This window comes from Dermochelys coriacea, chromosome 27, assembly GCF_009764565.3.
Source record: "Dermochelys coriacea isolate rDerCor1 chromosome 27, rDerCor1.pri.v4, whole genome shotgun sequence".
Classification (NCBI taxonomy): Eukaryota; Metazoa; Chordata; order Testudines; family Dermochelyidae; genus Dermochelys; species Dermochelys coriacea.
Window position 1 is genome coordinate 1961530 of NC_050094.1, and position 140791 is coordinate 2102320.

Consider the following 140791-nt stretch of genomic DNA (forward strand, 5'->3'; position numbering starts at 1 on the left):
TCTCCTGCCGCTCTAGCCCCACTCCTGCCCTGGGCCAGTGCCCGTCTCCTGCCGCTCTCGCCCCTCTCCTACCCTGGGGCAGTGCCCGTCTCCTGCCGCTCTAGCCCCACTCCTGCCCTGGGCCAGTGCCCGTCTCCTGCCGCTCTCGCCCCACTCCTGCCCTGGGGCAGTGCCCGTCTCCTGCCGCTCTAGCCCCTCTCCTGCCCTGGGGCAGTGCCCGTCTCCTGCCGCTCTCGCCCCTCTCCTGCCCTGGGGCAGTGCCCGTCTCCTGCCGCTCTCGCCCCTCTCCTGCCCTGGGGCAGTGCCCGTCTCCTGCCGCTCTCGCCCCTCTCCTGCCCTGGGGCAGTGCCCGTCTCCTGGTGCTCCGGGCTCACAGAGCCCGTCTGGGGGGCGTTGCTCCACGGGTGCTGGGCTGTGCCCCCCGGCAGGCAGAGCGCTGCCCGCTGGTGCCGGGGCCCGGGGCAGCGCAGCCCGTGGGAGGAGCTCTCCAGCCCCACGCGGTTCATAATCGTCTCCGTGCCCTGAAATGTGACTCCTTCCCCGAGCCGGCTGGGACGGGCTGGCTCCGTCACGGCTGGGGCTGGGCTGGCTCCGGCGGCTCGCTGCTCGCAGGGAGCCCGCGGCGGGCGGAGGGGCCCCGGGCGCGGCCTCGCCCGGACACTATGATCTGCGGCTGGAGGAAGAAAACCCGCCCCGAGCAGCCGCCGCAGGACGGCGGCGGCACCAGGCGCCCGGACAGAGCCTTAAAGAATATGGGTAAGTGCCGGGGACCCCCCAAGCGCTCCCCAGCCCCGGGCCCGATCCTGCCCGCCGCCTGGACCCCAGCCCAGCCTCTCCAGCGGGGCGACACCCCTCAACCCGGCTGCTCCCGGACCCGGGCCAAGGCGCCGCCGGGGGAGCCCCCAGGACCCCGGCGAAGGCGCCCCCGGGGGGAGCCCCCAGGACCCCGGCCAAGGCGCCCCCGGGGTGGGAGCGCGTCTCGGATGCAGGTCGGGCCAGGCTCGCGCCGAGGGATCCGGATCGGAACTTCCCCGAAGTGCGGGAGTGTTCGACCCGGGGCCCGAAGCTGCGAGGATGGGCGCTGGGGCTCGGCTCGGGGATGCTCCTCACACTGCGACCCCCAGCCGGGCGGGTCACAGCGCCGGGGCCCCGGGCGCTCGGGGCGGGGCAGGAGTTCGCTCCCGGGCCCGTCTCCCCCTGCCGGCCCAGCGCCCGGCCCGGGGGTCTGCCGGCGGGGCTGGGGAGCGCTGGGACGCTGCTGTTGGGGGTCCGGTTACAGAACCGGCCTCTGGCCCTGTGCTGGTGCCAGGAGCCTTCCCCGGGCCAAGGCACTGACCTGGGTGTCGGGTAGGGGGCAGCCCCCAGGGTGCTGGGCCAAGGTGCAGAGGGCAGGGCAGGGCCCCGCAGGGTAGGAGCAGGCAGTGCCTGTGGGCCGGGCACTTGTCTTTATTGTAATCCCCATTCCCAGGTCTGTGGAACATCCTCCCCTCCCCCCCCCATACCCCTCAGCACCACCCTGGAGCTGAGCCCCCCTCCAGAACAGGATGAAACAGACTGGGCTCCCAGCTGGATTCATGGGCTCAGGGGCGCAAGCTGCAGAGGGGGCAGTGGGGGCTGAGAGTGCTTCAGGTGGGCAAGGGCTGCCCCAGGATGGGGACTCTGGCACAGCTGGAGCTGGGCTCTGTGTTCGCAAAAAGAAAAGGAGTACTTGTGGCACCTTAGAGACTAACAAATTTATTAGAGCATAAGCTTTCGTGAGCTACAGCTCACTTCATCGGATGCATTTGGTGGAAAAAACAGAGGAGAGATTTATATACACACACACAGAGAACATGAAACAATGGGTTTATCATACACACTGTAAGGAGAGTGATCACTTAAGATAAGCCATCACCAGCAGCAGGGGGGGGAAGGAGGAAAACCTTTCATGGTGACAAGCAGGTAGGCTAATTCCAGCAGTTAACAAGAATATCAGAGGAACAGTGGGGGGTGGGGTGGGAGGGAGAAATACCATGGGGAAATAGGGCTCTGTGTTGTGAATCTTTGCTGGCCCCAGCCTGCTGTGCCTGGCAGAGGCATGCCAGGTCCGCACTCCCAGCTGGGCAGGGCTCCCTTCCATGGAGTTGCCCCTCTTCGCTTCCAACCCCCACTTTAACTCTCTACTGAGGATCTGACTGTGGGGATCTGCCTGGGCTGTGGCTGGGACTCCCTTCCTCCAGGGCAAAGGACCTGCTGGAGTCTCCCCTTGCCATCCGTGGGTGTTGCTGATTCCCACTCAATCCACTTGATGGCAGGCCCCGTGTCCAGCCGTGCCCCAGGTCTTGGGTACATGGCCACAGTTTGTTGGGAATGCCCCGGGAACATGAGGGAGCAAAGAGGCTGCAGAAAGTAAGGGGTTAATGCCCATTTTGTTGCAGTAAATTCTGTGTGCAATAAAATCCACAGTTGTTCGCGATCCAAAAGCCAAGTGTCCTGGGGACTGGCTGGCCCGGGGTGTGTGTGCGTGTGCGCACGCGTATGTGTGCAATACGAGGCCTTGAGGCTGCTGTCACAACTAACCCAGCACAGTAGTGACCACTGCTCGGTGGCCTGTGTGCAATGAGTCTGGTGGGTCTCAGTCCCGTTCCTGCATCGCAGCTGGGAGTGAAGGAGCCCCTTGCCAGCAGCCACAGCCGAGACACAGGATGGCCTGTGTGTCTGCCCCCCTGCCAGGTGAGTGCCTGCCTGCACGGGCTGGGGAGAGGGGCTGGTTGGGCCTTTATGTACCCTCCAAGCCAGCCACAATCTGCATTGAGAACACTGCTGGAAATGCCAATCCTGTATCAGCATCACCCGAAGCATTGCCAGGAGTAGGGCTTGGGGTGGGGTGGGGGTCATCCTCTCAGGGGCTAAGCGGGGTCAGACCAGTACTTGGGTGGGACAGCTGTGGTGCTGCAGGGTGTGGCGGGGTGAGTGCATGGGTGGCATTGCCCTAGCTGGCACCATGCCCCCAATCTGTGCTGCACGGCAGGGAGAGCGCTTTGTCAAATGGGACCAGTGCATGCAGGGGACTTGTGGCTGCCAGCTGGCTGGCATTCCCGTATATACCCAGTTGTATCTCAGGGGTCAAGGGATGTCTTTTCTTTTCAAAATTAAATAAACAGTGATCCTCTAGATCAACAACCTCAGATGGAGGCAGGTGGGTCAGACCAGAGCATGTCACTGTGAATGGGGAAGACAGTGGGTTACTGGTTTTCCAATGCCAAGATGTACTTCTGGCTCCCACCCCTGCCGGGGCTGAAAACTGGAGCAGGTTGGGAGATTTTCTAGGATGGGTTTATTTGTCGGAAAATGAAACCAAACCTTTTTGCAGAAAGGAGAGAGCGAGTGAGAGCCAGAGCATGCCCTGTAACAGCCGCTCGCCTGGTGGTCAGGCCCTCCCCTGCGATGGGGGAGACCGAGTGCGAGTCCTTGCCTTGAACCAGGCAGAGCACAGCGCTGAGGTGTGGCTATGCCGGGGTGGGCTCACTCTGCTTTCTGTAAGGTCTCGATTTCAGTTCAATGCAGAATGAAAACAAACGTTGGAACCGCAACGGTTTTTGTGAGCTGGAATTCTTGTGCCTCGCCCAGCCCTCGGAGACCCTCTCACCAAAGTCTGTAGGAGGGGAGGGCGCTGAGAGGCTCTGCAGCACCCCTCTCACAGGATTAGAGCCCCCCTGCTGCATGTTTGTTCCCCATAGAAGCCAAAGGCAGCCCTGGCTTGCACTCGGGGTGACCTCTGTGAGGTGTATGTGGGAACAGCAGCAGGGAGTGTGTGGCAGGCCAGCCTTCGGCTCAGGCCCTGGGAATTCATTTGGCAAGAGAAATATTATTGTTCTGGGCAGGGTGCAGTCAGTACCCAGCCACCATTGTTTTGAAGGCTGCATGTGCTCTGCACATTAGCGCACAGGCAGCTCGCAGCGGGATGCTTCACCCTGGAGAATGAACTTGTGCTAATGCTCTCATGCGTGTGTGTATGTGAGTGTGCCTGGGCACATATACGTGCGTCTGTGAGTCCGTGTATGGACATGTATGTGTGTGTCCATCTGTGCATGTCCGTGTGTGTCTATGTGTCTATGTATGTGTATGTGCCTGTGCATATATACATGGGTGTATCTGTGCATGTATGTGTGTGTGTGTGTTTGTGCGTGGATGTGTGTGTCCATGCATCTGTGTATGTGTGTGTGTCCATCAAAGGTGCTGGACCTAGGGGTACTGGGGGCAACCCCTGGCCTAAGGTGGTTTCCATCACATTCAGCGTTTAAAGTTTGGTTCAATGGCTCTCAGCGCCCTCTACTCTACACATTGTCCCAGCCCCCTAGTGCCCGGGTGTGTGGCTGTGTGTTGCTGTCTGTCTGTTGACAGCTGTGAGCAGTCTCGGGTGGGAGGGCTGAAGCAGACGCCAGGGTGGGAGCAGCCTGCTGTGTGCTGGAGGAGTGAGGGGCAAAAGCAGAGGGTGCATTGGGCTGAAGTCTGTGGTGAGTGCCTGGGGGCTGTGCCAGGGAAGGGTCCAGCCCAGCGCACTACCCCCGGCGTGGATACTCGGACACACCCACCCCTGCTGAGCGGAGCAGTGCAGCCGCTCGACCTCACTCCGAGGGGCACCAGCTCTGTGGGGGCACCAGAGGGGCTGGGGAGCTGTGCACAGGAGAGGGATGCACTAGCTGGAACACTTTGCCTCTCTGTAGTGCTTCTCGTCCGAGGGCCTTGGAGTGTTTTACACACGTCCCTGCATTCAGTTCCCAGCCCCCAGGGGATGCAGGGAGTGTGACCCCTGCTTTGGGATGTAGGCGACAGCCTGCCCCTGTCAGTGCCCAAGTCACCCAGTGAGTTAGTGATGGAGCCAGGACCTGAACCAGCCTATGGGCTCCCGCTCCTGTGCTAAGCAGCTGCCGCACCTACCAGGGTGCCAGGTCGAGGAGCCTAAACACACCAGTTGCTGAGCTCTGTGTAGCTGGTCTGCAGTGATGGGACACTGGCCCATGCTGCCATGGGGTGCCCGAAGAGGAATGCAGAACACCAGTCAGGAAGGGGTTAATAGACATTCCATCCAACAGGAGACACTGACAAAGCCTAGACCAGCCGGATGTGAGATCAGCCCCCAAATCCTTCCCAGCCGGGTGATGGGGAGGAGAACTCTTCACCTGGCTCCACGTCCTCCTTGGCGTGACAGGCCCTGAGTGCCAGGCCAGCTTGGGCACATACCAACAATGTCGATCATGCCTAAGCCGAGCAGAGATCCTGCTGCCATTACCCCTCGGGGGCAAATATGTGATGTAACACGGGGCTAAAAATAGCCTCTTACGTAACTCGCATACGCCCAGGCAGGGTCCATGGGCACATGCACGTCATATCACACCCAAAGAGCTAATTGAAATAGACACTCTACAGGATGCAGCAGGGTTAATTACAGCCTAACGAGGCCTATATATGAGATGATCCTAATGAGCGAGTTATTATAACAGAGCCGTCACTTCCTGTTGCATGGAGGAGAATGTGCAGAGAGTCATGTTCACCCTGAGTCCAGGCTGCAGGATGGAATTTGGGGGCGGGATAGACCTGGGCTGGGTTGGAGCAGGGTGATGCGAACAGCCAGAGCTTTGGGCTTTCTGGCAAGGGCCAGCGGAGTCTAAGGAGCACTGTGAAGATTTTTAGGTGCTGCAAAAAGAAAAGGAAGACTTGTGGCACCTTAGAGACTAACAAATTTATTTGAGCAGAAGCTTTCGTGAGCTACAGCTCACTTCATCGGATGCATTCGGTGGAAAATACAGTGGGGAGATTGATATACACACACAGAGAACATGAAACAATGGGTGTTACCATACACACTGTAAGGAGAGTGATCACTTAAGATGAGCTATTACCAGCAGGAAGGGTGGGGGGGGAGGAGGAAAACCTTTTATGGTGATAATCCCGACCTTGATTATCACCATAAAAGGTTTTCCTCCCCCCCCCCACCCCCGGTCCCCTTCCTGCTGGTAATAGCTCATCTTCAGTGATCACTCTCCTTACAGTGTGTATGATAAAACCCATTGTTTCATGTTCTCTATGTGTGTATATCAATCTCCCCACTGTATTTTCCATTGAATGCATCCGATGAAATGAGCTGTAGCTCACGAAAGCTTCTGCTCAAATAAATTTGTTCGTCTCTAAGGTGCCACAAGTCCTCCTGTTCTTTTTGCGAATACAGACTAACACGGCTGCTACTCTGAAACCTGTAGGTGCTGCAGGAAGTGACGCCTATAGGTCCAGATTGACAGGACTCTGAGCCTTCTGATTGGCCCATGCTCATTATTTAACTCTAGAAGGTGGCCCAGGCTGTTGGCAGATTGCCAGTCTTCCACCCAAGCCTGACTTTGACTCTGAGCCTGATTCCACCCTGGGGATTACCTTTGATCTCTGGCTCCGACCCCCGCGTGACCCTGGCTCTTGCTGCGTGCTCTGATCCCTGGTTGCTGACTGTCCTGCCTCGTGGCCATCCCTGCCTTGTGGGTGCCAGCCCAGCTGTGACTGCTAGGCCTGACTGCCAAGGCCCCGTCCCTTACGTGTACATACTTATGAGGGGCACTGTCACAACCAGGGCGAGAGTGGGCAGGCCAGTGCTAGAGTCCAGGTGCCTAGGTCAGGGCTTAGAACTGGAGCTGGAGTCTAAGAGCAGTTGGTCAGGATCCTAGGATCAATGCCAGGGGGCAGGAATGGAGCCGGGGCACAGGGGGCAAAGCCAGTGTCTGTGTCTAGTGTCAGCGTTCACGTGCTGAAGTCCAAGCCAGCTGAGATGCAGGTCCCTCACTGCGGCTGGCTGGGAGTGAGTCCTCGCTGCACAGACGCTGCCTGAAACCCCTCCTGGGCTTACCTCGGGCGCCGGGAGCAAGCAGGGTGTGGGGAAGCTGCCAGGCCAGCCTTTGGAAGTGCTCCGGCCTGTGGAGTTCCTCTCCGCGGGTCAAGGTAGCAAGCAGGCAGCCGGACCATGGCTGCTGGGTGGCAGCACAGCGGCATTAGCTGGTACAGAGCCGTGTTCAAGTCCAGCCCTGCAGACCCTCCTGGGCACTGTCTGCTGAGAGGGCTCTGGGGAAGGCTCACGAGGGTCCTGCCCTGTCGTAAGCAGCTGCTGGCTTTTGGTGCCTCCAGTTTGAGCTGCCCAGCATGAGACCCAGAGGGATGGATTCCTCAAAGCGCTCAGCATGGGCCCCTGTGAGAACTAACCCTGACCTGGGGGACAAGCACTTAGCAGCGTGGCCCGGAGCCCTTTCTGATATGAGGCTCCACTGGCCTGGTGGTGCCGGGTGCTGCACAGACACTGAGTGAGAGCCAGGCCGTGCCCTGAGGTCTGTACAGTCTGAATAGACTAGACAGGCAGAAGGCAACAGGCCATGAGACTCGCCCAGGGGATTCCTGTGATTTATAATTGTTTTTACTTTCCGTGGTTAGACATTTTAAAGAAAGAAATCCATGTTTGCCTGCAGGCGTGGCACACCACGGCCCTCTGAGCCAGTTCGGTATCGTAGGCACCTCTCTGGCCCCATCACTCTCCTAGCATGTCACGGTTTTCAATGTCTTTTCCCACAACCCCCGGGGGGGGGGGCAGCACAGTGCTCTTATCCCTATTGTGCAGGAGGGAAACTGAGGTATGGGAAGGCAAGGAGACTTGCCTAAGGTCACACAGGAAGGCTGTGGCAAAGTGGGGAATTGAAGTCTGGTTTCCAACATCTCTCTGAGTGCCCTAACCACTTGGCCATGCTTCTGCTCTGCAGCTGAGGCTTGCTATCTGTATACTGACCTGGCACTCATCAGCAGAGTGTCTGAGCCTCACAGCTATTTGTGGGTTTAGCTTCACAACCCCTCTATGAGCTCGGGAAATCTTATCCCCATTGTACAGAAGAGGAACTAAGGCACAAGGTAGATTAAGTGACTCAGCCAGGGTGACACAGCACGTCAGTGGCTGAGCCAGAACTGGAACCAGGTTTCCTGAGTCCCAGGACCATCCATTTCACATTAAAAGCAGTAACAGACCATACACAAATTGGAAATTGACTTTGTGGATTTCCATTGTCTCAGATCAGGGGAGTGCAGGGCAGGAGGGGTGGGGCAAACAAACATCTAAACCAGCAGAAAGTTGGTTTAATCTAAAAAAAGATTAATCTCTGATGTTAGGACCAGAGGCAAAGAAAGTGACTGTGGTGTCCTTACACTGGGTGTCCCTTTAAAATGTCATGGGAATCTAGTTTCACAGAGAACAGAAAATGCAAGAATTAAGGGTCAGTAACTGACTTCGGTTTTTTTTGGAGAACAACTGGAAAAGTCTTAGCGTGGCTGAGCCCAGGGTGTGCTTACGCTGCTGTGCCTGCCAGCAAGAGGGGCCCACTGTGACCAAAGCCCCAGGCTCAGAGGCAAAGACCTGAACTGGCTTTGTGCATTTCAGTCTTAGCCCTGGTGTTACCTTCTGGTGCCATGTGACCTCACATGACCTCTGCAGTGGTTTCTGCTCTCATCTGCCTGGCTTCATTCCCCTTCCCCACCTGGAATATAGAGCAATTTATGGCCGGGGACAGACTGGCCAACACAATTTTTCTGCTGAATCTAAACTGCCATTCTCAGCAAGAGAAACAGTTTGGACAGCTGGCCCAGTGACTCACCTCCATTTCCTGCATTACTCAGAGGCTTCCAGTGGTGCCTCCAGCCCACATGAGGCCCGGGCCCAGGGAAGAGAAGGAAAGACTGACCCGATGGGCTGGTTGTGGACAATTCCATTTGGGATCTTTTTCCTGGGCAGCTCCCCATGGCAGAGAGCATGAAAACGAGGAGTGAGTTTGTGGCTTGGGTTGCAATGTGAGATCAGTAGCCACCCGCCTCCCCACCTGAGCCACCCTGACCTCACACCATACTGTTACTGCAGCGCCAGCCCTCATGCCATCTACAGCTCCTCCATGTAACTGCCTGCCTACTGCTCCCCGATGGGCTGGAGAGAATGATCCCTAGCAGGGGCAGTCATGGAGGCAGTATGGTGTAATGGATAGAGCACTGGCCTGGCACTCAGGAGTCCTGAGTCTGCTACTGAGCTCTCCTGTGATCTTGGAATAGTCCCTTCCCCGAGCACCCTTTGTCTGGTCTAATTTGGTTGTAAGCTCGTCAAGGCAGGGACAGCCTCTTTGTATGTGTACATATAGATCCCAGCATCCTGGAGACCTCTAGATGTTACTGTAATAATTCAAACAGATGCCTCCCTCTTATTAATATGATGAAGTGACTAGTGGTCAGTGTTGTCATCCTGTGATGGGATCCCTGGGGTACAACCTGGAACTGGGGTACTGCTGTGTCCCCTTAACTCTCCAGCCTGGGCTGTCTCACAGTGCTTAGCTCATGACAAGCAACAAGCCTCTCCAGGCGCTGTGATCACTCAGCCCAACAGCATGTGGAGCCCCACACTCAGCTAGATTGCATGAATGCTCCAAAAACCACTCATGAATCACACAGAGAGAGGCACCAGCCAATTCTCTCAAGCCTGGCACCCCAGGAATAGACTGTCTTTCCCTGGTCAGAAGCCTGATCAGTGTAAGTTCATTACCCAGTCTGCCCCTCCCTCGATGCAGAAAGGACACATACTAGCCTTTGTATCTGAGCTAAGATTTATTAACTACAGAAAGATCGATTTTAACTGATTATAGGTGATAGGCACAAAAGGTCAGAGATAGTTACCAAAGAAAATAAAAGGTAAGCACACAGTCTAAATCTTAAACCTTATTACACTAGGCAGTATTTGGATCAAGCAGTTTTATCACTCCATGGAATGTTGTAGGTAGGTTACAGTTCTTAATACACAGGCTTCCCCTTTAAGCCTGGGACCAGTCTCCTCAGTTCAAGTCTTTGTCTTCCCAGCATTCTTGTTGCTTCCAGCATTGGTGGGTGAAGAGAAAGGTAAAAGCATGATGCTACTGTCCCTTACTTTATCTCCTCAGTCCAGGTGCCTGGAAAACACTAGCTCAAGACATATCCTGGTGGGTTTTGCTGAGTCACAGAGTTGAGCAAACCCCCCCGCCCCGCCCTTGTGTGATGCTTGTGCAGCTTTCTTACAGCATTGTAAATCCCTTCTTTACAACTCCCCTGCTGTCTAATGGTCATTTAACACCCTCCTGGGAGTGGATCCTCTCCGTTGTCACTGGGGAACTGACAGTGGATGACTCCCAAACTTACCACATTTCTGTATTTCTCTAACAACCATATGGCACAATCTCATAACTTCATACACACTAAGGATATACATATTTGGACAGAACAATGGGTTTCAACAGATCATGACTTTTCCTATGATATCTTCTATGACATGCTTTGTATGAAATATATCATAATTATATGACAGGGGTGAATATGGGGGGTCCAGGGTGCTGCTTTGAGGTACAGAGTGCTATGGGGAAACCAAGGCACAGAGCAGAAAAATGACTTGCCCAAGGCAAGCTGATGGCAGTCAGAATTAAAACTCAGGCGTGCCAGCTCCCAGTACCATAATCTATCCACAGCCTCTTCACTGGGCTGGTGTTATATATTTACTTTGCACAGTATTACGGTTCAGTCCAGGAGTGAACGGGTTAACGGTCACACACTGGGCTGCTTAGGGGAGTCCTTGTTCGCTGCTTTCTGATTGGCTAGAAGGGCTTGGGAACAACACAAGTAAGGTAGCCCAAGGCAGCCTGTGCTCCACATTCAGAGACAGGGTTACACAGGGGCCAAGGAACCCGAAGATGCAGGGAGGTGCCTGGTGGGGTTTGCAAAAGTTAGTCACCGTGTTTGCAGACCCAGCATTGCAAAACAAGATTGCAGAGACACGATTCAGGGTCTCTGAAGCTAACAGCTTCTCCATTGTCTTTCTGGGTATACCCAGATGCCCTTATCTGGGGAGCTGTTTATCACTAGCTGGGACAGTCCAGCAGTATTCTTAGAGTCTCCCATAGCAGCTCTGGCAGTGTTCAGAACAGCAGCTCCACTTGTCACCACCTGACTTCTGGGGAGCTGGGAGCCGGGAGCCGGAGCGGCTAGAGAAATAGGCTGGCTTCCAATCCGCGTGGCCTGCTGGACCCATCACTAAACTCCTCCAGAATTCTCTGTACCTAAATCCTGCCCCGCCCAGGGAAATGCTTGGTTTTACTGCATAGGAAGGAGAGCTGGGCTTGGGGATGGGGCAGTGGATTCACCAGTCTTTGACCCCCTGCCCCTGCCCCCACATAGCAAGAGTGGCGGAGCAGCAGCAGCCACAGAGGGACGTGAAGTCGTTTCCATTGCACAAGCTGTAGGGTAGGAATCCACCCCCCAGAGCTCCTTCACCCAGACTCCTGGACTGGAATCAGGTGCAGGGACTTGCAGTAGACGTTTGCAATCCTTCCTCCGGCACGGTCGTTGGAGGGCCCTTGCCTCGGCAGTGCTGATTTGCGTTGCTATTTCTCCCTCATAGAATTTTTTTGCATCTGTTCCCAAGGAGATAAAACTGCCCCTGAGAATACTGAGTAGGGCTGAGCCAGAACTGCCAGGAACAATCTGGATCAGAGGGGAGTCCTTATGTAAAGCTCCCCCACCAAGCTGGCCCAGTAAAATCCTCTTGAAGGCAAAGAGCAAACAGATTGCAAAGGGGGAAGCAGAGCTGGAAGCTGGGGCGGAAGTAAGAAGCCGTGTCCTCTCCCAGTGGCGCTGGCTGCTGGAGGAATGTGCAGTATCAACATAGAGCCCGTGTTTAGACAGGAGGCTCCGAGTGCTTTTGGCCAGCAAGAGATGGTGTCAGGTGAGGAGAGGACAGCGAAAGCTGAGAGGCCAGAGCCCAGGTGTCCAGAAGTACAAGCCAGGCCAGTTCCCTGCAGCAGGCCTAGCTGCCTGGCTCAGCCTCGGGATGGCCCAGCCTCCTCGCACCCTTCATCTCTCCCCTCTTGGGGCTGGGGCCAGCTTGGGCAGTGCTCTGGGAGAGCCAGCGGCCAAACCCTGCTGCTCTTGGTTTGCCAGAACTCCCGCTGCAGTGCTCACGGGCAGGGCAGAGCCGGCTCTGTGCATGAGCGCGAACTGCCCAGCGCGGGAGGGGCCAGGGGAGGATGGCCTGGATGTGCCCTGGGTGGTGAGTCTGTGCCAGAGGCAGGGACAGGGATAGCCATGGGGGCTCCCACAGCACTGGGGTGTCTGAGTGCTGTGCTGGAGCTGGCCTCCTAAATTAACCCTTCAAAGACTGTAGGCCTCAGAATAATCCTTTGCCCTTGGCTAGCCCCTTTCCACGGAGGATTTCAGGCACTGCAGATTGGTGAGTCACGCAGGAGTTAAGGCTCAGGTGTGGCCGGGAACTGGATATTATTCCTGTTTTGCAGATGGGCGAAGGAGGGCTAAAAGAGTAAAGTGATCTGCCCTGTATCATTGGGGGGGAAATGCTTTGCAGTGGGGGAGGAAGTCCTGGCTGTGAGGGGCTGCGGTGCTGCCTGGGCCCTGTGGGCATGGCTGGGGTGGTGTTTGCAGCCTCTGGTAGATCTAGACCCTGGGTTGCAGTTTCTATCTGTTGACATTAGTGCTGAATGCGGCACCCCCTGTCTGTGCTAGCACCACAAGCCAAGCCCACTTGCGGGGGAAGAAGTTGGAGTGAAAGTTCTTTTGTAAGTGTCCATGAGGACTGGAGCTTTCAGCATTTGCAGTGAAGGGGAGGGAGCAACGTAGTGAAGCACAGGCCTGAATATCACTCAGGACGCCTGGGTTCTATTCCTGGCTCTGCTCCTGCCTCTCTGTGTGACCTTGTGCAAGTCACTGCACCACTCTTTGCCTCAGTTTCCCCATCTAGGAACTGGGGATAATAATGACCTGCCTCCCAGGAGAAAAGTGAGGGTTAGTTAACTTGTGTGTGTAAGGCGCTTTGGAGTCCCTGTGACAGAGCTAACTCAGTGCTGAGTATGGGGGTCAGTCTGGGCCTGGCTGGGAAGCAGAGCTGGGAATTACGCCTGGCCGGTGAGTTTCCAGCCCGATTCTTGCAGTGGTTTAAACCCTTGTTAAGCTCCTTAGTGTGCTCTGAAAGCATGGGGTGGAGCCCCTGGGCAGGCTGCTGATTGCACGGCTCTGCAAAGTGCGACCGCGGAGAAGGGCCTGAAGGTAACACGGGAGAGCGATACTCTGGGGACCCAAACAGGAGCTGGCTCAGGAGGCACTGCTTGGCCAGGTGTGAATCAGTGTGGAACACACAACGCTGACCAGGGGACAGAAGGCAGGCTTAGCGCTCCAGTGAGCCAGAGGCAAAGATTGCTCAACCCTCCAGGGCTGAATCTGGGAACTGCGTGTCATGGAGTCCCCGGGCGATGCTCTGGAGCTGCTCCCTACGAAGCCAGTCAGGACTCGGGGGAAATCTCCTTTCTGTGAGCAGCCTGTCTGCAGGACACACAGCTCACCCAGCTTCCACCTTCCTGGGTCTGACCTCGGAGCATCCAGCATCCTCTGCCCCGCCGTGCACTTCCCACAGCCAGTCCGCCCAGGCGGGGTCCTGGGGAAGTCAGAGGGTCCTGCCCCCCAACTCCGCAGTCAGACGGGACTCTCAGCCAGCCAGTAAAACAGAAGATTTATTAGACGACAGGAACATGGTCTAACGCAGAGCTTGTAGGTGCAGAGAACAGGACCCCTCAGCTGGGTCCATTTTGGGGGGCAGTGAGCCAGACAACCCCGTCTGCACTTCACTCCATGTCCCCAGCCTGCCCCAAACTGAAACTCTCTCCAGCGCCCCCTCCTCTGGGCTTTGTCCCTTCCCGAGCCAGGAGGTCACCGGATTCCTTTGTTCTCCAACCCTTTAGCTCTGAAGTTGCAGGGGGAAGGGCCCAGGCCATCAGCTGCCAGGAAACAGGGTTTTGTCCATTCTCTGTTCAGACCCCTGCACACACCTGCCCTCTAGGTCTCTGCACCGATCATACACCCTTATCCCACCACCTAGATACTTAAGAACTGCCTAGGGGAAACTGAGGCATCCCCACAATATTCAGAGGAAACATTAAGAACAGTCCCGCTTTGTCACATCTCTCCCCCCTTCGAGACTGAACTGAGCGGGGTCACTTTAACCGGTGACCTGGGGAAGTTCGAAGCCACCAACGTTCCCATGGATGCCCCAGCATCTCTCCCATTCCTTGGTGGGAGTTACACCAGGCCCTTCCAGTTTCACGCCCTCCCTTAGGTCAGGGGTGGTTGATAGCACTCGCAGGCCACATGTGGGAAGATTTATGCGGCCCATGCCCTTTTGCCACCCCAAAATCCCCGGGGGTCAAACTGGGATCGGGTCTTCTCCCAGCGCTCCAGTCTGGAGGGCTGCAATTCGGGCTCTCTTGGTTAAGAGCCCCCATCTTGACCTGGGCCACACACTGTTCACTTACAGAACTAGCATGGAGACATCCCTTTCTCAACAACCTTGTCTCCCCAACAAGCTGGCCAAACACAGCCACTTGGTTAGCGGACGGTTTAATTTTCTTAACAGCTTTCACTTCATCTGAGACCTTCTCAAAGCCATCCACACTCGATCCTTCATCAGGAAAGTCAGTGGCTTCATTCACAACAGAAAATTTCTGGCTGTTACGAACTGAAACTTTCCCCGCAGTCCCCAGGGGGACCCCATTACTGCACTGTCCTTCTCGCTGGTCACACACTCCCAGCAGTTAACCGCTCCCTGAAACCGCTCCTCTCTGAGCCTTCAGCGCGCCTGGTCCTCGTCAATCCCCCTTCGTTTTACTGCTCCCCAGTCATTTACTGCAGGAAGCGCCATTCACGGGGTGCAGTACATCCCACCTCTGCCACCAGTTGTCACGGAGTCACCGGGCGATGCTCTGGAGCTGCTCCCTGTGAAGCCAGTCAGGACTCTGGGGAAGTCTCCTTTCTGGGAGCAGCCTGTCTGCAGGACCCACAGCTCACACGGCTCCCCTCTTCCTGGGTCTGACCTCGGAGCATTCAGCATCCTCTGCCCCTCCATGCGCTTCCCACAGCGAGGACCTGGGGAAGCCAGGGGGTCCTGCCCCCCAACTCCGCAGTCAGACGTGACTCTCAGCCAGCCAGTAAAACAGAAGGTTTATTAGACAACAGGAACATGGTCTAAACCAGAGTTGTAGGTGCAGAGAACAGGACCCCTCAGCTGGGTCCATTCTGGGGGGCAGTGAGCCAGACAACCCCGTCTGCACTTCACTCCATGTCCCCAGCAGCCCCAAACTGACTCCCCCTCCAGCCCCTCCTCCTCTGGGCTTTGTCCCTTTCGCAAGCCAGGAGGGCACCTGATTCCTTTGTTCTCCAACAGGAGGGAAGGGCCCAGGCCATCAGTGGCCAGGAAACAGGGTGTCGGCCCTTCTCTGTGTCCAGACCCCTGCACCCACCTGCCCTCTAGGGCTCTGCAACGATCACACACCCTTATCCCACCCCCTAGATACTTAAGAACTGCCTAGGGGAAACTGAGGCACCCCCACAATATTCAGAGGAAACATTAAGAACAGTCCCGCTTCATCACACTGCGATCACGGAGTAAACCCCAAAAGTGGTCAGAGGTGCTTTCCCTGCTCTGGAAATGGAGAGCGGAGGGGTTTTCATGGGCTGAGAGGGGAGCAGGGACTGCCCCCCAAAGCCACTGTAAGAGACCAAGGATAGAAAACTGGGGTGTGGGGCATGGTGTGGATCTCATAGAGTCTGACCCAGTTTCCACTGAGATCAACAGGAGTCCTTCCCCTGGTTTCCAGGGGAGCTGGATCTGGCTCTTATGCTCCTGGCCTCTGTTCTGCCACCACTGGATGGCACCTGGGGTGTTCCAGCTGCCTCCAGCAGATGCATCCAGCGGGCTGCTTGAAACAGGACTCTACGGGGCCAGGAACGGAAGGCGTTTGCTCCGCTTTAATCATCACAGGTTAAGTAGTTTTGTTTCTTCCCTGTTCCTGCCTTCAGTCAGCCCAAGCATTGGCAGAGTCCAGATTACTGGACTCTGACACATTTCCCCACTGGGAGCCTGAGCCCTTCAAGTGAATGGAAGTGTTTCCATGGAGTGGGCGCAGGGTCAGAGTGAGTCAGTCTCACTCTTCATTCTCGTGTCCAGCAGTGTGGGCCTTGCCAAGTGTGCTGGGCGATGCAGGGGGGTGGGGTTGGGGGTAGCCTTTCTGATCAGTGCACTCATTCATCAAAAGGCTTCGGAACCTTGGCACATGAAAAGGGACCCTGTAATCTGGGCAGCGTCGGGCCTGAGGGGAGATTCGTTCATGTTTCCATTCCATGAGAGAGAAATCACGTACAAGAATCAATGGAAACTGAGTTTACACCCCATTTCTGGCTATTTCCCTGACAAGCCAGTGGATGGATTTTCCGTGACCCTTGAATTTCCATATAGTTTGATGAGTTTAAGAGACCCTGGGCCCAGTACTCCTCTCCCTTCCCCCAGTTTTATCCCCAGGTAACTCCATTGGCTCAGTGCAGTGCCTCCCGCTCTATGCCTGCATCAAAGGAGAATTAAACCCACCAGTCAGAGAAATCATCTGTTCCAAACCACTTCCTCGCCCTGTGCTGCTTGCAGCACCAGGTGACTGCAGCTGGGAGAAACTGCAGAACCAAGCTTACTTTCCACCATGAATGTGGCTTGTTTGTGTCTTGCCTTTCACTCCGCATAGACAGGGAAACTAGGCTGGCAGTGTTTCTAGTCAGTTTCACTTCCTTCTTCCCCTGCTATGGCAGAGAGCTGGGTCACATTCTGTGGGGGAAGGTTTAAGACTGGGAATCTCATAGGAGCCTGAGGGAGTTTGGTGCCTAAATCCCAGTGAAATTCCCTGCCAACCTTGGATGCTTTGCTGATCCCAGAAAAAACTCTCCCTTCCCCCAAATAAAATCTGTAGTAACTTTTGTAACCCTTTAAAAAATGTATATGAGAATTAAATGTGGGGCTTAAAACTAGCACTTCTTTAGCTCCATGCCTGTGTGCCTGGAACATTTAGTAGGTCCGAATAAATCCCTTGGTGAGTTTAGGTCCTAAAACAGGCCATTGCCTGGTGATGAGTTTCAGATCAGATTATAGCTGGATGCTATTGCATCCCCTGCCGCTCTGGGGGCTTGGACATAGCCAGTAATTTGATTTACTTGTTGCGATTATGTGTCATTTACTGCACAACACCCTCCTTCGGAAAACCCACTCAGAGCCAGCAGTTGTCTCGCCTGCTGCATGTGGGGTAGACAAGAGCAGCCTGGAGCATCAGATACACTCTCCTCAACGTTGGGATCACACCGAAGCTAAGAGGCTAAGACCCTGCCCTCTCCCACTGGGAGGGACCTAGGCCCTGCGTTTGGGATGGAGGATGTTCTGCAAGTCCATAGCAATGACGTGGGTGTACGTGTGCTCCACAGCGACCTTGGGACTCAGCTGCACCAGGTGTTTCCTAGTTAAAGGTACCAGCGCTTTGAACTTCACCAGCATCCTGCAACGGTGGGTGTCCAAGTGCTTCTCAAACAGCCTTACCACCCCCATGGGAGGCCATGGCCCCCGCCTCTAGCATGGGCTCCTGGAGAGGCTGAGCTCCTGGGGGTAGCAGCAGATGCTCAGCCCACCTGAAAAGTGCTGGTTGCTGGTGTCTGAAAATCTGGCCCTGACCTGTGGGTGTGGAGCCAAGCGCATGCAGTGACAGACACAGGAATAGAACCCAGGCATCCGAGCACCCACTGCCCCCGCCTGCTAACTTACCATGCTGCTTCCTTTGTTATATTTTGTTAGCTCCCGTTCTAACCTTCCCTGAGATCCTGCTGGGAACATGTGTCCCTTTTATTGAGACCCCACCCGGGAAGATTGCAGGTCGGCATTGGACTGTCGAGGAGAGCGGCACCCAGGGAAACGTTCAAGGCAAGCTCTGCTCAGAAATGCATGACCCTTGCTGTGGTTTGCGGGAGGCTGATGGTTTGTTGGCTGCTCTCCAGGGTCTGGATTGGTCGGGCAGGCAGGATATTTACAGCCGAAGCCCAGCCTGCGCTGTGTTTACATCTAGAAACCCTCACAGCTGTCAGCTCACTCTGTGCTTTGCTTGCAACATGGATATTTGCTCAAGACAGGCTTGAGTTGAATGGCACTATGATTGTAAATGGCACGATGCCAAGGAGACCGAGGAGATCTGGCTCTTAGTGTCCCGAGAGCGCCCAGCACGTAGGACGGGGTGAGGAACAGAAGTGGTTAAGGCTGCAATTTTCAAAGGTCTCTGCTTTCAAGTGTCTCAGTTTTGGGGAGCCCATCTGGAGGGACTTTACAGTGTCTGACTGGACACTTGGCCTAAGTGATCAGACAAGCCATTGCCAGAGCCGACCGTGGAACCCGTGTCTCCCAACACCCAGCATGGGACGCTGGACCCTGGGTCATGCTGCTGATGCCCCACCTGTGTTGCCCAGTGTCCTGGGAACTGTCTGTGTCCGGCCCTGTTCCAGTGAGCAGAGAGCATGCAGAGGATGCAGAGCATGCAGAGGTCCATGCAGCTGCATTTGTCTTGACTCAGCCATTTCAACCTTGGGATGTGGTGGATCGCAGCCCCTTGCCGTCAAGACGGGACGTCTCTTTCTAAACGATGCACGTTCACTCCCCCAGAAGTTCTGGGCGGGGTGCAGGAATGCCTGGGGCAGGCAGGAGCGCAGACCGGGAGTTTGTAATGCTCCCTTGGGGCCTGACCGTCTAGGAATCCCTGCACAGTCCGGGCCCAGGGGTTCCGTTCACAGCTCCCACTTGGCACAGGAATATTTGAATCCGGGAGAATCTGGCCTGCTGGTGCTGAAGACAGAGGAGTCTGGGTGGTTTTCCTCATATGGTGCAATGTACACTGGGATCTTCCCCCTGGAGACCTGGGAAGACCAGGGGGGGCTGTAGGCTCCGCGGGAGACGCACTCTCAGGGTGTGGCTATGGCCTGACATCTGCCCACATACAGGGCCAAAACAAACACACAGCGTGCCCCTCCACCTCCCAAGCTCTTCCCTCGAGCGCACGCACAGAGGGGAATGCTGAGCCAAGGGCACTCTCAGCATTGTTACAATGACCTCTCAGGCTGCCCTTGGCATGCCACGATCTCAGAGCACCTCTGCTCGGATAATCTCCCAGACAATGCAATTCGGCCTGCTCCAAGATGATCGTCAGCTGGGGTCCGAAAACAATCCACCCTCCTCCCATTGGATATTTGTTTGGATTAGTTGAATTGGCCCCTTTGGTCATTCTTGAGATGCCTTTATATAACGTCACAACACAGAGCATCCTGGCCAATGCCCGTGCTTGGCTTAACCGCAACCCCCCTGCAGCTCTGAGAGGAGACCCTCTCCTGGGCTGGCGGACAAGGCACAAAGCTCTGTCGGAAACAGATTCGGACGCTATCCAGTTCTTAACACTGACCGAGGGAAACGCTTTTCCACACAACAGTTATTTAGCCTGTGGAACTCACTGCCACAGGAACCCCTGATGCCAGGAATGTCGCAAGATTCAAAAGAGGGTTGGATATTTCAGATATTTCAGAAAATCACAAGTTATCGTAATTATTGCTAGCAAAAATTCTGGCAGGGATATTAACCCTCCTGCTTCAGAGCTTGAGCCAGTCTCTCTTAGAATCCCAAGGGCTTCATCCCCAGGGCTGAAGCCTGAGCCCCACTACCTGGGGCCAAAGCCCAAGGGCTTCAGCCCTGAGTGAGGGGATGGGACTCAGGTTACAGGCCTGAGGAAGAAGCCCTTGGGATTTGCTTTGTTGCCCCTCCACCCCACCAAGAGCGGTGGGGCTCTGGCTTTGCCTCTGGCCCCCCTGCCTGCAGTGGCAGGGCTCAGGCTTTGTTCCCCCATCCTGGGGTTGTGTAGCAATTTTTATTGTCAGAAGGGGGTCATGGTGCAAAGAATTTTGAGATCCCTGTTGTAGAGAAAGGGACTGGACCTGGCCACAGGTGTAAGTGGTGAAATTCCATTGATTTCAGTTGAGGTGCAGCCCCTTCGGCATTGGCTGCATGGGAAAGTTGCAGCAGCTTCACTTCAGGTGGTTTCTAAACCAATGTAGGTGAGAGGAAGGATGGCCCCATGGCTAGGCCATGAGCCTGGGGCGCAATTCCCAGCTCTGCCACAGACTGCCTGCGTAACCTTGGGCAAGTTCCTTAACTTCTCTGTGGCTCCCTTCCCCATCTGTACAATGGGGGTCATAGCACTGCTTGACCTCACTGGGGTGTGTGGGGATAAATACCTTAAAGCTTTGAGGGGCTCAGACCCTGTAGTAATGGGGGCCAGGCAAGTCCCTCAGACTAGCAGGTAGCTCCTGGGCAGCTCTCCTGTGTGCGCTTATTTCAGTTTAAGAGAAGCTTGTGTCGGCTTCACTTAAACCTCTTCCCAGCTGACTTACACTGCACTGGAAGAGGCTTTTTCATACCGAAGTGAGAGTGCACCCCGAGCTCTGCACTGGTTCCAGTTCACACCTGAGGCCCTGCTCTTGCATGCTCATGTTCACAAGGCCTCAGTCATCAGTGAATTTGGCCCAAGGTATTTAAGGGAGGGAGTGGGGTCTAAGGTTAGAGCAGGGGTCCTAGGAATCAGGACACCTGGGTTCCATGTCCAACTCTGGGAGGGGAGTGAGGGTTTGAGCCGAAGGACTGGGGATCTGGACTCCCACGCTCCATTCTTGGTTCTGGGAGGGGAGCAGTGTCTGGTTGCTTTGGGTAAGTCACTGCCCCTCTGGGCCTCAGTTTCCACATGGATAACATGGGGAGCTACCTCACAGGGGTGGTGTGAAACTAAAATCCGTACTGTTTATGAAGTGCAGCGAGGTTATGCTCTGCATGGTGCTATCGAAGGGCAAAGAGCTGTTAACGCTGTTTCTCCTTGACTTGCCTGCCATGGCCCAGCTTCCGATTCATGTTTCTCCTGCAAGAACGTTACCTGGACCCGTCAACTGAGCAACACATGGAGCTTCCTGGGCTGATGCCCACACAATCAGCGAGCCAGGGAGACACACCAAGCGTTGCCATCTCAGTAGCAAATGCTGGCAACGTTCCAGTTGTGTGATGCTCAATACCATTGTGAGACCTTCTAGGTCATGTGTGTGTGAGAGATCAGCTGTGGACAATGCATGTGTGTGTGTGAGAGAGAGAGAGCACGAGCGAGTGCAGCTGTGGACAGTGTGGGTGTATGACCTCTACTGCCATTAGAGGAGAATTTCCTTGAACGCAGGCTGTCGGCACCTGGGTTGGATGGAACAGAAGGCCCCACCTTCTAGAGTGAATGTTGCCCATGCCTTTGAGCTGGTGTTTCTTGTGTTCATTGCTTAGGGACATTGGTTCCCTGCAAGGCAGGACAGAACGCTGACTGTGCAGTGGACAGATGCCTCTCACGCTCCTTTCTCACAGGGCCCGGGTCAGCTGGCAAACCTCAGGCACCGGGCGGGCGGGCCAGCTGGCTACTTGCAGAGTGACGCTGCACTGGCAGCCGAGTTACTAGCCTTGCTGCAGAAGTGGTGGCTTTGAGGGACTTGATGGGTTCTTTCCCTTTGCTCCCTGCAGGCCTGACAGATGATGAAGACATCAAGGTGATGCTGAAGGGCTCCTTTCTCTGGAAGATCAAGTCACGCAGACGGAAGAAGGAGCGGTTCTACCGCTTGCAGGAGGACGGCTTGACCATCTTGTCTGAGAGCTGCTTTAAACGGGCTCGCTCCAAGCAGATCTGTAAGTCCCAGTGACTGAGGCTCAGGGGCACAAATACTCTTGGAAACAAGAAATTCAGATCCCAGTTCAGAACCTAGAACCCAACCCACCTCCAAAACAGAACTGAGAACCCCTCCCACCCACTGACCTAGAACCCAACCCCCAACCAATGCAAATTTTATAACCCAGTGTTCTGCCCAATGCATAATGTAGAGCACATAACCTAGAACCCGAGGCCAGAAACTAGAACATAAAACCCCACCCAACACAGAACTTAGAACCCCCAGCACAGAACCTGGAATCCAGATTCACCCACCCAAGCACAGAATTTAACTGGCTCAAGTCTGGAACCCTGTAAAATCCAGCTGCATGCCTTCCAGTGTGATGAGCCAAGCAGGTTCTCAGCTCCATGCTCCTGTTCCTGTGCCCTGGAAGGACAGCAGACACAGTTAATGGGTTTGCCAAGGTGCATTTTCATCCTTTACCTCCCAGTCATAAAGGTCCATCACTCTGCTCAGAAACCCCTCCCTCTCCCCCATCAAAAGCATTGGGTTTGATTTCTGGGTGAACAGAGATACCTCCTCCTCGATCCTGGACATGGTGACCCTAGACACTGCTCTGATGCTTCACTACAGCAACTGCTGTCAGTGTCTCTGTTGGAGACAGCAAATCCTACGCTTACATGGGCTCTGTCTGGCCTGGGATTAGAATGACAGAAATTAGAGATGAAATCATACCCATTATCTCATAGAATCAGAGAAGATTAGGGTTGGAAGAGACCTCAGGAGGTCATCTAGTCCAACCCCCTGCTCAAAGCAGGACCAACCCCAACTAAATCATCCCAGCCAGGGCTTTGTCAAGCCGGGTCTTAAAAACCTCTAAGGAAGGAGATTCCACCACCTCCCTAGGTAACCCATTCCAGTGCTTCACCACCCTCCTAGTGAAATAGTGTTTCCTAATATCCAACTATTCCCCACTGCAATTTGAGGCCATTGCTCCTTGTTCTGTCATCGGCCACCACTGAGAACAGCCGAGCTCCATCCTCTTTGGAACCCCCCCTTCAGGTAGTTGAAAGCAGCTATCAAATCCCCCCTCATTCTTCTCTTCCGCAGACTAAACAAGCCCAGTTCCCTCAACCTCTCCTCATAAATCATGTGCCCCAGCACCCTGATCATTTTTGTTGCCCTCCGCTGGACTCTCTCCAATTTGTCCACATCCTTTCTGTAGTGGGGGCCCCAAAACTAGATGCAGTACTCCAGATGTGGCCTCACCAGTGCTGAATAGAGGGGAATAATCACTTCCCTTGATCTGCTGGATCCTACTCCTAATGCTAATGCTCCTACTAATACAGCCCAATATGTCATTAGCCTTCTTGGCAACACGGGCACACTGCTGACTCCTATCCAGCTTCTTGTCCACTGTAATCCCCAGCTCCTTTTCTGCAGAACTACTGCTCACCCAGTTCCCTGCTCCCAGGGCCAGGCCCTTCCCTGCAGAAGTTCCCACACTGCTTTGTTCACCCAGGGCTCCATTTTCCAAAGAGCTCAGTATGCGGGGGGCAAATTGGGTGCTGAGCCCTTGCAAACCTGGCCTTCTAGCTCAGCGTCACAAACAACGGGGCTCCCTCCCTTCCCCAGCCTGGGATCTCACTGCTGGAAGATGCTTTCTCTGGAGGTGGATTTGATCTCCTCTGCTCACTTGGAGCAGGTGATGGCCACAGGTCTGGTATTCCCAGGGCCACTCTAAAGAATCCCTCTCTCCCCCATACCCTTCACACACATGCAGGTGGTTGCAGCACCTCTTTTCATCCTTGTTTGGTCATGCGGGGCCCAGTCCTGCAGCATGACTGCGTGTGCTTCACTCACAGCAGTGGCCCCATGTGTCCCAGTGGGACTGTCCCAGGTGCACAAAGTGAAACAGCCAGAGACGCATTTGCAGACTGACTTGGGTCTGTTAAATGTCTCTCTAGCTCCTCAGATCTTTATTTTGCTGAATTCCCCCTACGTCACCTATGCCCTTCTGGTATCAAGACACCCAGAAGAAACACAGCCAATAGTCCAGACCCACTACTGATTAAATAAAATGCTAACGAGAGCCTGGAATAAGATAAAAGAAAAGGAGTACTTGTGGCACCTTAGAGACTAACAAATTTATTAGAGCATAAGCTTTCGTAAGCTACAGCTCACTTCATCGGATGCATTTGGTGGAAAAAACAGAGGAGAGAATAAGAGGAGGAATAAGATACAGACCCTGGCTCAGCTGCCCATCACACTCAGCCTGCGGCTGCTCCTCCTGCCTCTGCACGTGAGCACTGGGTGTAGTCGGACACTGCTGACCAGCGTCCACCTGCTGACTGAGCTCCTGGGGGTCAGATTGTCGTGTGTCAGCACCCACCAGCTGGGCCAACATTTCACAAGAGCTCAGCACCCAGCATGCCAAGTTCTTGTGAAAATCTGGCTGCGAAGTCCTGGGGAGCGGAGGGCACTCAGCCCCTCACAGCATCATCTCGAGAGAGTCTGCAGAGAGCAGGTGGGAGGAGGATAGTTTGCAAGAGCCCCATAAGAGGGCACCCCAGCAGATAGGGTTACGGCCTTTGTCTCAGCTGTCTCTGGAGAAGGGCAGCTTGGTGGATGGGTCTTAAGACCCCTGCTCCTGGAATGTACCAAGCACAGGCCCTGGCAGGCCCTTACTGAACAGAGCAACGAGGGCTGGGGCCACTCACTCCAAAGAGCTCAGCTCCCAGCGTGTGCCCAGCTCTCCTGAGAGCCCTGGCCATGGCACCGAGCCCTTGGGAACGTGCTGCCCGTGGCTCTGCCATTTGCTGCATGGGTAAACCTGGTTCTTCCCTGGATCTGGGGGGAGTCCCCACACCAGGAGACAGCGGAGCGAGCCAGCACGCTGACCGCGGCTGTGCAGCTGTGGTGACGTAAGCGGCAGGAGGGGCTAGTGCCTGGTCCGATCCTGTACAAGACCCTAGGTAGGTACTCGGGGTGGCTAACCCCTCCTGCCGCTCGCGCCACCTCAGCTCCACTGCTCTGTGTAGTGCTAGCTCAGTGCCAGCTAGCAGGGCTCCGTCCCAGCTCGTTCCCATGCGCCCGGAGAGGGCAGGGGAACACGCCACTGATAGCAGACACTGCAGATCAGGGGCAAGACAGGCCAAGCTCACTGCTGCTGCTGTGGGTGAGTTCCCCAGATCTCGGCCCTGAACTGCCGGGTTCGGCTCCAAACAATGTGGAACCAGCGTGTGCTGCGGAAGGCACACGTTGGCCTGGGGTTGCCCTTTCCAAGGGCTCGGCATGTTGGGAGCCTTGCTGCTTTGACCGTCTGCTCCCGGGATGGGGGCTGGATCCTTGGAAACCTGAGCTCTGCTGCAATCCTGGCTCTGGTTTTACCAGCCTTCATGGCCCCATTTGGGCATGTTCAGATTTTCCTGGCCCTAGAGGCAGGCACCTGTGCAGAGCTGCCCTGAAGGATGAGCTGGAGACACGGTCAGGGCCAGGAGTGTGCTGGCTCTCTGAGCTCTCCCGTGTTTGGTGCCGGCAGCCCTACAGGAACAAGTTCCCCAGGCCAGGTGAGACCCCAGTGGCCAGGCCCAGCTGGGGGTTGGGGGTTTGCCTGTAATGAAATGGGCCAGCAGCGAAGGTGGAGCCAAGCTTTCCCCAGGGGTTGCAGGGCTGGATTGGGGTTGTTGGTTTGGGCCTAGGAGCCCTCAGATGGCAATGAGATGGAAAATCTCCATCAACTTAGCTGAGCATTTCAGACCCTCAAGCAAGAATTGGCTTGAGTTCCCTGCTAGGGACGGGGAACAGGGCAGAGTTCCTGGGGAGGAGAGGAATGGGGGAAGGGAGACATTCTTGGCTGCGATTTAGGAAGGGAACAGAACATATGGGACAAGGCCAAGATAATGGGGCGAGGGATGCCAAGGCAGGCTAGTCATTGGTGCATATGTTGGGGGATCCCTTCCCCCCCTTCCAGCCCCCCGAGCACAGCCATGGAGTGGGGGCTGGAGGGTTTCATTGATCACCTGAAATGTGCTGCTCTGTGATACTCTCTTGGGCCCCATCGGTGGCTGGGCCCCGCTGGCCAGTAGGCCGGCTCTCAAGGCCTCTCAGTTGGCTAGAGGGAGGCGGGGAAGAGAGGCCAAAGCCCAGAAGCGAGTGGCTCAGGCACAGCACAGGACTCTGACCGGGTCCCCGTTGCTGGGCCTTGTCTTGTGCAGTCCCCATCATGCACATGGACGGCGTGCGGGAGGGCCACCAGTCCGAGGGGCTCCGCAAGCACGGCAGTTTCTTCCCGGAGACGCAGTGCCTCACTATCGTGTTCAAGGGCCGGCGGAAGAACCTGGACCTGGCTGCCCAGAGTGAGGAGGAGGCAAAGAGGTGGGCCCAGGGGCTGAAGAAGCTGATGGCCAAGGTGGAAGCCATGAGCCAGCAAGAGAAGCTTGATCAATATCCTTTCCATTGACCAGCAGGGCTCGGCTCCCCTGTTCCTGGGGGCCGTCGCCGTTCATGGGGCTGGGCAGAACTGCGATGGATGATGGCCGGGGGGCTCAGGTCTGGGGTTCCAGCCTGCTGTTAGGCGACATGGGGCCGCTGTCCAGGGTCTGTCTCTTTGCGCGTACCCCAAGCAAGCCAGGCCCGACCCTGGCCAGCAGGGTCAATGGCCCTGAGTGCCTGACCAGAAATGCCCCATCCTGCAGCACTAGGGCTCCCAGACAGTAACTGACCCTACAATCAGGCCCAGCTCTGGCCACACCTCCTGGAGTGGAAACATGTCTGGGCTAAGCACACAGGGCAGGGTGCACAGTGACCTTCCAGCCCTGCCACACACACCTTGCTGGGTCAAGCACGCAGCGTGACTGTCTCATTCATCTGCCAGGTGGGCTGGAGGGGCGGCATGGCAGAGCTGTCCCCCAGCCCTGTGCCTGGCCACAGGCTGATGCTTTCTCCCCACATAGCCCTGCCCACCTGTGGCTCTCAAAGCCCTAGTGATGTACCAGGAAGCAGCTGGTGAGGCAGATCAGCCGCAAGGCTGGGTGGCAGAGGCTGGAATCTGTTCCTGGCTGTGTCATGCCCTGGTGTAGGGCACATCCCCTCTCTGCCCCTCATGCCGCCAGCGTAAAGGGAGTGAGGATAGGGCCCCTTGTGCAAACACTGAGCCCTGGCATGGAGAGCTCATGCATATAGCACAGGAAAACCCTCCACCGCCTAGCGGCTGTAGGTTTTGTTGTACGAGCTACCCTGGGGTACTAGCTGTGTGTGATATGACTGGATGATCTAGCGCCACCATCAGGCAGCTGCGTAGGGGGCTGGGACTGCCTGGGGGTGCTGGGAGCAGGACAGCTGCTGCGGGGCACAGCAGGGAAGCCAGGTCTCCTCTGCTCAAAGTCCTTGCCATTTTCATGGGCTACAGGGTCTTTGGGTCAGGCCCTTGGAGTCGACCTCGGCCCCATCATGGGCAAAGACAGGAGTGAACTCATCACACCCCCCAGTTCATTACAGCCCCAGATAAGCCTGGCCTAGAGGGGTTTTTGTGGGGAGGGGCACCGGGAGTCTGTCCCCCGCGTTCTTTCCTTACATCTCCTGCATCTGGATCCATGACATCCTGCACCAAGCCGACAAGAACAAGGACAACAAGATGTCCTTCAAGGAGATCAAGGACATGCTGAAGATGATCAATATCGACATGAATGACATCTACGCCTACCAGCTCTTCCAGGTACCACCCTCCTGCCGCTGTGCCCACTACCGCGCCCCCAGGGAACTGTGTCACTGGTGGGAGGGGCAAAGCCGGTCTTAGGGAAAATGGGGCCCTGGGTGAACTTGTTATTTAGTATTCTGGTCCCCCACCCTCCTTCCATTGCCCCTGACCCCCACTGCCTCCCCCAACTGCCACCCATCATAGAGTCATAGAAGATTAGAGTTAGAAGAGACCTCAGGAGGTCATCTAGTACAACCCCTTGCTCAAAGCAGGACCAACTTCAACTAAATCATCCCAGCCAGGGCTTTATCAAGCTGGGCCTTAAAAACCTCTAAGGATGGAGATTCCACCACCTCCCTAGGGAACCCATTCCAGTGCTTCACCACCCTCCTAGTGAAATAGTGTTTCCTAATATCCAACTATTCCCCACTGCAATTTGAGACCATTGCTCCTTGTTCTGTCATCGGCCACCACTGAGAACAGCCGAGCTCCATCCTCTTTGGAACCCCCCTTCACGTAGTTGAAGGCTGCTATCAAATTCCCCCTCACTCTTCTCTTCTGCAGACTAAACAAGCCCAGTTTCCTCAGCCTCTCCTCATAAGTCATGTGCTCCAGCCCCCTAATAATTTTCGTTGCCCTCCGCTGGACTCTCCAATTTGTCCACATCCCTTCTGTAGTGGGGTCCAAAACTGGATTAAGTACTCCAGACGTGGCCTCACCAGTGCCGAATAGAGGGGAATAATCACTTCTCTCGATCTGCTGGCAATGCTCCTACTTATACAGCCCAATATGCCATTAGCCTTCTTGGCAACAAGGGCACACTGCTGACTCCTATCCAGCTTCTCGTCCACTGTAACCTCTAGGTCTTTTTCTGCAGAACTGCTGCTTAGCCATTTGGTCCCTCGTCTGTAGCAGTGCATGGGATTCTTCCGTCCTAAGTGCAGGACTCTGCACTTGTCCTTGTTGAACCTCATCAGATTTCTTTTGGCCCAATCCTCTAATTTGTCTAGGTTCCGCTGGACCCTATTCCTACCCTCCAGCGTATCTACCTCTCCCCCCATCTTAGTGTCATCTGCAAACTTGCTGAGGGTGTAATCCATCCCATCATCCAGATCATTAATGAAGATGTTGAACAAAACCAGCCCCAGGACCCACCCCTGGGGCACTCCACATGATACTGGCTGCCAACTAGACATCGAGCCGTTGATCACTACCCATTGACCCTGACAATCTAGACAGCTCTCTATCCACCTTATAGTCCATTCATTCAATCCCTCTATCGCCCTGGCTCCCCCTGCCTCACCGGCCCCCACCCATCCCTCCATTGCCCTGCCCCCCACCACCCATCAGTGTTTCTTCTAATTTTTGACAGGCCGTGTGTAAAAAAAATTTCTTCTGTGCAAATTGTTGTGCATGCGGTGTTTCGCTGTGTACGCGGGGTTTAGGATCTGTGTGCACGCACACACACGCACACAGGTTAGAGGGAACAGTGCCGCCCATCCCTCCATCGCCGCTGGCCCCCCCCGCCTCCCACGGCCCTGCACCCATCCCTCCATCGCCGCTGGCCCACCCCCGCCTCCCATGCCCCCCCACCCATCCCTCCATTGCCTCTGGCCCCCCCCGCCTCCCACGGCCCCCCCACCCATCCCTCCATTGCCGCTGGCCCCCCCTGCCTCCTGGGGCTCCGCATCCGTCCTCCCTGGCTCCCCACTGCCTCTCCCCCCATCACCCCTGGATCCTGCTGCCTCCCCCGCATTGCCCCGAGCTCTCTTCCATGGCCTCACACCCCAGCCCCACCCCGCTCCTTGCCCCCCTATAAGGTTAGCCCTGGGGAGGGCGTCACAGAGGGGATGGCACCAGCGTGCGCCTCTCACCCAGAGGACCCTAGATGACAAGGGCTGCATGGACCCAGTCTGCAGAGTTCTGACCCAGGTGCAAACTTCCCCCGGCTGGGGGAGGGGCTGCTGCTGATCTAGTTTCAGTGTCTGGGAGCGAGGTCTCTGGGTCCAACACAGGGATGCTTGCCCAGCACCTACAGCAAGGTCCTGAGTCCAGCTAAGCCAAGTGAGGCAGAGCCTCCGATCCAACTGTCAGAGAACTGTCAGACTCAGTGCACCTGTGAGCGCCTTTGTCACAGGCTGCAGGGCCAGGGCCAGGGCCCTCCCATGCTTCCCCCCACCGCAGCCAGCCTGTGGGCCCTGCAGGCCTGATGGAATAGAGCAGCTTGTTCCAACAGTTACATTCCCAGCCCCACCTATTGCTGCAGCGCCAGGAACAGCTGTGTCCCATTAGGTGCTCAGGAGCAACCAGAAGTCAAGAGAGAGGGACCAGGGCATGGGCAGGGCTGCTTCCAGGAATGGAGCCTGTTCCTTGGAATCACAAACAAAGCCAATGAGGAGGGAGGGGCCTCAAGGCACAGATCTGCTGCCTGGGGCCACCAGCCACCCTGACACCCACTCCCTGAATTCATGCTGCACAGCTCCTGCACGCCTGCAGCTGTGTGTGTGTGTGGCCAGGGCTGGGATCTACAGTCCAGTTGGCTGTTTATTACCCCTGTTTTATGCAGGGGAGGTGGCTTCTCCTGAGCCTCTCACATGTTAGCTATTTTGTCTGTGTGTGTCTGGAACAAATGGGGAAACTGAGGCATGGAGGTGTGAGGTATTATCCAAGGCCACATGCTGAGTCACTGTCAGGACTCATGGTGCCAGTTTGATGCTGGGGCCGCTAGGCCGCATTGCCTCCCCCAGAGCAGCACAGCTGTCCTCTGGAAGCAGGTTGCTAGGAACTGAGCCTGTAGCACTGCTTTTACCCAGAACATCCCCAATGCCTGTCACAAGCTGCCCCTGGGCCAGGCTTGATCCTATAATACATGTGGGAGAGAACTGAGTCCGACCACCACAGTGTACTGGTGCAGCCACCTCTGGGGTGGAACATGGCAAGTCTATCAGCATACAACAACACGGCATGAGTTTAGGACAGCAAGTGAAGGAGAATCCTGTCTCCAACAGAAAGCGCTGGGGGAATTTGGAATTCCCCAGTCTGGCGTCTGGCCAGGGCTTTGGAGCTGTGAGGTCAGCAGTGGCCATAGATGACCTACAGTCACCCCTTGTAGGGTCCCAGAGCCTGGGCTCCAACCCAAGCCCAAATGTCTACACTGTAGTTAAACAGCCCCCAAGCCCGAGCCTGACCAGCTGTCACAGGTGAGCCGCAGTGTGTCATTGCGGTGGAGACGTACCCTGAATGAGTCTTGCAGGACGAGGTCTCTGAATTCTGTGCGCTGCTGGCTGGGCGCTGGTCATGCAGCTAGCGAGATGCTATTTGTGAAATGAATCACAGCTTGCTGTGCGGAGCTGGTCTTGGGAGCAAAACTTCAGCTTGTAGGAGCTCAGAAGAAGGTGGGGGTCTGAATCCAGAGTCACTCCCAGCAGTTCTCTGGTTCCCACCCACAGCAGCCACTTGCCCAATCAGCTGCTTTCATCAGCACCAAACTCAATTGTAAATAACATTCCCAGCAGTGCTAGAAATCAGCATCACTGGGGGTGCAGGCCTTGCGGCACCCCCCTCCCCCGACCAGGAGGTGGCAAGTCAGTCCCTGACCTCTTTGCTGAGAGTTTGCCAAACTGTGATATTCTGGACACTTGTCCACTAGGAACTGGGCTGAGATGCCCCAAACTCGTCTCATACAGAGGCCATAAGACAGCCTGCACATGGGAACAACTGAGCTGATGCAGATATAAAACCATGACCTAGATGTGCTGTAGCATTGAAGATCAGGCCTTGCTGTGTCAGGTGCTGCACGGACCCAGAGAGAGACAGACCCTGCCCCAAAGGGGAGCTTGCAGTCTGGGGCCTGGCCGGAAAGATCCACTCCCCTCAGCGATGCAGTTGAACTGATCTAGGCCCTGGTGTAGACAGCACTAGATTGCTGGGAGGATTCTTCCATCAGCCTCTCGGGAGGTGGGTACCTCCGCTGACGGGAGAACTCCTCTGGTCGGCGCAGGGAGCATCGTCACTGAAGCAGTATTCAGCATAGACCAGGTGAGAGGGAAGAGTCTCTCTCTCCACTGTAGGGCTGGGGAAAGGCCCAGACTGATGGGGAGGACAGGGGGCAGAGTTACAAGGGCTCAGAACCTGCCAAGTTCTTGGGAAACTTCAGGCCTGTGTGACTTGGCCAACGTCACGCCACTGAGTCAGTGGCAGAGCTAGGAACTGAGCCCCAGTCTCCTGAGTCCTTGTCCAGCACCGTGGCCATATGTCCACCCTTCCCCTCCAGGCCAGATCCTGCCCTGAGCCCCCAGCCCAGCTCCAGGATTTGGTTTCCCACCCGTGTTCCTGCTGGCAAAGGCAGACCCTGAGCACAGCGGGGCCTGGGCACCAGGGGGGTCGATGGCAAGAAGCTTCTTAAGACCTGGATCAGAGGGCTGGATAATGCCCCCCCCCTTCCTTGTTCTCACCCAGGACCACCCTGCTTCTCATGGTGCCACCTGTTCATCAGCTGAGAGCAGCTGCTTTAACGGGGAGGGGCCTGCTGGAAACAAGCTGCAGGAGCTTTAACGGGGTGGGCAGGAATTTCCACCACTGGCCACAGCACCCTGGGGCAGTCTGTCCTTGGGCTAACAGCCAGGGCCCATTGATCTGCCCCTTCCGTCTGGAGATCTCCAGGTGATTTACCAAGGGAGGGTCAGAATCATGTCCCCACTTTGCAGAGCGTCCCTCATGGGTCCCCTTGCTGCACTCCCGCGCTGTGTTTGGACCCTGCCGTCCCTCTGGGCAGGGGAGCTGCTGCCTGCAGGGGTGTGTGCATGATGCCAAAGCCTGTCTGCCAGGCCAGCTAAAATTAGAGCCTCACATGCCGCTGGCCCCGAGCACAGCAGCCCAGGCTGGGGTACGGCCGGCTCTGGGCTGCTCTGCACAGACTAGCAGGGCAGGTTCCCTAGGGTGACTTGTGCAGACTCCAGGCCCGCTCTTGGGAGCGGTGTGGCACCTCCCTTCCCCTCAGGGCTTGCCTGGGCACAGCATGGTGGGTTAGGCACTGCAGCAGAGAGGAACTTCTACCCATGCACTTTGGTGCCCTGAAATCCAAGCCTGGCTCCAAATGCAGCAGCTGGAGCCCAGCCCCAGTGAGGGGGGGCCAGGGCGAGGGGTCGAGTGCTCTGCCCAAAGGTCACCGAGTGGCCAAGTGCCAGGCCGTAAACCCGCCTGCTCGGTACGAGTGCCAGCACGGACGGAGCCGGGGTATGCGAGAGGCTTTGTGTAGATACAGCCCTGGGCTCTGTTCTCTGCTCTGCCATTGACTCACTGCATGACCTTTCAGAGTAGCAGCCGTGTTAGTCTGTATTCACAAAAAGAAAAGGAGGACTTGTGGCACCTTAGAGACTAACAAATTTATTTGAGCATAAGCTTTCGTGAGCTACAGCTCATCGTTGCATCTGATGAATTGGGCTGTAGCTCACGAAAGCTTATGCTCAAATAAATTTGTTAGTCTCTAAGGTGCCACAAGTCCTCCTTTTCTTTTTGCATGACCTTGGGTCAGTCACTTCCTCCAAGTTCCCGCAGCTGTAGGGCTTCATAATACCCCTGCTTTGAGCATGGAGCTTCTCTCCTGGGCAGGAGGAGAACCCAGGCATCCTGGCTCCCAGCTATGGCCATCGGATCAGGCTCCTTCCTCGGAAACTCCTGAGACGGGGATGAAATGGCCTGTGCTGGGATGCGGCACCTGGTGTCAGGCCAGTTCTGACAGTCAGCAGGCAGCTTAGACTCACCCGTGTTTCTGGGGTGGCTGGAGTTCCTGGCGAGTTGCCTCCTCCACCACAACTTGTGAGGTTATTGAGACATCTCCCAGCCTGACCCTCCGTGCAGCTGCACACAACTCGCTCCTGAAACTGAACAGCAACGAAGCAAAGACCCTGCCTGCCGCCACCCCCAGGCATCCCCCAGCTCTGGCACTCCTGGCTGCCGTGGAAATGCCAGTCCAAGGAGTTAAACGGCGCTGCTGGCAGGCTGCTCTGTGCTGTGCCCCTCTCCAGATTAGGTGGCCCCTGTGTGGTATTTGTACAGGCAGACGGGTAGCTCTGGTTACACAGGCGTGGGCAGGGCATGGGCAACATCCTCATACCGCTCTGCAGCCGCACCTCACTGCAGCCCCCCTGGCTCTTCCAGTCCCAGGACCTGCTCCCCGCCCTGCCCCAGCTCCGCCAATACTCCTCAGCGGGGCCTTGCAGCCCCCCGGCTCTTCCAGTCCTGAGACCCTGCCCAGCTCTGGCAGTGCCCCTCAGCCCTGCCTGACCCCAGCACCCTCTGCTGCTCCCGCCCGGGGCTCGGCCAATGCCACTCGGTCCTGACCGGCAGCCCCCGTTATTCCAGCCAGGGTCCCAACAGGGCCTGTTGTGCTCCTGCCCGGGGCACGTCGCTGTCAGTAGGATCCTGGGCCCCTTCCCCTCTCTGACAAACCCCCTCCCTGCTGCGGTCGCTGGGCTGATGCCCTGTGGGGGGTGAATTGGGGCCTGGGGCTGAGAGCATGGAGGGGCTTCAGATCAGGCCCAGGGGTGGGGGAAGGGGAAGGTACCTGAGTGGCCGTCCTGGGGCCCAAAGGCCTGCAGATCTGCACAGCAGAGATGCCCTGGCAGGAAGGCAGATGGCAGGAAGGCCCTGGCAGGAAAGCCCCCCAGCCCTGCTCCAGCCTATGAGGTGCCCCCAGGGAGGAGGGCAATTCAGACTCTGGCCCTGGCTGCTGACAAGGCCCCAGCTGCCTGTCTAGGGATGTGGGCACCTGGCAACCAGGCAGAGGAAGGATGGGCTGGTGATTAGGGCACTAGCCTAGAACACCTGGGTTCGAGGCTCTGCTCTGCCACAGACTCCCTGTGTGCCTTGCACAGTCATGTAGCCTCTCGGTGCCTCAGTTCCCCCTCTGAGCCGGGGGAGTGGGAGCACTCTGCCCTGCCTTCCAGGGCTGCATGGCTGTAAGGATATTAGGCTGCGAGTGCTCAGATACTGTGGGGCCACAGAAGTGCCACAGACGGGCAGCTGAGACCCGCCAGACTCCTCTCCCAGCACCCAGCAGTGTGGCTGTGTCTGGTCCAGCCCCCAGCCCCTTTCCCTCGGGCAGGGCACGGGGGGCTCCAGCGACCCCACTTTGATCCCAGGCTGTTCAGTGCCTCCCAGGTGGGAGGGGCTGGCTGCATCTGAGCTGGGCTTTCTCTCCCCCCAGGAGTGTGATAAGTCCAGCAATGACCGGCTGGAAGAGCACGAGATTGAGGAGTTCTGCACCCTGCTGATGAAGCGGCCCGAGCTGGAGGAGCTGTTCCACCACTACTCGGGGCAGGACTGCGTGCTGTCGGCCAAGGAGCTGGGGGCATTCCTGCAGGACCAGGGCGAGGATGCTGACCTGGCGCATGCCCACACCATCATCCAGACCTATGAGCTCAGCGAGAAAGGTAGGGTGCCCCCACAAGCCCCAGCCCCAGTGGCTGGCCGGAGCATGGGGGTGTGCACCACTGCCCCCTGCTGTCAGAGAACAGCCAGCTCAGCACTCAGAGCTTGGCGCTCTAGCCCCGAGCAATGCATGGCTCCCTCGGGTGCCTGTCTAGCCGCCTGCATTGTGCCTAGTCTGATCCTGCAAAGAGCCCATCTAGGAAGGAGAGGGGGATACAGTCTCTGTGACTCTTTCAGTCCTTGGGCCTGGTACCACTGCATCATGGTGGTTGGTTCTGGGGACCTGGTTGCACCTCCCAGTAGAAACTGGGCTGAGAATGGACAAATTCAGCTCATAGAGGCAAGAGCCTTGGCAGGGTGGGTTTCCATGGGGATTCCCAGCTGTGTGACATGGGGACTCCTGATGGAACATGGTAGAGATGCTCCCGGGTCTCAGGGTGGGTCCAAACCTCATTGCTGCTCCTGATTAACAAACATCAGTTTTAAACCAGTGCCACTTCTGTGCACACCCAACTGTTGGTGTCCACAGGTTCTTCTAGCTCCTTTCTCCAGCCCAGACAGACGGAGACATGGTCTAGTTGTTATAGCAGCGAGCTGGGCATCAGGACACCTGGGTTCTTTCCTGTGTTCTAAGGGGGGAAGTTTTGGTGGTTACAACTGGGGAACGGGCAGTCAGACTTCTGGGTTCTGTCCCTGGCTCTGCCACTGACTCACTGCAAGACCTTGGACAAGTCAGGTCCTCGCTCTGTGCCTCAGTTTCCCCATCTGTCAGGGGGGTGGCGAGGATTAATGAATTGGAGACGTTTCTATCAAAAGTGCTATACAACTTGGCTGGCCTGCACAATGGGTGTGATGGGGCTGACCTGAGCTGGGGCAAGTGGCCGCAGAAATCAGGCCTGGATTGAAGGGGAACGGTGAGGGATGGAGCAGCAGGAGCAGGAGCAGAGACTGGTGCAATGGCGGGGAGCTGGGCCTGCCCCGGAAGGCAGCTGGCATTTGTGGGGAGCACTCCCCAGAGCCCGGCCTGGCAGCCCCTCCCTGAGCTGGCTGGAACTGGCCGGAGCTGGGTGTGGGGTCTAACTGCTATAGCAGGCGTGGGCCGCAGCGGACTGGCACCAGGACCACCCGGCAGCATCAGAACACCCCTGGTCCCTGCTTCACAGTCTCAGGTGCGAGTTCTTCTCTCTCTGGTACTGAGTGGCCCAAAGTAGCCCTGCCCTGGCACAAGACACCTCGAACCTCAGGGCTGGGTCAGCTCTGCCTGGCCCCTCTGTCTCGAATGGCTGGTTCAGCTAGACAGGGCCAAGCTTTGTGTCCAGATCCGGCCCCTGGTTCTGCAATGGGCAGAACCAACGCGCCAGCCCCGTGTGAACACCCCTGACCTCAGGCAGGCCTCATCCTGGGAGCCTGTCTGGGTCCAGTCCGGCTCGGAGAGCCTTCAGGTCTTCAGGGCCGTGCTGTGTGATCACAGTGAGGAAGTTTAAGTGGGGTCCTGGCCGGGTTTGCCTTCCACTGCAGCGTGGGGGGCGGGTCACTGGCCAGGATTATCTGGGTGTCTCTCACTTCATCATTCCCCTGCCATTGCAAGGGCCTCGGGCCATGGCGCTCCTCGGCTCCCGGTCTCTGCCTGTGGCACACACTAGTTCATTGACTTGACTCTTGTTTCAGCGTGGGGAGCTGGGTGGGGCTGGTGGCCTGTGCCCTGGTGGCCCCTCTGGCTTTAACGCTGTGTCTCTGTGACTGTGCGGAGCTGTCGTGGGCTGGGAGGGCAGGAGTGCCCACAGATGATCCAGACTGAGGGGGCTGAGATGGGGGCTGGAAGCTGGGTCCAGAGGCAGCTAGACTTTCCAGGCTGGGAGCCGTTCTCCCAGAGGATACAGCAGAGCTGGGAGCCCTTGGGGTAACACCGTCTTCTCAGCCTTGTCTGCCCTGCCTCAGCCATGTGTGTTGCAACCAGCTTTACCATTACAAGCTAGTTTGGCTGAATTTTATGGCTGTGTAAACAGGCTACGGCAATAAACATCCCTGGACTCCGAGGAGGTTCGGATCCGGATCCATATTTTGCATCCCAGCCCCGGTGCCACTGCAACAGCGCTTATAAAACCAGAGAGCTGGAGAAAAGATCTTTGTTGTGGGACAAGCTCCAGAATATTTGAGGCCTTGATATTCCAGTCCCTCTGCACCAATGCACACTGCACCCTATCCTGGCTTTGCCCTCTCCGGCGTTGGTTTGCCGTGGTGCTGAGGCACTCAGGGACTGGAGGGATTTTCTTGGCATTTCCCATGTTGTGAGCATGGTTGCACTGGGGCTGTAAACTCAGATCTGAACCTCCTCTGAGTCCAGGGGAGTTTAGACCCAGGGTTTTGCTGCAGCTCATGACACAGCTGGGGCCAGCCATGCAATAGGGCTGGAACTGGGGGAGAGTCCAATGGTCCAGCTGTGCTGTAGTTTACCGTGGGGGGGAGGGGAAATCAGGAGTAATTCCACTGTGGTCAGCGGAGCCACATCCGTGGCTAAGGGAGATCTGCTGAGGTTTTGCATGTGGTTTGGCAGTGCTTCGTTATGCTAATCGCAGCTGAAGCAATCCCAGAAGCCCCACTCCAGCATTCCTGGATTGCGTCTTTCCTGTTCCTCTCAGAGCCGAGTGTGCTCCCAGCTGGCACAGAGTGCCTCGCTTCCTGTCCTGACCCCTGATTGCCCCAGCTGGGCTATCTCAGGCTGCGTCTGACCCTGCCCAGGGCTATTGGCACACAGTTGTTTCTAGGGTGGTTTATGAGCAATAAGGAAAAGGAACCAAGTGGCCCGAGGCTGGGGTGGTGAAGTGCCCTGTGGGGCTGCCTCGGGGAGCTGGCTGGCTGATTTCTTCGCTGGCACGGCAGCAGCGTTAGACAATCAGTATAGATTTGTAAAACGCTCCAGTGGCTCCATTGCTGCTAACTCAAGATCTAGACACCTGCCATGGCTGGGGCAGAGGACGCTGGGGCTGAGCCCTCGTGGGGTAGATGCTGATTGGGGCACTAGAAACTCATCGACAGCTGGACAAACGGAGGCCCCATGACAGCTCTCAGCCCAGGCTGCCCTGTGGGAATGCACGGCTGACAGAAATCACGCCCCAGCCTGTGCCTGATCTCAACCTCTGCACTTTTCACTGCTTCCTAGTCTACTCCCCGTGGGAGGGACATGGCACCAGAGTGTGCGTGAGAGGGGAATGCGATACAGCTGGGGAAACCAAGGCACAGAGTGAGCGAAGGGACATATCCAAGGCCACACTGTGAGACTGCAGCAGAGCCAGAGAGAACTCAGGTCCTAGTGCCAAGCTCTAGCCAGGACAGACCACAACCCCTCATGGAGCTGGGCACGGGGCCCAGGATTCCTGCCACCCCAGCCCCTACTTTAGCACCCACAATCCCTGTCCCAGCCAGGTTCGCATCAGGACTCCCAGACTCTAATCCCAAGGCTTCCTAACTCCTGAGGGTTCCAAATGGGAGTGAGAGGCTGTGACAGCTTGAAATTCCCGACATGGACACGTTGCCCCATGCACAGACACTAGTTCCAAAATCTGGGGAGGAGCTTTTAAAGAGCCCTGGAAATGTGGTCCTTGCAGCCAAACAGCACAACCGCATGATGCTGGACGGGTTCATGATGTACCTGTTGTCTGCGGCTGGTGACATCCTGAACCAGGAGCACACCAACGTCTACCAGGACATGAGCCAGCCCCTCTGCCATTACTTCATCTCCACCTCCCACAACACCTACCTGACTGACAATCAGATCGGGGGGGCCAGCAGCACGGAAGCCTACATCAGGTATGGAGGCCGGGCAGAACATGGGGAACTGGCAGGGTTGGGAGGGTATCAAGGCCCATCTGGAGGGGGGTGTGCCAGCATGGCAGAGAGGTGGCCTAGAGCATAGGCCTGCTGCTGAAGTAGAGCAGCACTGGTGGCCAGCAGCCATGCTGGGCGCTTCCCCAGAAGGGATAAGTCTCTGACTGTCTGACAATATCCATCTGCAGGAATTCCTGCCTGACCCCAGCCAGGGCGCAGCCAGTGTCCTGAAGCATGAGGGCTAAATGGTCTTGTCACTTTTATCCCAGCAAGGGCTGCTTGCTGCAGATTCCTTTTCCTGTTGATTTCGGTGTCTATGGGACCTGTGTCCTGAATGCAGCATAATAGGAGGCTTGTCAGAGAGCAGACCTCTGAGGGGACTCCCCCTGCAGTCGACTCAGGGGTGGATCTTGTGGTGTGGATCCCCCAGTCAAACCCTCAGTGGAGGGGAGCAGTGCAACAGGGGCAGAGGGAACTGCAACTCTGAGGCTGCAGGAGCAGCTGCTGGTTGATTTTGGGCACAATGGGGTGGGGCTCCCTGTGTCACTCCTGCACCAGCCCTGGTATTGGGGGATTAGGGTTTGGCACAAAGTAATTTACTCCACTAACATCCTGCAGCAGTGAGTTCCAAAGGGTAACTGTCTCTCTCTCCCCCTCCACCTGTGCCTCCCTCCCTGACATGCTCCAATGTGACCCCACTCTCACTTTCTGGTAATGGCCAAGCCCCACGCTGGGCTACAAGTTCTACCCTCCCTGTGCCAGGGTTTGCCTTTGTTCTGACCCCTAAGACAAATCCCTGAAGCAGGGCTGTGTTCTGTCCTGAGCCAGCTCTTTCTCCCGGCAGGCCCTCCCTCTAGCTGTCCCGTGCTCAGCTGGAGCTAAATGAGACCTACCTGATTGGCAGGCAGGGTGAGTCAGCAGAAAGCTCTGCACCTCCCATAGGCATCTAAAACTCCTTGTCCAGTCTCATCTCCTCACTTAGCCTTAATCAAGCCAAGTCCACCTTTCCAGCGCTTTGCCTTTCCATGCCTGCTCCGAGCTGTGTCCTGCACCAGGCTCCCCTCAGGGTAAAGCAGGATGTCGATGGACGGTCAGGGCCCCTCACTAGCTCAGGGTGAACAGCCGCACTGCACTGCCTCTGGGAGAACATCATGACCACAGGTCAGGGGCCAGGGCAGGGCTGCTTGGGGACGCTCAGGGGCCCCAGCTGCGCTGGGGTCTCTGGACTCGTACTAAGGGCACAAGGTGGCAGTTTGCTGTGCCAGCCCCTGGCTGAACTGTGCCATCCCCATCAGGGCGTTCATGGAGGGCTGCCGCTGTGTGGAGCTGGACTGCTGGGAGGGCTCCAACGGGGAGCCCGTCATCTACCACGGCCACACCCTGACCTCTAAGATCCTCTTCAGGGATGTCATCGAGATCATCCGGGACTATGCCTTCAAGGTGAGCGCCACGGCAGGCAGAGGGCCCAGCTCTGCTGCAGCAGAAGGGGACTGGAGTTTGCACCAATGTGCTTCTTGCCCCTCTGTCCCCAGCTACCTGCTGAGTACCAGCCATGGAGCTGAACCCTGCTCCCACTCACAAGTGGGAGTTTTGCCCCTGACATCAGTAGGGCCAGGGCTGGGCCCGTGAGATCCCACGCTCAGCCCATAGCAGTGGGCTGGTGTCAGTCTGTGGACCCTGCTGCCTGGGAAGGGGGTGGGCCCAGTCCCACATGGCACTGTTCCTGATCCCCACCCCATCTCCCCAGCACTCCTCCTACCCTGTGATCCTGTCCCTGGAGAATCACTGCGGGCTGGAGCAGCAGGTGACCATGGTTCGGCACATGAATGCAATCTTGGGGGACATGCTGCTGACCCAGATGCTGGATGGGCAGGTCCCCAAGGAGCTCCCGTCACCAGAGGTAACACCCCCTGGTAATTTCTGTGGGAGGGGAGATCCCCGGGCAGCATTCCCATAGACTCCTGCAGGGGGGAATGCTCAGAGAGGGGACCCAGACCCCCCAAGCTCCATGGCTTCATCACGTGGACATCCCTGGGTGCTGCCTCCCACCATCCCCTGCCCCCTGGCCACCTTGGACCACATGGTGGGGCAGACAGCCCCTGGGAATGGGGAGGGGGTTGGGCAGGGTGCAGAGCTTTGACATGGGCTTTCCTCTCATGCAGCAACTGAAAGGGAAGATCCTGGTGAAAGGGAAGAAGCTGCCCGACCTGGTGTGTGACCCCGAAAACATGAGCTTCCTCTCCGACAACAACGAGGAGGAGGAGGAAGAGGAGGAAGAGGAGCGGGTGCTGCGGAAAGACCGCAGGAGGGTAAGGGGGTAATGTGGACCAACCCTTCGTGGGACTCTAGGGCCGAGCAGGGTCCCAGAACTCGTGCTGCAGATTGTGCTGCTGCACCAGGCAGGCACATGCTGTCCATTCCCGTGGCACGGAGAGACTGGATGCGGCACTGGAGCCAAAGCATCTGCTGCAGCTTTGGTGCGTGAGCCCAGCTCAGCTGGGGGCTGGAGGGCGATAGCCCCATGGGACGGGCTGGCAGCACCCCTGAGATCTCAAAGCCACCACGGAAAGGGTACAGACGGCTTGCAGCCAGTTCGCAGCAGGGGGCTGCCTTCTCCTGGCCTGTCAGTGTTGAGATAGACACGGCATTCGCTGCCTCTCGAAGGGGATTTCTCTCACTCCCTCTCATTCAGATACTCCTAAGAAAGTTGCCCTGTGTGTAGCTGCCCCCTGCCCCACCGCCCGGACTTCCAGAAAAATTCCCTTTCTGGAGAACCCCAGGAACGTTTCAGCTTGCTGCCTGCCTGCCTCTTGTCAATTGCGCTGTTTCCCTGCTGGCAGAAAGTGAAATTGACAGAAGCTGTCCAGGGCCTGCCCGGTTCTCAGGCCACATCTACACTACAGAGCCTGTGCTGGCCTCGCTTCGCTGGCCTAACCCCTCGTGCAGACAGAGGGAGGGAGGAGTTCTGCCCGGGCAGTAACACCACCTCCACGTGCTGATAGAAGCTCTCTTCTCTCAGCAGAGCTGTGTCTACACTGTGGGGTTTGCCAGCATAGCAGTGTCAGTTGTGGGGTAGTTTTTTCACACTTCTAGCCGACACAGCTGTGCCAGCATGAGTTAGTGTAGACCAGACCCCAGCTTCCTCACTTCCCCCGAGCGTAGCTGCTGGACAGGCAGAGAGCTGGGCACACAGCCTCTGGCAGCTCGCCTGGCTGGCTCTTGTCAATTTCATTTTCTGCAGGGAGAACGTGAAATTGAGACATGCCATCTGGCGGGCAGGGCAGAGCCACATTTCTATTTTGCTGATGGGGGGGGATTATTTTTTCAGGCAAAATGGAAATTTTTCCTGTGGAAAATTTCAGTTTTGTGGAAAGGGGATTTTCTGTGGGAAATTCACTCTGGTGGAAATTTCCAGACTGGCTCTCCTCAGGACAGACAAGCCGGAGTGGCTGTGAACTGTTCTGAGCATCGGGGGCTGCATGGCTGCCCTGTCCCAGATCAGTCCCTTCTGGCCAGCTCTGGGCATGAGCAGCTACTCTGGAATAGCCTCCTGTGCCCGTCTTGCCTGGGCTGGCCCCGGATCCAACATCCTATTCTTTGTAAAGCCCTCGTAGGGGCGAAGGAGCAACCTCCCCCTCCGTGCAGGGAGAGGGGCTGCTTTCCCCTGCTGATTGTAGGATCTGCTGTCTGCAGGAAGCAATGCCAGTCACCTTTGTTCTGTGGCTTTGGGCTGAATCCACATTCCCAGGAAGTGCTGGTAGGTGGGGCTTTTCCCGCAGAGACCCCGCTGGCACAATGCCTTGGGCAAGTGCTAGGGGGCGCTGTGCTGCTGTCTACGTGGTGCTAGCCACGTAGGGCCATTAAAGGTGCCATGGCGTTTTCCCGTTCGGGGGTTAGTGGCCTGGCCAGGCCACATTTTACAGGTTCCTGATGTGAACCTCTCCGGCTGGTTCCTCTGCAGTCTGTTGCCCCCTGTCCCACTGCTGAGCACTGTGCTTAGCTGCCAGGTTTGCACCGCAGGGGTGCGGGGTCTGGAGAGGGTCTGTAAAGGTGGGGGCTGCGATGCAGGCTGGCTGGGGAGAAGAGAGCTCATGGAGCCGGGTCAGTTGTTGGCCGGGGGCCATGGACTTGGCTGGGCCAGAGCTGGTGCAGGGAATCCCAGAGCCGGTGACTAGTGGCTGTGAGGGCAGTGGCAAAGTGTGCAGTGTTCCCATCCCACCGCCTCGGGCAGGGCCTGAGACCGCTGGTTTCTGCTCCCCCCACTCCTGATACGACGCTTTCTGTTCTCTTCCAGTCGTCCCATTCGCTGCAGGAGATCAGGCCACTCCAGGTGAGTGCTTCCGTCAGGTGGAGTCTGGGCGGAGCTGGGGGGGACGTACCATCTCTGTGTGTGACGGTAGGACTGACCCCATCCCCTCTTGTACCCCACTGCATGTCTGTACGGGGCTGCCCCCTGGGCCTAGGCTGGGGTGGGGATTGGTGAGTCCTAGGGCCAGTGCTCTGTTGCTGTCCTGGCCGGGTGGCTGGCCCCATGGCCAGGCCTGAGCTGGTGTCTCTCAGGACTGAGGGCTGCTGACTCCTAGGTGAGCTGCTCCTGCCTCCCCCTCCCATAGGAGGCTCACCCCTCATGGGCCCCAGTCCTCTGTGTGCGGCTGCCATGGGTCCCAGGGCCCTGTGGATGAGAGCAGGGCTCTGCGCCCATCGCCTGGCACGAAGGCCACTCTGGGTGCTCACTGGGGTTTCTCTTGGAGGGCCCTGCCCTGGGAGGTGCTCAGCACCCTGCACTCACGTGGACACCGATGGAAGTTGGGGTGCCCAGCACCTGCAGGGCTGAGGCCTGTCACAGCAGCAAGAAGTTGGGTGGGGGGGTGTCGCACCAGCCCTTATCACCTGGGCAAGTTCAGGACACAGTAGGGGGCTCAGCGAAGCAAGTACCCCCCGCCCCCGCCGAGGTGCTGAAAGGTCCCAGCTGAGCGCTGACGGATGGACATTCTGGGGGAGTCGCGCTGCACTCGCAGGGCAGTGACCCCATCGCTGCGTGTGCTCCCCGGCAGGCAAAGGACACTGCGCAGATCTCCCAGGAGCTCTCCGACCTAGTGGTGTACTGCCAGGCCGTCCCCTTCCAGAGCCTGGAGCATGCACTCCGGAGCCCGCAGGCCTGCCAGATGTCCTCCTTCAGCGAGAGGAAGGCCAGGAAGCTCATCAAGGAGTCAGGTAAGGTTGGGGGAGGGGCAAAGAGACTGGGTTCTTCAGGTTTTAGTGTGACTCCAACCAGCTGGGCCTCCGTGAGGATGGCAGGATTGGGCCCCAGGGCAGCAGCTGGGCTGGGCTGCAGAGCACTGGGTCACACTGGGGTCAGGCTGGGCTCCATGGGGCATGGCTGGCCTGGATCAGACTGGGATCCAGTGCATTAGATGGGGTGGGATTGCACTGAGCCGAAATAAGAGATCAGGGACTAGATCGGAGGAAGCTGGGTTAGACTGGCTCTGGTTGCGGTGAGCTGGGGTCAGACAGCAGGCTTCCTGCTGTCTGAGCATGGAGCCGACCTGCTGCAGTGGGGCTTGGTTCCCTGCTGGGCGTGACTTGGGGAGCTCTCCTCTTCCATGGATGCATTCATAGAATCATCGAATCACAGACTATCAGGGTTGGAAGAGGCCTCAGGAGGTTCTAATCCAACCCCCTGCTCAAAGCAGGACCAACACCAACTAAATCCTCCCAGCCAGGGCTTTGTCAAGCCTGACCTTGAAAACCTCCAAGGAAGGAGATTCCACCACCTCCCTAGGTAACCCATTCCAGTGCTTTACCACCCTCCTAGTGAAATAGTGTTTCCTATTATCCAACCTAAACCTCCCCCACTGCAACTTGAGGCCATTACTCCTTGTTCTGTCATCGGCCACCACTGAGAACAGTCTAGATCCATCCTCTTTGGAACCCCCTTCCAGGTAGCTGAAAGCAGCTATCAAATCCCCCCTCATTCTTCTCTTCTGCAGACTAAACAATCCCAGTTCCCGCAGCCTTTCCTCATAAATCATGTGCTCCAGCCCCCTAATCATTTTTGTTGCCCTCCGCTGGATGTTTTCCAATTTTTCCACATCCTTGTAGTGTGGAGCCCAAAACTGGACACAGTACTCCAGATGAGGCCTCACCAATGTCGAATAGAGGGGAATAATCACTTCCCTCGATCTGCTGGCAATGCTCCTACATAAACAGCCCAAAATGCCCTTAGCCTTCTTGGCAACAAGGGCACACTGTTGACTCAAATCCAGCTTCTTGTCCACTGTAACCCCTAGGTCCTTTTCTGCAGAACTGCTGTCTAGTCATTCGGTCCCTAGTCTGTAGCAGTGCATGGGATTCTTCCGTCCTAAGTGCAGGACTCTGCACTTGTCCTTGTTGAACCTCATCAGATTTCTTTTGGCCCAATCCTCTAATTTGTCTAGGTCCCTCTGTATCCTATCCCTACCCTCCAGCGTATCTACCTCTCCTCCCAGTTTAGTGTCATCTGCAAACTTGCTGAGGGTGCAATCCACGCCATCCTCCAGATCATTAATGAAGATATTGAACAAAACCAGCCCCAGGACCGACTCTTGGGGCACTCCACTTGATACAGGCGGCAAACGAGACATGGAGCCATTGATCACTACCCGTTGAGCCCGACGATGTAGCCAGCTTTCTATCCATCTTATAGTCCATTCATCCCGATGTTATTCTTAACATCTCTTGCTAGCTGCAACTCCAATTGTGATTTGGCCTTCCTGATTTCTCTCCTACATGCCTGAGCATTATCTCCTCCCTGGTCATTTGCCCAGTCTTCCACTTGTAAGCTTCCTTTTTGTATTTAAGATCAGCAAGGATTTCACTGTTAAGCCAAGCTGGTCACCTGCCATATTTACTATTCTTTCTACACGTTGGGATGGTTTGTCCCGGCAACCTCAATAAGGATTCTTTAAAATACAGCCAGCTCTCCTGGACTCCTTTCCCCCTCATGTTATTCTCCCACGGGATCCTGCCCATCAGTTCCCTGAGGTTGTCAAAGTCTGCTTTTCTGAAGTCCAGGGTCTGTATTCTGCTGCTCTGCTTTCTTCCTTGTGTCAGGATCCTGAATTGGACCATCTCGTGGTCACTGCCTGCCAGGTTCCCATCCACTTTTGCTTCCCCTACTAATTCTTCCCAATTTGTGAGCAGTGCATCATTATCCAAGAAGAGCTCTGCCCCTAGCTGGTTCCTCCAGCACTTGCACCAAGAAATTGTCCCCTACACTTTCCAAAAACTTCCTGTATTGTCTGTGCTCTGCTGTATTGCTCTCCCAACAGATATCAGGGTGATCGAAGTCTCCCATGAGAACCAGGGCCTGCGATCTAGTAACTTCCGTGAGTTGCCAGAAGAAAGCCTCGTCCCCCTGGTCCAGTGGTCTCTAGCAGACTCCCACCACGACATCACCCTTGTTGCTCACACTTCTAAACTTAATCCAGAGACTCTCAGGGTTTTCTGCAGTTTCATAGCGGAGCTCTGAGCTGTCATACTGCTCTCTGACATACAGTGCAACTCCCCAAGGCCCAGACATAGGGCCCAGATGATCCCTGCCCCAAGGAGTTCCTGCTCTGAGCTGCACAATCTCAGGTACTATTAGGTGTCTCCTGTTGGGCTCCCAAGATCACTGGTCACTTGCCCTGGCCAGCAGCCCCAGCTGGGCGATACGGCCTCGCTATGCCTGGCTCTGGTGGCCCAGGGAGGAGATGACCCGTACACTCAGCCCCGCTAACAGGCAGCTGCTTTCCCCTCCTGCAGGGAACGGCCTGGTCCGGTACAACACCCGGCAGCTGAGCCGCATCTACCCCTTGGGCCTGAAGATGAACTCTTCAAACTACAACCCCCAGGAGATGTGGAATGCTGGCTGCCAGCTAGGTGAGAAGGGGGCCCATTCCCCTCTGTGCCTCAGTTTCCCCATCTGTTGCACTGGGATAATGATATTGGCCTCCCTTGTGCTATGCAGAGAGGGGAGGGGCCCAGAAAGGCCATAAGATGGTTACTGGAGTGGGGGCTGAATGGGGCACCGGGCTGATGCCCTCGACGGCTCCAGGGAGTCTGATCACTATTCCCAGGAAGGGCACCACCTGCTGGTTCTCATGGATCCTTCCTGGCCAGCGCCCCCAAGGGCCCAGCCAGGGCATGGCCCTGTGACTGGCCTCCCGAGGTGCTGAATCTGTCTGCAGCCCAAGACAAGGGTCCTGCTCCATGTCACCCTCCCATTGCCTGTGTGCTGTGGGTGCAGCCCCAGCCCTCCAGCCCAGGGGGACTCATGGGAGAGCTGCTGGGCATGGAGCCTATGCCTGTGGCACCGACATGGGGCCCTGCCGTGAGCCGCAGCAGCCGCCCCTCACGAAGACCAGGCGGTGACCGGCTGTTTGTTCCATGCGGGGAGACTGACAGACTCCCCCTCCCCCGGCACCTCCAGACCCCAACCCATGTACACCGGCTCCCCCAGACTCTGCCTTGGTATCTCCAGATGCCACCCTTATATGTGGCTCCCCCAGACCCTGCCCTGCCCCCGCCTGCCCCCACCCTTGTACGCGGCTCCCCCAGACCCTGCCTGTATAAACCTGCCTGCTCTCTGTTTCATTTTGAAGTGGCTCTCAACTTCCAGACCCCCGGCTGCGAGATGGATCTGAACCACGGGCGGTTCCTGGTGAACGGGCACTGTGGCTACGTGCTCAAGCCCAGCTTCCTGCGGAGCTGCCAGGCCTCCTTTGACCCCGAGAGCGGGCGAGGACCCGGCCGCAGAGCCACCCTGCTGCTGGTCAAGGTGCAGCGGGGTGGGGCATGTGTGGGTGTGAGGAGCGGGGGGGTCTGCGCAGGCATGCCTGTTCAATGGGGCTGTGCCACATGGGTGTGCAGCTGGGGTATTTAGGTGCCCATGCCACATGGCTAGTGTGTGCAAGGAGCACGTGCCAGGGGAGTGGCTCCAAGCTGTGAATGCCGGGGGCCCGGGCACTGCCCAGCCTGTTCCCCTCCCCCATGCCTAGGCCAGCTTTGCTGCCGCCCCTGTTCCAGCTTCCCCAGGGAGCGTGATGGTGCATCAAGTGAGGGGACCACGCCCCACATCGTGGCCAGTCCCCTCCTTCGCTCTAACCCCACCTCCCCGTAGGTGATCACGGCCCAGCAGCTCCCCAAGCTGAACAACAAGAAGAGCTCCATCGTGGACCCCTTCGTGCGTGTGGAGATCCATGGCGTCCGAGCCGACTGCATCAGTAAACAGACCGAATACAAGCTCAACAATGGTGAGTGGGCCATAGACCCCACCCCATGGGACCATGTGATCCTGGTGCTGGGGCCTGGCCAAGCTAAGCAGAGGAGACCTGGTCTGCTACTGGCTGGGAGACCTGCCGCGACAGCTGCAGTGCTGCAGGCAGCAGTACTAGGGTTCAGCAGGGGGCGCTCTTCTCTGCTTGTCAGCACCCCGAGGAGCTCTGTGGAATGCCCTGAGCAGGAGGGGATTAGGGCCCCTTGGCTCTCCTGGGTCAGCCGGGCTGACAGCACCATTCCCGAAGCAGAATCCCTGAATGCCAGAGTGCGCTAATGACCCTGGGTTCGTGCTGGAGTCCACAGTGCCCCGTGCAGGTTGAGAGAGATAATCTGTCCCACTGAAGGGATCCCACTGTAAAAAGCAGGTTAATGAGCTGGAGATCATGCCCCTGAGAAATGAAAATCATTCCTGTTTAGCCTGTGGGACTCCCTACCCCAAGACAGGCAGGATTCCAGAGAGGCCTGGACATTTATCTAAGAGCAGCTAGCGAGGAGGAAAGAAGGGCTGGAAATCCTCCTGCTTCAGGGTGTAAATCACCCATGGGGCTGAGGGCACCCCCCCCTTTACAGGGTTATTCTGTAATTATCAATGTGGGAGAGGGGAGATCCTTGCAGCTCTCTCGGAAGCAGCTGGTGGGCAGGGAGTCTGCAGAGACCGAACCTGAGCGCAAAGTGGACCCCACTGCTGCTGGAGCCCAGGGAGCAGCCTGTTAGCTCAGGGGTATGTGACCTCGCCATGCGAGGGGGCCAGAGCAGCTGTGTGCCAGTGTGTGGACACCTACCTGCCTGCCCCGCTTGGGTTGGGGGGGTACAGGGGCAGCTGGCATGAGTCTGTGACCCTGTCTGTTCTCCACCCCGTAGGGTTCAATCCACGCTGGGAGGAGACCCTGAGCTTCCAGCTGTGGGTGCCGGAGCTGGCCCTGGTGCGCTTCGTGGTGGAAGATTATGACACCACCTCCTGCAATGACTTCGTGGGGCAGTTCACCCTGCCCTTCACCAGCCTGAGGGAAGGTGGGTGCCTGGCAGGGGCTGGCCAGGCCTATGGCGCAGAGACCCAGCGGTGCCTATTCTGCCAACCAAGGGGCAGCACTAGCCAGAGGCCCTCTGCATGGGAGGGAGGGGGTGGGAGCTGTAGGTTCGGGGGATGCTTCGGGAAATGGAGGAGACCCTGCAGCGTCAGTCCCACCAGCCCAGAGCTGAGCGACTCCTGCTGCAGGCCTGGCGCCTTCAGGCTCTGTGTCCTACAGCTCCATGGACCACACAATCCCCTCTCCAGAAGCTGCTAGGGAGACCAGAGCAGAGGGTGTCTGGCTGGCTTCCTTTGGGTCTAGCCACTCTCCTTCAGGCCGGGGAGGGGGACCCGACCTGCCTTTCCCCCGCTCTTCTTTGCATCGCTGGGAGGGGAGCCCACCCATACCCCTGCCCTGCAGTGCCAGTCAGGGCAACAGCATTCCTTCCTACTCTCACTGGGCAGCGTGGCTGTGCCCTGCTCCACCCCAGAGGTGGCTGCATTTCAGTAGCAGATAACCAGCTTTCTTAGCGGACTGCAAAAATGCTACACAAAGCTATGCTCCGAATGCTGGCTGTGGGGCCAAAGGGCCAGGGCCAGGGCCAGGGCCAGGGCGCTTCCCTGCCTCACCTGCTCCCTCCCTCTGTTCCAAGGGTATCGTCACATCCACCTGCTCTCCCGGGACGGGGCGTCCCTGGCACCGGCCACTCTCTTTGTACACATTAAATCCAAGAAGATGTGAGAGCATGAGGATGAGCGGCGGTGAGATCAGCACCCAGGCGGCTGCGGCGGGACCCAGGAGGAGCCGGTTCAACGTTACCCTCCTCAGCTGGGTGCGTGGAGTCCTAGCCCAGCCAGACCTACACCTGGGGGCTGGGCTGCAGGGGGAGGTGAGGCCCTCTGCTCAACTTCAGCTCTGTCGTGCCCAGGGCGTAGCTGCTGCAGAGACTGGTTTGGTTCCTATCCCCCAGAGTACCCTGGGGAGAGCTAAATTCCTCTAGGACTCCAGCCTCTGCACCTGCCTCCTCCCCGGGGCCTCGGGCTGCGCCCATCCCCAGCCCTGCTGGAAACAGGCCTGAGGAAGGGACCTGAACGGGCCAGGACCCTGTGTTAGTGCAGCCCCACGCCAGGGGCAGTGGTAAAGCAGACGGGTGGATGGGTGGTGTATTTTTTTTAGCTAGTGATGGCATTTATTTAGCTGTGGTAGGCTACACCCTGCCCACTCCCCCATGCATCACACAGGCACACACGCCTACACCCACTGATGGGGGGAGCCGGGGACGGACAGAAACACACACACTTTCCAGTTAACCCTTTAGTGGCCTCTCTTCCTACTGAGCTGGGATGCTTGTATCTGAAGGAGCCTTGTGCTTGGCTGTAAACACAGCAGCCTGGGTGGATTTTGTGAGATAGACCCTGGAGCCTAGGGCCTGTTCCAATCGGTGTAATATATTGTAAAACAATAATAAAAAGTTTATTTTACCAGACCCCTCCTGTGGCGCCTGCTGTCTCCGTCTCCCTGGCCTGGGACACCCCCAGCAAAGGGTCAGTTAGGCTGCGAAGCAACTTGGGGCAGGGCCTGGCAAACGCCCTTCTTACATCTATGGCTGTACATGAGCAATAGCTGGTGGGAGCCTGAGCCCTCGGGGCTGTGGGGAGCTCACAGAGATTTAGAAAGTGGTGGAGCCAGCTCAGTTTAATGGTTAAAACTCATTATACAAGCAAAATTCACAGCAGCGATTGCGTAGAAGCCATCCACTTGCCAGGAGCTGAAAACACGGTAAGAACAGAGCAAACATTTTGCAATAGCCAGGTCCTGAGCAGAGCCACTGACCCATCTCCTTCTGGGCTTGTTACCCCTCTGTCCAATAGGTAACAGCTGTCTGTAGGGCTAGGGGGCTTTGGTGGGACATGATATGTGGAAATCTGTGAGCTATATGATCATGACTGGCAGCCAAGGTCAGGGACGGCCCCTGAAACTGACAGAAAGTTGGGTTTTGCCTAAACTAAATTTAAGTAAAAAAAAAAAAGTCATTCAACATCCCAGTTCTATTGTTAGGTCACCGGGATGGGGTATTTCAGCTGCCTCTTGCCTCCTCTATGGGCTTCATTCACCAGCTGCACTACATCTCCCAGAATGCACCACAGCCCCAGCATGGTCCAGCACCATGGGGGATGTATTCTGACCAGATACAGGATGTGATCCAAGAGGATATGCTTCTGGGAGGACACCAGGAGACCCTTCATCCTGTCCACCACCATGACAAACAGCTGGTTCGACTTGTGGAACGATTTTGTCCATTCAATATAAAAAGCCAAGGCTTGGCCAACGTCCAGGGCGTGGAGCCTCTGCTCACAGCTGTTGGCATGAGGCTTTGGGAACAAGACTGGTATTTATCCCTCTGATATATTTATAGAGAGCAATCATATCTCCCCTCAACCTTCTTTTGGTTAGGCTAAACAAGCCAAGCTCTTTGAGTCTCCTTTCGTAAGACAAGTTTTCCATTCCTCGGATCATCCTAGTAGCCCTTCTCTGTACCTGCTCCAGTTTGAATTCATCCTTCTTAAACATGGGAGACCAGAACTGCACACAGTGTTCCAGATGAGGTCTCACCAGTGCCTTGTATAACGGTATTAATACCTCCTTATCTCTACTGGAAATACCGCGCCTGATGCATCCCAAGACCATATTAGCTTTTTTCATGGCGATATCACATTGGCGGCTCATAGTCATCCTGTGGTCAACCAATACTCCGAGGTCCTTCTCCTCCTCCATTACTTCTAATTGATGCATCTCCAGTTTATAATTAAAATTCTTGTTATTAATCTCTAAATGCATAACCTTACACTTCTCACTATTAAATTTCATCCTATTACTATTACTCCAGTTTACAAGATCATCCAGATCCTCCTGTATGATTTCCTGGTCCTTCTCTAAATTGGCAATACGTCCCAGCTTTGTATCATCTGCAAACTTTATTAGCACACACCCACTTTTTGTGCCGAGGTCAGTAATAAAAAGACTAAATAAGATTGGTCCCAATACCGATCCCTGAGGAACTCCACTGGTAACCTCCCTCCAGCCTGACAGTTCACCTTTCAATAGGACCCGCTGTAGTCGCCCTGTTAACCAATTCCTTATCTACCTTTCAATTTTCATATTGATCCCCATCTTTTCCAATTTAACTAATAATTCCCCATGTGGCACCGTATCAAATGCCTTACTGAAATAGAGGTAAATTAAAGGAAATGCAGTCGATCCGTCAAAAAATCTGTTCCTTTCTCAAAGGAGATCAGGTTGGTTGGGCACGATCTATCTTTTGTAAAACCATGTTGTATTTTGTCCCATTTACCATTGAGCTCAATGTCCTTAACTACTTTCTCCTTCAAAATTTTTTCCAAGACCTTGCGTACTACAGATGTCAAACTAACAGGCCTGTAGTTACCCGGATCACTTTTTTTTCCTCTTTCTTAAAAACAGGAACTATGTTAGCAATTCTCCAGTTGTACGCTACAGCCCCTGAGTTTACAGATTCACTAAGGTGGATCTTATCTGGGTGACTTGTTGATTCACTTGTGTCCTGGGCCAGTCCTTCACTAGCCAGCCGTTGAGGTAAGGGAATACCTGGACACGTCTTTTCCGCAGGAAGGTGGCCATGACTGACATACATTCGGTGAACATCCGAGGTGCTGATGATAAGCCGAATGGGAGGACTGCGAATTGGTAGTGAGTAACCCCGTCTATAAACTTAAGAAGCGGGCACTGGTGAATGCGGGTCCATCAGGGCTATAAGGCCGCCTCAAAAGTCTCTGGGGTAGAAGGAAGGTCCAGGTCCTCCTCCCATCCCTCTTCCACCAGCCCCGGACTTGATGGGCCCGCTTGTTGTACTGCTGGAGAGGAGTGACCAGGCATGGGTCACACTCCCTTAGCTGTCTCATGCTCCGGCGCTCGAGAGGGGGAGTGCCCAGTCAGTATTCCTGTGCTTCTCATGAGGCACCGGTGACTGGGAGCAGTGCCGAGACTCAGTGTGCAGTGCTGTCTTTGGTGCCGAGGAATGCCGGTGCTGAGGGTCTCTAGTCCCAGAGTCCTTCTTTGGTGGTGCGGCCTCTCTCATTGAAGCTGGTGCATTGCAGACTGACACAGAGGAGCCTGGTGCTGGATCCCCAGGGCTCGACTCTGTTTGCGGTCACAGGGCTGCCTTCAATAGGAGCTTTAATGTATGGCCCCTTTCCTTCTCAGTGTGGGGATGAAAACTCCTGCAGATCTTGCACCTGTCTGTTTGATGGGACTCACCTGGGCACTTAGGACAGGCTGTACGTCGGTGGCCTTTGGGCATCAGTTTTTGGCAGACCCCACATGGTTTGAACTCCTGGGACCGAGGCATGGCCCAGCCCTGGGGAAGGGAAAGGAAGAAATGTGGAGAAGAACACCCAATAACCACTAAAACTTATCTGTCTAAACTACAATTATAACAAACATCTAAACTATTTACAAGAAATTTTAAGTGAAAGCTACTAGGGGATTACTCAACAAGCAAGAGAGGGAGCATTCCCAACGACCATCACCGGCGGTAAGAAGGAACTGGAGAGGCGGCAGGTCGGCAGGGCCCTATATGCAGCACCAGGAAGGCGCGACTCCAGAGGGCTCCACAGCCGACCCGACAGGTACTGCTAAGGGAAAAACCTTCCGGCGACTGTGCACACGGCGCACACACCTAATTGGAATCGATATGAGCAAGCGCTCGAAGAACCAAACGTGTGCTGACAGCCTGTGGCTTTGAGCACCCTCTGCTGAAGAGATGGGTTGTTCCTTGGATGCAGCTTCGGTTCAGAAATCCAAAGGGACCCCTGTTCCTGCAGCAATCCTATTCAGATGTTACGTGGTAGCTGCACCTCCTACTGCACGCAGCTGACATCGTACTGTGGCTGTCCCACAGCTTCTCCAGCAGCTTCTGGTAGCAGAGAATCTGGGCCCACGCCTGAGACCCCCCTGTTCTCATTGCAGGAGCAGCAGGGAAACTGCAGCAGCCACGGCCCCTCCCCAGAAAACAGCAGGGCTGGGCAGTGGGCTGGCTCCATGCAATGGGGGGTGTCACTTCTGTCCATCAAGATGTGCCAGGCAGCTATTATGTCAGGAGCACACCCGGGGCAGAGCGCGACGACGCCCTGCCACTGAGAGCCAGCCATACACGGTGCTTTGGAAACGTCTTTTGGCCAGAAGGAGATTTAAACTTCTCCCCAAGCAGCAGCAAACCATCTCAGCAGGCAGCAGAGGAGTGACCAGAATCCACAGGCCCGAGGCTAGAGAAGAGCTGGCCACAGCTGGATTTCAAAGAAATAGTTTGGACGTCCTGCACAAGCCCTATCTAAAGAGCATAAATAAAGCCCTATGCTTTCCCACTGTCAGCCACACTGGGGCCCCATCCTCAATGCTAGCGACAACAGTCAAGCCCTGGAGGGTCAATAAAAGAAGAGAGTCTAAGGAATTATTAAACCCAGGGCCCAGTGAGAGACATTGTGACCTGGGAGCAGGGAGGGAACCACTCACCAAGTCAGGACCCTCCCAGACACAAACACACCAGTTTCTCTCTTTGGCTAGATGGGACTTGTCAAGTGATGGGAAGATCCAACCATTGCATCTTCTAGCTCTGCCCTAGGACAATCTCACCGCTGTGCGTGCTGCGGGGCCACCCATGAGATGCCGTTCTTGGAAGAGAAGTTTGCAATGGGACATAGAAGGCATAGACAAAGTTGCTGAGACTGGAGAAGTCCATGGCATGTGCTGGTGATGCTCAGATGCAATCCCCCAATGAAATCCAGCCAGCAAGCCCCACACGATCTTCCTACCCTCAAGTGGAGGATCATTTCCTGTTCCATCCCATCAGCCATGCACTGGCTCAGTATTCCTGTCAGCCGACATTCGATGCAAAGCACCCTTCAGCATCTCAGTGGGCAGCACTGCATTGGAAGCTTTTTAGGCAGAACATTTCCCCAAGTGGCAGAGTGGGACTGGATGCTCGTATTCCAGCCCAATGGGGTTCTAGTGAGCACCAACTGCACTGCCCTCAGCTCTGCAGAGCAGGAATCCATCCATCTCCACACAGAAATCTTCCAGATGGTCTGCACTGGTAACGGGCACCGGGGTACACATGATCTTCAGCCTCATCCAATCTGTCCAGTAGCAGACTCGGAGGGATAGCTTAAACTCAGTGTCCTTCTGCATCGGATGTTCCGGCTCCTAGATATGCTGACCCGGGGTTAAGATATGTTCATGTGACACAGGACGATCGGCCGTTTTTCTGCTCTGATCAGGTTGGCACAATTCCAGCACTCGCCCCCCTGGGATCGCATGCCACAGAAGTTCTAGGTGTAGCCATTGGTGGGGTGGCGCCGATGTTGCAGCCCATCACCTGCTGCTGTTGCTGCTGCTCCAAGGCCCAGTGAATTCCAGGCCCACCAAAGCAAATATTCCCCGCCCTGCCTGGAGCAGGATGCAGAGAAAAAATGCTCATTGCAGCTGGGTTTTCCTGCTCGAAATGAGGACATGCCCTTCCATAGCCTGTCACACCGAGTCAGCAGTGCAGGCCTTAGGAATGTGCCCACCACACAGACCAGGGCAGGACCTTCCAACAGAGCACATTGCTGGTTGTTCCTCTGAATTGGTGAGCAGTGTGGGGCTCTCTGCCTGCCTTGCAGGCTGGCCAGTGGGCGTCTTGGCTTGAGGGTTTTCATGCATGCATTGGCCTATACATCAGGAACCTGCTGAGTCCTTTGCTCCTGGTCGATTGGTTTCTGTGGTGGTCTCATTGCACTGGCAGGGCATTGCAGTTTATACCGCAACAAGGATGTGAAAAACCAATGGGTCACTAAACATGGGGTCTCTTCCACCAACTGTCGGATTGTGCACCAAGTTGGGCTAGAGATTTCCAAGCAACCTTGGGCTGGTTCCCTGTAGGAAGTGCCCTCCAAGCTCTGTGTAGATTTCTTTGTGGGAGCTTAAACGCTTCTCTCATTGTCAGGCAGAAACACTTCCCCCAGCGAGGCTCGTCACACAATCAGAAACAGCTTTTGCCAACAGCAGAAGGGGTGGCCTGGTCTTGGATTATAATTACAAGGACCTAAGGGACCACTGTGATCATTTGACCCCTGTATCCACTGGCCACAGGACTTCCCTGAATTCCTGGCTGAACTACACCAAAATGTCCAATCTCAAGATTCAAAGAGTCCAGTGATGACAAATCCCCTCCCCCCACAGATTGTTCTCATGGTCCATTCCCCTGCCTGGGCAGTGAAAGTGCCATTAAAAGACAATGCAAGCCTGGTGAAGGAGGGGCTGTGGGGTGGTTTCCCAAGATAAAAATCTATGAGAAGGGATGCTGTTACACAGACAATGGGGGAAACAGTTAGTTGGGACGTTCCGATCATTGAATGGGACACTTTAGAAACCAGAACATAAAAACAGCCACACTGGGTCAGACCAAAGTCCATCTAGCCCAGTATCCTGTCTTCCAACAGTGGCCAATGCCAGGTGCCCCAGAGGGAATGAAGGGACAGGTCAACACCAAGTGATCCATCCCGTTGCCCACTCCCAGACTCTGGCAAACAGATGCTACGGACACCATCCCTGCCCATCCTGGCTAATAGCTATTGATAGCTATCCTCAATGAACTTATCTAGTTCTCTTTTTAACCCTGTCATAGTCTTGGCCTTCACAACATCCTCTGGTAAGGATTTCCACAGGTTGACTATGTGTTGTATGAAAAAAAATACTTCCTTCTGTTTGTTTGTTTTAAACCTGCTGCCTATTCATTTCATTTGGTGACCCCTAGTTCTTGTGTTATGAGGAATAAACAACACTTATTTGCTTTCTCCACACCAGTCATATCTTTATAGACCTCTGTCATATCCCCCCTCAGTAGTCTCTTTTCCAACCTGAAAAGTCCCAGTCTGATTAATCTCTCTTCATACGGCAGCCGTTCCATACCTCTAATAATTTTTGTTGCCCTTTTCTGAACCTTTTCCAATATATCTTTTTTGAGATGGGACAACCACATCTGCCCGCAGTATTCTAGATGTGGGTGTACCAGGGATTTAGAGAGAGGCATGAGCCAAAAGGCATGAACAAAAATGAGCATGGAAGGGACTGTCATTGTTCAGAGCCCCTGAAAGGTGCAACAATGGGTAACCCCAGAACTGCCAAGATAGCCAAGCCAAGGTGCACTAGACCCCTGCCTTTCAGAGTGATGGGGTTGGAGAATTGATTCTGACCTGGTTGACGTGGTTATTGCAGCTACGTGGCACGGGCTGCCCGGGGCAGAGAGGAGTTTGGGTGACTGCATCCAGTTTACTCAGTGCTGCAGTTACAGATTTGCACCAACGTGAGTCCAAAAGCCGGGTTCCTTGGGGCACTTCATGAATAGCTACTTCTCCAGAGCATAGGGAGCATCGGTTCAGCTCATCAAACCCAGCAGAGAGGGACCATGTCTCAAAGGTGCAGGAGAGGCTGAAGCCCCAGGTCTGCCTTGATCAGACACAGATAGCCCTTAGCTGTGAATATGGATTTACTTCCTGGCAGGCCGGCAGGGCAATCCACCTATCCTTCGCTCCAGGCACCAGGCAGGGGCAAGCCTGGGAAGAAGCAAGCTGTGTTGGGGCTATCCAGTAAGGCAGTCTCATGGCAGGTCCTCAATGGTTGGGCCTTCCAGCAGGAAGTCACTTCTCCAGCCCTTGACTTTCGCCACCCGCGGGGTCCAGGACACAGATGGACGCCTAGCCTGCCGCATCACATTGTTAATGAATCCTGGAGCTCAGGAAAATGAGGGGAGAACCCTGGAAACAGCCAGGCAACTCTCCAACGAGCCTCAGCCCTGGGCCCTCCAGTCGTCCCAGAGCAGCGCCCTCCACCCTGCCCCACTGTTCTGGGCCCAGTCTCTGGCGTGCATGCGCTGATCAGCAGTTTCCTTGGTGGTGATGAAGCCACCAAACTCATCCACACTTGTGACCCATGATGGGATTTGAACCCAGACCTGCAGAGGCCAGGGTGGCAAGCAGCTGTCCCATTTTAGACCCAGTTTCTTGCTGAGAAAAGGCAACATGCAGAGCTGGGGAAGTGGTGATCTGGGTCAGTCTGCAAGAGGAAAGATATTTAAAATATATATAATATATACTTTTATTATTCACCCGTTAACTCCAGTATTTGCCAATCATGAGCTAGTTTGCAGCAGTTACATTCCCTTGATCACATCTGTACGAGGATGCAATTAATTGAAACAAAGGAGACTGATGCCACTGCCCAGGATGTGGCAGCTGGCATCCTGTGACACAATCATTAAAATCAGGTGATGGTTAAGTCCCAGCTCCTCTGCAGGAGGGTCTTGCTTCCACGGAAACCCCAACAGCCAGTGGCAACCTTCAATTCCTGGCCCAACTTCTCAGAGACATCGCCTCTCCTCTTGGGGATTGGTTACTGCAACACCAGTCCAACCTGAGAGCCAATGAGAAACAGGTTAGGAAGTGTTAACGTGACAGATCATCTCTGTTTCAGACCCCAACTCTGGACACCTGGCACATGTTCTCCAGTGCTCCCCACAGCTGCTGGAACTCAGCAGCAATCTGAGCCACGCGGGGGAGTCCAGCCGCAGCCTCTGTTAAACCAACAACGCATCACAGCCCCAAGGGAACCCATGGCAAAGGCCTGAAGAACAAGGTGTTGGAGAAAGAGCACAACCTCCTCACAGCCGTGGTCAGAGCATAGGGCTAGGAGTCAAGACCCATGGGGACTAGCCACTTGTTCCTGCGTGACCTGAGGCAGATACTTACCCCTGTGCTTTGGGATACTCACCTGTAAGACGGGGGTGACACGGACTGCCCCACTGTGCACTGGAGAGGTCCCTGCCAGTGCAGGGTTCTGGCATTTGGGGCTGATTTGTATTTATGTTCAGGTTTTTCCCTGGCTAAGTTAGTGCCTTTGAGTTCAGAAGCCAGTTTTCTGCACGGGGATCCCCTTTAGAAGGAGCCAGCCACTCTCGGGGGTTTCCTGGTGCCCACTGTTGTGTGATGGGTCATTTCTGGTTTGTGAAGTGCTCAGATTCGCCGATGGGAGGTGCTGGGGAAGGGCCAGAGCTGCTCAGCTGCCAAGGTGCACAGCTGGACTCAGGGCCTGCGGCGTTCGTACTCAGCGCCTTCCTGCGTACTCGCCGCAACACCGCTCCCCCGGTGCCACCCGTTCCAAGTGGTGCTGAGCAGAACAAGCCAAGTAGTGACCGACTGGCTGCTTTGTAAAGGCTAATTCTCAGCAAGCGAGAAAAGCCTGATATGGTTCTAACTGTTGTTGGGGCATTGCACCCACATAACTTCTGTGGAATTCATGGCTGCAAAGGGCATCAAACCGAATACCATGGCCGGATTAGGTTATAATCCCAACTGCCATAGGTATTTTCTCCTACTGCCACAAGCAGCAATGCAAACCTGGCCAGGTGTGTTCGGTGAACCTTCATCTGAAGCAAGAGACTGGCCACTGCCAAAGACTGCAGCAGACACTCCAGTGCTTTGGACCAGCGTGGCAGGTCCTGTTACTCCAGCCAGCCTGGATACCATATCTACTGCACAGCCCAGAAAACACATGTAGTGCTATATAACAGGAATATTTTATAATTTTAGTGCAACTTCCATCCCAAGGCAATTTTCAAGCTAGGTGCAAGCACTGAAATGCTGTCACCTCTGGGGTGCGGAAGTGGTGGACAAATGGGCAAGACAGCACGAAGGGAAGGGAAGCTGTGGTCAAGGCCACCAGGACAAAACACCTCCTCGTACAGATGCAAAGACTCTGGGTCCCATTGCCCAAGCTGTAGGGGGCTCGAACACTCCTAGCTGGGAGACGGGAAGCCCAGTGTGGGAAATGGAGAGGAGAGGAAAGTGATCAGGAACAGTCAGCGTGGATTCACCAAGGGCAAGTCATGCCTGACTAATCTAATTGCCTTCTATGATGAGATAACTGGCTCTGTGGATGTGGGGAAAGGAGTGGACGTGTTATTCCTTGACTTTAGCAAAGCTTTTCATATGGTCTCCCACAGTATTCTTGCCAGCAAGTTAAAGTAGTATGGGCGGGATGAATGGACTATAAGGTGGATAGAAAGCTGGCTAAATCATCGGGCAGCGATCAATGGCTCCATGTCTAGTTTGACGCGGGTATCAAGCGGAGTGCCCCAAGGGTTGATCCTGGGGGCTGGTTTTGTTCAATATCTTCATTAAATGATCTGGAGGATGGCATGGACTGGACCCTCAGCAAGTTTGCAGATGACACTAAACTAGGAGGAGAGATAGATACGCTCTAGGGTAGGGATAAGATACGGAGGGACCTAGACAAATTAGAGGACTGGGCCAAAAGAAATCTGATGAGGTTCAACAAGGACAAGTGCAGACTCCTGCACTTAGGACGGAAGAATCCCATGCACCGCTACAGACTAGGGACCGAGTGGCTAGGCAGCAGTTCTGCAGAAAAGGACCTGGGGGTTACAGTGAACGAGAAGCTGGATTTGAGTCAATAGTGTGCCCTTGTTGCCAAGAAGGCCAATGGCATTTTGGGCTGTATAAGTAGGGGCATTGCCAACAGATCCAGGGATGTGATCGTTCCCCTCTATTCAACATTGAGGAGGCCTCATCTGGAGTACTGTGTCCAGATTTGGGCTCCACACTACAAGAAGGATGTGGAAAAATTGGAAAATATCCAGCAGAGGGCAACAAAAATGATTAGGGGACTGGAACACATGACTTATGAGGAGAGGCTGAGGGAACTGGGATTGTTTAGTCTGCAGAAGAGAAGAATGAGGGGGGATTTGATAGCTGCTTTCAAGTACCTGAAAGGGGGTTCCAAAGAGGATGGATCTAGACTGTTCTCAGTGGTAGCAGATGACAGAACAAGGAGTAATGGTCTCAAGTTGCAGTGGGGGAGGTTTAGGTTGGATATTAGGAAACACTATTTCACTAGGAGGGTGGTGAAGCACTGGAATAGGTTACCCAGGAGATGGTGAAATCTCCTTCCTTGGAGGTTTTCAAGGTCAGGCTTGACAAAGCCCTGGCTGGGAGGATTTAGTTGGGGTAGGTCATGCTTTGAGCCCGGGGTGGGACTAGAACCTCCTAAGGCCCCTGCCAGCCCAGGGTTCGGTGAATGGCAATTCCCAGTGGGCAGGCGTGAAGCCACCCACCAGCAGCTCAGAATCAGCTACCGAGGGCAGAGCCCGGTGACTCAGACCAGGCGCTGGACTCTCACAGGCGCGTGTTCCTTACACAGGCAGTGTCCAGCAGGCACCATGGGGTCAGTCATTCGGCATTTTGTCACCGGACTTGTTGTAAAGGCCCGAGAGAGGGCGGACGTGCGGCACTCACAGGTGCAGTGCCGGGTACCCTGTCCTACACAGGACAAACCTTCTGCCAGACGCTGCCTCGTTCCCAAGGCACCCTCCAAGGAAGGCTCCCGATGGCTAGGCAGGGGCTTAGCCCTCGTGCTCTGCACTTGCAAAGCACTTTTCAACACCAACTCTTCCCAGCCTTGTGTCCTAGCTTTATTTTACAGATGGGCAGGGTACCACTGCCCTGTCTTGGTTTCCCTGCGGTAACAGAGGAGTCAGTACCCAAAGGCTCAGGGGCTCCTACCTCAGTCTGTGCTCCAAGGTGACAGAAAGGTGGCTTTGCTAAGACAGGTGGCGTAGCCAGCCGCTGCCAGGGCTCTGGTGGAGGCTGCCAGACAGATGGTTTTTAATGAGCCCTTGGGCTAGTGCTTCTAGTTGCCTGGCCCATGCTAGCAGGGCAGCGACTCAGCCCAAGGAAACCCTCCCCACACAGGCAAACAGCTTTGGAGGGCCCAGCAAAGCCTGTGGTATTTCCAGGTGCTAATTCCCAGGGGTACAAAGGCTGCTGCTCAGCCCAGCCCAGGCAGGAGCTGACTGGACTGGCTCAGGAAGACATCCCTGGCAATCCCCTTGACAAGTGCGTTACAAGCTGTTCTGCCTTCTGCTGAAGCGTCGCACAGGGGCTGTTGCCAGGAGCTCAGTGGCTGGTGATCTGACTCAGTACCGTACTGGCCTGTGTCCCGGCGAGAGATCTTTGCGAAAATCATTTCAGCGACCAAACCAGATAACCCACCCGCACAGACCCCTGGCCAGCCCCCACTAGGGTGACCCCTGTGCGGGGCAAGGCACTTACTTTCTCTGCCCCCATGCTGGGGCATTTCCAATTGTAAAGATAATACTGCAGATTCCCATCCCCAATCCCAAACTTCAGCTTCTCCAGGAAGGTTTTGTTTTCCATGAGATCCAGTGCATTGAACACATCAAACCCCCTCTGCATGGGCGAAAGGGGAGAGAGGTTATCAGTAAGCCTTCCCCAGGGCCAGCCTCTGCAGCTGTGCTGTCCTCCTCCGCCCCCAGGCACTGCCCGCCCTGAAAGCCTCCCAACTGGCCACGTGGCCTTTAGCTGATCGCCCCAGGGGAGAAGCCCTGGATTGACTCCCCCTCTCTAGGGGATGGGGGCCATTGAGAGAAACCTGCTCAGCTGCTGCCCCTGCTTTTGGTGTCCTCTGGATAAATACAGGGGTTCTGGCTTCGTGGCTGTCAGGCCAGTGTCGCTCTGGGAGACCAGGGTGGGCAAAGTACACGCTCCTCACAGCCATAAAACAACAAGGTGTCATCATTCACGCTTTCTTTTAAAGGTGGGTGGGGCCCACGTCTGGAGTTCCCCCCAGATCTCAAGGGCCAACCTGCACCATGCAGCTGGTGAGGAGGTGGCTACAGTCAGCCTCCTCAGGGGCTGGGGTCCCAGGTCTCCAGCCTCCCCCAGCCCTGGCAGCTCTCTGCCGAGCCCCGGTGCTCCCGGGGCGAAGGGGCTCCATGCCTGCTCACCGACTTTGCGAGGATGAGGGCGTCGCTCATGAGGTCGAGGAGGGGCGTCTTGGTGTGAACGTTGTAGAAGGAGTACGCGGCTTTCAGGCTCTTGTGAGTGGGGTGGTTCATGATGGTGGAGGGCAGAGTGTAGAAGCTCAGGAAGTCCGTCACCTCGCCGGTGGGGCTCTGAAAGCAAATGGCAGCAACATAGGTACAGCCTGAGCCAGGCCGAGACAGGACAGAGCAACAAGCAAGAGACACCTGAGGCCGCTCGGGAGCTAACAGGGGCCACGCCACAAGCTGGCTGCCTTGCCGCAGGCTCGGCACAGGGCAAGGCCAGAGCCTCAGGGCTGCACTGAGGCTGGTGCCAAGGAAGCAGAGCGACAATTGCAATAACCCAGCCCCGTCCCATGGAGCCCAACGCTGTCCTCCCCACCCCTTTCAAAGCAGGCAGAAGCCATCCCCTCCCATGCTCCCAGGTCAGCGACCCCCGTCTGAGCCAGGCGAGGTGGCTACAGATGCTCAGCAGGCAGAGAACCAGCTGAGCCCTCCAAAGTGACGGGGGCCCGGGTGACAGTCTCCAGCCCTGCTGGCTCACCTCCACCACGAAGGTGTCAATGATATTCTCCTGCGGGAAGAACCAGTGCTCCACCTCCTCACGACTCATGACTGGGGTCAGGTGGAACTGCTTCAGGTACTCTGTCAGAAGCTTGTGCACAGCAGCGATGTCTTTGTGCTCCATTGTCCGCAAGCTGGACGTCTTTGGAGTCTGGAGAGAGGAGGAGAAACTGTCCGTGCCAGCTCTAGAGCATCTGGGCTCGAGCAGATTTTTTCAGTACCCAAAGGGCCAGGATTGCTAATGATTATTAACAAGGAGAGACCCTCCCACAAGGAGCTGCCTACAGAGCATCCCCACACTGCTCTTTTCTGCTCAGGACCACCACACCTTGGCCCATCTTCAGATCCTTGCCCACCTGGCTTCCTTTAACCAACAGCCTGCAGAAAGCTACGAAGACCACCTGCACAGGGGTCCCAGAATCCTATGCTTTGGGGTTTGTCACATGCAAAGAGGCTTCCAGCCACCCATGACCTACAATAATGCGTGGTGTAGTCGGAGCTCCAGATTCATGCCAGGCTTGCAGCCATAGTGCCCCCTGCTCTGGTCCCATTCTGGCACACATGCAAAGTGGACCAGGCTGGGCAGGAGACCATTAAGGAATACGTAGGTGCTGCAGGAAATGGGGCTGCTGATCCAGTAGGTGGCAGCTTCCCAGGCTTGGCACTGAGCCCACACCCTATCATGGTGCCAAAGTGAACTGGAGGTGCAAGCTTTTGCATAAGAGGCAAAATCAGGGCCCTGCCCATGGTGGTCACAGTGGGACAATTGAGCCCAGGGTTTAAGGGGGGAGATGTATAGCTCATTTATGAGTTCACCAAGTGCTCTGGGATCCCCCCAGATGGGAGGTGCTACAAGAAAGCAGCAGCTCCTTACAATGGTCTAAGTGACTTCCAGAGCAACGTGCTCCACTGATACGTCCAAAAGGTGGGTTCTCTGAACTGTGGAGCCACACGCTCAGCCAGCATCCCTTGGGCCTCCCGCCCCTCCGGTGCACAATGGAATTCGCTGCTCCTGGTCTGGCGAGACCAGAGCAGGAGGCTGGGGTGTTTTGGTGTTTGTTTCTAGTCTGAGCCGATTCCTGCCCCATGGAGCAGCAGTGTCTAGCAAGACCCAGGGCTATGGTTGCTATGGCAACAGGCATCCTAAATACTCTTTAAAGAAGGGTGAAAATTCTTTAGTCAGCAGCTGCTTAGGAGTGAGGCTGGCCGGCCGCTAGCTCCTCGCGAACCGGGGGGGGGGGGGGGGGGGGGGCTCTGAAGCAGAAAGCAGCGACTCAGACTCCCCAGAGGGAGCAGCAAAGCCAAGCAGGCACTGCCATTTTCCTGACTGTAACTGCACTCGGGCAGTGGCCACCTCAGCACAATGCTGGGGATTACAACACAGATTGGCTCGGCCTTTTATTGTTAAAGCAAACCCTTCTGAAGTTGCTGCCAAGCCCGTGCGCTTGGCTTCCCCAAAGGACGGGGTCTGACTCACCAGGCCGCAGTCTGCGAGAACCCATGGCCCACAGCCGCACACGCTCAAAGACAAGAGCGGGGACTCAGGCAGCATGGGCTACGTGCGAGACAGCTAATGGCGGCTGTCCGGGACCTGTCTGCTACACTGACCACAACAGGGAGGAACTCAGAACCAGCTTGGATGTCTGAGCCTCAGCAATTCACCTCCCTTCACAGCCTGCTCAGGAGCGAGTGGTTTGCACTCTTCAGGTAACCTAGAGAGGCAGCATCTACTACATTCACAAGCACACACCTCTGGCAGGCGGTAGAGCTTCATGGTGCGTTGCATAGTCATGTTCCTGCTCAGGTGGGAAAACTTGACTTCAATCAGTTTCCGAGGATTCAGAGACCGATGCCAGTATCTGCAGAAACACAAGTCTAGGTCACACGTGCAGGACGCTCGCGATGCAGAAGGCTGGAAAGAGCATGCAAGTCTTAAGTGCCAGAAGGTGGCAAGCAAGAGCTCAAGACATCAGGCTAATTAGCAAGGCAGAAACCTCTCCATCATATCAATCTAACGTCACTTTCAAGCCCTCCACGGCTTGTCCCCACCCCCCTATTCACTACTGTCAACACCTGCCTCTGATTGGCACAATATGCCAGCCTCCATTGCCCACTTGCTAAATTTTCAAACAAGTCCCTTTGCAATCTTTCCCATGCTGCCCCTCATGCTTGGGATGAGCTCCCTGTAAACATTCCCAAATTATCTCATCACCCATCTTCAAATCCCTCCTTTGCTGTGATGCCTACAGAAACCTGAGGACAGCTAGGTCGCTGGTGCACTGAGACCACTGCCCATCATGTGGGCCAATCCTGTTGCATTGTTTTCTTGGACTCCCATCTGTCTCTATCCACCTGCCGTTCCCTGTTTTAAACTTGGATTATAAAGTCTTTGGGGCAGGGACTGTCTGCTGTTCTGCGTCTATGCAGCATCTAGACCCTGGAGCCGTGGTCCATGCCTGGGGTCCCTAGGGGCTATGGTAATTCACACCCAACGGCTGCTAGGCAACTTGGGGCGCAAGTGCTGGAGGAGTCCTCGACACAGTATTGCTTCATGGCCTTCAAAGAGCCAGTAGCTTACCCTGAGGACACACAGAGCTGTCCGGCCAACTCCCAAAAGGACACTGCTAGCAGGAGGAACCCCAGGATGTACCCGGTCCGCTCAGCCCAGCGGGATTGTGGGTAAATCAGAGTGTGCTGCTAACAAGCCATGGGGAGAGAGGTCTGTTAAGGGCCAAGTCTGCACTGCTTGTTGGAGCGTCACTTACCTACAAGTTCCGACAGGTTTTGGCAACACTACCCCTGCAGTGTAAACAGCCTGGAAAATCCCCTCCAGGTGAACCCGCCGGGTGATCTCCCGGATCAGAACCGGGGCCACCCGTTTAGACCGCAGCTTCTTATGGACGCACAGGAAGTTTATCTCCACCATCTTCTTCTCTCTTGAGAGGACAGAGAGCAAACCAGGGGAGAGTCATACAGAGTTGTCTTGGCAGGTTACTCCAATTCCCCAGGCTCAGAGCACGGCCTCACCTGGGGAGGGAGGGGGCAGATGGGAGTCACCCCTCCCTGCTCTGCAGAAGGGACATGGGACATCCCTAGCATAAGAAACCAGGCCAGGGGAGTGGGAGGTTTCCCCACTTGCCCATTCCGGGCCATCACCTGTCACCAGTTAATCCCCCAACGCACTCCGTGCCCCATTCCTGGGCTGCATTCATCTAGCTACACAGCGAAGCAATTTAACAGCAGAGCTGCCTGGCCTCTTGAACAGGAGCCCTCCACTACCAGAGTTCGGTAAGTCACATAGGTTGGGTTTGTGCTTCTCATGCACTAAGAATCATGGCTGGCCCATCCTTGATGCTGCGTAAATAGCATCACACTGGCATAGGGAAGACAGAGGGTCTCATTGTCTAGGGCACCTGGGGAGCCCAAGTTGCTTAGGTGCTTTTGAGAACTTTACTCTGAGTACAACAGTTGTCCAAGGAACAATGTGCTCTGGAGAATTTCCACACAAAGTCCCTTTCCTAAGCCAAAGCTGTATGCTGGCCTCATTAGGAAGCACTAACAAAGCTAGTGTCGGAGATTCTTGTATGTGAGACTTCCTCTGACAAGAGCTGCCCACCTTAGGAAAACCCCCTTTCCCTGCAAACCATGGGACACTCCTAGAGCCCCCGCGGTGCATACCAGGCCCGACCCCCAAGGACCCCTCGGACCCAGCCAGGAGCATCTGACCCCACAGTGGGGAAGAACTGAGACTGAGCCGAACAGAAAGGCACTTACGAATCGTAGATGTGGATTGTGGCTGGAATAGCACTGATGAATCCAACCAGCTTCTTGCTAGAGATGACTCGGACCCCACAGTGCCACTGGGGCAGCCAGCCGGGGGGACGCAAAGCCCTGGAGAATGGACAAGCCTTTGTTGGTCCTTGCATGTTCCTGCACCAGAGGCCCCAAGGCACCCGTTTTTCTCTCCAATAGGCCCTGCCTCCCCACAACGTCCTGGACGACTTTAGGGCGGGCAACAGGCACCAGTGCAGAGTGTGCAGCCCTGCCCTTGGACAGCATGGGCCCAAGGGCTGTGCTTCAGCCTTGGCCCAGAGGAATCCCAGCTAGATGAGGACAGAGAGTTCAGTGTCCATGGGCCAGGCAATCCTGGGACTTCCCACAGAACCTTCCAGCCCAGGGACCTCAGTGGGATGTAGGTTTGCTTCACATGGGCCACCAAAGAGAAGTCTGATAGGTGGAGAGCACACAGCACAACTAGCTGGGCACCGTTTGAACCAGAGATTCCCTCCGTGCCATGGGCAACCCACACTCACCCTAGGAGAGATACGAGTGCGAGTCTCGCCAGTGCTCAGTGCTGGCCGCACGCCGCGTTCACTGAGGGCCAGCGCTCAAAGCCCCACTGTTCTCAAGGAGAGCAGCAAGGCTGACCAGAGCCCAGTGGAGACCCCAGCCCACAGTTCTCGGCCTGACTCACTTGTGAAGAGAATTAATATTTTATGGCTGTTTGTGTGAAGGGCGAGCCCCCACTCAGAGCGCAGTGACAGCGCCCCCAACACATCCACCACAGCACTGAGCAGCACATCAGAGCCCCTGCCATGGCACTGAGCCCTCATCGGGCTGGGAGAGACAGACACCCTTGGAGGGACCCAACTGCTGTCTTGCGGCTGACTAGACGTGAACTCGAGGAGAGTAGCATCCCGATCCAGGGCAGGGAGATGACACAGGCATAGCGACCAGGAGGCAGAGCTACCACTGTGCACAGCTGCAGGGTTATCACTGTATACTCTACACAGCTACCGTGATACACTACTTGTAAAACACTAGGGGTTCTTCACAACCATGGGAATGGTATACAGGTTAATTAGCAATAATTAATCAACTGCACATATAGAGCACCTTTTACCCCAGGATTTCCAACTACTTCACAACCTGGCAGCCCTCCAATGTGGAGGTCATTAGTGTTATTGGTGTTTTATGGAGTGGAACAAGAGATTAGCACAAAGACTCAGGTTTAAAGCCATACTAGCTATGGCCCAAGAGACCCCACCGTGCAGCCAGCCTACAGTAACAAGCACACTATGGGCTGGTTGCAGGAATCCCCGGGTGAGGTTCTCTGGCCTGTGTTATGCAGGGGGTCGGACTGAAGGATCATGATCGTCCCTTATGGCCTTGAAATCCAAGACTCGCTAAATGAGCGGCTTCCTCCCAGGGCTACGCAGTGAGCAAGAACTTTGAATGCTGGGAGCTGCCATGGGTTATTTATATCACACTGGCACAGTTCCCGTGCTTTGACTGCTTCTTAACAAGAGCCGGTCCCTGGCCTGAGGAGCACAGACACCAGGCAAGGGTTCAGGTGAAGGAGGTGTGCAACCTACAAGAAGCAGGGGGCCAAGGCAGGTACATCTGTGGAAGGAGGGAGTTTGGGGGTGGGGTGGGGGAGGACCATTCCAAGCATTCCCATGCAGCATGAAAAAGGGATCCAGACTCTAGAAATAGCAGAGATATAGGGCTGTGTGTAAGGGGTCTGCAGGATTGGCAAGGGGACAGCAACAGTCTGAAGTAGATGCAATAAGTGAGTGGAAGAGGGTGAAGGAACTGGGGTCCTGGAGTTGATAATCACATGGCACAAACCACCACAGCAAGCGAGGACAGAGATGGCCAGCCCCAGCCCAGCGGGAGGGGCCCATGATTTCAGCTGCTGTGGGCAGGGCAGACAATATAGTTCTGTCTAATAACCCTTCACAGCAAGGCCATTAATTCACAGCAAGGCCTTTCCTTCGCCTGGCTGTGCCACACAGCATGCAAGCGTATTAGGTAGGGAATGGATTAGAGTGATCATCATTCACAGGTGACCAAGACGTACAATGCTAAAGGCACCTATGATATCTTACCAGGCCAGAATGTGACCATGTATATCAGTCCCTATTAGAAGGGAATGCACAGAGCCTGGGGATTAGTTGGAGCTTCTGAGAAGAGGAACCTGGTGTGGCATGATACTCCATATTCTTCATAGAAATATTGTTATGATATGAATATGGCCTCAGATATATTTTATGCAGGATGGGTCTTGTAAGATATCATTGGGTAGGTTATAATTTACTGAATGCGATTAACCACTTTGTATCATTTCTGTATCTGAAGTTAGGAATATTGACTATGTAACAATTACAACTGTGTGTGTACTTGGGGAACGCCGGCTGGACAGTAAGCAATCATCCTGGATAAGCCATTAAGGAGAACAACAGAACTTTGAAAATGCTAATCTCACTCCTTCCTGAGAAGTTTACTGGAATGCTGCATTGACACTACAAGGTCAGGTAATAATATCACGTGATGCAAGATACTACCTTGGACATTTCTGGTACTTTTCCACTGGAAACAAAGGCTTCTCGCCTTATGTAAATTCTATTTATGGCTGGGAGGCAAGGCCATCAGCACTCTCCCATCGCTGCCTTCCCACCCAAGAAGTGGGACTGCTAAAAGTACCTGAAGAGACAAAGGAACTAAGCTGAGGGAAAGGCAAGGGCTAAATCAAGACTGAGGCCTTGGATACACTTACAGATGGACAGCGCTGTGAGTTAACCCACCTTCGTACAGCTGAGTAGGGAAAGCATTGCAGTCTGTCCACATTGACAGCTGCCAGCGAACTGTCGTGGCCACATTTGCAGCTGCATTGGAAGTGGTGCATTATGGGCAGCTATTCCAGCATTCACATGGCTGCAACGTGCTTTTCAAATGGGGGTGGGGGGGTGGAGTGTGACAGGGAGCGTGAGGGGAGAGAGAGTGGGTTTTTGAGGTGCTGAGAGTGTGTCAGCACACTGTCTTGTAAGTACACTCCCACCTCCCTCCCCTGCCTCTCTCTCACTCACTGAAAGCAAAGGGGCAGCTGTTTCTTTTTCCCTCATAGGCAAGATAAGCAGCCGCTCCTAGAAACGGACCCCACCCCCCCTCTCTTCAAGCAAACATTAGCTGTCGGAGCCCCCCCCCCCCCCGCCTCTCACTCAAAGCAAACAGTAGCTGTTTGTTTTTTTGATAAGCAGCCCCTCAACGCCACGTCCACAGTTCAGAACCAAACAAAAGAGGATGCTTCAGTTAAAAGGATTATGGGGAGTTTCCAGAGGTCAATCAGTGCCTAATAAACGTTACTCCCCGTTTACACTGGAGCTGGAACGTCTCTGCCAATGTGCAACAGCTGTTAATCCTCTCGGGGAGGTGGAGTACCAGGAGCGCTCCAGCCAGGGAGTCAGAGCACTCTACGTGCTTTGCCAGTGTGGATGGGGAGCAAGGTAAAGCGCTCTGGGAGGCTTTACTGTGGTATAACATGCAAGTGTAGCCAAGCCCTGAGACAGAGGAGTCTAGTCTGTAAAGAGAAATAACTGGAAATCTAAGCTACAGAGAGACTGCATCCTGCCCAAGTCAACATTTAGGATGAGGAATTACATTTAGCAAATCAAACTTAGTTTGCGTGTTTTGTTTTATTTGCTTAGTATCTGCTTTGCTCTGTTTCCTATCTCTTATAATCACCATAAATTTACCTTTTATAGTTAAACAAAAAAGTTTATTATAACATAACCCAGTTTGTGCAATTTATAACTGGGGGAGAGGGGGTAAAAAGTTGTGCACATCTCTCTTCACATTGAGAGAGAGCGCGAATTTTTATGAGCTGGCACTGTGCAGATCTTTCTATACAGTGCAAGACAATATTATCTTGGGTGTACTTTCCAGAGGGAAGCTGCACTTGAGTGCTGGGCAATTTCTGTGCTGAACCTTCCCATAGAGGGCTGTTTGCAGCCTCTGTGTGATTCTACAGCTGGTGCTCCCTACCTATGGGTGTGGTGCCAGAGAGCCTGACTCAGCAAAACATGGATTGGGAGCCCAGGCTAGTGGAGCAGGCAGGCTCAGTGAAACCCCACTATATCAGGTGGCATCCCAGAATGGGGGTCCAACCCGGTACAGCAAGGGACCAAGGAGATCTAGGATCAGTCCCCAGAATTGACATTGACTTCCTGAGTGACCTTTGGCATGCGACAACCTGCCCTCCTCTGTATCCACAGCTAACATTTACCCATGGCACAGGGATGAGGCAGGAGGCTCTACAGAAATGCCACCTTGGCCTTATTAGCCAATTAATAGCAAGTTTATATTGTTGGCACATCAGAGTCTTCATGCTGCAGCTCCAGGGCAGCGGGGCACAGGTCGAGTCAGGAAGCTACTGAGCTAGCAGTGCTCTAGCCCCCTTCCAAGGGAACAGCACAGTCAGGGTCGGGGACAAGCTCAGAGCTGGGATGCTCTGCCCTCCCAAGGCTCAGAGGAGCTCAGAGCAGGAAGAGCCACATGTGTCCGAATCCCTCCTGCAAGATACCTGGGGTTGCATGCCAGAGACACCGACCTTCCCACACCACTGTGCATGTGGCGGGATGGGGATGGCAGTGGGTGGAGAGAGATTTGGTGGGGAAGGAGGCAAGAGAATTGATAGACAGCTGCAGCACCAGCCCAGGGGAGCCAGGTTTGCTGGGCCCCCATCCCATGCGCCCTGGCCCCTGCTCATGAGGTTGGGAAGAGCCTGCTACTCACCACAGAAGGAACTCAGGTGAGTAATCAAACCGGAACATGTTGTCATCATCTTCCACGTAGTTCTCATTCAGGAGCGTGTACAGCTCTTTTAGCTAAGAGAGAGATCAGTCGGCTGAGGAGGCAAAGCCAGCTAGTCAGTAACAGCCCCCCTCAGCTGGGCCCCCTGACTGGACAGCAGCAGCGACAAGGGGAAATCCCATTTGCTGTGGGGAAAGAACACCTTTAAAAAGGCCAAGCTAATGCTGGTGCTCCACTGAAGGTGGCTTTCTATGTCAAGAGACCAGCTGCTGCCTGACTATCATGGAGCATGTCCCTCAAACTCCCCCTTTCCTCTGCCTAAGCACCCATTACCGCGGATGCGCCAAGAGCAGAAGTTCATAACCTACCCGCGGAGCCAGGTTAGGACAGAGTGGGGCACACTGGGCTGCTGGGGATCACAGACAGGGGTGTGGACTCAGGAGCTAGTAGGGTAACAGCATCGAATCTGGGGATGGGGGCTACAGAGACACATGGAAATGAGGGAAGAAGCTGCAGAGACCCATGGGGATGAGGAAGCAGGGACAGGGGCAGATGTGCCAGACTGAATGGGAGAGGCTTGGGGCCAGCCAGGATCTGCATGGCGGAGGCTCCCCAACTCCTTAACAACCACCCCCAACCCCACACAAAAACACACTGTTCCATACTTCTCCCACCCAATTCCAACAACCCTCCAGGTTCACTCTAGGCTTTTTCCCTCTCCCTCAGCTCCTCCATTATCCCCGACTCCCACAAGCTGTTGCACTGCTTCTGACAGGTGCAGGAAATACAGTTCTGTATTGTAATTTAAATGAATTACTCAAAGTTCTGTATTAAAATGCCTAGTAAGAAATCTATTTATTAAAAAAAATTACGGGCATCTTTTTTTGGGTCTGTATTACCACTTGCTGACAGCTATTTTGAAATAAATTACCAAAATAATTGAAACTGGCCTGATTTTATATTGTGTTATTTTGACAAATAAAATATGCAGAATTTTTTAAAATATTGTGTGCAGAATTTTTAATTTTTTTGGTGCAAATTTTGTTATTTTTTGGCATCGAATTCCCCCGGGAGTAACCCAGTGCAACAGTAACTGGGCCAGTCATTGCTGCTGCAGGAGCAGTCCTTGGCCAGCTCTGTCCATTGCTGCCACGTGCCTTCTTCTCGATATAGGAGAAACCTCTTAGCTCCCTACTCATCTGTGAGTGCAAACTTGGCCCTGGAGTTGGGAAGGGGAGGGAAAACAGACACTCCTGCTACATTCCTTTGTCAGGCTCACTTCATCTCCAGGAGGCAGGTTTAGATTCCTAGGAAGGCACCTGCTGCGTCGCCCAACCCCGAGCTCCAGAGACAGGTGGGAATTTTCATCTCCTGCCGGGAGGGTTGGTCTGGTAGGGGCATTGACGACACTGAAGCTAAAAAAGCGCAGAGGCCCGTCTTGCCTCAAGGAGAGAGCAGCCCAATTGCTAACCTGAGCTTGGGAAGTGGGACAGAGGCTGAATTCTACGGCTCCAAAACCAACTCCAGCAGCTCAGTACTCGGGGCCCACAGCAGGGGCTCTACATTAGAGACCCCTCCCAACCGGCTTGTCCTGCCTTGGCCCTTCTTACCACGCCTCGGTCCCCCAGGTCCAGGGCATCCCAGGTGAAGCCTGGGGGCAAGGTGTAGGGCTCCTGACGGATATTGTCTTTGTCTGGTTCCACCGGCCCATGAGTGTTCACCACTTCTCCTGGGAAAGAGACAGGAACAATGAAATGGTCCCTCGGCCTCTGGGAGCCACCTGCGTTTTAATAACATGCTCTGACATTCTGAGAGCAACTTTCACCCCAAAGGGTCCCAACAAATTTCACAGCTGTATATACAGGGATCATTCCCCCATTATTGAAAAGTAGCCAGCTCCCAGGTGGCGCAGAACAGCTGTTTAACTGTACACAGCAACACTACGCCATGGAGCTGAGGAACTGAATAGCTCATTCCATTGAAACAGCAGGGCAGGTTTAGGGGAGCAGAGCTGGACTCTGACTGGGCTCAGGGCTAAGAAGTGGACAGGCACTGGCTTTATGCCTCACTTAGAGGGTGATGCTTCCACACCAGCTGCCTGTTGCTCTCTGGTACTGGTTTATTTCTTACTCTGAGGGAAGGGTGCCTCTATGGAATCATTAACTGCTCCCTGCAGGTGCTGGTTTTTCCTCAGTTTCCCACTCCATTACTGACCAAACCCAACCTCCTCAGCAGGTCAGAGCTGAAAGTTACAGCCCAAGATGGTATTAGCTGGAGGCCACAAATAGCAGATCTTTCTCTTCATGAATTTGCACCATCATAGTCTTTGGCCTACCAGCCAGCCCTTTCCTGAAACTCCCCCGTTGTCTGCAATACCCATCCTGGAAGCTTCCAAAGGAGTGTTTCTCCCTCCCAGCTCCAGCCTTTGCCATTTGGAAAATGTCAGGATTTCCCACCCACTGTGCTTTAACTGCAGTTGAAATTAACAAGGCTACTTTTGTTTAACTACTGTGACTCCTAAAGCACTTTATTAAGCCAAGAGATTTGATTTGGGCACCAGCCATACTGGGAGGTTAGCACAGCTCAGGAAGTGGTGGTGCTAATTAAGTGCCACTGAAAAGAAAGTACAACACATTGTCTTCATGCCTCCCGTTAAAAAAAGAAAAAGGATTAAAAAAAAATTCTAGGCAATGGAGAGGTGAATTTAAGATCCAAACAAGAACACAGAGAATTAATTATCCCAGAACCTCAGGGCCAGAGTGCTCACCTAGAACAGCTCCCATTGCTCTCAACGGATGTGGAACGCTGGAAAATCTGGCCCCTCAACCCAGACTACTTTTGTTCACCAGATTCTAAGGAGCATTGCACAGGTCATGGCTGTATGCTTGATACTGTCCTTTAACCAAACACCAGGGGAGACGGCATGGTGTAGTATTGAGAGCCGGGAGTGGGGGGAGGTGTTTCAGTCAGTCCTGAGCTCTGGTACCAACACTACCACTGATGTGATCTCTGGACAAGGCCCCTGATCATTCTGTGCCTCGTTTCCCATCTGTGAAATGGGGAGAACACCTTCTGCTTTACAGGGGTTTGTGATGCTTAACTGATGTTTACAAAGCCCTTTGGGATCCTCACTTGCTCTAGGATCCGATTCCCATCCCCTATGACACCTACAGCACACTGGTATATTACAGTAACCATCCAGACAACAGAACAAGGACTGAGGTCTGCATGCCAGACTACCTGGGAGCTCATTCCCTTCCACAGAACAGCCCTTCCAGGAAACCAGATAAAGAATCAAATACACTGGTAAGGTGCCACTGTTGACAAATGGATACAGAGCTAGCCAGACCTGACATGGGCGGCAAGGGGGATCAGATAGAGGCTTCTTCAAAGGAGTTGCTGAAAAGAGCCAATTTCCCAGTCATCACAAGGAGGAACAAAGCCCGGGTCACCTAAGAAAACTAACAGATTGGCCATTGTGATTTAAAGCTCTTCTCAGATCAGTTTGGATTAGGGTGGGAGTTGCCAGAAGCAGAAAGAAGAAGCAATGCAATCACACAGACACCACGGGAGTTTCTGCAGAGATCTGCTCCAATTCCTCTAGGACGCAAAGTCCTTCCAGAGACACAGCTCTCCACATCAAAGAGCTTCTCTTCCTTTCAAAACCATTTGTCAGCTGAGCATTCTGGCCAGGACAGAGGAATGGCTCATTACTGGACAGCATCACTTCAGTGCACACTCACCAAGTCAGATACAGTTATTACTGCGCAAGTGTCCTAAAATCCCCCTTTGAACAGGGTCAGCACAGTCTTACTGGGGGAAGCTGATGCTTTTCCAAAGAACAACTCCAGAGATAATGCCCAGGCCAGCTTGGCCAGCTGAACTATGAGCAGATCAGACTTCTTGTCACGATCCCGCCCTGCTGAGGAGATTTACTGCTTTTCCCTTACGTCGAGAGATTGAGAGCAGACTAGTGGGCGTCAGGATTCCTGGATTTGATTACCAGCTCTGCACTGGTGTCACAGCAACACTGGCAAAGTCTGTGTCTCAGTGTCCCCGCTGTCGAACAAGGAAGCAGATTAAGCCATTGATGGACCTGTCCTCCATGAACTTGTCTAATTCTTTTTTGAACCCAGTTATACTTTTGGCCTTTACAACATCCCCTGGCAATGAGGTTCTTCCTTTTGTTTGTTTTAAACCTGCTGACCATTAATTTTGTTGGATGACGCCACGTTCATTGAGATGTGAAGGGGTAAATAATACTTCCTTATTCAAGTACTCAAACAGGAGAAGAGGGGATTTGAAACAACAAGTTCGATTAAGAGAGACTTGAATATGGCCTGTAGAGATCTCAGCAACCTTCCTTGGAACTTGGCAAAACTGATCAAATGCAGGGTTGGTTTAATTGTTAAAGGAACTTGGAACCAGCAGTTTCCACTGACAAAACAAAGATGAGACAAATATGAGCAAATGTTATGGCTCTGACTTTAAAAATATTATTTTCAACTGCAAACTTATACCAACTTAAGTGGGGTCTTTGGGATCGCGGCAATTTACGTTTCAAATATTGGGTATCCCTGACAGCCTTACCATGCTTGGGTTATGCTGGGTGGTGTTATTATGGAAGAATAACAAAATGCAGTAAACCTATCTAGGCCAGCCCAAATACTAAGGTGATCGGTCCAAAAGAAAAATCGACAGAGAGCCTTGCAAGTTAGTTATGATAATGTACTGACCCTGGCAAAAAAAGTCTTAGTCACCTATCTACACCATGACAATAGTGAAAAACAATGGAAGGAAACAAACAGTCTAGTGGATCAGGCACTAGAATGGGACTCAGAACACCTGGGTTCAATTCCTGACTGCCATAGACTCCCAGGGTGACCTTGGGCCAGTCCTTTAGTCTCCCCGTGTCTGTTTCTCCCATCTGTAAAACACGGATAAGGTTTCCTTATCTCACATGGGTGCTGTGAGGATAGAATCTATTTATAATGATGAGGGACAGATGAGTATCAAGATACAAAGAGAATGATAAATATTGACCAACCAAAAACCTGCTTCAGGAAAGGCTGGGCTAGGTAGACTCCGGATGCAGAAGTTTGGGGTTTACCACCACCCAGGACACAATGACACAGCAATGGTCGGGGTGAAGGGATCCAGGACACACTAGCATATCGGCATCCTTCCTAAGGTACATACCTAGTTTGGGTACCGGCTGTGTGTCCCAGAACTGGTAGCTGCGCTTGCTGGCCTCCTCCATGGTCTTGGCAGGTCCCTGACCTACAGAGAACAATTCAATGGCTTTCTGAATCTCCTGGATCCTCTCGGCTGGCAGTTTCACCTGTGTAGCAGAGAAAGGGGCACAAGAAGACAGACCAGTGAGCCATGCTACCAGACTCTGTCGGCTCCTGGAGCTTGAGTCTAAAACAGACAAGAAGGAAGGTCCTGCCACCTGTGCCTGGACTTGCTCCGGTCATTTGAATGAGGGGGGCACTTGCGGGTGGGGACGGGGAATTAGGAGGTGCAGGGAGCACAAAGGATATTATTGCCCATCCTGCTCGTGTCTCTCCCACAATGCTCTGTGGAATGACATCGACATGCCCCCCTCTGCAGGACGTTAGCTGTGTCCAAGGCACGTCTGTATTAAGAAACTGTAAAGTACAGGCGCGGGAGCCCAGGGGCCAGCAGGACAAGTGAAGCGAGCCATCCTCAAGGCCGCCCTTTGGGCGGGAAGAGCGGCCCAGCAGACACATACCAGCACTCAGCTCTCATGGTGAAATCTGCTTTGGCCCCATCTTTCACCTCCTATTAAGCCAGGACTTTGCAAACTGGGAATTGCAGCTGCGTGATGCAAACAGCAGCAAAAACACCATGGCCATTAGGCCCCAGGGAAACAAACGCAGCAGCATGGCTCTCTCCCTCCTCATCTTGCCCTGCCCAGCCCCCCACCCCCTCAATTTCCCCTCTAGTGATGCAGCATTTGTATTAGGTTAGTGCCCAGAGGCTCCAGCTGAGGTCAGGAGCCCACTGCGCTCAGAGCTGTACGCACACAGAACAGGAATTTTCATCCAAAGGCCCCCCAGAGGGGCTGTTACTTGCCCTCACTCAGTGACAGAGCCAGGAATAGAACTTGGGTTTCCCAGAGCCCCAGTCCAGTGCCCTACACACCAGGCCACAGTGTGTGTTATGGCAGTTCCTCCCCCCTCCCCTCCCCAGCCACCTGCCCCCCCATGTCCAGTGCTGCTGCTCAGAAGCACTGCTTAAAGGTGGCGAGGAGTCAGCTGCCTTAACCACAGCCCCTGCTGCGTCTCCAGCTCCTTCCCAGCAGCACTGCCCTGGAGCAGAGCACAGTGCAGGCCCAGGGGAGGAAGAGAGCAGCCCAGCCAGCAGCAGCCACTCCTACTGCCCCATAGCCAGCAGCACGCTTCTCTCCCCCTGCCCCCCTGCCATACTCCACGCACCCAGGATTACCCACAGTTCCGGGGGGGACCTAAAGGATTAGAATGATAGAATTGGAAGGGACCTTGAGAGGTCGTCTAGTCCAGTCCCCTGCAATCAAGGCAGGACTAAGTATTATCTAGACTATCCCTGACAGGTGTTTGTCTAACCTGCTCTTAAAAATCCCCAATGATGGAGATTCCACAACCTCCCTGGGCAATTTATTCCAGTGCTTAACCACCCTGACAGTTAGGAAGTTTTTCCTAATGTCCAACCTAAACTGCCCCTGCTGCAATTTAATTTGATTGTGAGAATGGATTTCAGTGCTTTGGGGTTTGAGGTGCAGACAGTTTGAAGTCCCCTGAATTGAGCAAGTCAGGATCAGATGTTGTCCAAAAAGCAGAAGATACTGGCTCTGTCTCCCAGTGCAGGCAAGGGCAGGACACTGGCAGGCGGTGGAAGGGTCTGGCTGGCACAGAGAGTAGTGAGCCTCTCCTGGCCACCTCACAGCAAGGCGACAGCTGACTGGCCACAAGCGCCAGTCCGGGCATGCTTACTACAGCACCAGTGCTAGCTTGGATTTCCTAGCAAAGGGTCGTGTCCAGGCCCAGATCTGCCCACAAACATCTGCTAGCATCAGTGGGAGTTCTGGCACATGGATCAAGGCTCTGAGAGGGCCCTAAATCTTAGAGCTCTGAGTAACAGAATGCCAAGGGCAAGTCTCAGCATCGGTAGCCTCTTTCCCCACCCACGAGTCATGTTGGACACACACACACACGATATATTCTCTCTCCAAAGGGCAGGCTCTCATCTGGGGGATCAACCCATCAGCCTGATGGTCAGGGGGCAGTTCACCTTTACTGGCTGATCCTGAGCCGGATCAAGTTGTTCTCCTCCTTTCTCTTTCTTCCGTTTCTGTTTCTTTTTCTTCTTTTTGGCTCCACTGTCATCCACTGGACTTAAGCCGCTAGGGAGCAAAGTAAACATCATTGGAGCTTTTTCTGAGGACATTTATACAGTCTGTGCAGCTCTAGAGAGAAAACAAAGGGCTCCCTGTTCTAAGTCAGACCCGAAGATGCAACACACCTGCTCCGGGAGCCTGAATAACCCACAGACAAGGGATGCAGCCAAGAGTGTATTTCCTGGGCTGGTTTCAAGCCCATTTCTTAGGGACTGCACTTCCCAGATAAAGCCTCCAATAAAAGAAGGTTAAAAATATTCATCCTTCTTCAGACTGGTACTGTTGCCTAGTGCTGCAGGATCTGAGCACCTTCTGCCTGACACAGGCTGGCAAGAGGGAGTCCCTAGGGGGACAGAGGCTGGGGCTCCCCTCCCGCTCTGGGAAACGGAAAGTGCTCCATGGGGTACGGGGGTGGGAATGGCGGACGCTGTGAACATTGTTCCAGTTATGAAGGAAATCAAAGAGGACGGTATCCCAGCATTTCCTGAGGCTGCTCAGACTCTGGATTCATCTAGATTCCTCTGGGAGCTGCCTCCCCCGAGGATGTTCTGCCTCCGGCTCTGCCATGCTCTCTCCTGGGCTATACAACCTACATGGCCCCCAAGGAGCACCGCTGTATTGGCGGAGGTTGGGGTTCAGAGACCGAAATGTACGCGAACTCAGCGGAGACAATCCGTGAACTGCCCCACTATGTAGGGAATTTTCTATTCTTCTTGCTTGATCTTACCAATTTGGGAAAGTTAACAGATCTGGCCCATACTCTGTATTGGTACATCCATACCAGCGGCAGAGCTTGTGTGGAGAGTTCAGAGGCATCCCCACCCACGCACAGAGCAATCAGTAGACAAGTGGCACAGGGAATGCTGGTAACTAGAACTCTGAGACACAAGCCAATCTCCACACTCCTCCTCAAACCTCAGAGCTCCCCAAGCCATGGCTCATCGGGCTGATGTGGCTAAGGCACCTCAGTTTCATAGTCAACAGTACCCAAGGGAGTGGCCAGCATCACACCCGAGGGCCTTTGAGTGCCCCCACCTGAAGGATTAGGTGCTAGTTTTTACCCTGGCTAGTGAGCTTAGTTCTTCAGCTAGAAAATGCCAGTACGTTTTCCAGGCCCTGATATTATGTTGCTGGTGGTTCTTTGTTAATTCTCCATTCCTGTAATTGGCAGCGTAACAATTAGATACACTTACAGTGTCCGACTCTGCAAGGTGCTTAGTGCCTGGGGTTTCCGCGGCAGACCTGAGAGCTGAGGGTAGTTCATAGACATGGCCCCTCGGTTCACAGTCCTGTCTAAGGTCCTGTAACTCAGGGCTTGGCTACACTTACATTTTATAGCGCTCTAACTTGCTGGCTCAGGGGTGTGAAAAATCACCCCTCTGAGCGCAGCAAGTCAGAGCGCTATAAAGTGCTAGTGTAAACAGGCTCCGAGTGCTGGGAGCTAATCCTCTGGTGGAGGTGGAGTACCAGGAGCGCTGGGAGAGAGTGGCCACACTCACACTTCAAAGCGCTGCTGCACATGTGTCACCTGACTTATGAGGAGCAAAAGATGTTTTGCTCTCCCCTCACCTCATGTGAAGGGCCCTACCCACTTCACAGGTCATTTTGATCAATTTCACCATCATAGGATTTTGAAAATCATGAATTTCATGATTTCAGATATTTAAATCTGAATTTTCATGGTGTTGTAATTGTAGGAGTCTTGACCCAAAAGGGGGGGATTGGGGGGGTGTCACAAGGTTATTTTAAGAGGGTCGTGGCCACTCTTATTTCTGTGCTGCGAGCGGCGGCTGCTGGCCAGGAGCCCAGCTCTGAAGGCAGAGTCGCCACCAGCAGCAGCAGTGCGGAAGTAAGGATGGCATGGTGTAGTATTGCCACCCTTACTTTTGTGCTGCTGCCTTCGCAGCTGGGCCCTTGGCCAGCAGCCACCACTCTTCAGCCTCACGGCTCTGAAGGCAGGATCACAGAAGTAAGGGTGGCATGGTATGGTATTGCCACCCTTATTTCTGTGCTGCTGTTGGCAGGGTGCTGCCTTCAGAACTGGGCATCCAGTTAGCAACCGCTGCTCTCTGGCCACCCAGTTCTCAAGGCAGTGCAGAAGTAAGGGTGGCAATACTGCAATCCCCCTACAATATCCTTGCAACCTCCTTTTGGGTCAGGACCCCCACTTTCAGAAACCCTGGTCTGCACCATGAAATCTGTATAGTACAGGGTAAAAGCACACAAAAGGCTCCTTTTTTTTTTTTCTGCCGTGAATTTGGTAGGGCCCTACTCATGTGCCTCCTGTAGCCCTTGTGTTCAAGGTCCCTTTGGTAGAACGTTCTCCCGTCCCAGGAGTGCTAATCTCCTGTCTGGCCTCCCTGGCTGCCCTGCCCGCTGCTCAGCTCCCAGGGCATCGGGATGTTTTGGGGAAGGGCTGGTGATCTGCCTCCAAGGGTTACCGCAGAAAGGTGTGACTCTCAAATTGGCTACTCCATTCGCTGCTCCTTATCGCCGACCCTGCTAGTTGGTGTTACACATGCTCTGCACAGGGCAGGAGGTCGTTCCTTCTCTTCTACATTTTGCCTTCTGTGTTTTGTTCAGATCCTACAGGTTAGTCCCTGTGGTTTTGAGGAGCAACTAAGGGTTAATGTGGTTTTTCAGGTGCGGTGGCTGAAGGTCAATGCTGAAGTTGTGGGTTCAAGTCTCATGCAATCTTGCTGAAAGGCTAGCTCCAGTTCACCCAGCTGTAAAACGCTAGTAAAACCCCATTCCTCCTTCCCCCCCATAGCAAGATCCTCGGTTTTCCCCGCATGCCAGGAGCTGTGCGTCACCCGTTTTCCCAATGCCAGGGGATTTGTGTGCCACCCCATTCTTCCCTCCCATTCCATTCCAGGGGCACTCTGTAGGTTAGTGTGTCCATCACAGGAAGTTGTTCCAGAATAGCTGTTCCGGAAGAACTCAATATGGAAATAAGCCCCGAGACATTCAGGGTGTCAATATTTTAAACTCTACTGGGAAGAAAGGCAGAGCCGAGATAGGGGTGGTGTTGGAAGGTGGTGCTAATGGCTGCCATCAACCAGTCTTTGATTTACAGTCAGTTCCAGAGTTGAGTGAAGCTGGTCTACTAATCAGATGCCAGGGGCTTCACGGGTCCCCCATTTTTGGATTTGCATCAAAATCAATAGGGTTTTGTAACCTGGTGCCTAGAACATTCCCGACACTTTGGAATTGATCAGAGACAATGTTCAAGAGACAGACACCAGCACGCTGAGCGTCACACCTGGCTCTGCTCAGCCAGTAAGTGAAACAGTGTCAGGCAGCACTGGAGCTATTCACTGGGCCAGCAGAATGAAAATCGGGGATGGAGGGAAGCGATGATCAGCAGAAGCCCCTACCACCCTCCCAGCAACCAGGGGGCTCTGGGGCCAAGGAGTCTACTCCTTTTCCTGTCCTTCCCTTCCCTATCAATGATGGCACAGCACTGGGCTGCCACCCAGTTTGTGTAGGAAAATCACCTCCCAGCCACTCGGCTTCCACCCACAGCTCTCTTAGATACTTCTCTGGCTCTCACTGCCATAGACTTGGGAGTCCCTCGCACGCCTAGGGGTCGTGCAGTGCTACTGTCCTTACTGTAAGGCAGAGAGGATGACAGTCTGTCCAAGGGCACGCGGGGAGTCTGTGGCAGAGCAGAAACTGAACCCAGGTCTTTTGAGTCCCAGGCTAGGGCCAAACCACGCAGCCACCCTTTCTTTCAAGGGCCTAGCTTCTGCCCTGTGCATTGCTCCCGACAGTACAGCTCTCTTCAGTCCTCTGGCTATTAGGGCTGGTAAATTTTATAAGTTCTGTGCATGGGGCAAAGAGCTAAATGGTGGGTGGGGTGGGAAAGATGGAAAAACTGACACCAGCATTTTACAGCATCCTTGTGGATGCTCACTGAGTCACTGAACTTAGAGCCATGAGTGGTCACTGCTGTCAGACTAAGACACTGATTCCACACCAGACAGACACCTGCCCCCAGCACGGGCCACACTGACAACAACAGAGCCATGCAGGCATGCAGATCTACCTGTACGCTGCTCAGCACAGGACGGGGTGAACTGAGGAGCTGACCTGCTAGAAGAGACAAGTGGACGAAGCAGGGCAGAGAACGGAGGGGAAGGAAAAACAGACTGGCTGAGACATTGGAAGCCATTCAGGAGAAGGTTTAACGAAAGCTGGAGAGATGCAGTAAGTTACATTTTTAAAATAGGAGAGTGGGTTGAAAGTACTCTCAAGTAAACACAGCACCCAGCTGTATTCAGACTCTCTCCCAAGTGAAACTTCTTGGTTTCACTGCTGCCCGCAGGGTTTCCAAAAGCAGCAGTGAAACCTGACAAGACTAATCCGCTGTCACTACTGCAGCGGGGCAAAGCTCCTGCATAGCAGCAGCAGCCACCGCACTGGAACTGGCAGCCTTGGGAAGACAGTGCTGCATCAGTGTGCATCTGGGCCACGTCTTCACGGCCAAAAAGCAACTCCCTAGTGAAAGCCTGGAGTCTGCAGAAGTTAAGGGCATTTGCCTGGGAAAGATTCCTACTCAGTTACACCTAACTTGGCCCGTAGGATCTCTGCTCCTGATGGTCTCTCAAAGCCCAAGCCAGAGGCTCTTTGTAATTTCTTTTCTGAACAGCTTGGCAGGTTCGAAAGCAGTTTGCTAGGCTGGGGGGCGGGCGGGGGGAAGAGGAGATCTTTTCCATTGCAAAAAGCACATTTTATGCAGAAATCATTCAAACAAAAAATAGGCCCCACCCACCAGGCCATTTGTACGGTCACTTCGCACAGTGCAACCGCACGTAATAGCTTAAAACCGTCCAGGCAACACAGCAGCAGTTAGAGGAGACAGAACAAGAACTCGTTTCAGAGTAATAGTCATGTTAGTCTGTATTCACAAAAGGAAAAGAGTACTTGTGGCACCTTAGAGACTAACAAATTTATTTGAGCATAAGCTTTCATGAGCTACAGCTCACTTCATCAATGTTGGTTCTTCACACCACTGAGGGATGATACTATGTTGATCTACATTTTAAGCGTAGATCAAGCCTCAGAGTGATGTTCTACCCCAGAGCCTCTAAAGCAGCTCCTTGCTCCTGCCCAGACCTGCTCTGTGTGCATCTCTGCTTATTTCCCATCAGCGCCTGTGTGGAAGAGCAGGCTGAGCTCCAATTTGTCTCATGAATCAAACTACTGGGTGAATGCAGACTCTGCAATGCTTATTGCTGGTGGTGGCTGGCAGAGATGTATGAAGCAGAAACAAAATAGCTTGATTTTTCTGGCTGCCAGGCTGGGTTTTTGAGGGGAAGCAGTTAGAAGAATCCTGTCCTGATCTGCAAATGGAGCAGCTGCGATATGGAAGACACCAAGGGAGAATAACTAGAGACCTGCCATTTCTAGGTGGATACTTACTGTGGCCCAGGGAGGCTACCTGCACTACGGGGCAACGCACAATCCTGGATGACAGAAAGGTCTGCAAAGGTATAATCGCCCTACGTGGCAGATGGGACCTTCGAGACCTTTAGGACCTTCACACTGCAGCCTTGATAATTAAGGGCAAAACTGATTAAGAGACACAAGGGCTTGTAGACCAAGGGGAAGCATGACTATCAAACAGGAATCCCGATCTGCCTCAGAATTTAGTCTGTTTTCTTTCCTTTGCTATGTAAAACCCCAAGGCTCTTCTTTCTCCACTTTGGTGCTGGAGAACAAGCATCAGCCTTGTCTACACAAGCGACATTTAACATCTTCAGAACCATGTGCTCGCCACGCATACGGACAAGGCCCTTCATGCCCACACACAGACGACCTCCAGGCAGCGGACTGGTGCCAAAGGCCATTTCAGTGCCAATGCAGCTGGAGGTCACTGGAGTAACAGCACAAAGAGTGCCTGCTTTCCTGTGGTACCACAGTACACCTGCAGCTTCTCGAGAGCTCCCTGAACCCACTCCAATGGGATAGAATAGTTCCAGGTTGGCCATGGGGCAAATCTGCCCTTATTGAGTTCCTGTCTGAAGCAATGGGATCTTCCGAACAGTGCTCACAGGGTTCCATTTCCTTGAATCTCTGAGATGGGGTGGGTCAGACACACATTGTTATCATGTTAGTGCAGGACATTTCTCGTAACTTTCCAAGTTGTCCAGAGGATCTCAGCAGAAGCCATTCCTCCTCGCAATTAATTGAATTCACTCTCATCCAGGCTTTTAAGTTCTCTGCCTGGAAACTGATCTGGTTATTGCATGTTCTAGGCAATGGGAAGTGCAGGAAAGGCTGCACGATGAAAGAGCTGGCTCACCCCTCCCTCCCGCCATTTGAAATGGATAGCATCTCGCGCGCGTGGCAGAGAGGGGGAAAGGAGCTAAAATCTCCACCTTGGAACTGACATTCAAACAAAGGAGGGTATACTATTTAAGTGAACTATCCAGGCAGGTTCCAGGCTAGATTTTACCTGGATGTGGAGGCATTCACTGCAAAGAGCATAATCAACCTTAACTGAAAACTGACTGAAATGCAAACGCAGCCAAAATCTAGAAATGTACCGTCACCGAAATCCCTGGTTATACAGTCTGGACAGTAACATCATGAGACTCCACGTTTATTCCCTTTATGACTTCAGATCCAACACCCTTCATTTTCAAGAGCACGTGGTGGGGACAGAATCTTTCAAACTGCCAGCACTGCTAACTCAACCTGGGTTTGCGGAGTCCTGGCTGCTCAGAAACAGTCAGAGCTTATGAAGTGAGCTGTAGCTCACGAAAGCTTATGCTCTAATAAATTCATTAGTCTCTAAGGTGCCACAAGTACTCCTTTTCTTTTTGTGAATACAGACTAACACGGCTGCTACTCTGAAACCAGTCAGAGCTTAGCTGACACTTCTGATGAAGTAGAGCAGACTCCAGCTTGTTCTCCCTTGATTTTATCAGCTCCTACCAGGAGAAATACTTTGCATCAGTTAAGGCATCAGGTGTGACTCAGACACAGATGGAAGAGACACACTGGGTAACAAGGAGTTATTTTTTTATAGTCACTTTTCTAACCATAACCTGAAATGCAAACCAAAGTCGCAGGAGTTTTGTTACTCAAAAAGTGAAAGAAAAAATTCAGAGAATAAAGGAAAGAAAATGGCATCATATTCTTTCAGTTCTCCTTCAACACCACCCCCGCCCCGCCCCATCCCCCCAAAAAAGCTTGAAATATAGTTGTAGATGCTCACATACCAGAGTGAAGGACCTACAAAACTCCCCCCTGCAGAGCTGAGCTCCCTGGTCAAAAAGATCCCAAACAACAGTCAGTCAATGAGATCATTTTCTGTCCCATATTTAGATGCTTGAAAATCTTTTGGGCAAGCCCACTGCTAATCAGGCCTGATACTTACACAGGTAATCTCATTAGAATCCAGAGGGCTGTGAGAAGGAAGGCTGAATGATATTTTTAAGAGGCTGTCCAGATGGTGAATTACATGTTGTGAGGCAGAAAGCAAGAGAATTTAATGCAGCACTAAGTGTTATTGTATCTATATCAGTATTTCTCAAGGGCCAGTCCCTGAGATCTTCCTGACACCATTTAGGAAGGCAGCAAGCTGGGCTCTGGTATCGAAAAGGTTGAGATACACGGCTCTATACCATTCAGAAACTAAACTCCATGGAGTTCCTCTGATGGGAGATTTACAGAACACATGGGGATGGCTTACAAAATTAGAGAAGCTGAATCAACATTTCTAAGCAGTCCACTCAGAGAAGCCCCCATCCGTCACCCTCCCCTGCTGCATTTACACCACCCAAGCTCCCACAGTGGCATCCCAACCAGTTGTGGTCCAGCCTGTACAGACAGCACAAGGCAGTAGTGCAAGCTTCCCCATCCCCACAGGGACAGCAGCTACGCCCACAACAGCTGCTCATTGTGCTGCTGCATGCGGTGATTCTACATTGTGCACTGATGCCCACTTGGGAGGGCACCATGTGACCCATGTCAGGTGTGAATCCAAGGTCTCTAGAGAAGAACATGACTATTGTGCTTCCTGCTACAACTTCCACTTCTGGACCACTCTACAACCTAAATAATGTCAAAATACTTCTTGACCTATACTGATAAGAGACACCACCGAAATGCAGCCACTTCAGGTGTGGAGAGCGGCAGTCACCTGGCACACAGCACAATAGTGCCAAGGACCAAGGCTACAACGGTCTACAGGCTTCCTACAGATGAGAGCACAATCAAGAATAGGGCTTGTTTTATTTCTATGAACTTTATTTTTAAAACTAAACAGTGATCAGAGAAAATATTAAACTACATTCACTCTCTAGAAAAGTAAACCATTCAGCCTTATCACAGACTCTTTGAAACAGGCTCAGTTGATATTTTACAGCACTGATACACCAGCAAATCAGAGATAAACCAGTTCCCCCCCTTCCTACCCTTAAAAAAACCAAACAGTCAGCACTATTGCTAATAATAAAGTTAGACCTGGATTTTTTCAGTCTTGTAGCAAAATCACAAAGGCCCTTTGACAGAGAATGGGGCACTGAAGAGAGAGAGAACTCCCCAAATTGTTTTGCAAGCGCATTTATCAAATAGTTGCGTGACAGGTGGTATATTAAGGCTGAATTTCAAAATACTTCTCTCCACCCCAATTTGTTGTTTGATGGCATGAATTGTGGGCAGCCCAAGTAACTAGATAAATGAATTGTGTGCATGTTAGTCTAATACGAGCATGAGAAATCACAAAGCACATTCATTACCAACAATGAAACCGCTCAGATGGGGTTCTGGAATTTTTCATTTTCTTCCTCTTTGGTCTTTTCTCTTTCAGGGTCCTTTGATTGTGGGGGAAGAGTGTTTGGGTGAGTCTTCAAGGCGTGTCTTCACTATCAATATATGTATGGACTCTGCTTTCTAACTTCATCGCCAGTCAAAACAAGTTTTAAACTTCCCAAACACCTTTGTGAAGTCTAGTCTGGACACCCCTGATGTCTGTTCCACACAGCAAACGTTTGACATTTGTTAGGTTATGCCCACACTATCGCTGTAGTGTAGACACGTTTTACATCAATGGAAGGGTTTTGCTGTCAATGTCGTTAATCCACTGCTCTGACAGCCGATAGCTACGTCCACAGAAGAATCCTTCTGTCCACCTAGCCACGTCTACCCCAGGGGTCAGGCTGAGCTAACTATGGCACTCAGGGTGCAAAATTTTTCACAACCCTGAAAGATATACCTAAGTCGACTTGAGTTTTAGGTGTAGACCAGGACTTCATCTGTTAATTGTCATGTGCTAATTCTAGGGAAGACAAGGTAATTATAGCTTCCCCATGTGAGGGTTTAAACAATAACTTGCATTATCTACACTAGGATGCTAAAATAGGTTAGAAATAGACTTTCTTCCCTAATGAATATAGGACCTGAGAGTTTAAAACTCAGTTTGACTGGGAAATACAGTTAGGAAACACAAAGCAGAATCAGCAGTCGTGATCAATCCCTGCTTCTCATTTCTGCTTGGATCTGCTCTTACAAACCAAATCATGTCAGAGAAGAAGGAAATTACAGCTTCCAAGCCCAGAGCAGAGCTAATCCTATTCAATTAAGATGCAGTGCCCCACCCATGAGGCAAATGAAATATTACAGCAAGGCTGTGTCGACACAAGAAAGCTTCTTCAATGTTTCCAGTCTGACCTTTTATTAGCTGTGGTTTCTTCACAAGTGATATTGCCTAATAAAAGCTGCTGACAAAGAGAGACTGCTCTTCAGCTCATAGTATACCAACTACCTAATGGGGTCAAGGATATGAAAAACATAAAAAGTCTCTCAACTGAAGCTCAGATTTGCCCAGCACAAGCCAGGAACCGCTGGAAAAATGTGATCATACATGTGACTGTCAGCTCCAGTGTGTAAACTAAAATGCACACACAGTGGGTTTAATGGGGGGGTGAGGGGGTGTCTCTCCTTTAAGCTATCCACATCACTTAAGTTTTCTGTATCCTACTGTGGACAGCAATAAGATGATGGTGGAGAACAGAGCCCTAACATGGGTGCCATAAGCAGCCTTATACCTGGGACACTACAATTGCACTTCACACTAGAACCGTTAAAACCAGCCTGCCCTACTCCATACACAGATCCACAATATGAAACAGCAAAACAGAATGATTCAATCCATGAACCGGCTTCCTCAAGCTGTTATTTAGGTACCAAAATAGCAAAGGCAGGATCAAATCTCCAGCATAAATATTCCATTAAAAGAACAAGTTATTACAAAACCCCAATAGAATAGCAAAATGAGGCCCTCACCCTTGTTTCCCTGATCTATGTGAGTAAATGAGGCCCAAGGAGTTAGTCAGCATCATTCTTCACAGGGGAAAAAAAATCCTGGTTCACACTGATCAGGAAAACCACGCTAAAATCCTGATTAATCCTTGACTGTAGGTACGTGTGCACAGGGCCTAAAAAATTATAAAGTTCCAAATACGGGTCCTGAAGACACTGTCTTTCTTACCCTGGAATTAGTTAACAGCCCAAGTACTAGAATAAAACCTTGGAATGAAACTTTGATAAAGTATTCCTATTCTATCTACAGAGCCAAGGGATGTGCTTACTAACATGGAGAGAGGAGGAGCCGGTATATCAGAAAAGGTTTCAGGAAAGGGACACTGAGGAGTCGGTCTCTGTGCAGATAATAAGCACCCTTGCCAGTGTGGAAGAAAAACGCAGTCTTCACTCTTAGGTTGTTTGCAACAAGTCAGAGACAGTTTATTCTCAAGCAATTGCAAGGAGGAGTGCGCGCACTGACAGGGATTCACCCCTTCTAGGCAGTTCTCCGCCAGATAAACAATTAGGGCAAGCATTTATACCTTTTGTTGCATACAATAATGATCAACAGCCACGTCTTGTTTATACATATTCCTTCCTGATATCTTACTTTTCTCAGCAGTTCCTGCTACAGTCTGTGTTCTATTCTTATCTAACACAAGGTCAAAACAGCATCTCTTACAGTTTTCCCACTTGCTTCCCACTCGCCCAGGCCCTCCCTTAAAGTCTCGTGTTATTAGAGTTAAAGTTAGCCTGACTCTTGCTCTATTCTTAAGAAAACTAAGATGTCTGCGTTCAAATTCCCTTTATCTTTTTTTCCTTCCACACCAGTTTGGGGCAGTAGGAAGGAATGCCTCTGAAGATTAGTGCCAGGTAAGCAATACGGAGTTACTCAATTTGGGAACATCCTGCTCTACTGCAAAGACAGGATCCACCTACAACCAGTGTCTTGTCTGGAGCATGGATCTATCCTCTCTTTTCTTGCTATAGGTGCTCTATGTTCTTACAGCACTGATGGTTTTGCTGCCCCTAGACACATACATATTTTACAAAACCCTTGATCCTTTTGATTTCTCGGTGTTTACAAAACTTCTGTTTTACACTGTAACCACTTTACATAATATTTGAATTGGTTCTTTAACACCTTCCAGCATGCAGAATGCAAAGCACCTGGCAAGTTATATTAGATGCAAGTCACTGCACCCTACATTTACGTGGAACCTTTCACTTATATTGACATAATATGCATTACATGATATGTACTTGCTGTGCACAGGAGTCACTTCAGCCACCACTGGAGCTGCAACAGTACGCAGCAAACATGGCATCAGTTTGGGAGTTAAAACCTCAGATCAAAACTGCAGGTGGACTCAGGGGGGACAAATGTACTTACCGTAGCTGAAACCTGGCCAGAGCCCTAGGTTTAACTCCGGTGCAAAGCACCCCAGGATCATTAATGACCATGACTGCTCAGGACCCCAGCTGTATGTTTTATCTATGTTTTCCTGTGGTGAAGGTTCTCATGCTCAACCTCCCTTTCCTGTGCCCTCCAGCAGGTGCCTCTCCCAGGCACCACAGCGAATGGTGGCAGTACCCAGGCACCAGCAGGGGCAACACCACTAGCCCTCATACTAGGGCACTAGCATCACCAGCAGCTCCCTAGCCACAGATGACTCCCACTCCGGGTCCACACGGCACTACTCCCTGCAGGCTGCCCAGGAGAGGTCTCCCATCCACGCCCTGCTAAGGCCTGACCCTGCTCAGCTTGCGAGACATGCTGCCGCAGCCCATAGGCCCCTCCCCTTTTGACTGGCAAAGACGTTAGCCATTCACAGTGCGGAATACCACCCTGCAGCCAATCAGGAGGCGCGAGTGGCGGAGCTAGGCGCACTTCCCGGCCGCAGCCTCCCTCAATGGGACGGGCCGGCTCCGCGCTGTGGGGCCGCTGGGGCCCCTCTTACCCCCGGTTGTAGCTGTGCTCTTCCTCGTTCTCGCAATCGCTGCAGTGCTCGTGATCATTCTCCTCCCAGGACGATCGCTGGGGCCTCGACGGCGGCCGCTTCACTGCTGTCTCACTGTCGTCCGCCATCTTGAAACGGGGCCTCGCCGGCTGCCGCGCCCCCACAGCTAGGCGCGCCACGATTGGGCGGTGCCGCGTGGAGCATGCTGGAATTTGTAGTCTGCAATGAGATGAAGGCGGAAGAGCCTGTTAAAGCGAAGGGGACTACAATTCCCGTAATCCTTTGGGAGGAGGCTGCCGCGGTAGATAAGCCTGTTCATGACCACGGGCATGCTGGGATGTGTAGTATTTTTTTCTTAGTAGTCCCTTCTTGAACAAAAAGAAAAGGAGGACTTGTGGCACCTTAGAGACTAACAAAGTTATTTGAGCATAAGCTTTCGTGAGCTACAGCTCACTTCATCGGATGCATTCTCACAGACTAACACGGCTGCTAATCTGAAACCTGTCATTCTTGAACAAAGGGGCTAGGAATTGTGACCTTAAATTGGCCTTGACTGCTATGTGCAGAACCTATCCATTTTTGACCAATAATGAGGCTTAAAACTATGAAGGTTTAAACACAGGTAACGGGATCTCAGAGCCTCCGAGGGGAACAGAAGTACTACATTGTGCAGTGGGCCAGGTGGATTATGGGAGGTCTCAATGGTCAAGAAGGAAACTCAGTCCCACCACCATGTACTGCATTGCACTGGGCCTTCTTAAGCTTTCCAGACAGGATCCTGTTTTTCCTGAGTTCTCTGAAGAACCTCAGGATGCTGTGCAATGAATGGGGAAGTACATTATGGGAGGGGAGATGGTTCACCTTTCTCAAAAGCATCAGGAATTGCCAACTGGACACTAGACTAGTTGGAGAAATTATTTAAACTGGTGTAGTAAAAGATCGACTATCAGACTAAGACTGCTTTCTGCAGTTAGCTGGAGGTGAGGTATTGGACTAGTATCGGAACTACCTCAGCCGCAACCCACCTGAGAAGGTTTTCAATATGAGGATGCAATCTCCTACTTCAGGTTTTCAGTTGTTGAGGGGACCTATTCAGAGGTAGAAGGAGAAATCTGATTAGGAAATATTTGTGGCATCACTTCTGACATGCCCTTAATATGGAAAACCTTGTATCATGTATGGTATAAAGATATCTACTTTGGTTGTGTCATGTATGTAAGCTGCATGCTTATTTGTCCCCAAACAGATGGACACAGGCAACACATAGTCTTGTGCCTGTAAGGATCCAATATTGCATTTTTCTTCTTTCAGGGAAGCTCTGGCAAATTGCGGCTTGCACAGATGGCCACAGCACACTTGTGCACTGAGCAGACAGACTGCAGTCATCACGCCTGCCCTGTGTTCTTTTTGCTGGCTAGGTATAAAGTAACAGATTAGTTTTTAAAAAAAGGAGTACTTGTGGCACCTTAGAGACTATCAAATTTATTTGAGCATAAGCTTTAGTGAGCTACAGCTCACTTCATTGGATGCATTCGGTGGAAAATACAGTGGGGAGATTTATATACACAGAGAACATGAAACAATGGGTATTATACACACTGTAAGGAGAGTGATCACTTAAGATGAGCTATTACCAGCAGGGCAGGGGAGAGAAGAAAACCTTTCATGGTGACAAGCAAGGTGGGCCATTTCCAGCAGTTGACAAGAACGTCTGAGGAACAGTGGGGGGTGGGATGGGGGGGGAAATAACATGGGAAAATAGTTTTACTTTGTGTAATGACCCAGGTTAGTTTAAAAAAAAGGAGGACTTGTGGCACCTTAGAGACTAACAAATTTATTTGAGCAGAAGCTTTCGTGAGCTACAGCTCACTTCATCGGATGCATTCAGTGGAAAATACAGTGGGGAGATTTATATACACACACAGAGAACATGAAACTGTATTTTCCAGCGAATGCATCCGATGAAGTGAGCTGCAGCTCACGAAAGCTTCTGCTCAAATAAATGTGTTAGTCTCTAAGGTGCCACAAGTCCTCCTTTTCTTTTTGCGGATACAGACTAACACGGCCGCTACTCTGAAACCGGAGACTAGTTTTAAAACCCTCTCTCCTGCAATCACATCCAGGTAGACAGACCCCTGCATCCCTGGGCCGCGAGGCTCCGCAGAGGTCCAGGTCCCTGTGGATCCAAGCACAGAGCAGGGCCTGCTTGTTGTTTAAAACCGACACGCTGTCGGTCCCGGCTACACCCACAACCCCCCTCTTTGAGCCATGCCCGCGACTCCCTCCGCGTCCTCCACACAGCCCTCCTCGCGCCCCCGCCCTGGCCGCCGCGGGGCGGGGCGGGGCGGGCCGAGTAAGAGCCGCGACGATTGGCTGAGCGGGCAGAGCCGGGTTCCTCTCCGCCAATGGAAGGGCAGGGCAGGGCAGGGCGGGGCTGAAGCGGGGCCCAGGCTCCGGGAGCGGACGGGCGAGGGAAGCTGAGGTGGGGGCCGCGCCGCGGATCCCGCTCCCGACACGTGACCGCTCGGCCGGGCGCCCTTCCGCCGTGGGGGGCGGTCACCCCGCGGCACGGGCAGGCCGCTCCCCCCCGGCCCGCTCCTCAGGGCGCGGCTCTGCCCTCCGCCGTCGCGCGGGCCGCATCATGGCCCGGGCGCGTTTCCGGGGGGGCTGTCCCGGGAGCTGGCCGGGCCCCAGACCCGGCCTGGCCGCGACGTGCCGTGTCCCAGGGGCCGGACTGCGGGCGTGTCCCGTGGAGCGACCGCTCGGCGCCGCGGCTCCTAACGCCCCTTGGCTCCCGCCCCGGAGAGCAGCTGGCGTGGCGCCCGAGCCGCCGGGGGGGCCGTCTGGCCCAGGGCCCCCCCTTGGTGTCTGAAACGGTTCGCCTCGCCGGCGCTGGGGCAGTCCCTGCGCAGCCTGTTGGCAGGTTTTTCAAGATGGGGGGGGGCGGAACTGGGAGGCCAGCACCCCCCAACGGCAGTCTAGAGGGGAGTGGATCTCTGTCTTGTCCCCCCAATATCTTGTAGCGGTGAGGGCAGGCCCTGGCTGTGTCAAAGAATCATAGAATATCAGGGTTGGAAGGGACCCCAGAAGGTCATCTAGTCCAACCCCCTGCTCAAAGCAGGACCAAGTCCCAGTTAAATCATCCCAGCCAGGGCTTTGTCAAGCCTGACCTTAAAAACCTCTAAGGAAGGAGATTCCACCACCTCCCTAGGTAACGCATTCCAGTGTTTCACCACCCTCTTAGTGAAAAAGTTTTTCCTAATATCCAATCTAAACCTCCCCCATTGCAACTTGAGACCATTACTCCTCGTTCTGTCATCTGCTAGTGGCATGGGGGTGGAGAGCAGGACCATGGTGATGCACAGCGTTGGGCTGGCTATCGGGGAGTGGCCTCCCCCAGTCCCTGCTTCCAGCCACCAAGCGTCCTAGTGGAAATGCCTGGCCCCTGGGAGGGGAGCATATGCACCCCAGCTGCTGGGGGGAGGGGATGGCGAATGCATTGGGGGCAAGCCCCTGGGGTGGGGGATGGGACTGGGCACCAGCTGCCGAGGAACTACCATCAGCATGGAAATAGACATTACTGGGATTCTGCTTCCCACCCTGGTGCCAGCTGCCCCTGCTCGCCTTGAAACTCCCTCTCCTGTTCATTTGTCTCTCCATTCACTGATGCTTCTGCCCTTCCTCCCAGTTCAAGAGTCCGGGTAGACAGTCCCATCAGAATCAGGATGTTCCCTTTTAAAACAATAAAATGGGATGAGTGATATTGAGATGGGCTGGCCTTGAAAAGTTTGAATATTGAGCTGCTCACTAGTTGGGATCAAACATTTTGGTTTGGGCCCATTCCTCGAGCCACAACCATGTCTTGTGTGATAAGGGGCCATGGAATCAATATTCACCAATTCCTAGATTATTTTTTCAGATCAGAAGGGATTATGATTATCCCTTTCTATGATTATGATCCTCTAAACTGACAACCTGAATTAACACAGGCCATGACATCTCACCCAGTAAATTCTGGATGAAGCCCATAAGTTCCATTTGAACTATAGCATATTTTTTTAGAAATATATCAAGTCTACGAGTAAAGACTTGGAGTGATGGAGAATCCACTGCATTCCTAGGTAAGTGATTCCAATGACTAACCACCTTTGGCCCCACAGGATGCCAACATTTTTATGGCTGACTTAGAACAACGCTTCCTCAGCTCTCGTCTCCTAATGCCCCTACTCTACTTGTGCTACATTGATGACATCTTCATCATCTGACCCATGGAAAAGAAGCCCTTGAGGAATTCCACCAGGATTTCAACAATTTCCATCCCACCATCAACCTCAGCCTGGACCAGTCCACACAAGAGATCCACTTCCTGGACACTACGGTGCTAATAAGCGATGGTCACATAAACACCACCCTATATCGGAAACCTACTGACCGCTATTCCTACCTACATGCCTCTAGCTTTCATCAGGACCTCACCACATGATCCATTATCTACAGCCAAGCTCTACGATATAACCACATTTGCTCCAACCCCTCAGACAGAGACAAGCACCTACAAGATCTCTATCATGCATTCCTACAACTACAATACCCACCTGCTGAAGTGAAGAAACAGATTGACAGAGCCAGAAGAGTACCCAGAAGTCACCTACTACAGGACAGGCCCAACAAAGAAAATAACAGAACGCCACTAGCCATCACCTTCAGCCCCCAACTAAAACCTCTCCAGCGCATCATCAAGGATCTACAACCTATCCTGAAGGACGACCCATCACTCTCACAGATCTTGGGAGACGGACCAGTCCTTGCTTACAGACAGCCCCCTAACCTGAAGCAAATACTCACCAGCAACCACACAACAGAACCACTAACCCAGGAACCTGTCCTTGCAACAAAGCCCGTTGTCAACTCTGTCCACATATCTATTCAGGGGACACCATCGTAGGGCCTAATCACATCAGCCGCACTATCAGAGGCTTGTTCACCTGCGCATGTACCAATGTGATATAGGCCATCATGTGCCAACAATGCCCCTCTACCATGTACATTGGCCAAACTGGACAGTCTCTACGTAAAAGAATGAATGGACACAAATCAGACGTCAAGAATTATAACATTCAAAAACCAGTCGGAGAACACTTCAATCTCTCTGGTCATTCGATCACAGACCTGAGAGTGGCTATCCTTCAACAAAAAAGCTTCAAAAACAGACTCCAACGAGAGACTGCTGAATTGGAATTAATTTGCAAACTGGATACAATTAACTTAGGCTTGAATAGAGACTGGGAATGGATGAGTCATTACACAAAGTAAAACTTCTTCCCCCCACCCCACCCCACCCCCCACTGTTCCTCAGATATTCCTGTTAACTGCTGGAAATAGCCTACCTTGCTTGTCACCATGAAAGGTTTTCCTCCTTTCCCCCCCTCTGCTGCTGGTGATGGCTTATCTTAAGTGATCACTCTCCTTACAGTGTGTATGATAAACCCATTGTTTCATGTTCTCTCTGTGTGTATATCAATCTCCTCTCTGTTTTTTCCACCAAATGCATCCGATGAAGTGAGCTGTAGCTCACGAAAGCTTATGCTCTAATAAATGTTAGTCTCTAAAGGTGCCACAAGTACTCCTTTTCTTTTTGCAAATACAGACTAACACGGCTGCTACTCTGAAACCCGTTAAAACTGTATGCTTTATATATAGTCTGAATTGCCTAGCTTCAACTTCTGTCCATAGCATCTTGTTATGCTTTTTTCTGGTAGTTTAAAGAGCCATTTACGTTCAGAAATCTCTTCTCCATGGTCATGGTCTCCATTCATAGACCATGATCAAGTAATCTCTTGGATATGCTAAATAGATCGAGCTTTTTTTTAGTCTCTCGCTATAAGGCAGGCTTTCCAGACTTCACATCATTCTAGTAGCTCTCTCCTCAACCTCTTCCAATTTTCAACATCCTCTTTAAAGTGTGGACACAAGCAATGGATACAGCCTTTCAATAAACTCCTCCAAAATGCTGTACAGGGCTGATAACCTGTATTCTCATGCTTAAGTATCCAAGTATTGTGTGTGCCCTCTTAGCTACAGCATTGCACTGGGAGCATCTTTTCAGTGGGTTATGTACCATAACCCCATTTCACTACATTCCAGAGTACAGTCCCCCATCTTATAAGTGTGACCCTCACTCTGTTCCTCAGCATATGACCTTACATTTGACTGTATTAAAACATGCTGTTCATCTGAGCCCACCATTTTACCAAGCAATCCAAATTCATATGTATAACTGATCTGTCCCCATCATTATTTATCAGTCTCCCAATTTTTGTCATTTGTGCCTTTGACTAGCAATGATTTTATAAAAAGAAAAGGAGTACTTATGGCATCTTAGAGACTAACAAATTTATTTGAGCATAAGCTTTCGTGAGCTACAGCTCACTTCATCGAATGTATTTTCCACTGAATACATCCGATGAAGTGAGCTATAGCTCACGAAAGCTTATGCTCAAATAAATTTTAGTCTCTAAGGTGCCACAAGTACTCCTTTCTTTTTGTGAATACAGACTAACACGGCTGTTACTCTGAAACCAATGATTACATATTTTCTTCCAGATAATTAATAAAGATATTCAGATTCCAAGGCTAGAAGGGAGAGTTGTGATCCTCTGACCTCCTGCATAACAAACCAGAGAACTTCCCCAAAATAATTCCTAGAGCAGATCTTTTTAGAAGTATATTGAATAGCATTGGGCTGAGAACAGATCCCTTCTGGACCTTACTAGAAGCACTCTGAAGGGCTTTGATTCCCCACATACAATTTCTTCAATTAACCAGTTTTTAATCCATTTAATATGGCCTATATCAGGGGTTCTCAAACTGGGGGTCATGGCCCCTTAGGGGATCACGAGGTTATTACACAGAGGGGTTGGGAACTGTCAGCCTTCACCCCCAAACCATGCTTTTACCTCCAGCATTTATAATAGTGTTAAATATTTAAAAGGTGTTTTCAATTCATAAGGGTGGTTGCACTCAGAGGCTTGCTGTGTGAAATGGGTCACCAATACAAAAGTTTGAGGAGCACTGGCCTACGTTGTTTTTGTATGGTAAATTTTTAATCAGAACACCAAGCAGGTCCTGGTTTGAGCAGAGGGTTGGACTAGATGACCACCTGAGGTCCCTTCCAACCTTGATATTCTATGATTCAGGACCAAATCAAGCACCTTATGGAAGTCTAAAAGGTAACCGTTAACACAGTCCTCCTGCACTGCCAACCCCTCAGCCCCAGCCCGGAGCCCCTTCCTGCATTCTGAACTCACCATTTCTGGCTCTGCCCCAGAGCCCGCACCCCCAGCTGGAACCCACACCCCAGCCCCCAATTTTGTGAGCATTCATGGCCCGCTGTACAATTTACATACCCCGATGTGGCCCTTGGGCCAAAAAGTTACCCCACCCATGGGGTAAGTGATGACCCAAGGTGCAAGGGAATGGAGAATTAGGCCCTAATGTCCAGATCCAAAGCTCACTGAAGTAGGAATGCATGATTCAGTCTTCCTCAACTGGCAACAAGGTGACTTGTCAGAGTCTTGTGAAAAGCCTCAAAACCCCAGGAGGGGGGACTGAAGCCTGAACCTGCCCAAGCCTCATCGCCCTTGGGGGGAAGCCTGAGCCCCACTGCTCCAGGCAGGGGACCTGCAACCTGAGTCTTGCTGCCCAGAGCTGAAGCCCTCAGGCTTTAGCTTCAGCCCTCGGCAGTGGGGCTTGGGCTTCAGCCCTGGGCCACAGCAAGTCTAAGCCAGGCCTGGCGACCACATTCAGAGAGAGTTGTGACTCACTTTGGGGTCCCGACCCACAGTTTGAGAACCATTGTTGTACAGTAATTGGAAGTGGGGGAGTTGCATTGTATGTAAGAGAAAAGTATGACAGCTCAGAGCTCCAGTATGAAATTGCAGAAGAACCTGAAAGTTTCTGGATTAAGTTTAGAACTGTGAGCAACAAGGGTGATGTCGTGGTGGGAGTCTGCTAGAGACCACTGGACCAGGGGGATGAGGTGGACGAGGCTTTCTTCTGGCAACTCACGGAAGTTACTAGATCGCAGGCCCTGGTTCTCATGGGAGACTTCGATCACCCTGATGTCTGCTGGGAGAGCAATACAGTGGTGCACAGACAAGTTTTTGGAAAGTGTAGGGGACAATTTCCTGGTGCAAGTGCTGGAGGAACCAAGTAGGGGCAGAGCTCTTTTTGACCTGCTGCTCACAAACTGGGAAGAATTAGTAGGAGAAGCAAAAGTGGATGGGAACCTGGGAGGCAGTAACTATGAGATGGTCGAGTTCAGGATCCTGACAAAAGGAAGAAAGCAGAGCAGCAGAATACAGACCCTGGACTTCAGAAAGGCAGACTTTGACTCCCTCCGGGAACTAATGGGCAGGATCCCGTGGGAGAATAACATGAGGGGGAAAGGAGTCCAGGAGAGCTGGCTGTATTTTAAAGAATCCTTATTGAGGTTACAGGGACAAACCATCCCAATGTGTAGAAAGAATAGTAAATATGGCAGGCGACCAGCTTGGCTTAACAGTGAAATCCTTGCTGATCTTAAACACAAAAAAGAAGCTTACAAGAAGTGGAAGATTGGATAAATGACCAGGGAAGAGTATAAAGATATTGCTCGGGCATGCAGGAGTGAAATCCGGAAGGCCAAATCATACCTGGAGTTGCAGCTAGTAAGAGATGTTAAGAGTAACAAGAAGCGTTTCTTCAGGTATGTTAGCAACAAGAAGAAAGTCAAGGAAAGTGTTGGCCCCTTAATGAATGAGGGAGGCAACCTACTGACAGAGGATGTGGAAAAAGCTAACGTACTCAATGCTTTTTTTTGCCTCTGTCTTCACGAACAAGGTCAGCTCCAAGACTACTGCACTGGGCAGCACAGCGTGGGGAGGAGGTGACCAGCCCTCTGTGGAGAAAAGTGGTTCAGGACTATTCAGAAAAACTGGACGAGCACAAGTCCATGGGGCCGGATGCTCTGCATCTGAGAGTGCTAAAGAATTTGGCGGATGTAATTACAGAGCCACTGGCCATTATCTTTGAAAACTCATGGCGATCAGGGGAAGTCCCGGATGACTGGAAAAAGGCTAATGTAGTGCCCATCTTTAAAAAAGGGAAAAAGGAGAATCAGGGTACTACAGGCCAGTCAGCCTCACCTCAGTGCCTGGAAAAATCATGGAGCAGAGCCCCAAGGAATCAATTCTGAAGCACTTAGAGGAGAGGAAAGTGATCAGGAACAGTCAGCGTGGATTCACGAAGGACAAGTCATGCCTGACTAATCTAATTGCCTTCTATGATGAGATACCTGGCTCTGTGGATGAGCGGAAAGCAGTGGATGTGTTATTTCTTGACTTTAGCAAAGCTTTGGATACGGTCTCCCATAGTATTCTTGTCAGCAGATTAAAGAAGTATGGGCTGGATGAATGGACTAAAGGTGGATAAAAAGCTGGCTAGATTGTCGGGCTCAACGGGTAGTGATCAATGGCTCCATGTCTAGTTGGCAGCCGGTATCAAGCGGCATGCCTCAAAGGTTGGTCCTGGGGGCTGGTTTTGTTCAAGATCTTCATTAGTGATCTGGAAGATGGCATGGACTACACCCTCAGCAAGTTTGCAGATGACACTTATCTGGGAGAAGTGGTAAATATGCTGGAGGGTAGGGATAGGATACAGAGGGCCCTAGACAAATTAGAGGATTGGGCCAAAAGAAATCTGATGAGATTCAACAAGGACAAGTGCAGAGTCCTGCACTTAGGATGGAAGAATCCCATGCATTGCTACAGACTAGGGACTGAATGGCTAGGCAGCAGTTCTGCAGAAAAGGACATAGGGGTTACAGTGGACGAGAAGCTGGATTTGAGTCAACAGTGTGCCCTTGTTGCCAAGAAGGCCAAAGGCATTTTGGGCTCTATAAGTAGGGGCATTGGCAGCAGATTGAGGGATGTGATCATTCCCCTCTATTTGACATTGGTGAGTCCTCATCTGGAGTACTGTGTCCAGTTTTGGGCCCCACACTACGAAAAGGATGTTGAAAAATTGGAAAGTGCAGCGGAGGGGAACAAAAATGATTTGGGGGCTGGAGCATATGACTTATGAGGAGAGGCTGCGGGAACTGGGATTGTTTAGTCTGCGGAAAAGAAGAATGAGGGGGGATTTGATAGCTGCTTTCAACTACCTGAAAGGGGGTTCCAAAGAGGATGGATCTAGACTGTTCTCAGTGGTAGCAGATGACAGAATGAGGAGTAATGGTCTCAAGTTGCAGTGGGGGAGGTTTAGGTTGGATAATAGGAAAAACTTTTTTACTAGGAGGGTGGTGAAGCACTGGAATGGGTTACCTAGGGAAGTGGTGGAATCTCCTTCCTTGGAGGTTTTCAAGGTCAGGCTTGACAAAGCCCTGGCTGGGATGATTTAGTTGGGGATTGATCCTGCTTTGAGCAGGGGGTTGGACTAGATGATCTCCTGAGGTCCCTTCCAGCCCTTATATTCTATGATTAACTACATGTTTGTTTAGTGGAGAGTTATTTGAGGTAGAGTTGAGGATCCTTCTAGTCTAAATAGCTGCTTCTCTGTAATAATTTCAAAGAATATCCACAGTACACCGCACAAAGAATGCTTATCATTTACCAGAAATAATATATTTGTATACCTTCTGCTGCCGGTATGGGGGGAGATGGGGGAGTGGTTCCTGTGGCATCCAGTGACTTAATGCTTGTGTGATAAGTTATGATACACATCCACATTTATATATAGGGAGGAAATGGTGTCAAACTTAGTATATTTTACTATTTCTGCGCTGGAAGGAATTTAAAGTTCTTTGAACCAAACAAGTGCAGAGGAGCTAAAAATGAGCAGATTGCAAAACACTGTTGGATTGAGATTTACTTACTCTTTGCCCCCAACGCTCTGCATTCGGCAGAAGAGTTTTCTTCACTGGAAAAAGGGAGCTCTGATGTTGAAGAGGTTGGATTGTTTATAAGTCGGACAAGAATCTCCAAAATAGGGGAAACTTGCTGTATTTGATATCTTTTTAGATCTCTCTGCTCATCAGAAAAAACACTGACTTCTGTATAGGGCACTGGGGAGATCATTTCTGGAATATTGGATCCAGTTCTGGTTTGTCTGCTTCAAAAAGGATGTTGAAAGATTGAAAAGCATTCAGAAAAGAGCTGTAAGAATGTTTCTGGAAAGTATGCTTTATGTTGAGAGAGTGGAGATGAGCAATAAGCCAAATATATTGAGCAAGCGAAAGTTACCAGGTGTCTTGAATCATAATCCATAGAGACCTAAAGGGAAGAATATTTCTGATAGTAGGTGTTTCTTTAATCTGGAAGACAAAGGCATAAGAAGATTCAGTGGAAACTGAAGCTAGACAAATTTAGACTAAAAATAAGGCACACATTATTAACAGTGATTGTAATTAGTCATTAGAATTTAGGGGCATGGTGGATCCTCTATCCCTTAAAATCAAGACTGGATGTTTTTTAAAGAAAAATGCTCTAATTCAGCTAAAAGAAATGGGCTTGATGCATGAACCAGTGGGTGAAATTCTCTGGTCTGTGCTAGACAGGCAGTTAGATGAGGTGATAAGAACAGAGTTGTTCCGGCCCTGAAGTGTATTAAATTAATCTTAACTCGCAACAAGCAAACTAAATCTTTGAATGTTTAATGTGTTAGCAAAGTAACATGGGTGCCAGTGAGATTCATAATCCTGAGCAAATAGGTTGGATTACTAAATAAACTCTACGTAGTTATCCTTTGAGACATGTGGAATCTTCAGTTAGTGTAGAACATGACAGCCTGCTACTTTACTATTGCCTTTTGCATAGAGCACACTGCACATTTGCCATAGATAGCACTGACTTGATGTTAGTTTGCTGGTGCAGTTTAATGTGGTGTGGATGCTGGTTACGTTAGAGGCAGCCTTTCTGCGGGTGCATCCCACTTGAGATCAGCTGGGATGCTCTCCCTGACCGTCCACAAAGTTCTTCATCTCGGGGTTGGATGTTGTGAGCAGGGAGGGGCTAAGTTCTCTTCCCATTTCTGTCGCTGCTTTTTGTTATAACCCTGGACAAGTCACTTACACTGACATTTTCGGAAATGTCTACTAACTTGGTAGTCGTCATTTGAGACTTGGGGCCTAACTTCTGGAAGTGCTGAGCATCCACTATTCCAGTTAGTCAATTGGATCTGCAGATACTCAGCGCTTCTGAAAATTAGACGCTGCTTGACTCAGATTGTGCATTCCAAACTAGCGGACGTTCAGAGATCTTGGCCTTATTTTTTGTCTCAGTGCCTCCGTGTGTAAAATGAAGTTATGCAGCTCAAAGAGAGGGCGAGGGTTAATTAATGTTCATAAAGTGCTTTTGAGATCTCTAATGAAAACATGCCATAGAAATACAAGTTTGATCCTCTTTGAATTAAATTAGGAGAAACATGTGCATGTACAGAATTAGTGAAACCCAGTCTTATTTTGTTGTGCTTTAAGCTTTCTTTCTTTTCCAGAGCAGGATGTTCCTGGTCGGTCTGTCAGGTGGAATTGCTTCAGGAAAAAGCACAGTAGTGGCAGTATTCCGGGAACTGGGCTGTGCAGTGATTGATGCTGATGTTATTGCCAGACAGGGTTAGTTTTGCATTGTTGATCTCTTTTCTCATATTTCCCTGACAATCTGGAGTCAATCGCTGATGGTGCTTTGGAGTTTAGACAGCAGAGGGTGCTCTGTGTTCAGTTAATAACTGTTACCTTTTGCTTCCCCAGTTTAAGACAAGATATGTGTGAACTGGCTGTCTTGGGGATTGGAAACAGGATACATTATTCATCCCATCTTAATGACGCACTGCGAAGAGATTTCACTCTGGGTGTTTTACTTCTAGAACATAGTGCAGTGAACACTGCTTTGTAGAGCAGTTGTCTGTAAAGGAGCATAACAAAGTTCTCTTTGCAAGTCTGTGACTCTCACTTCCTCCAGCCACCACCAAATTTACCATGACACAACTCTTTATCTGTCAGGGGCTGTTGGTGGAGCTTCAGTGACTAGTGAATGTCGCCAGTACCCCCAGAAGAGCATTTCAGCCTTCATTCATATATGTTGGGTGGGTGCTTTTTTGTTAAGATTAATTGCCACCCTTAAATCTCTCTGGCCACTCAGTAAAAGATTTAAGGGTGGCAATTCTGCAACAGAAAAGCTTCAAAAACAGACTCCACAGAGAGACTGCTGAGCTTGAATTAATATGCAAACTAGATACAATTAACTTGGGTTTGAGTAGAGACTGGGAGTGGCTGGGTCATTACACATATTGAATCTATTTCCACATGTTAAGTATCCTCACATCTTGTCAACTGTCTAAATGGGCCATCTTGATTATCACTACAAAATTTTTTTTTCTCCTGCTGATAGTAGCTCATCTTAACTAATTATCCTCTCACAAAAAGAAAAGGAGTACTTGTGGCACCTTAGAGACTAGCAAATTTATTTGAGCATAAGCTTTCATGAGCTACAGCTGTAGTGAGCTGTAGCTCACAAAAGCTTATGCTCAAATAAATTTGTTAGTCTCTAAGGTGCCACAAGTACTCCTTTTCTTTTTGCGAATACAGACTAACACAGCTGCTACTCTGAAACCTATCCTCTCACAGTTTGTATGGCAACTTGTGTGTGTGTGTGTGTGTGTGTGTGTGTGTGTGTGTGTGTATCTAATCTATCTCTTCTTGCTATATGTTCCATTCTATGCATCTGACGAAGTGGGCTGTAGCCCATGAAAGCTTATGCTCTAATAAATTTGTTAGCCTCTAAGGTGCCACAAGTTCTCCTTTTCTTTTTGAGAATATACATTAATTTTTTACACTTCATTTTATCCCCAGCCTTCTCCCAATTACTGTTTTTTTATTAGTATATCCTCTGGGTAGCAATTTTGATGACTTTTTAAAATGACATACTTTTCCTTACATCACACTAGTTATAATAAGCTGCAAACAGCTCTTGAGAATTGAAAGCTCTTACAGGCTTTCATGTGCAATTTATCATAAAGAATCTCACGTATTCTATAGAAGCCCTTATGGCTTGATTCTGATGATATTGGAAACCTTAAGCCTATTAATTTTCAGTCCTCGTTGATATTTAGTAACCTCCTACTCCCTTGTGGGAGCCCAGCTACACTGTTCATCCAGCCCAAGAGTTTTCAGTTAGAAGAAGCCGAATATTTGTGCCTGTCTTCTAAAAACTCTCTACTCCGCGCCCAACTGGAATTGAACAAAATCTATGGCAGTCATGCATGCTCTCTCAAGGCAGCAGCGTGCAGACTTTTCCGGTCGTGCTCCCCTTTATCATTAACCAAATCCATCCCCACTCCCCATTACTGCACAGCCAAGGCTTCCTCAGCAGCAGACAGTTTCTATCTTGCAGCCAGGCTGCAGCACTAGGGCAGGGCCAATACATGTCCCTCTGCCCCTCCTCCTTCAGATTTTCAGGGTCGGGGAAGGCACATGCAACTGTCTCTGGGGCAGAGTTAGCGCTGGACACGAAGGCAGATATTGGTGTGGCAAGCTGACCTACAGGCTGGGTGGCCTGCTGAGGTGGCGCTCCCTTCCTGCCCCCCATGGGGGCTGGCCTGAGCCACCTGGCATTGCCGCTCCCACCCCCCGTCAGTGTTTTTGGGGTATGAGTGTAGAAAGCACCATTGTCTTAAGGCATGCGTGTAGAAAGGTCCTTCAAAATATAAACTGTGGCCCTTGATAATTATACATTATAAAGGTTTTCATACAACTATGCTCACTGCAGTGTTTTCCTTTTTCAAAAGAAACAAACTGAAATAACGTATTAGTACTGAGTGCTCCTAGTAGTTCAGTTAAAAGAAAAGGAGTACTTGTGGCACCTTAGAGGTGCACAAATTTATTAGAGCATAAGCTTTCGTGAGCTACAGCTCACTTCATCGGATGCATTTGGTGGAAAAAACAGAGGAGAGATTTATACACACACACAGAGAACATGAAACAATGGGTTTATCATACACACTGTAAGGAGATTTCAGAGTAGCAGCCGTGTTAGTCTGTATTCTCAAAAAGAAAAGGAGTACTTGCCACAAGTACTGTAAGGAGAGTGATCACTTAAGATGAGCCATCACCAGCAGCAGGGGGGGGAAAAGAGGAAAACCTTTCATGGTGACAAGCAAGGTAGGCTAATTCCAGCAGTTAACAAGAATATCAGAGGAACAGTGGGGGGTGGGGTGGGAGGGAGAAATACCATGGGGAAATAGTTTTACTTTGTGTAATGACTCATCCATTCCCAGTTTCTATTCAAGCCTAAGTTAATTGTATCCAGTTTGCAAATTAATTCCAATTCAGCAGTCTCTCGTTGGAGTCTGTTTTTGAAGCTTTTTTGTTGAAGTATAGCCACTCTAAGGTCTGTGATCGAGTGACCAGAGAGATTGAAGTGTTCTCCAACTGGTTTTTGAATGTTATAATTCTTGACGTCTGATTTGTGTCCATTCATTCTTTTACGTAGAGACTGTCCAGTTTGGCCAATGTACATGGCAGAGGGGCATTGCTGGCACATGATGGCCTATATCACATTGGTAGATGCGCAGGTGAACGAGCCTCTGATAGTGTGGCTGATGTGATTAGGCCCTATGATGGTATCCCCTGAATAGATATGTGGACAGAGTTGGCAACGGGCTTTGTTGCAAGGATAGGTTCCTGGGTTAGTGGTTCTGTTGTGTGGTGTGTGGTTGCTGGTGAGTATTTGCTTCAGATTGGGGGGCTGTCTGTAAGCAAGGACTGGTCTGTCTCCCAAGATCTGTGAGAGTGATGGCTCGTCCTTCAGGATAGGTTGTAGATCCTTGAAGATGCGTTGGAGAGGTTTTAGTTGGGGGCTGAAGGTGATTGCCATCATGTGCCAGCAATGCCCCTCTGCCATGTACATTGGCCAAACTGGACAGTCTCTACGTAAAAGAATGAATGGACACAAATCAGACGTCAAGAATTATAACATTCAAAAACCAGTTGGAGAACACTTCAATCTCTCTGGTCATTCGATCACAGACCTGAGAGTGGCTATCCTTCAACAAAAAAGCTTCAGAAACAGACTCCAACGAGAGACTGCTGAATTGGAATTAATTTGCAAACTGGATACAATTAATTAATCTTAGGCTTGAATAGAGACTGGGAATGGATGAGTCATTACACAAAGTAAAACTATTTCCCCATGGTATTTCTCCCCCCCACCCCACCCCCCACTGTTCCTCTGATATTCTTGTTAACTGCTGGAATTAGCCTACCTTGCTTGTCACCATGAAAGGTTTTCCTCTTTCCCCCCCCCCTGCTGCTGGTGATGGCTTATCTTAAGTGATCACTCTCCTTACAGTGTGTATGATAAACCCATTGTTTCATGTTCTCTGTGTGTGTGTATATAAATCTCTCCTCTGTTTTTTTCCACCAAATGCATCCGATGAAGTGAGCTGTAGCTCACGAAAGCTTATGCTCTAATAAATTTGTTAGTCTCTAAGGTGCCACAAGTACTCCTTTTCTTTTTGCGAATACAGACTAACACGGCTACTACTCTGAAACCTGTAGTTCAGTTAGAAACATGGGCTCTCCAATAGAGAATCCTCTGAGACCTAGTTGTTGGAGAGTGACAAATCATGATGAAGCATGATGATTCCGCAGGTCTTTTCCCAGCTCGGCTACTGACTTGCTGTGTAACCTGGGGCAAGTCCTTTCTCCCAGTTTACTGATCTATAAAATTGGGATAATGCTTCCTCTTAGGAGTATGATGAGACTAATTAATGTTTGCAAAGTAATTTGATCTCTTGGGTGCCTGGCACTGTAGAAATTTAAGTGTTATTGGAACAAAAGTTTAGCAAATTTGTTTCTGCAGCATAGATTCAAAGTTGGTTCTCATGTAGATTTTTAGACCCCTAGGATGAGATGTTCTACAGCCCTGCTTCAGTGTATGCTGGTCATTAGATGTGTTCTCCCTTGAAAGGAATAGACCTCAATCGTTCAGTGAATGAGATTCATTTTAGACCCTTCACTGATGTAAGCACTTCCTGTTATGGAGAATTGGCACTAACCTCCAGCTGTTTATTTTTATCAGTGGTTCAGCCCCGCTTCTTAGCCTATCAGCAGATAGTGCATTACTTTGGAAGTGAAATCCTCTTGGAGAATGGGGAGATAAACCGGGAGGCTCTGGGAAACATTATCTTCTCCCACCCGGAAAAACGGCAGCTGCTGAACTCCATCACTCACCCTAAGATCCAGAAAGAGATGCTGAAACAGATCTTTAAATACTTTGTGTTAGGTAAGAAACTAAACAATTGTTACGGAAACCTTGGACATCTGGAGTTCTGGTCATACTGGCGACCAGCAATATGTGTTTGCTTGTTTTTTCCTTTAGCAGGGAAAGGGACTAGAGGAGAAAGGGAGCTAAAATGTTGACTGACTGACTGCCTTTGTGCTATGTCACTAGTGGCCTTTAGTGATGTGGCTATCCTTTCATTGTTCCTCTTCAGATAATTCTGCCTTTTATTTTTGCCCTTCACATTTTCTCCCCTATATGGTTTAAAGTACATCTGTAGGGTCTGAAGGAAGCATTGTATGGCTTCTTCTGAGATTACTCCTCAGATAATGTCACACCTTCTTAAATGTTCTAATATTATTCCCCTCCACCTCCTGCTTCACTAAAAGCCATAAAGCTCTCTTAAACTCGATAAGGTGAAAAATGGGTTGACAGCTGTGGTTTCTGGAGTTCTGCTTTTCCCCTCTGATAAATATAACAAATACAGCTGTCAGACTTGGTCTAATCAAATGCCAGATAAGATCACCAGCTGTTTCGGAGGTCTCCGTGTAGACAGAGGGATGTCTTAATAGAGTCAGCCTAGTTTGCAGAGCTTATCAAGGGTGAGCTATGTGACAGCTGAATAACCTTTTGCTAGGGAGCTGAAGAAGCCAGGCTCTCCTGAGAGAGATGCAGGGGAAGAAAGTAAGCCAATGAAAGAAGGTAACAAGAAAGGAAACTGGAGAAATAGACAAAGGAAATAAGAGGCGTATCTAAATGAGCTTATGGAAGCCATTGGGGGAGCCTTACCAACTGCTCCAGCTATCATTTTGCAAATGATTTTGTCTTAATTAGTTTGCAGTAACTGACTCAGGATATTTATTTTTGGTGTCTTAGGCCAAATGGCTTTCACTAAGCTTTTGGGTTTGTGCACATATGGAATCCCTTCCCTGCCCCCAAGTTCCACTGGTCTGAAGCCCAGTCCTGTAGCAGCTGATGAATTTAAAGCTTTATAAGTTGCAGTCTTGCAGAGCTGGAAGAGGGTTTTCCAACGGAATACACAGCCCTCACTTCTGCCCTCCAACAGATCAGAGTTTAAAGCCATGATGGTGTTTTGTTTTATTTTTTGTTTTTTTTCGCATAGAAAAGCTATTTTAGATCATTTTTAGACTGTTAATTTTCTCTCTATCTCTGTGGGTGCCTTGGGTAATAAAACCACCTTGCATTATAGGTAGAGGGGATATAAAACAGCATCTATGTGGAGAAATACATAAAATAGGTTTCTCCATTTAGATGCTATTTTACAAAAAAAAAATTACCAGACATCTTCCTGACTTTTTCTGTACCATGCTGTAGTGTCTACAGATGATGAGAGAGCTTGTTATGGCATGAAGAGTTTATAGATCCTCACGTGGAATGAGATACACACAACCCATACAGGGCTAATAACCCTTTGGTCCACCTCACGCTGTCATGGGGCTTCTCTCTTTTTAAGACCACAGGTGGTTGGTTTGTTTTTTTTTTAAATGTTTCCTTTTATATAGCCAGGTGGCTTAGCACTATGGGTCCCTCTGTACAGGCCTTAGAAGGAGAAAAAATTATAACTCATTGTGGTGGGAACTGGCAACATGGGGTTAAGGAAGTTCCTGTGGGCCCAGGTGACCCTTCAGCCAATGTCTGGGATTGGTGAGGGGACTTAAAAGGGCCAGTTGAGGGTGACCAGGAAAGAGAGCAGGGCTCTGCTGCTACTTTGCTGATGGAAGCCTGGTTTCAGCCCAGAGCCTGAGGCAGCTTGGTACCTGAACAAGCCATTTGTTGGGTGGGACGACTAGACCAAGAAAGATTGGCAAAAGGGACTAGCCACGTAGAGACCAGAGCAGAAGGGTCCTGCCGATGACTCTGCAGTCCATCTGTTTTCCTTTTTGTTTTCGACTCTAACACCCTGTGAGGGGTAGACCCCTGTGTCCATAGACAGAGGGCTAAGGCACCATGGAACTGGATCTGTGAGGGGTGACACCCAACCACTGGGGACCTGTGGCAGGGTGAGTCGTGCTTAATAGGCCACAAGGGGGCATTGGCTAGACAACCAGATAACACTCATTAATTTGAGAAGCATCTAAAACTGTTCTAAAATAGCTTTTCTGTAAATTAAAGTTGCAAGACAGCAGACCTTAATGCAGCAAGCAGCCATGGCTAAAATCCTGCAAATCCTGCATCTTGGCAGGGGTTAGACTAGATCAGTGGTCTTCAACCTTTCTATGCACAAGATCACTTTTTGAATTTAAGATCAACCCAGGATCTACCCCGCCCCTTACCTGCATCCCCACCCTGCTCACTCCATTCCCCCATTCTCGCTTGCTTTCATCGGACAGGGAGTTGGAGTGTGGGAGGGGGGGCAGGCTCTGGGCTGGGGCTGAGGGCTTCAGAATTTGGGAGGGGGCTCTGGGCTGAGCCTGGAGCAGAGGGTTGGGGTGCAGGAATGAGGGGTGCAAGCTCTGGGAGGGAGTGCAAGCTTTGGGTGCAGGGGTCGTATGGTCACACTGCACCTAATCTCATAGAAGCCACTGGACATTTCATGAGTTTTACTTTTTATTAGTGTCATTTGTGACATCCTTCAGGGATTGTCACAAATCAGTGTAACATTCTCAACTGTGGGGTGTGCATTGACTGAGCCTGGGACAGGGGGTTGGGGTGTAGGAGTGAGGGGGTGTAAGCTCTGGGAGGGAGTTTGGGTGCAGGAGGGAACTCCAGGCTGGTGCAGAGAATTGGAGTGCAGGAGGTTGTGAGGGCTCTGGGAGGGAGTTTGGGTGCAGGAGGGGTTTCTGACCTGGTGCAGGGAGTTGGGGTACAGGAGGGGGTGCGAGGTGCAGACTCCAGCTGGGAGGTGCTTACCACAGGCAGCACTTGGTTGACGGTGCAGTGGGGCTCAGGCAGGATGCCTGCCTGCCCTCCCCCCATGCCAGCCTCGGAAGCGGCTGGCTGCTGGCACATCTCTGCAGCCCCTGGAGGGGGAGGGGGCAGCGGGTCTCCAGCTGCTGTCCATGCCCATGAGCACTGCCTCCGCAGCTCCCATTGAGCCGCCTCACACACCCCCTCCCCTGCAGGGACGTGCCAGCAGCCAGCCAATTCCGGGGTGGCATGGGGCCAGGGCAGGCAGCCTGCCTGAGCCCTGCTGCGCGGCCGGCTGGAGATCACAATCGACTGGCAGAGGCTCCAGGATCGACCAGTCGAATCGTGATCAACCAGTTGGTAACCACTGGACTAGATGATCCTTGCAGTCCCTTCTAACCCAGTGATTCTATAACTCCTGTCACCCACTGGGCCGAGGGGATTCTCTGCTCTTCAAGGGGTCAAGTTCTCAGCTGTAGCCCTGATGATTCAAGAGGACCTTAAACCTGTCATTAGTCCAGGATTGAGTATCGTCCCTGCTGGTCCTTAGACCAGTGTATTTTTCAGGGTTGGGGGGTAATGGTGGATGGTTGGGGTGGAATGGTGGGCACCATCTGGAAGGAAATAAGGAAACACTTTTGTGGCAGGTTGTTTTTCTTCTAAAACACAGAAAAGGTGGCTCTTGGAAGCTGCTCTGAGGTTTGGAGTGTTATCATGGAGGAGACAGGTGAGTGAGCAGAGTACAGGAGAAGTGTTCTAAGGTATAAAATAAATACAGTTGGTTATGTGGAAATTACCACCATGAGTTTCTCTATTTATGATAGGCAGGGATACCTGTCATAATGGGACATGTTAGTTGATCATAACAAGTCCCGTTGGTTGGTTGCTTATAACTTTGCCAACTGTAATAATTTGGGATGCAGTTTTCCATGCTGATTTCTTAATTAAGCTGGAATTTATTTTTAAAATTTGAGCAAAAATGGTTCAGAACTTCCAACAATAAAGTTAAGGAAAAATACTCTGTGGTATTCATGTTAAATGCTTACAAATGCTTTAAGGAGCTTCAGTACCCTCCATGTTTTGAAGCAGAGACTTTAAATTTGGCAGGGGTCAGAGAGGTGCCTTTTGTTGTCTCTATTAAAATTCATCCAAGTTTGGCTGAGTTATAAACCTCTGAAAATTGCCAGTTGCAGATTCTCAGCAGAGCTTTGTTAGAAGCTGGCAGCAAAATTCTCTAAATGTTCCCTCCTTACTGAGCATCCACCATCCCCACAGCGTTCACGGAGCATGCTCCAGCCTGTGACTGAGCTAGATTTGTTTTGAAGGTGCTCTTTCCAGATGCTGGGGGTCACTGTGCTGCTGGACACCAGAACGGAGAGCAAGGAGAGACTCTCCCCCCCACCCCCGCTTTCATTCCCTCCCTGCTGTCATCCAGGCAACCTGGAGGAGGAAGACAAAGCCACTGATTTGAATGAGGGACAGAGGAGGTCAAGGGCAAGGCAGGGGCATGGGCAGGCAGAGGAGGGAATAAAAGAAGGAGGGACTAGCTTGGGGAGGGGGCAGAGGGAGAATGGTCTGGCTGTGGTGGGGACAGACCAATAGAGGCAGGGAGGATGGGGGCATGAGGAATAATGCACAGCTAATCTAAATTCCATTTCTTAACGTTTAAGGGCTTGACTTTGCAACCTTAATATTTTGTCTGTATGTAACTTTCTAAGTTTAAAAAAACAACCACCACCCTCTGAAAATGTCATGCGCACTTCGTGTACAGTATCAGCAGGGTTGGAACTTTTAGATCCTTAGCGTAGGGCTCTGCCTCTTGAGTTAATGTCACTGGTAGCAGTAGTAAGTTGGTATCCTCTACGTGAACCAGCCATTACAGAGGGGGATGAGCGAGACCATCTGCTGGTGGGTTTCACAGCTATTGGCTGACAGCAAAGGAATGTTGAGACTGAGGCATCCTGGGTTCAACTTCAGGTTGTAAAAGGCCATGTCCCTGTCCTCATGGCTCCTATCAGCCCCACCTTGTAGCAAGCCCCTTTCCATTCCAGCTTGTCCATGTGCTGCTCCTCCCCACTCTTCACCCCACTGCTTTAAAGCAAGTTAGGATATTTCTTCCTTCTCCATGCTACCTTGGTGCCAGTTAACCCACACAGCTCTTGGGTGTGGTGTTCTGTCCCATCTAGTGGCACCGAGACCATATAGAGCGAGAGATAAATGAGTCTGCCAGTTGGCTTTTAACTTATGCTGTAGAGGCTCATGCACTAAGCTCCAGAGGTCCCTAGTTGGATCCTGCCTGCCGATGACCGGGGTGTGTGTGTTACACCAGCAGGGGGTACTGAGAGTCTGCGAGAGACTCGAGAGACTCGGTATGTCTAAATAGCAGCTGGCAGGGTGCTTCCCAGCAGGGGTGGACAGATCTGCACTAACTCCACTCAAGGTAGTGCACTAAAAACAGCTGTGCGACCATGGTGGCCCAAGTATGTACCGAGGCGGTCAGGTGGGATTGCACTCTGGTGGCTAGCCTGGGCTGCCATGGCCATGCTGCTGTTTTCAGCATGCTAGCTGGAGTAGCGCTAGCACATCTGTTTGCCCATGGTAGGAAGCTGCTGTGTAGGCATATGTCCAGTCTCCCTGCTCTGAGTTCTCATCTGTAACCCCGCACCTGCAGCAGCCAAGAGGAGCAGTTTCAGGAAAAGTCTCACTCCTGCAGCCCTGGATGAAACATGCTCTGACTGGTTAGCACGTGGGAACAGAGGGGATAGAGCAATTTCAGTGCAGACAGAACGTGGGGAGAAGAGAGGTGTTTGTTAAGCTCTGCTGAGCATGTGCAAACTGCCCAAATTGGTCAAGCTGTAAGTCTGAAAATGGCAGATTTTCATGAGGCCAGCAAAGGGCATATCCCTGACCCCAGTCTCCTCACCCAATCTTCAGTCCCTGTGCCAAAGCATGGAGGCACTGCAGCTTCTCAGCAAAACAGCTGTGAATTTTTTTTACAAAATATTTTCCCCGACCTTATTCTCTGCAACAGCTGAACCATTTTTGCTAAAATTTGCCAAAAAACTATCTGGAGGCAGACACCCAGCATGGGAAATTCCAGCCCATTTGGGACATGTTGGGCAACCCAACATAGCCAGTCCCACCTCTTATATTGTAGCAAAGTGGCAATGCCTGCTCTGGTCATAAGGTGCATCAGGTTTTCATTCTAGTTTCCAGCCACTCTCAACTTTCTGAAGCTTTCACCTTCTGGTCTGAAAGTTTGAACAAAAACACCAGCTGTTTTTGAGGAAGAAAGTGAAAGTGCTACACTTTTCCCAGGGTGGCAGTTACAACTATGTAGCAATACAATTCTGTGTCCATATTTTTAATGGAGAGTCTGTATGTTTTTGTGTGTGTGTGTGTGTGTGTGTGTAAGGTGTTTGGTAAGAAAAACCTTATACGTAGTAGTGTTTACATTTTATATATACATATTGTTTTTGGTGGGGGGTTGGTTCGTTCATCCAGGCTACCGCTATGTGATTCTGGACATTCCTCTGCTCTTTGAGACCAACACGATAACCAAGTTCATGAAATACACAGTGCTGGTTTACAGGTAAGTGCCACGGTGGGCCAAGGAAACTGGGGAACGAGTGTCATTTTGAAAGCCCTTGTTAATGCAGCCTTTTAGTTAAATGCAAGTAGCAGGAATATGTTAAGACTCAGCAAATCAAGATACAGAGCCAGCATTAAGAATTCAAGGGGTACTAACAGGGAGTGTGACCATACTCTGTTGGGAGGAAATCCTTCAGAGTTTCTGTCTCCATTTCCCCTCTTGCTTTTTGTTTCTTGTCTAATCAGAGTGTGAGCTGTTCATGGCAGAGATGGTTTTGTTAGGTGTCTTTGCAGGCCCCCAGCACAATGCGGCCCTGATTTCCAGTGGGGTCTTGGTACTAGTAGGCTGTGGGGTGTAGTATACAAATACTAAATAAGAGTGAAAAGGAGTACTTGTGGCACCTTAGAGACTAACAAATTTATTTGAGCATAAGCTTTCGTGAGCTACAGCTCACTTCATCAGATGTATTTGGTGGAAAATACACCGAATGCATCCGATGAAGTGAGCTGTAGCTCACGAAAGCTTATGCTCAAATAAATTTGTTAGTCTCTAAGGTGCCACAAGTACTCCTTTTTCTTTTTGCAAATACAGACTAACACGGTTGCTACTCTGAAACCTGTTAAATAATAGTGCTAATTAATAATGGACAAAAATCATTTTCTGTGGGACTCTCAGAAACTTCTGTCATCTGGGCTATGGGATCTGATGCACTCCCCCCAAGCTAGCTGGGGATGGTGCTGATGCCATGTTGTCTGGTCGCCCTTTGTGTCGGGGGCAGTGCTGTATAATCTCCCGCTCTGGCAGTGGTGACCCCACCATGCAATGAGAGCTGGCTCAACTGGCTTTTAAGAAAAACCTGGTCAGTTCTTGGATCCTGCTGGTTTTGTAGGTTCCATATGAAAGTAGACGTTTAACCGGGGAGGTTCTGGCTCTCATGCCTGAGCTGAAGCACTCTCTGATTGGAGAGTGGGAAGGGATCGCTCCCCACCAGGTGTATTGGCTGGGATAGAACTGAGGGGTCCTGTTCTCTGGTGCACTGACCATGATCCGTGTCCTGTAATTGCAATGTGGAGGCATTGGGGGGGCCTCACTCCTTTCCAGACGCTTCTCTGAGGCTGTGTCTCATTCCCATCCCGGTAGTGATCCACAAACACAGCTGTCACGACTGATGAAGAGGAATGGCCTGGCCCAGGCAGAGGCAGAAGTGCGCATCGCCTCCCAGCTGCCGCTTGATGAGAAGTGCAAATTAGCTGACCACGTGATTGACAACTCCGGGGACTGGGACAGCACACGGAGGCAGGTCCTGAGACTGCACTCTCAGCTGGAGGACTCTCTGGATTTCCTCTTGGTGCGCTTAGTGGCGGTCACAGCAGTTGCTGGAATTGGTGGGCTGGTGTGCCTTCTCCTCAGGCATTTTCTCTCTTAATTCACTTTTTTTTTTTTTTTAAAGGGACCAAAACTGTACCTGAAATTTCCAAGTTTGCAAAGGGCAGTGAAATGTCATGAGCCTTAATGGCTTTGCCGTCTGAATACAGACGACAAGATGAGTAGAGTCTCCTTGTTAACTTCTCAAAGTGAAGCATGGATTCCTTGCCAATGCACTGACTCGGCTTCTTTCTTTTAACTTTTTAGTCCTGTTATTAATGGTCAGCAACTGCTGCAGGAGAGGGTGAGGGGTAGCTGTAATAGATGGAGGTCCTAAGAGATTTGGGTATGAAGTAATTACACAGTTAGGATGGACATATTAAAAATCATGTTTTAGGCCAACTCATTGGAGTGCTAGTCTACAGGGTGAAAGGAATCTTTTTGTCAGTTTAATCCCAGATGGAATATGATTACTTAAAGTGTCTCATGGCAGTCTGGTCCAGGAGTGGGGATCCGGACTCTGAGGTTCTCTTCCCCTGACTTCCCAGCATCCTCAGCTCCCAAGAGCTGGCCCTAAATGGTTCACTTTGATTCTAGACAAGTCATTTCTCTTCTGTTTCCTGGTTATGAGATTTAATGAATGTTTTCAGAGTACTTAAACCGCACCAATACAGGGCATTGTAAAATTGCAAGAGTTACTATAAAATGTCTATCTCATGCTGTCATTGTACAAGATGCTTTGTTTTACCTATGGTTGCAATTTCCAGGCTTCAGAGAACTTACTGTAAGAAATATTGTAATGTTACCTGAGAGTCAAGTGAGCAAAGCCACATGGCAAAGGGTGCAGTTAAAGCAGCCACATGTAACCCTCAGGGTGTGGCAAGGCATGAGCATGCCTTTGCCTGTCTGAGACCTGTGTGTGCTTGATATAACTGCACTCTTCAATGGTGTGTTTAGCTTGGCCATTGCACTTGTTGGCAGGAGAGACCACAGCAGCAGGAGCTCCTTCACCTTCAGGGTTATAATAGAGCCTGTAGTTTTATGGCCTGAGCAGGAACGTTCTCCCTGCCCCAAGTCTGTCCGTCCAGGTCTAGTGCAGGGCACGTGAGGGGAGGATTTGGTCCCTAATGCCACAAGAATTCCTAATCCTCCAGATTGAGACAGGCCTGGCAAATCAGCAGGGCATGGTTTACAAGCCCAGAAGATGTGTTGAACTGGGTTGGATCTTTGGACTGTCCTACCTTGTGGAGTGGCCAGTAGCTGACACCTCAGAAAATCTCTGCACCCACCCATTCGTGCAGTTCTCTAATTTATTTTGGGGCCTCGCTACCTCACTCCTACAGTGATCCCTGAGGCAAAGGGTTCCTTACCCCTGTTTTAAAATGGCCTCTTATCAATATTGCAGTCCCACACTAGCTTCAGAGCATTTCCAGGAGCTAGATACCCTCTGCAGCAGGATTTTCAGAGGAGAGACCATGTGCCAGGGCTAGCCTAAAGACTAATGACACTGCACAGCTCCTGGGTCAGTTCCTTGTCCCATGGGTTCTGGTTCCCAGCCTGCCTCTCTCTCAGGCACAGAGAGGTTGGTGCTGGTGACACCAAGTTGAGTGGGCAACACTGAGGAATCTTCATGGCGCCAACATGTCCAAGAGGGATGTAGGAGGTGGACACAAGCTGCTATGGTATGAAATGGATTCCTTAATATTTAGCTCCACCTTTACCAAAGTTAACTGAGTGGCTCCAGAGAAGTTGAAGCAAGAAGGTGGGGTGGCTGGTATTTCTTTCAATAAGTGACAAAAAGCTGAACACCTGTAGTTCTTCATTCTTCATACAGGGAGTGCTTCTGTTGCACATGCTGCCGTCTAGTGGTTTTTACCCCCATGCATGGTTGCTCTATAAACCCGGCTACTCAGAAGCAGAGCTTACAAACACAGTGTAACATGTTCCTGAACATGGCAATGTCTGTAGGCGTAAAGGAGTACACTCAGCAGGAGCGATCCTCATGGCTAGGCATGGTGTAACAGCTGTCTCTCACTCTGGGTCCTCTGCCGACAGTCACTACGTTGCTCTCTTTGTCACTTGGCCCTCCAGCAGGGTCACAATGTTCATGTCTGTCCCTTTTGGGGTAACAGTGTTCAAACAAAAGTCCAATTAATAATTCCAAGACCTTGTGTCAGGTCTCTGGACCCTGACTCTGGGCCCAGTGGTCATCGTGTCCCAGCAGGCTTTGAATGATCCTTATTCCCTTATGTCAGGGGGCTTTATGCCACCTTTTCAGTGGCTGGTAGGGGAACTCAGGCCCTCTGTCTACACTGGGTACCAGCCTACGGACCCTGTATCCAGCGGTCATGGTCTGCACCATCCACTCCTTGCTCCTGTTTATCTGGGCTTCTTCCTAGCCAACCTTCTCAGGCTTTTCCCCCCACAACTCCTCTGGGTTGACCCTTCTTTCAGGTCAGACTAGATAATGATGGTCCCTTCTGGCCTTATAGACTGAGACCAGGATTCCAAGTTTTTATTCTCCTACCTGGGTTCCCACTTCTCTGTTCCCCAAGAGTGACTGCAAACTCCCTCCCTGCAGCCAGCTTCTTTGTTTGTTGGCACAGCAGCCGCATCTTGCGAGGTTGTCACTGCCACTTCCCTCATTCCTTTTTAGCCAGTTTTTTTTTTTTTAAATATCCTTTCACTCAGTCTAGTCTCCTTAAGGAAACTCGGCAAGGCTTTCATTTGTACAACTCCATTTTCCTGACTTTCTTTCTAGTCCCTTTAGGGAAAAATCTTTGAGTCCAAGTGTGACCGGGATCTTAGTGGGGAGCCAGCTATGGTCACTCGATTAGGGTGAACTGCAAAGAATGGGGCAGACAATCCCCATAAAGCTGGTGGATATTCCAAAACTTAGATTTACCAAGCCAACATAAAACAGCTTCTTTATTACCTCACTGATTACTCAGAAGTCCAAACAACACCATTCCCTTAAAGTGATCCAGCATCAGGCCTCCATCCAGGTATCCATGTCAAATATGATACAAATTTCTGTAAGTCTTATTTCATCATATAAAAGAAGAGGTTCCACCAATCCCAAAGGATCAGACACATTACCTCCCAGGTTAATGAATGTTTCAGATCTTACCTAAATACACACTACAGCCAATTCTTAATAATGAAACTAAAATTTATTAAAAAACGAGAGAGAGTATGGTTAAAATATCAATATACATACAGACATGAGTTCAATCCGTTGAGGTTCAGATTCATAGCAGAGATGGTGAGCTTTGTATTGCAAAGAGTTTCTTTAGAATTCAGTTCATAGGTTATAGTTCAATGTCCAAATCTCATATTCAGGGCGTACCAGCATCATTGGGACCTCAGTCTTGTGACTCAAACTTCCCCTGATGAAGCCTAAGCAGATCTGAGATGACAGAATCAGGACCCAAGGATCTTTTATCCAATTTCATGTCCTTTTTGACAAGTTGGAGTTCAAAATGTAATTAGGATGACTTTGAAGGAGGTCCATCACCAGTACCTAATTATAGAATTAACATAATGCATTTTGCTTGTTCCTCCACCATTCACAGATTATTTGCTGTACGTTTCAAAGAGAGATGAATACAGAGATATCCCATGTTTACAATTAATTTAAATGATAGGATGTTCTCTTGACCTCTGAATTATCAGAATACAGCATAGACAGGGCCTGTTGGTTACATTGTCCACCCTACTCATACATATGTAAATACACAAAAACACAAACATCTCCCCACATGTTTTTTGAGGGTTATTTATTTTGCAGGATGTTTAACCCTTTCTAGTCACCCAAACTGGCTCAATTTTTCATAAAGAAACTTCTTCCATTGAATATTACCCACAATGCCAGAGAACATGAGAAACTGTTTCTTTGGTTTTGCACCCATTACGCTGCCCATCTTTGTCTTTTTAATAAGTTTTACATCTCATGTAAGGCATAATGACCTGTTAACACTCTAAGAATGACTACATCACTTTTTCTGTCATGACTGGAGAGTATATATTGTCTTCGATTTTGGACCATATATCATAAAACATTCATCCTTTTGTTCCCTTGGTGTGTTCTTGCCCTTCCTTTGCAAGCTCCACTGTGCAAGTGACCACATTTTTAAATTCTTGTCCATGTAAGGCTATTGTAATATCCACCTTAAATTTTTAGGGCTTGTTTTGCTGCTTTGTGAGCCATCTCATGTCCAGGTGTTCCATTGTGCACTAGAATCCATCTTACTGTTACACAGATACCTGCTTGCATTATTTCTGTAAGTAGGCACATTATTTCACTTCTTATGTCATTTCTGCTTTCCAGAGTCCCTATTTTGATTGCAGTAATGCCTCAAGTAAGTCGATCAAATTACTGCTATGGCCAGTCACATATCTCTTACCCATGTTCGTGCTGACAGTAGCCCTATTAGTTCAGCCATCAGAATAGTCACACAATTCGATAGCCTTTTAGATTTCTGCATTCCAAGACTAGGAACATGGAAGGCTGTTCCCACTCTGCCTGTGCTCCCATCTTTTGATCCAACTTTGTAGACTTGACAAAGCTGGCCGCATTTGTCATAAATAAATTCAGATATTTCTTTAGTCATAATGTGTGGTTTTATCCTTCCCTCAGCTTTTTCATGCAATTCCAAATCCACAAATGGGGGAGTAACTGTCCCTCTGTAATTTTTTAGTGTTCTCAAGTTTTCTTTTCTACGTGTCTCCTTTACCCTTTTTTTGACCCTGATCGGATGAGGAAGTCTGTCACTATCCATATAGTTTTGTCTACTAAGCTCCCAGCAATCCTCAAGTCTTTTATTTACTTCTGTTTTCATGTTTCCCTTTTACCTTTGACCAGAAGGTGAGATCTAATAGTTTCATCCTTCGGTTTATCGGTGCTTCTCCAGTGGCTACTTACTGTTCACAGAACTGGTGGTGGTGTTATTGCATTACATGTCAACTGCAGAATGTGGGTCTGGAGCAGTTCCAAGTTTCTAAGAGTTGTTTTTGAGGCTGTATAAAAAAAACTTGGCATCCATAGTCTAAAACTTCTCTGTGCTCTGTACATTCTCATCAATACCTTCGTATCTGCATCTCATTTGTTTTCAGCTACACTTCTAAGTAAGTTTATCCTGCTTTTACACTTTTGTATGCTATTATTTGTGTGACCTTTCCAAGCTAATTTATTATCAAACACTACTCCTACTAACAAGCTTTGGAACTATCTGAATTTTTTTCATCATAAAGAAATAAGTTCCAGTCTTCCCTAATTTTCCTCCTGGTTAAAAGCATTCCCTTAGTTTTAGCAAGTGAGAATTTAAATACCCAGTCATTTCCCCACTTGGAAATTCTCTGGAGTGTCTCATTTGTCTTTTTCTCTGGCTACTTTGTCATTTGTCCATAGTCCGTATAGTGTAGGTGTCTGCAAAAAGGGAAATACCTATTTCTGTCTGAATGCTTTCTGGAGGTCATTTATCATAATGGAAAACAAAGTAGGGCTGTTAATAGTCCCTTGCAGGATTCCATTTGTAAGCCTGTAGATTTCGGATAAAGCCATTCGCACTTTGATAGAATTCTGTCACTGAAAAAGTGCCTTGTATACCCAGTGTAGTTGTAGCCATGTCGGTCCCAGGGTATTAGAGAGACAAGGTGGGTGACGTAACATCTTTTATTGGACTAACTTCTGTTGATGAGAGACAAGCTTGGCTCAAAAGTTGGTCTAATAAAAGATACTACCTCACCTTCCTAATCTCCCTTCTCTACCCAAAGGTGCCACTGTGGATAAACAACAAAATAAAAGAAGCAGTTAGAGGCGAAAAGGCATCCTGTAAAAATTGGAAGTTAAATCCTAGTGAGGAAAATAGAAAGGAGCATAAACTGCCAAGTGAAGTGTAAAAATATAAGTAGGAAGGCCAAAAAAGAATTTGAAGAACAGCTAGCAAAAGACTCAAAAAATAACAGCAAAATTTTTTTTAAGTACATCAGAAGCAGGAAGCCTGTTAAACAACCAGTGGGGCCACTGGACGATCGAGATGCTGAAGGAGCACTCAAGGGAGATAAGGCCATTGCAGAGAAATTAAATGAATTCTTTGCATCGGTCTTCACAGCTGAGGATGTGAGGGAGATTCCCAAACCTGAATCTTTTTTTTTTTTTTTTTTAAGGTGACAAATCTGAGGAACTGTCCCAGATTGAGGTGTCATTAGAGGAGGTTTTGGAACAAATTGATAAATTAAACAGTAATAAGTCACCAGGACCAGATGGTATTCACCCGAGAGTTCTGAAGGCACTCAAATGTGAAATTGCAGGACTACTAACTGTGATATGTAACCTATCATTAAATCAGCTTCTGTACCAGATGACTGGAGAATAGCTAATGTGATGCGAATTTTTAAAAATGGCTCCAGAGGCGCCCCCAGCAATTACAGGCTGGTAAGCTTGATTTCAGTACTGCAAATTGGTTGAAACTATAGTAAAGAGCAGAATTACCAGACACATAAATGAACATGATTTGTTGGGGGAAGAGTCAATGTTTTTTGTAAAGGGAAATCATGCCTCATCAGTCTACTAGAATTCTTTGAGGGGGTGAACAACCATGCAGACAAGGGGGATCCAGTGGATACAGTGTACTTAGATTTTCAGAAAGCCTTTGACAAGGTCCCTCACCAAAGGCTCTTAAGCAAAGTAAGTTGTGGAATAAGAGGTAGGGTCCTCTCATGGACTGATAAGTGGTTAAAAGATGGGAAACAAAGGGTAGGAATAAATGGTCAGTTTTCAGAATGGAGAGAAGTAAATAGTGGTATCCCCCAGGGGTCTGTACTGGGCCCAGTCCTATTCAACATATTCATACATGATCTGGAAAAAGGGGTGAACAGTGAGATAACAAAATTTGTAGATGATACAAAACTACTCAAGATAGTTAAGTCCCAGGCAGACAGCAAAGAGCTACAAAAGGATCCCACAAAACTGGGTGACTGGACAACAAAATGGCAGATGAAATTCAATGTTGATAAATGCAAAGTAATGTACGTTGGAAAACCTAATCCCAACTATGCATATAAAATGATGGGGTCTAAATTAGCTGTTACCACTCAAGAAAGAGATCTTGGAGTCATTGTGGATAGTTCTCTGAAAACATCCACTCAATGTGAAGTGGCAGTCAAAAAAGCGAACAGAATGTTGGGAATCATCAAGAAAGGGATAGATAAGACAGAAAATACCATATTGCCTCTATATAAATCCATGGTACATCCACATCTTGAATATTGAGAGCAGTTATGGTCACCCCATCTGAAAAAAGATATATTGGAATTCAAAAAGATACAAAAAGGGCAACAAGAATGATTAGGGGTATGGAACAGTTTCCATATGAGAAGAGATTAACAAGATTGGTACTTTTCAGCTTGGAAAAGAGAAGACTAAGGAGAGATATGATAGATTTCTATAAAATCATGACTAGTGTGGAGAAAGTAAATAAGGAAGTGTTATTTACTCCATCTTATAACAGAAGAACTAGGGGTTACCAAATGAAATTAAGAGGCAGCAGGATTCAAAATAGGGTTAAAAAAAACTGAATAAGTTCATGGAGGGCTATCAATGGCCATTTGCCAGGATGGGCAGGGATGCAAAACAATGCTCTGAAGTGTCCCTAGCCTCTGTTTACCAGAAGCTGGGAATGGGCGACAGGGGATGGATCACTTGATGATTACCTGTTCTGTTCATTCCTGCTGGGGCACCTGGCATTGGCCACTGTCGGAAGACCGGACACTGGGCTAGATGGACCTTTGATCTGACCCAGTGTGGCCGTTTTTATGTGTGTCCATTCTTATGTTCTCCCTTTTATTCCAATTTTGGTTAGTTTATATAGAGGGCCTTCCTGCCACCGTACGTCATGCTTTTTCAGTGTTCAGGATGACTTTTATCATCTCGGTCTTTATGCTTTTGTGTACCTCCATTTCTAGTCTCCCTATATGGTCAACTGTGCATCTTCCTTTTCTCAATCCACTTGTTCACATTGGTCAAACTGGACAGTCTCTATGTAAAAGAATAAATGGACACAAATCAGACGTCAAGAATTATAACATTCAAAAACCAATTGGAGAACACTTCAGTCTCTCCGGTCACTCAATTACAGACCTGAGGGTGGCTATTCTTCAACAAAAAAACTTCAAAAACAGACTCCAACGAGAGACTGCGGAATTGGAATTAATTTGCAAACTGGATACAATTAACTTAGGCTTGAATAGAGACTGGGAGTGGATGGGTCATTACACAAAGTAAAACTATTTCCCCATGTTGTTTCTCCCCCCCACCCCACCCCCCACTGTTCCTCAGATGTTCTTGTTAAGTGCTGGAAATAGCCTGCCTTGCTAGTCACCATGAAAGGTTTTCCTCCTCCCCCCCCCCCGCTGCTGGTGATGGCTCATCTTAAGTGATCACTCTTCTTACAGTGTGTATGATAAAACCCATTGTTTCATGTTCTCTGTGTGTGTGTATATAAATCTCCCCTCTGTATTTTCCACCAAATGCATCCGATGAAGTGAGCTGTAGCTCACGAAAGTTTATGCTCAAATAAATTTGTTAGTCTCTAAGGTGCCACAAGTACTCCTTTTTTTTTTTTTGTCAATCCACTTGGTACCTCAGTTATAATATCATTTTCCCCCAAGTATTCTAGTCTTACATTTATCATTTTTTCCATGATTTTTCCCACACGCGATGTGAAGGCAATAAGCAGCAGTTCTTGTATATGGCTTTTCTGGTTTCCTACATGGTATCACCAATGCTTGTTGCCATTCTGTTGACAGCAGTCCTTTTTCCCATATGTCATTGTATAATCACAACAGAATCTGTTGACAACCTTCCGACAAATGTTGAAGCATTTCATTACTTATATTATTTTTACCTGGAGCTATAGTTTTCCTTTTCGTAATGGCTGCAATAAGCTCCTGCATAACAAAAATTTTAGTTAACACATCATCAGTATATTCATTCCAGCCATTTAAAAGCTCAGTTTTCAATAAAGCCTTTCTCCCCCACCTCTTGAAACTCATTGCTTTAATTCATATCACTACTGGCCTTGTGGAATTCTTCTGCTATAATGTCTGCCTTTCCAAAATTGGAGACCTCAATTTCATTGTTTACAATAAGACCAGGTATACATTTTATTTCTACCTTGAATTCCATTCATTCTTTTAATTTGCTCATAGATTTCTGAAAGCTTTGAATCTTTGTTCGGTTTCCCACAGAAATGTCTCCAACTTTTTTTTCATCTTTTTGATAATTCTTTGTGCCACCACTTTACATAGTTGATAATTCATTAAGCCTTTACTGTCCATTGTGTGTCTCACTTGCTTGTATGCCTTATTACTTTCCATGATTGCTAATTTGCAATCCTCATTCCACCAGGGAACCAGATTTCTAAGCGGGGGGCACTTCGATGTTTTGTAATGGCCAGATCAGCTGCTGCAGTAATTTCTTTTATTATGTTGTTGTTCTCTTATGTTGTCACTTGTGGTTACTAAATACATATTTACCACATTTAATCTTGAAAAGGCCCTAATCAGCTTTTTGAAAATTTCAACTAGGAAGTCTTTTTGTAGTTTTCAACATTTCTTTGGTCTTCGTACTCAGTAAGTGTAGGGTAGTGATCATTTTCCATTCAGTTGTCTTTATGAACTTCCCAACTGCATTTATTAGCTTATATATAATTTGTTGCAGTTCTCAAATCCCAAACAGGAAAGGATCCACCCACTGAATTAAATCTAGTAGGTGCTCCTGTACTCAATATTTCCAGGTTTTGCATATCAATAAATTGTTCTAAGTATTTACCATTGAAGTCAGCTTTCTTACTTCCCTGTAGCTCTTTGTGACTATTAAAGTCTCTGCAAATTATGAATTGGTTTTGGGCATTATTAACTAGTTTTTTCTAATTCTAAAATAGCTAATTTTTACATGGTTTATAAATATTATAAATCATATGTAAGTGGTTTTTTTGTGCATTGGTAGCATTATATTCAAAACGTAGTTTCTGCACATCCATTTCAGAGTAACTAAATTCCTCTTTTATAAATATATAGATAACTCCCCCACCCGCTTCGAGCCTCTCAATCCCTCTGAAGTATATCCTATCCCAGCAGATTGAATGTCCGTTTATTTATTCGCCAGGTTTCTTGTGCACATGTTACATAAGGCTTTTTTCCCCACTTCATTTTTTTCCATTTCAAAGATGGCTGTCTTAAATTCCTGTCCTTGTATTACTAAACTGTGCACATTCCAGCTAGGGATTGTCAAGACCAGTTATTTAAGCTGTATTATTACCTTCATTTAAAATTGTGTGAATGCAGTCTATCGAGCAGATATATTTCTGCCGCTTTTGCGATGATTTTAATCCTTGCAGTTTTCCCCCCATCTGGAAGGTGCATTTAATTCTATAATGAACACAGGTAAAGAGAAATTTGCAATCAGCAATACATCCTCTCTCTCATGTTTTCCTCCCCATTCTGCTGCAGGTACCTTTTGGTAGCCTCTGCCTATGATATTTTTGAAATGATTTTGATTGTTTTGTATTTCTCTAGCTTGTTCTGCTACTGCCCATCCTTTATATGCTTCACTCTGCGTTCCCTCGCAATTGCTGCATGTAGGTTCTGTTCCTTCTACACAGCTCTCATATGAGTGATTTCCTCCATAGTTACTGCACCTCAGTGTTCCCTTACAAATGGCTACCGCATGTCCAAACCTCTGACAATTATAGCAGCTCACAGGAGAGAGAATATCCAGTAATAAGATCTAAATGGGGTATCAAGATCTGGAAGTGTCCCACCTTTAAGTGTTATGTGTACAGCTGTCAATGGCAGATTTTCTTCCTCTCCCCTAGCTAGCCATTTAACAAACAATACTTTATTTTCACCTATGATATTATCCTCAGCTAGTCCTAGTGACATTCCAGACATTACCCTCTTGCTTCTGTCAGGAATGTAGGCAGTTGACAAGTAATTTTCATTTTTCCTGCAGTTACAGTTGTAAGAAGTTTTTCAACTTGCTCCTTATGTGTACATTCTATCAATAGATCTGCACCCTGCATTCATTTAGCTCTTTGTACGTCACCAACACTTCGCTTGCTCCATTCTGCCATTTTCAAGGGTTAACATCTCCTATTTTCACATCTTCTGTCAGGGACTTGACAATTATGAAGTGTTGACTTTTATCCTGGGTTTGTTTTTCATTTCTGTGCATTCCTCCCCTCCCACCCCTCATGTGTTAGTTTGTGTTCAGCCTTGTTTCAGCTGGGAGCTGGGTCCTGATGCAGTCCTCCACCTAGCCTACTCCTCCCGACCAGCCAGACACCAGCACCCTGCCCAGCTGCTCTATCTCCTCTGTCAGCCATTCCTTCAGTCTTCCTCTCCTTATCCTAACCTCCCTGCTCCTGCCAGGTGCAGCCAGGTAACAATTGGGCCTCCAGCCCCCATTAGCTCACTGAGAGTCTGTGGGGTACACACCCCATCTTGCAGTGTAACTTGGTTTCCATAATTGCAGGAGAACTACTGGCAGCAGCGAGAGCCTTCCACGGGTCACTGACAGGGATTGAAGCCTGAATACTTTCCCACCAGAAACATGGGCCCCCACACCTTGAGCAGAAGGAATAGGATTCCCTCAGCTGTAAGGAGCAGGCTCTACAGGGGTGGGCAAACTTTTTGGCCCGAGGGCCACATTGGGGTGAAACTGTATGGAGGGTCAGGTAGGGAAGGCTGTGCCTCCCCAAACAGCCTCGCGCCCTCCCACTTCCCACCCTCTGACTGCCCCCCTCTGAACCTCCCACCCATCCAACCCCTCTGCTCCTTATCCTCTGACCGCCCCCTCCTGGCACTCCCTGCCCCTAACTGCCCTCTGCGACCCCACCCCTATCCAACCCCCCTGTCCCCTGACTTCCCTGCCCCCTGACAGGCCCCCCAGGATTCCTACGCCTATCCAACCCACCCCCTCCACCCCTGACTGCCTCGACCCCTAGCCACACATCGATCGATCGACCCCACACCTATTTGACTACCCCCAGGGACCACCTGCCCCTTATCCAACCTCCCTGCCCCCTTACCATGCCGCTCAGAGCGGCAGGAGCTCGCAGCCGCCCGCCCGCACCCAGCCATGCCACTGTGCTGGCGGCACGGTGAGCTGAGGCTGTGGGGGAGGGGGGACAGCGGAGGAGGGGCTGACCTAGCCTCCCTGGCTGGGAGTTCAGGGGCTGGCCAGGTCGGTCCCGCGGCCCGTAGTTTGCCCATTGCTGCTCTACATGGACCAAGCGCTTGTGCCTATGTCTACGCTGCAATGAAAAACTCAGGGCTGGCTCATGTCAGCTGACTCAGGCTTGCAGGGCTCCAGCTAGGGGCTGTTTAACTGCAGTGTAGATGGTCATGGTCATGCTCAGGTTGGAGCCTGGGCCCTAGGGCCCTGTGAGGTGGGAGGGTCCCAGAGTTTGGGCTGTCCAAATGTCTACACTACAATTAAACAGCCCATTAGCCTGAGTCAGGTGGCACTGGCCTGCTGCAAGTGTCTAATTGCAGGGTAGACAGGGAGGGAGCTATGATTAGACACGTAGCCAGTGTTACCTTGCACCTATAAGTGTATGTAAGGTAGACCTGTAGATACAGCAAGGGAGGGGTCACTGGGTATGATTTGTGCCTATAGGTCCCAACCAAAATCAGGGCCCCCTTGGGCTGGGTGCTGCACATGGCAGCCCTGCCCCAACCAACTATTGCAACAGCCTTGACAGATGAAGTGGGGGAGGGGAAATGGGCTTACTCAAGGGCATTCAGCCTGTCTGTGGCGGAGCCAGGAACAGAACCAGGTCTTTTGCCTCCCCATCCAAAGCCCTGCCACTGGGCCACACTGCCTCCACCTTGTCCCTGCTTTGTGGAGAAACTGTTAAAGCTGTGTGTTTTCTTGGGGGGGGTGGTCAGGTGCCCAGAGCAGATTATTGGGAATCAGGAATCCTGGGTTCTTTGCCTGATTCTGCCATTGACGTGCTGCATGACCTCGGGAGAATCACGTAGCCTCCCTGTGCACCAGTTAACCCGTCGGTAACTGTGGCTTTGCACACAGAGCCTGCAGCGGGCCAAGCACCTGGTCTTCTTACTGGGACTAACCCAGTGAGAGAGAGAGCAGGATAGCCATTGAGATTGTTCTAAGACCTGGGAGGATGGATGGATGTGCCCAATACCTCGTGCAAGGCCTCCCCTAGGCACTGGGTCAAACCTGACTGGGGAGAAAGGGTGACCAGAGCCAGGAGTAACCAGCTTGACAGAACGGTCGCGTGCCACTTGCTGTGTAATGTCCCTTCCTGGCCACCAGAGGGCAATGCTGCCCAGCTTTCCCTGGGCCAGTTTCTGGCCGGGCACAGAGCGGGGTCCCTGCGCAGGGGTTAGAAATCTGCCTGGCTGAGTTCTCTGTCGCTGATGGGACAGACGCCCCCGGTACAAACCGCCCCAGTTACAGGCCGTGCGTGGCAGACGGCTGGGTGTTTGCTCCGGTGCGGCAACGGAGCAGGGGCTGTGCACCCAGCTCCAGTGGCTCTGGCTGGTCCCAGGCATGAAGGCAGCACCTGTGCATAGCATGCTCCACCCAGGCAAGGCACAGCCTGCTGCAGTGGGTCTCAAACTTTTGTACTGGTGACCCCTTTCACGCTGCAAGCCTCTGAGTGTGCCCCCCTTATAAATTAAAAACACTTTGAAATATATTTAACACCATTATAAATGCTAGATGCCAAGCGGGGTTTGGGGTGGAAGCTGACAGCTGAAACCCCCTGTGTAATAACCCCCAGTTTGAGAACCCCTGGCCTCCAGGAAGCAGAGGTTAAACAGGGCAGTGAGGAGACGACAGATGGAGGTGAAGGTGATCCTAAAGAGAAGGGGAAGCCTTAGGATGGCTGCTTCAGAGAGCAGGAGCTACAGAGGAGAAGGCTCTTACACAAGAAATGGAGGTGCAGCTCCGCAAGGTATTTAGGCTCCAAACTTCCACTGAAATCGGAGGAGGTTTGGAGACTTTGATATCTTTGAGGATCATGGCCAGGGCACGTAGCAGGAGAAGGACAAAGGAGGTTGGTGCTAAATGCAAAGGAGTGGGGAGGTGAAAGGAGGGAGCTTGGCTAGGCTCACAAGATTAGGATGGAAGGTTTTATACCTAAGGGGTCAGGTGCTGATCTACGGTCCCTGGTGCAATTCCACAGGGAGTTACTCTGGAGTCACAGTGCTGTGATAGGTTGGGATCTGCCCCCGACGCGCATTCTCCATCTGAATCCTTATGTGAATTGGTGAAGCCTCTGTAAATCTAAGCTGGTGGGGTGGGGGTCTGGAAGGGGAACATGAGCACTGGGAACCAGGCTTGCCACCATGACAGGAAACTCAGCCCTAGTAGCAGCAGGGCTTCTGCTCTGTCCAGGTCCTATGGTAATTCTTCCTGCTCCTTGCTGATGAGCTGAGGGAGGAGAGCTCAGCTCTGCCTTGATTGCCCCAGCTGCTGGAATATTTCCAAGCTTTGGGTGTAGAGAACTGGGCTTGCACGTCCGTCTGTCTGGCTCCTGCATTCTTGGGATCACACGCACCAGTTGATTTCTTCTCATCTCCTCCTCCCCCCTATGATTCAGCCTTTCCTGCTCTGGTCTCCCTCTGCTCCTCCCTCTTTGCCCTTTCATTGTATCGCCCCAGATGTGTGGGACGCACCCCTGTGTTGGTTCCCCCTGCGCCCCTGCTCTGTGCAGTGTTCCAGCTGTGCCAGGCTACTCCCACTGGCCTGGCCACGTTGCCCCCACCCGGACTAGTTCTGTGCTCTTTGCCCGGCTCCCAGCCCGGGGAGGGAAGGACTGGGAAGGGAGCCGGAGGAATGCCCTGTGCAGCACCTGTTGCTAAGTAAATGTTTTACCAGCCTGCAGCCCTTCCCATAGGACCCTTGAGCACATAGCAACAGCTTCCGGCTGCCTGGCTCTGAAAGGACAAAGAGGAGGCTGGAGCTAGGTAAGGGGGGCTGCATGGAGGGAGAGGGACCAGTACCCTAGCCACCTTCTCCCACTGCAGTCAGTGTGGGGTACCTGGCTTTGCTTTTGTGGCTCTTTCTGCCTGCCTTCCTTGTGGGATCTCCCAGCTTATCCTACAGCAGCTCCTGCTCTGTGCTGCTAGCGATGGCTGCCTCGCGGGGACTGCCTGGGGCCCTGCTCTAGCCTCTCTCTGTTAGTACTAGTAGCCTTCAGGCTGCCCCATGGGAGACAGCCTCACTAGTGGTCAGGCTGGCTCTACACCCAACCCAGAACTCCCTCTTGGGCACATCTTGGGGAGCTGGCTAGGGCCCCAGGGGGCTTGTGGCTAGGATTTCTGATCCCTCACTATCTCCCCTCTTCTTGCCTGCTAGTCCTGCAGTGCTAGCTGGAGCGGCCGGGGAGCCTTGCTCCAGCTGAGCTCCAGGAGGCCGGTTTTGTGTGCAGCAGAGCACGTGGGAATGGGGTCCATGCAGGCTCCCTGGGGGTTAGAGCCAAGGGCAGGTGCAGCAGTGCCCTGGACCAGCTCAAAATGTGTGAGTCAGGCTCTCAAATCAGGGGAGTAGTTTGAAAATTACAGGGTTTTAAAAATCCAGCTCCAGCTGGGGTTCTCTCTGAGCCTGGAGGGGGAACCAGCCCCTGTTTCTAGCTTTTCTCTGCAGACAGCTGGGCTAGAAAGTTACTTTTTGAACACTGAGATTTTCAGGAATCCCCTCACTCCAGCAGCTGAGGCTTTAAGAACACTAATAGCATGAGCCTCATGCTGAAACCAGGAGGGTCGGTGATGCTGCAGGTGGGGAGAACTGCCCTCGAAATGAGTGTAGTGTGTGCAGTGGGAGCAGGGGCAGTGCATGTACATACATGCTGGAGGGGACACGACCAGGGCAGGGCTCATTTAGTCCTTGGCTGTCCCCAGGGCTATTTTCTGGGGAGCTGAGTGGAGAGCCCCCCCCTCAATTGCACCAAATGAGTGTGCTCCCTGCTGTGAGGTCACCTCTCCATTGAGGGCTCATGGGGTAGCTGCGCTCATGGACCATGGAAGCCTAGGGTAATGGGGGCAGCATGATCCCTGCCGGGGGGGCCTCTGCCAGGGTAAGCAGAGTGAGCGTGAATGCCTGGAGCGCAGGAGGCCAGCCCCCCTGACGCGCCCTCCCCTCTCCCCGTCACATAGTCCTCCCCCCAAGGCCTGCGTGCTGGAGCCAGCGATGAAAGGAGAAAGGAGGGGGAAGAACTCAAAGTGACAGACTGGAGCATGGACGGAGCATCAGGTCAAAGCCCCCTGGTTTCCTGTCTGGCTCTCTGGCACATGGGGTGATTTGCATGTGCTAGGTAGGCCCCATTTTCCCCTTTATCTCCCACATTGGGGGGGCTGGGCTGCTTTCCCCTCCCCCGGACAGCCATACATACACCAGTGCTCAGGTCCTGAGACATGCTCACCCCTGGACAAGCTCACCCAGTTCCTGTTTGTTTGAAATCCGCTTTTCATTGAAATTCTAGTGTATGGCACTGAAAGTCCCTCCAGCAAATCATATATCAGCCCTGGGAGTAGGCAGGCCTGATGCAAGCGCTCTGCTCACCTCGGAGAGAAGCACTTAATTCAGCCCTCCCTGCCAGCAAAGCTGCCCCCAGTGGTCCTGGGAACCAGGGCCATGGCAGGCACCAGACTGGGGCCTTGCTCGGGGAGCTCCAGCATTGCACAAACACCAATGCGTTTAGCTGTGCACGGAAAGTGCGGTGCCCACCGTTGGAGAGGTGAAACGGAGTCAGAGAGCTTCAGCTGTGCTCAGGGTTCTAGGAAAGCGAGCCAGGAGTCCCGGCTCCAAGCAGCCCACACGGGGAGCTCGTCAGAACCTACGAATGGAAAAGGGAGCTGATCTCCCAGGGTGCAACCCCCCAGTGCGGCCTGATCTCCAAAGGGCTCAGCTCCCCAGGGAGGTGCCTACGGAAGGGCTGGGTTTTCCCAGGGACTCAGCGGCCAGCAGCTCCCCCGGAGAGGCCGAAGGTGCTCTGACCCCCGGCTGAGTGCGCTTGAAAAGCTGCCCCCGGTTGTGGGTGCTCAGCCCTTGGCACATTCTCAGCAGCCATCATGGGGCCGTTGTAACTGAGCAGCATTTACCCCGGGCAGTGCAATTCCCCTTGTAACCGTGAGCTTTCCCATCCTGTGTATCCAGCATCACTAACCTGGCTGGGACCCCCAGGGCAGGCCCAGGATGACAGGGCCCTGATCCTTGGCTGTGGTCACGGGTGCTGCTGCAGCTCGGCAAGTGAACAATTGCACACTCACAAACCTCCAAGCAGCAAACCCTGATCTCTGTTGGTCGGGGCCATCTCTGCCCGAAGAATGGATGGGGATTTAAACTTCTACAGGCCCGTGCCAGATCTGGGCTATGCACTGGCTGCAGTGGCCTCACAGCCGCGGAGAACGTAGCCCGAGGTTTTAATCCCACACTTGTCGCAATGGTAGCTAAGCCCCGGGCCGGAGCGAAGCAGCGTCCTTTGGCTAAGTCCCTCTGCCTTCTTACAGCCACAAAGTGTTCCCACAAGCTGGTAGACAGCTGCTGCATCCCGTTTCAGAGGTGGCTGCATTTCTGTGGTGGATGAAGTGATTGCTGTGCTCAGTTCACCTACCCAAGCAGTCCTGTTGGCTTCCATGGAACTATTTGCATGAGGGAGGCAAGTCACATCTGCCCCCCAGTTAAAGCAATATTGGAGCTGTTGCAATGAAAGGTGGTGCAGACGGAGAGCTCTCATCGAAGGCGACGAGCAGTAGAGGGGCCGTAGCATTCTGATTTCTTAGGACCCTGTAGGCTCCAGCCAAGCCCAGCAGGCACCATGCTGTGCTCAGAGCTGTATGCACACAGCCAGGGACAATCCCTACACTCTCTGGCCATACAAAGAAAGTGCCATTGCCCCACTTCACGGAGCAGCTCAGTGACTGAATCACCCAGGGAGCCCAGGATGTGGCAGGCATTGGCACGGGTCTCCAGGATCCAAAGCCAGGTCCTAACCCGCCAGGCTGGCCAGCCCTTTTGAGGAGTTTTTCACTACCCCAGTGAACACGGGGAGGCTCTCTCCTGGCTGTCATGTGGCAGAGGACAACCCCTTCTATAAGCCATTTCCAAATTCCCCGTCCATCAAGCCCTGGCCTGGGCCGGCTCCAGTGCCCCACAGCACCCAGCTCACGCCCATCAGGGCCAAGGGTCTGTGCTTGTTGCTGGCATTCGTTGTTATCATTACGCACCGGCGCTCCTCCGGAGCACTAGCCTCCCCTGGCAACTCTGCAAGCTGGCGATAGCGTCCAATATTATCGATAGCAGCATCGATGGGCCTGAAGCGGAGTTGAAAGGTGATGCAAATCGCTTCCTGCGGCTTGCCCCGACCGGCTGGGTAGTGTCCATGCAGCGTGCCAGAGACAAGGCATTCGCTGCAGTCACTCGCCTGGGTGAGGGGTATCCCACCGCTGGGCACCAGAGTGCCCTCGGAGGCAGCTGACTTGGCCATGGACAGACACGGGAGACTTGGCTAGACGAACCTTGAGGTGACGCCTGTGACTCTATGTGCTTCCTGCTCCTCCCAAAGGTCTCCCCTAAGGTGCTATTGGCTAGCGCGAGGCCCTGGGAGCCAGGACTCCTGGGTTCTATTCCCTAACAGCCCCATGCTCACTCAGCTCTCCCTTACCCAGGAGTTGCTAGCAGGATTAGCGCTTCCTGTTGCTCTGGTACATCAGGGGAGGGGCAGCTCACTGGGAGGAAGCGCTCCTGGCTGTTGAAGGACCCGGCAGTCTTCCCCGAGAGCTGGGCTCTTCGACCCCATACGTTCCAAACGTGTCTGATTGCTGAGCCTGCTGTGTGCTGCTGAGCAGCTGCTGTACCCTCCCCAGAGGTGGCTGCATTTCAGTGGTGACGCCTGATCCTGGTACGTGCCAAGGCCAGAGCCCAGCCTTCCCCAGGGCTGACACCCCGCACCATCAAGCCAGAGGGCTGGATTCACGTCTGGAGCTGCTTGCAGAGGCAGAGCGGGGCCTGCTGAGGCAGCTGGCTCTGGCGAGGAAGGGCAGAGGGTCTCTGCACTCACACCTGCTAACCTGCCCCCGCGGGCATCCGTCAAGGCGGCGAGCGGCTGCTGTGGGCTCAGCAGTGATCCTCGTGGCTGGGGACTTAGGGAGGCAGAGCGCTGGGCAGGCCGGGGTCCAGCTCTGACAGCACGTTGCTGGCACAAGTCATCCTCTGGGATCGGGATCGCTGGGTTCACCCCACGCTCCTCCCAGATGTTGCAGGAGTTTCCCCACTGGGAACACTAGGCTGCAGTGAGGTGATGGGATCCCAGGCCGATGGCTGAGGGGGGAGATGCTCCCACCCCACTGGGCAGCCAGGCCCAACCAGCTGGAGGCTCTTCTCCTGTCTCTGAAGCTGCAGGCACTGGCTGACCTGGGAGACCGTGGTAGACGGGCTGAACCAGTGTGGCCGGGGGAGGCCCCGGCTCAATGGACTGCACTGGCGGAGGCGGGACAGCCCGCTTGGGGGACCAGCTCTCACCTGGTGCAGAGGGGTCAGAGCAGGGCACCTGATTGGAGGAACCAATACTCTGATCCCGCGTGGCAGCAGCCAGGATGAACAAACCGCAGCTGATGCCCTCGGCAACCCGACCCTGGCGAGCCCTGGGCTGCTGACCCTGCACGGGGCAGGTCTAGGTCATCCCACCAATAGCCCACCCCAGACTCAGCAAGCCTGGTCCAGCTGCTCCCGCTCCTGGAGGAGCCCAGTCTCCCTCACTCCCCACACCCCCGGTAGGGTGGGTGCTGGGGCCATCTCCCGCCGGAGGAAGCAAATTCTCACTTGTCCAGGCAAGAGCAGTGACACCGCATCACCTGCGATCAATTGGCCGTGTCTCACTCACATTGCTGAGCCAGCTCCGCGGCCTCCTCCATCCGTCTGGTTTAATTGAAGTCTGTTTGAGCAGGGAGCCGCACAAGCTCAGCACACAAGCCAAATATTTAGTTGCTGCAAATTGGCCTCCAGATCAATTACTCTGCGGGTTGTCGAGTGGCATTTCCACCTCCAGCTCTGCTTGGCTCCCAATTCCAAGGCGCTGCACGGCTCCCTCCATCTCCGGGCCTGGAGCTCCATTCAGAGACACGTTTCTCATCAGGCCCTGCAATACATCACCTGGCACTGACCAGGCCGGGCCAGGATTTTCAATGAAAAAGTTAAGTCTTTGTTTATTCTCCCTGTGCAGGCCGGCGTCCGACGGGAATGTTTTCTCTCTCTCGAGCTGACAGGCTGCTAGAAAAATAGCCTTCTTGCTTGTGCATTTATCTCTAGAGCACTAGGGGAGTGGCGGCAAGTCTACACACCAGCGTGGGCTAGTTAGTTATTTCTTACAGGGGACTTTCAGCGCAAACTTCCCCCTTAGCTGCGGGAAGGCAGATGATTTGTCTGTGACTAAAGGTCTCCAAGTCTCTTCACTGATGCAGCTTAATTACACCGCGCAATGCTGCTGGGGAAACTGAGGCACAAAGCCAGGGAATGGCTAGCCAAAGATCACACAGCAAGAGGTGGGGAAAGAACTTGGGAGTCCTGACTCCCAGCCCCAAGACCCTCCCGTAAGGTGAGTACAGTACTAAGAGAACCCAGGAGTCCTGGCTCCCAGTCCCATCAAACCAGAGGACCATATTGCCTCTTGGGGACACATGCCACTGCACTGTGGGGCTCCCCTCTACGGCTGTAAGGCACTGAGTCAGAAGCAAGAGCAGCCCCAAGAGCCCAGAGGAGGGGACAGTGTCCCACGAGGGAGATGTACGGTCCAGGGGAGGTGGACTTGAAGTGAGGCAACCCAAGGACCCAGGGAGCTCACGCTGCCCAGACTCATTCCTGGCATGGGCGGGTAGTGGGTGGGGGATACTTTTCACCAAGAAGCCTTCTTAATGAAGCAAAATTGTGGGGTATTTTAAACAACTCCCAAAGTCATTTGCAGTTTTATGTTGTATTCCCATGCAGTTTGCTCTTGATTGATTTTAAAACTAAAAACATATATAATCAATAGGAAAAGGGGGAAGCTGAGATCACTGAGTATAATTTCACAGTTAGGAAATGCAGACAATTGATTAGGGAAGCTAAAGATATCAATGACAAACTTATGGTCAGGTTAAGGACTAGAAGAAGGAATACTTTCAGCACATCAGGAACAAACAAAATCTTAGCAATGGTCTAGGTCCCATATCAGAAAAAGATGGTAAAATTGTCAATCATGAGGAAGAAAAGGCAGAAAAGATCATTAAATATTGCTGTTCTGTATTTGGAAAAAAGCGGGATGGTGCATTAACATCTCACAGTGATACTCAAATACTGTCTATGAGAACAGAAATGGGGGAGAATGTTAAACAGCAACTATTAAAACTTTCTTTTAGATCAGCAGAACTGCATAATTACAGCTGGGAGTATTAAAAAGAATTGGCTGAGCTCTCTGAACCATTATTATTGATTTTTAACAAATCTAGGAATGCTGGGGAAGTTTCAGGGGACTGGGAAAAAACAAATGTTGTGCTAATATTTAAAGACGGGAAATAGAATGACCTGGGACACTGCAGGCCTGTCAGCCTGATGTCAGCTCTTGCAAAATAATGGCACTGCTGCCATGGGATGCCATGAGCAAAGAATGAAAGATGGCAGAATGATTAAGGCCAGTCAGCATGGTTTTATGGAAACTAGTTCTTGGCAAATAAACTGGATATAGGCTTCTGATGAGATTACAAGTTTGGTTGATAAAGATAACTGTGTTGACATAACATACTTAGACTCCTTTAGGGCATTTGGCTTAGTCCCAAATGACATTTTGATTAAAAAATCAGCGCTATACAGCATCAATGCAGCCCATACTAAATGGATTAATAACTGGCTAACTGATAGATCTCAAAAAGTAATTGTAAATGGGGAATCGTCATTCTAGCAGATGTTTCTAATAGGGTCCTTCAGGAGTCAGTTCTTGGCCCAACGCTATTCAATACCTTAATCAATGAGCTGGAAAACCCCAAAATCATTTCCGGTACAAATGCATAGATGCATAGATGACATGACTGTCGGTGGAGTGGTAACTAATGACTGGGAACGGGTCAGGCCACAGAGTGATCTGGAACACATGGTAACATGGGATCCCTTGAATAATGTGTCTGAATACCGCCAAATGCAAGGTCATACATCTAGAAACACAGAGCACATGTCACACTTACCCGACAGGAGATCCTGGACTGCAGTGCCACTGAAACACATGTTGGGATCGGGGGAAACAGCTGAACAGGGGCTCCCAGTGCAATGCTGTAGCTAAGGGAGCAGGTGCGATCCAGGGATGTGAGCAGGGGAATATCAAGAAGGAGGCAGGAAGAGAGCTGCTGCAGGACACAACAGTGGTGGGGTCTTCACCAATACTGCGTCCAGCTCTGGGGTCCACACGTCAGAAAGGGTGCTGACAATGGAAAGGGGCGAGGAAAGAGACACAAAAGTGATTCAAGGTCTGGAGAAGCTGTTGCAGGGCAAGATGGAAGACGCTTCATCCATTTAGTATAGCCAAGAGCTGAGAATGACTTGCTCCCAGTCTACAAGTGCTGACATAGGGAAGCGATTTTTGATACCAGGGGGCTCTTCAGTCTAGCAAAGGCAGAATGAGATCCAGTGGCTTGTGTCTGAACTAGACAAAGTCATAGGGGAGCGGAGATGCCAGTCGTTAACCAGGAGGGTAACTGACTGTGACAGGATCCCCAGGGTGCAACCAAGGATTGCTCTGCCCCCTTAATGCTCCAGTCTGGGCTGTCTCTCACAACGCTCTGTTAGTGACAAGCAGCAACCCCCTCCAGGCGCTGTGATCACTCAGCATAACTGCATGTGGACCCCACACCCAGCTAGATTACATGAATGCTCCTAGAGCCACTCCTGAATCTCACAGAGAAAGGCACCAGCCAAATCCCCCCAGCTCCCAGCTCTGCACCCCAGGAATAGTCCATCTTGCACTGCTCAAGACCCTTTCTTGAGCAGTGCAAGTTTATTAATTGGTTCACTACTTCATCAGTGGAAAGTGGATACACACCAGTCCTTGTAAACCTGAGCAGATTCAGCAGACACTTCGGGCAAACTCACTGGTAAAGATAAAGAGTAGAACAAGTTTATTAATTTCAAAAGACAGATTGCAAATGACTATAAGTAATAAGCAAAAAGTCAGTTAGTTACCAAAACAAAAGAAAATATAAGCACACAGTCTAAACCTTAACCCTTATCAGACGAGACAGTATTTAGATCAAGCAATGTTCTTACCCCACTAGATATTGCAGTCCTTAATATACAGGTTTGTCCCTTAAACCTGGGCCAGCCTCCTCTGTTGGAGTCTTCAGTCTTCTGAGCGTTCTTGTTGCTTGCAGCTCAGGTGGGTTGGATGGAGGAGAAAAGGCCATGCATGGAGCCCTTGTGTTCTGTTTTATACCCTCAGTCCATGTGCTTCAAGAACACAAGTCCAGGCATGTCTGGGGGCATTGCTGAGTCGCCAGACAAAGTTGAGCAATTCCCCTGGTGTGGCCTCATGCAGGTGAGTCATTGCATCGTAGCTCTCTGGCTGGACAATGGCTGTTGATTGTTGTTTGACACCCACTCGAGCGTTGGTTTTCCTTGGCTATTGTCACTGGAGAGCTAGTGTCTGGGCGCTTCCCAAACCCATAGCATATTTTAGTGACAACGATACAACACAATTCTCATGACTTCATATGCATTGATGATACACATATTTAGACGAAATGATGGGTTTCGGCAAATCGTAACCTTTCTTCTGATACCTCACATGGCCTGCTTTACATGCAATATCACGCTTCTATATAAATGTTGAATATGGGGGCTACAGGGGCGTTCCCCTGGGGTGTAGAATGTCACACTGACCATTGGGACAATTTCCCTACGGATGGGGGGGGATTCTCCAGCACTGGATGTCT

The 140791-nt window shown here is 51.7% G+C and overlaps 3 protein-coding genes across 12 annotated transcripts; 2 read left to right on the forward strand and 1 right to left on the reverse strand.

Annotated features, from left to right (window-relative positions):
- The first annotated feature begins 462 nt into the window (after positions 1–462).
- On the forward strand, positions 463–49716 carry PLCD3 (phospholipase C delta 3). Of its 3 annotated transcripts, none has more exons than XM_038385999.2 (16): positions 516–756; positions 21503–21664; positions 25863–26091; positions 27232–27361; positions 34551–34776; positions 38380–38581; positions 39895–40039; positions 40347–40499; positions 40762–40908; positions 42894–42929; positions 43654–43813; positions 46385–46501; positions 47224–47399; positions 47742–47874; positions 48761–48910; positions 49562–49716. In XM_038385999.2, the coding sequence occupies exons 1-16, from the start codon at positions 663–665 to the stop codon at positions 49648–49650; spliced, it is 2349 nt and encodes a 782-aa protein (XP_038241927.1). In that variant the 5' UTR covers positions 516–662; the 3' UTR covers positions 49651–49716. The 3 variants fall into 3 exon arrangements, with proteins under 3 accessions (XP_043359182.1, XP_038241927.1, XP_043359181.1); XM_043503246.1 differs by lacking the exon at positions 516–756 and adding an exon at positions 11540–11782; XM_043503247.1 differs by lacking the exon at positions 42894–42929 and having other exon boundaries at positions 463–756.
- DCAKD (dephospho-CoA kinase domain containing) lies at positions 42736–117526 on the forward strand. Of its 7 annotated transcripts, XM_043503249.1 has the most exons (8): positions 94133–94163; positions 94327–94334; positions 96290–96299; positions 102347–102353; positions 104198–104315; positions 108781–108984; positions 115354–115441; positions 116543–117526. In XM_043503249.1, the coding sequence occupies exons 5-8, from the start codon at positions 104204–104206 to the stop codon at positions 116865–116867; spliced, it is 729 nt and encodes a 242-aa protein (XP_043359184.1). In that variant the 5' UTR covers positions 94133–94163; positions 94327–94334; positions 96290–96299; positions 102347–102353; positions 104198–104203; the 3' UTR covers positions 116868–117526. The 7 variants fall into 7 exon arrangements, with proteins under 7 accessions (XP_043359185.1, XP_038241819.1, XP_043359186.1 ...); XM_043503250.1 differs by lacking the exons at positions 94133–94163; positions 94327–94334; positions 96290–96299; positions 102347–102353 and adding exons at positions 42736–42745; positions 49714–49716; XM_043503253.1 differs by lacking the exons at positions 94133–94163; positions 94327–94334; positions 96290–96299; positions 102347–102353 and adding exons at positions 94976–95370; positions 104451–104785.
- NMT1 (N-myristoyltransferase 1) lies at positions 58064–91886 on the reverse strand. Of its 2 annotated transcripts, none has more exons than XM_038385459.2 (12): positions 91670–91886; positions 79289–79400; positions 77195–77336; positions 73606–73724; positions 71978–72069; positions 67178–67294; positions 66169–66339; positions 65154–65262; positions 63384–63554; positions 62804–62971; positions 62109–62246; positions 58064–58392 (listed from the first exon to the last, which is right to left on the reverse strand). In XM_038385459.2, exons 1-12 carry the CDS (start codon positions 91795–91797, stop codon positions 58372–58374), a joined length of 1488 nt encoding a protein of 495 aa, XP_038241387.1. In that variant the 5' UTR covers positions 91798–91886; the 3' UTR covers positions 58064–58371. The 2 variants fall into 2 exon arrangements, with proteins under 2 accessions (XP_038241387.1, XP_038241388.1); XM_038385460.2 differs by lacking the exon at positions 91670–91886 and adding an exon at positions 91102–91479.
- Positions 117527–140791: the final 23265 nt, after the last annotated feature.

What these genes read in the sequence shown, in the direction of transcription:
- PLCD3 (XM_038385999.2), top strand. Translation starts at nt 663, where the DNA reads ATGATCTGCGGCTGGAGGAAGAAAACCCGCCCCGAGCAGCCGCCGCAG. An exon ending in AGGAGCTCCCGTCACCAGAG is followed by an intron (nt 40,500 to 40,761) that starts GTAACACCCCCT and finishes CCTCTCATGCAG; the next exon opens with CAACTGAAAGGGAAGATCCT. An exon ending in AGGAGATCAGGCCACTCCAG is followed by an intron (nt 42,930 to 43,653) that starts GTGAGTGCTTCC and finishes GCTCCCCGGCAG; the next exon opens with GCAAAGGACACTGCGCAGAT.
- NMT1 (XM_038385459.2), bottom strand. Translation starts at nt 91,797, where the DNA reads ATGGCGGACGACAGTGAGACAGCAGTGAAGCGGCCGCCGTCGAGGCCC. An exon ending in ACAATCCACATCTACGATTC is followed by an intron (nt 66,340 to 67,177) that starts GTAAGTGCCTTT and finishes TGTCCTCTCAAG; the next exon opens with AGAGAAGAAGATGGTGGAGA. An exon ending in AGCTCTACCGCCTGCCAGAG is followed by an intron (nt 63,555 to 65,153) that starts GTGTGTGCTTGT and finishes TCCTCTCTCCAG; the next exon opens with ACTCCAAAGACGTCCAGCTT.
- DCAKD (XM_043503250.1), top strand. Translation starts at nt 104,204, where the DNA reads ATGTTCCTGGTCGGTCTGTCAGGTGGAATTGCTTCAGGAAAAAGCACA. An exon ending in TGATGTTATTGCCAGACAGG is followed by an intron (nt 104,316 to 108,780) that starts GTTAGTTTTGCA and finishes TATTTTTATCAG; the next exon opens with TGGTTCAGCCCCGCTTCTTA. An exon ending in CTTTAAATACTTTGTGTTAG is followed by an intron (nt 108,985 to 115,353) that starts GTAAGAAACTAA and finishes TCGTTCATCCAG; the next exon opens with GCTACCGCTATGTGATTCTG.